The 143,774-nt window shown below is 35.0% G+C and overlaps 13 protein-coding genes, 1 long non-coding RNA gene and 1 other non-coding gene across 21 annotated transcripts; 8 read left to right on the plus strand and 7 right to left on the minus strand.

Moving 5' to 3' along the window:
• Positions 1–9,134: 9,134 nt before the first annotated feature.
• Positions 9,135–10,889, minus strand: LOC132644403 (putative pentatricopeptide repeat-containing protein At3g01580). The gene has a single exon (XM_060361000.1). The coding sequence runs from the start codon at positions 10,887–10,889 to the stop codon at positions 9,135–9,137; it is 1,755 nt and encodes a 584-aa protein (XP_060216983.1).
• Positions 10,890–13,278: 2,389 nt separating this feature from the next.
• On the plus strand, positions 13,279–15,343 carry LOC132645580 (gibberellin 20-oxidase-like protein). Its single transcript, XM_060362638.1, has 2 exons — positions 13,279–14,508; positions 14,597–15,343. Exons 1-2 carry the CDS (start codon positions 14,150–14,152, stop codon positions 15,201–15,203), a joined length of 966 nt encoding a protein of 321 aa, XP_060218621.1. The 5' UTR covers positions 13,279–14,149; the 3' UTR covers positions 15,204–15,343.
• Positions 15,344–31,339: 15,996 nt separating this feature from the next.
• LOC132645581 (beta-amylase 7-like) lies at positions 31,340–38,634 on the plus strand. 4 transcript variants are annotated; one of them, XM_060362639.1, is made up of 11 exons: positions 31,343–31,574; positions 32,301–32,885; positions 33,090–33,383; positions 34,274–34,351; positions 34,598–34,801; positions 35,381–35,575; positions 35,767–35,931; positions 36,195–36,455; positions 36,967–37,185; positions 37,326–37,545; positions 38,045–38,634. In XM_060362639.1, the coding sequence occupies exons 2-11, from the start codon at positions 32,460–32,462 to the stop codon at positions 38,071–38,073; spliced, it is 2,091 nt and encodes a 696-aa protein (XP_060218622.1). In that variant the 5' UTR covers positions 31,343–31,574; positions 32,301–32,459; the 3' UTR covers positions 38,074–38,634. The 4 variants fall into 4 exon arrangements, with proteins under 4 accessions (XP_060218625.1, XP_060218622.1, XP_060218623.1 ...); XM_060362640.1 differs by having other exon boundaries at positions 32,421–32,885; XM_060362641.1 differs by having other exon boundaries at positions 31,344–31,574; positions 33,090–33,374.
• Positions 38,635–38,927: 293 nt separating this feature from the next.
• On the minus strand, positions 38,928–43,439 carry LOC132645583 (uncharacterized). Of its 2 annotated transcripts, none has more exons than XM_060362644.1 (5): positions 42,076–43,439; positions 41,408–41,466; positions 40,552–40,680; positions 39,950–40,085; positions 38,928–39,472 (listed from the first exon to the last, which is right to left on the minus strand). In XM_060362644.1, the coding sequence occupies exons 1-5, from the start codon at positions 42,778–42,780 to the stop codon at positions 39,233–39,235; spliced, it is 1,269 nt and encodes a 422-aa protein (XP_060218627.1). In that variant the 5' UTR covers positions 42,781–43,439; the 3' UTR covers positions 38,928–39,232. The 2 variants fall into 2 exon arrangements, with proteins under 2 accessions (XP_060218627.1, XP_060218626.1); XM_060362643.1 differs by having other exon boundaries at positions 38,928–39,523.
• A 1,225-nt stretch (positions 43,440–44,664) lies between these two features.
• Positions 44,665–48,229, plus strand: LOC132599992 (uncharacterized). Of its 2 annotated transcripts, XR_009567094.1 has the most exons (8): positions 44,665–45,728; positions 45,810–45,894; positions 45,987–46,122; positions 46,216–46,369; positions 46,446–46,566; positions 47,354–47,445; positions 47,542–47,619; positions 48,012–48,229. It is a non-coding gene; the product is annotated as an uncharacterized LOC132599992 (long non-coding RNA). The 2 variants fall into 2 exon arrangements; XR_009567093.1 differs by having other exon boundaries at positions 44,665–45,894.
• Positions 48,230–51,830: 3,601 nt separating this feature from the next.
• Positions 51,831–54,883, plus strand: LOC132645584 (large ribosomal subunit protein eL36y-like). 2 transcript variants are annotated; one of them, XM_060362647.1, is made up of 5 exons: positions 51,879–51,926; positions 52,015–52,044; positions 54,058–54,161; positions 54,336–54,535; positions 54,662–54,883. In XM_060362647.1, exons 3-5 carry the CDS (start codon positions 54,060–54,062, stop codon positions 54,690–54,692), a joined length of 333 nt encoding a protein of 110 aa, XP_060218630.1. In that variant the 5' UTR covers positions 51,879–51,926; positions 52,015–52,044; positions 54,058–54,059; the 3' UTR covers positions 54,693–54,883. The 2 variants fall into 2 exon arrangements, with proteins under 2 accessions (XP_060218629.1, XP_060218630.1); XM_060362646.1 differs by lacking the exon at positions 52,015–52,044 and having other exon boundaries at positions 51,831–51,927.
• Positions 54,884–56,302: 1,419 nt separating this feature from the next.
• Positions 56,303–59,613, minus strand: LOC132645585 (uncharacterized). The gene is made up of 2 exons (XM_060362648.1): positions 58,629–59,613; positions 56,303–56,586 (listed from the first exon to the last, which is right to left on the minus strand). Exon 1 carries the CDS (start codon positions 59,447–59,449, stop codon positions 58,634–58,636), a length of 816 nt encoding a protein of 271 aa, XP_060218631.1. The 5' UTR covers positions 59,450–59,613; the 3' UTR covers positions 56,303–56,586; positions 58,629–58,633.
• Positions 59,614–73,266: 13,653 nt separating this feature from the next.
• Positions 73,267–85,880, plus strand: LOC132645586 (acyl-CoA hydrolase 2). The gene is made up of 17 exons (XM_060362649.1): positions 73,267–73,553; positions 73,722–73,814; positions 75,023–75,090; positions 75,190–75,271; positions 75,567–75,613; positions 75,725–75,850; positions 76,888–76,965; positions 77,091–77,178; positions 81,059–81,171; positions 81,853–81,915; positions 82,007–82,062; positions 82,692–82,796; positions 82,931–82,987; positions 83,423–83,524; positions 85,185–85,233; positions 85,342–85,410; positions 85,517–85,880. Exons 1-17 carry the CDS (start codon positions 73,538–73,540, stop codon positions 85,589–85,591), a joined length of 1,287 nt encoding a protein of 428 aa, XP_060218632.1. The 5' UTR covers positions 73,267–73,537; the 3' UTR covers positions 85,592–85,880.
• A 1,565-nt stretch (positions 85,881–87,445) lies between these two features.
• Positions 87,446–90,783, plus strand: LOC132645587 (F-box/kelch-repeat protein SKIP4). Its single transcript, XM_060362650.1, has 3 exons — positions 87,446–87,728; positions 88,887–89,434; positions 89,933–90,783. The coding sequence occupies exons 1-3, from the start codon at positions 87,693–87,695 to the stop codon at positions 90,528–90,530; spliced, it is 1,182 nt and encodes a 393-aa protein (XP_060218633.1). The 5' UTR covers positions 87,446–87,692; the 3' UTR covers positions 90,531–90,783.
• A 612-nt stretch (positions 90,784–91,395) lies between these two features.
• Positions 91,396–94,014, minus strand: LOC132645588 (uncharacterized). The gene is made up of 2 exons (XM_060362651.1): positions 93,654–94,014; positions 91,396–91,991 (listed from the first exon to the last, which is right to left on the minus strand). The coding sequence occupies exons 1-2, from the start codon at positions 93,874–93,876 to the stop codon at positions 91,771–91,773; spliced, it is 444 nt and encodes a 147-aa protein (XP_060218634.1). The 5' UTR covers positions 93,877–94,014; the 3' UTR covers positions 91,396–91,770.
• Positions 94,015–104,191: 10,177 nt separating this feature from the next.
• TRNAV-CAC (transfer RNA valine (anticodon CAC)) lies at positions 104,192–104,265 on the plus strand. Its single transcript has one exon. It is a non-coding gene; the product is annotated as a tRNA-Val (tRNA).
• LOC132645589 (riboflavin biosynthesis protein PYRD, chloroplastic) lies at positions 104,248–106,842 on the plus strand. Its single transcript, XM_060362652.1, has 3 exons — positions 104,248–104,748; positions 105,462–105,760; positions 105,859–106,842. Exons 1-3 carry the CDS (start codon positions 104,350–104,352, stop codon positions 106,448–106,450), a joined length of 1,290 nt encoding a protein of 429 aa, XP_060218635.1. The 5' UTR covers positions 104,248–104,349; the 3' UTR covers positions 106,451–106,842.
• A 9,083-nt stretch (positions 106,843–115,925) lies between these two features.
• Positions 115,926–116,738, minus strand: LOC132644404 (NAC domain-containing protein 68-like). Its single transcript, XM_060361001.1, has one exon. It carries the CDS (start codon positions 116,736–116,738, stop codon positions 115,926–115,928), a length of 813 nt encoding a protein of 270 aa, XP_060216984.1.
• Positions 116,739–125,221: 8,483 nt separating this feature from the next.
• Positions 125,222–126,034, minus strand: LOC132644405 (NAC domain-containing protein 30-like). The gene has a single exon (XM_060361002.1). It carries the CDS (start codon positions 126,032–126,034, stop codon positions 125,222–125,224), a length of 813 nt encoding a protein of 270 aa, XP_060216985.1.
• Positions 126,035–133,747: 7,713 nt separating this feature from the next.
• On the minus strand, positions 133,748–134,560 carry LOC132644406 (NAC domain-containing protein 83-like). The gene has a single exon (XM_060361004.1). It carries the CDS (start codon positions 134,558–134,560, stop codon positions 133,748–133,750), a length of 813 nt encoding a protein of 270 aa, XP_060216987.1.
• Between the last annotated feature and the right edge of the window lie 9,214 nt (positions 134,561–143,774).

Here is a 143,774-nt window from a genome sequence, read left to right on the forward strand (position 1 = left end):
TATAAGTTGCAATTATTATCATATAAATATAGTGAAAAAATACATCTTAAAATATTAGTTAAAGTTCATATAATTTGACTCTCGAAAAATTAAACGTGACAAACAATTTGCAACGAAGGAATACAAATAATAATTGTTGGCAAAAAGATGATAAGATTGGATTAAAGACTTTGGAGGATTTCCTGGCAATATTTAAAATAAGGATTGGGAACGGACATTAGAAATGATATTTATGTTGATGAATGGTTTAGGAATGAATAGTTGTGATTTGCGATTGTTGGTGAAAGGTTCCATTGGTTCGTACGAAGTGTTTTTTTTTTTTTTTTGCACAGCTGTTTTTTTCCACTAAGCAAGTAATTAAGTTTAAAAAATAAGAAGGGTATTAATGTAATTTAACTTTCAAGTTAGGAAGTTCATGTTTTTAATATAATATAGATATAGATAGATATAGATAACTTTACACTATAATTGTTACAATTTTTCAATATATTGGTGTGGACAATGATATTTTGTCAAATTTAAATTTACAAGAAATCTGGATTATATTAAATTCAAGATATATTAATCCAAACAAATGTACGGGGCTAATATAATTGGACGAGTTATTGTTGACACCTACTTTTTGACCTCTCATAATTTATTTAATTGCTCAAAGTACTTGAATATTTAAATGGGGTAATATATGTTTTCTTTTAGAAAGTCAGGATTATTTTATAAATGGAAAAGGGTCAAATATACTCCTGTACTATTAGAAAAGGGTCAAATATACCCCTCGTTATATTTTGAGTCTAAATATACCTCTACTGTTATACTATTAGTTCAAATATACCCTTCTTCCGTTAAAGTTGTCCAAGGTGGACATACCATCTTACGTGGCACTGACATTAAATGAGGTGGATGTCACGTGGCATTGCCACCTCAGCACCCCTAACCCATTTTACACCTCCCCTCTTCCACCGCTAAAATTCCCTCCTCCACCATTGCCGCCATTACCGCCCATCAACTAGTCCATAAGCACGATGAATAGTATTTATCAATTGCTAAGAATTCAAGCGCCTAGAGTGAGTGCATCACAAGTGAAAAGTAAAGGAAGCACACGACTCCAAACTATTCCAAAATAAAGCATTTGATGGGCTTTACTCTTCATCCATCTCCCCGCAACTGTATAGCTAACCGCGAAGAAAAGGAAATGAAAAGCTTTGCTTCTGTCTAAAGCTTTTACAGATGCAAACTGGAATTAAAGTACACATACAAGAGGAACAAGAACAAGAATTACTAATATGATATTCCATATAACACCAAAACTTACTAAATAGATGCAAACTTTTCCAAATTGAAGAAGAAAACCAGCGAAAGATCCAATTTTTCTCAGTGATTAGATCATCAGAAAGGAATTCCAGAAACAAAAAAGATCAAATAAATCACCAGATAGAAAAGACTCAAATGGTTGAACGGTGTTATTTAAAATTGAACTATGAAAACGTAACATAAGTCAGTACAAAGCAAGCAAGAAAGCAAGATAATTATGGCGGTAATGGCGGCCATGGTGGTGGAGGGAAGGAAATTTAGTAGGGGAAGAGGGGAGGTGTAAAATGGGTTAGGGGTGTTGGGGTGGTAATACCACGTGGCATCCACCTCATCTAATGTCAGTGCCACGTAAGATGGTATGTCCACCTTGGACAACTTTAATGGAGGAAGGATATATTTGAACCAATAGTATAACGATAAGGGTATATTTGGACCCAAAGTATAACTAGGGGTATATTTGGCCCTTTTCCAATAGTACAAGGGTATATTTGGCCCTTTTCCGTTTTATAAACTATGCGGATAATGTTTTCCTTTATTGTTTGGTGAAGTAATTTCTATAATAGATCATTTGGAAATTATTTCACGGCAATTAATGAGGCATTTTGCTAATTTCAATCAGGAAATAGCATGGAATAGTTATTTATTTAATTATGCAATTATCATAAATTAATCAGTAAATATTTACCCCATTTTCTTTAAAAATTCAAGGGAATTTGATTGATTGAAATTAATAATCATTTTACCCCAGTTTTAATTTCTACATGGACAATTCTCAAAATAATTATAATTGATTTAGATAATTAATCATAATTATATTTGTAAATTGCTTATTAGGTGTAACTATGACTACAGTTGAAATAATCAATTAGTTAGTCAAATGAGGCCATAATTGAAATAACATTCATGTTTTAATTCAATTTAGGCCACACCTGTAAGGCTGTAAATCCAATATTTTCTGTGAAAAATCATTCGTGTTTTTAATTGATTTATTATTTGGGTTTTAATTTAATTGTTTAAATGTTTTTTTTATCTGCGCATTGGTTTGCATTTCTATATATATATATATATATATATATATATATATATATATATATATATATATAAAAGACATATACAAATATATATGATGCACATATAAATGTATATGATACATACATATATATGTATGATATACATGGCCCCCTCCTTTTTTTTATTTTTTTTTATTTTGGACCGAGTCCAGCCCAACAGAGTCAAGCCCGGTCCACGTCCCAGGGATTTAATCCCTTCTCTTCAGGCAAACAGACCCTTAAGGGGGGTCATTTACATTTTAGCCCAAGGTTTCTTTAAGAAACCCTAGCCGCTAGGAGGTGATTCGCCTCTCTCTTATGTGTATCGCCATTTTTGGCAATTTTTCAGAGCATCGCAGTCATGGCAGTCGTGTTGGGTCTTTTTTGAGGAGAGCATTTAATGCTTCTTCCTCTTTCACTCAATATCGAAGCCAAATGACGTATAATTTGCTTCCTTTACTCTACTTTTTCGATTTTCATCGGATACATGACTGAAATACCTTAATGGGTTTTGTTGTATTTGATTTTGAACGATGGGTTTCTATTGATCGTTAAGAGACCCTACAGATTTACCCTTTGTTGGCCGATTCTTGGCCTTTGATGTTTGATCTGAGTAGATCTCAGCCCTGCAACACGATATTGTGAGGAGGAAACCCAAAAGACTGGGTTTATCCCACATCGTGGGCGTAGGGTTTTGATAAGTTTGAGATTCCTATATAAAGGGGCTCTGTATTTACACAAAAAAAAAAAAAAGGAGGAGAAAAAATATTTTTTCGAAAGATATTGGTTTAGACTCGAAATACTTGAGGATTTCTTTCAAAAATCTGATTGAAATCCTTTTCAAGAAATTTCTGAGTCCAGTAAAATTTAAAAAAAAAAAAAGGGCAACTCTTTTCTTTGCTTGTGTTCTTGTTGAGTTATGTGGCTTGAGTTTGGGGTTTGGAGACATAAATCCTCAAGTTTGAATCTAGACTAAAGGGCTGCACTCACAAAAGGTAATCTCTTTCCATTTATTTTCTTACAAGTATGAAATTGTTAGTTTAGTTATCTTTTATGTGTTATTTGTGTTTATCATGTTTGATTTGGTTAAGTTAGTTTTCTCCTGTTTTTTTCTTTTCTCTTCTCATTTAGTCATGTGCTTAATGTTTATGAGATTATTAGTTAGTTGTCATTCCATGTTGTTTAGGTCTGTTTGTTCTCTTGCTTTTCTTGTTTTAGTCATATGCCTACTGTGTCATGTAGTGATTAGCTGGAACAGCTTAGTCTTCATTTAGCTTTGGTTGGTTGTTTGATTTAGAAACTATGAGTTGTCTAAACTAAAAAGAACTTTGTTTAAATGTGGTTTTTTTACGATGAAAACTGTGGACTGCTCAGATTTAAATAATAAGAAAGGGAAAACCGTTTAGATAGGGGAACTTGAAGTTCATTTGATAATAAAGGTCTCATAGGTTAAAAGGGATCAATGGTTTGTGTGATAAGAGTTCCTATAAATGATTTGGTAACAAATATTGTTATGCTGGAAAGATGCTAAGCCTAGATAATAAATCCTATAAGAAATTTATGTTTAAGTCCTTAAGAACCTGGTAGATTTTTGTGATCATGATAGCTGATTGATTAGACTGTGATGAAATATAGCCTTATGAAATGACTTACTTGTTTGAATGATAATTGGTTTCCAAAAGCACTCTGTCCATTTGCTGTCTCATCTCTGAAAAAGAAAGGGCTTGTGTTATATGAGATATGCCCTGCCCTGATTAGTTCACTTAGGTTGTTCTTGAATCATGTTTAGCTTAAAAAGGAAAGAGAATGATTAAATTGTGTATGAATGAACATAGAGTGTAGAATCATTCTTGGGCTAGATAGATTCTGTGCAATATGCTTGATCCTACTTGGTTGAGTATAAGAGGTTTACTTTTCTTGTCTTGAACCTACCTGCTACTATGTGATTTAAAGCTGATGTTGTCTGTTGTTGGGCCCACTGGTTTAGTTGCTCTTTCCAAGTTTAGATCTATCTTCCCTTTTGGTAAAATTAGCACATAATATAAATGGTTGTGATGAAGTGGTTTGAGGCAAGTCTTGTGTTTTTTTGTGTCTTCTAAAACCTATTTATGGAAAGGATGAGTCTAGAATGTATCATACATTACTTATTTTCAAAAACTGGAAGTATGTTTACCTTTTGGACTTTGCAATCTGTTGAATGTAACATCTAGGCTATGGCAGTCTGTGGATGGCACATTTTATACTACTCTTTAAAATTGGAACTTCTTAAAATAGACTAGGGAAGGGGCATTTTCTGCCACCTCGTCCTTTTGAATGATCCAGTATTAATGTTAAGTGCTTTCTAAAAGGATATGGTGTTTGAAGGGCTTAAGTTGTTTTTCTTGTTTGAACTCCTGGAATCTGGTTTTGCCAGTTGTGGCCTAAGGTTTGAACTATGTGAGTCTTTATTCAATGTGCTATGTCATTAAAGTTCTATCCTGCTTGAAACTTGATTGAAGTAAAATAAATGGCATATATGACTTTGTGTGATCATGTTCTTTGTAATAAATTTCCTCTAAGTGTTGAATCACCACTGATCAGTAGAACCACTTGTCTAACTTGGGGGATAGAATCTGATGCCATGTCTTGATGGTTGTTTGTTTTTCCAGAAATAAAGAAAATGATTTGTTGTGTTGATGAAATCCTGGTTGCATTAAGGATGCTAACTAAAAGAGGAATAGAACTTTTAAAAAGGAAGGTAGAATGAGTCTTGTTAAGTCACACAAGTTTAAGTGTTCTGAAATTTTGTGATCTGCTGCTAAACATTGCTTATGCTTACAAACATGAATCCAGACTTGGTGTTTTTTGGGTTGATTGTCTTCACATGATAATTTTCTACTTGCTACTTGTTGGTTTATTCTGCTAACTAAAGTCCATGTCTTCATCTCTTTCCCTTCCCTCTTTTCTTACCTTTTTAGGACTCAGTTGAGTTTGTTTGTTTGTGGACTTGGTCTTAGGACTTTATTATCCTATTAACTATGACCTTTAAATCAGTTCTGGCATGGTATAACTAAGCATACACATATCCTTGCTCTTGTATATCATTGAGTTTAGTACAAATATAGGGAAGAAAGTTAGCACTTGGGGATTAAGCTTAAAGCTTTCCCTAATGCCTACCATGCCTAGGATTCATGAAATCTCTTAGATCTTATGTGGCATTAGGATCAAGGAAGTGAAAGCTTTCCTTTTGGTGTTGTTTGGGCATCCCTATAGTTGTGTATTCCAGTGGTATATCAGATGGGAAAAAATGTATACTTACTCTATGATTGAATCTTGTGATTTGTTTCATGTCATTTATGCATTTGGACTTTGTTTCCTTTTTTTTCATCTTCCTGTTGTTACGTGTGGGCCTTGTGTTGTTGGGCTTATAAGTCTTTAAATCATGAATTCGGCTTCTTACCTTAGTTCATAGGTATTAATATGTGTTTTGTCTGTCTAAATACTCTGCCTAGAAGTGATAATTGCTTCATTTTTTTATACATTAATGTCTTATGTCCTTGCACTTAAAATATTGTGGGCATTTGCTAATTTACATTCCCTTCCTCTTTGCTTGCATGAAAATCCTATGGTTCTAGGGGTTTCCTACTGCATAAAATTCGTTGGACCAAAGGCCCAACACCCCTTTTGATCGAGTCCGCTAAAAGAATGGAAAGGTAAGCTAAATTATTTTGAAGGCCCATCTATGGGTAAAAAGTGGACACTGGTGGGCTTGGTAGGCCCACCAGCCCAATTCTTTTCCTTTCTTCCTTATTTTACATTTGTATGTCATATGTGTATGTAATTGTAAACACTTGTAAATATTGAAACCCATATGGATGTAGGACTTAGGAAAACGCTTAGTATCTTAGGAAAGTCGCACAAAACACTTCTTTTTTCAAATTCATTTCATTCCAAACCTTGCGTGGTAAAGAATAGTACTTGATATGATTTTGCTAAAGGTTAAAAATTGATTCGATGTTTTTGGGTAAACCAAATGATTTTTCTTTAGAAAAAGATTAAGTAGCAATTAACTTTGGGCCCTCCGCCCTTTAACAAAAAATTTGGAAGTTTATTTTTGGGCCACTGTCATAACAAAAATTGTTTGTTGAACCAAGGAAAATGAATTTGGACGAAAGATGGATAATGTGGCTTAGGGACTATTTCAAATGGCAAATCTATCTTTGAAACATTTCTTGTTAACACTTGGCAAAATTCTGGAAATTAGGAGATGAAAAACTCAGGATTTTTGAATGAAAAATGGACTCTTTTTGCTGCTGGGCTGAAAGGCCTAAAACCTTATGGACTGAAATAAAGAGAAATATACTTGGATCATTTATAAGGAAAGATGGCTCTGGACTAGAATGAGGTTGACTTAAATGAGCTTCAAGGTGAATGATATTGGACTTGAACAAACTTTCAATTTTCTTTATATATATATGTATAAAAAAGGAGATATACTCCATATTTTCCTATATGTATAATAAAACCCATAAGAACTAAAGCCATTTTATTAGGACTAGAATAGTAGCGGCTCTACTTGGGAGAAATCCCGGATGTGCCCTAGTCCGGCAATAAAGTGAGTTGAACACTCATGTGGATTTTTAGACCCAAAAACCCCTTTCCTGAGGGAAATTTTTTCCAAATTTTTCTTAAGTCCATGATACAAATGAATGACACTTTGCGGAAAATTAAACACTTTAAAGTAAATAATCACATTAATCACACATTGAAGCTCGTAGGTCAACCGTATTCTACGAATCTTTAATACTAAGGTGCGTAAAACCTTCCCTAGGGGATCACCAGAACCCTTACCTCGAACTTTGGTACCAAAAGATTTCTCTCTTGCTTGAAAAATCTTTTACTCGGTTTTCCTTTAAAGGCGGCGACTCTAAAATATACTAAATCCAATTAGAGCACCAACAACCTCGTAGTAACTTTTATGCCTTAACCTGCGTAAAAGCTAACTGTAACAGTTATCTTAGTCCAAAATTCAATTTCATTGGGCTAGCCCAATTTAATTGGGCTACAAATGGTGAGCCCACTTTTCTAAACCCAATATGTCATCTTATCCTAGAGGCCCAAATTAGTGTCACGTGTCAAATGACGTGGTACTTCAAGTCAAGCAAAGGAGCCAATAGGATCACGCCACGTGTTAAAATGACGCAATAGGCCCAGTCAAAGCAAAGGCCAATGAAGATATGCCATGTGTACAAGTGACATATTCCGACTAATTAAATATCGTCATGTCAACTTAAATCTGATTGGCTGAAAGGAGTTTGTCCTTATCACAACTCCACCATCCTACAACTATAAATAGAGGCCTCATAATTTAAAAAAGGGACCAGAAATCCAAACAAGAAGCCAGAGGGAGCTCGTGGATCAAACACTACAAGTTTTCTACAAGCTGCAAGCATTTCTCTACAAGTTTCAAATATCCGAAGATCAAGAACGAAGACAAAGCAAATATCAAGGCGTTCAAGATCAAATTCACTTGTTCGTGCGGTTATCAAAGTGTTCGTGATGAATCAATTCAAATCAAAATCAAATTTACAATAAATTCAAGATCAAGTTCAAAAGCCCTTGAATTCAAGTCCAAGTCAAAATCAAATCCATCAAGTTCAAGATCAAGCTCAAAAGCCCTTGAATTTATTATTGAAAAGACGAATTAGAGGAATCATAGAGATTGTAACACTCATATTTTGAAATCAAATACAACGATTGTTGCGATATTTTCCTGTCTTGATTATTATTTTCTCGATGCGAATTTTGTTGTCTGCCATTGGTATTTATATTTACATGTGTTTACTTATAAAATTTCTCTAATCACTTATTTTAGTACTAATAAAGGACCAAACATACATTAAATTCTTCACAACCATTAAAACTTGAATTTACATCCAATAACGATGGCTTATACGTTGCCACAAATATTTTTTCAGCATATTTTTATCAGAAAAATGAATACATATTTTGGTGACCTAAGCATAGTCAGCATTAAAAATGCTATTTTTTAGTGACAACTATATAGGGGTCGCCCCTAAACCCCTAAAACTATCATTTTTTTGTTCCATTTCTCAAGTCACCACAAAAACTCTTCTTTTGTGGCAACTATATGCGACGCCACAAAAAGTCGTAACAAGACACCATATTTCTTGTAGTGCACGATTTTTCATTTAGATATTTTAATGGAAGGTATGACCTGTTGAACACTCAAACTAATATCAAAGTGTATCTATTGAATACGAAAAATTGAATCTAAGGAAAAAATAAGTGTGTGAAGCTCAAACGCAACTTATGTGGCAAGTAACCAATTGAAAATGGCTACATCAGTAAAAAGAATACACTTTTGATGGACTAATCTTCTGCAACCAGATCCACCAATTCCACCCTCCCTTACCTCCCTCTTGACCTCCACAACCTCCTTGACCCGCCACCTCTCACTTCCCTTATCTCCTTGGCTATTCAACTATCACAATATCATTGTACCAACAATCATTATAACAAATGACTTCTGTAATTTGGGTTTTTTCTGTTGTCTCAGATAAGCCATTTTTGACCTCCAATGACTTTTTATAGAGTTCTCGTCGGGTTTTTTTTCAAATTGAGTCCAAGAAAAATCATACCAACAATCATCATAACACTGGTTTCAATCAAGCTATAACCCATCTTTCTACAAATTCTTCTCATCCATGAGTTGCCTCAACTGTTCGACATCTTTGCATCTGTCCTGCTCTGCATATAAGTTAGATAGCTGGTATTTTATGGGTCTAAAGCAATAAGCTGTTTGGCAACTATCTCAGAGATCTCAACTGATACACGAGTCTTTCTACAACCAGCAAGCAGAGTTCCCCATATCCTCTTATCAGGCTTAATAGGCATGTTGTTGACAAATTCAAAAGCTTCTTCTATATTGCCTTGACGACTAAGCATATCAACCATGCACGCATAATGTGCAAGTTTTGGAGAAACACCAAATCTTTCTTCCATAGCATGAAACCAGTTCCACCCCTCATATTCAAGGCTACAATGACTGCATGCAGATAGAACAGAAATGAAAACAACATCATTTGGTTTAATCCCAGAGTTTAACATGTCTAAGAAACACTGAAGAGCCTCATTTCCATGCCCATTAATGCCATAACCCTTGATCATTGAGCTCCAACAGATAAGATCTTTGTTAAGATATTCATTGAAAATTGACTCTCCTTGGCTTATGCGACCAAATTTGCAATACATGTCAATAAGTGAGGATATCAAAAATGCATTGGATGTATTTCCCAACTTTATCACTTGGGCGTGGATCCCTTCTCCAATCTTTTCAGCAGCCATCGAAGAACAAGCCTGTAATAAACTAACATAGATAATCTCATTAGGCTTCTCATTTGATGATAGCATCTGTTGATATATATCAAGCGCATTACTAGGACGCTCACTTTGGGCATATGCTGCAATCATCGTACTCCAGGCAATAAGATCTTTTGGTTTCAGACGATCAAACAGACTCCTAGCCGACTCAATATCACCAAAACCACCATACATGTGAAGAAGAGCAGTCACTACCGAAACACATCCCAGATATCCCATCTTGAGCACAAGGCTGTGAACACATTGTCCAATTTTAATCTCATCCAACTTTGACAATGCTCCAATTACTTCACGAATAACACTCTCATCCGGTTCAAAGCAACAATACCTCATCTCAGAGAACAAGCTCAAAGCTTCATCAAAACGATCATTTTCTACGCATCCATGAATCATAGTCCTCCAAGACACAAGATCCTTCTTCTCTATTCCACGAAAAACAGTAACGGAAGCCTTCAAACTCCCACATTTAGCGTACATATCCACAAGGGAATTCTGGATATTAACATGAGATATATACAAAACTTTTATTGAATAAGCATGAATTTCTGTTCCAAGTCTTAAAGCACCAAGATTGGCACAAGCAGGGACAATTCCCACAATGCTAACATAATTTGGTTCCACACCACAAAATAACATTTTCCTGAAAAGCTCAATAGCCTCCACGTACTCTCCATTCTTGACACAAGCTGAAACCATCGCGCTCCACAAAATTACATCTTTGCCCTTTGTGTCATTAAACAATTTCCATGCAGTATCCATATCCCAAATAGAGTAAACACCAACAAGAGCCGTCACAATAGGTAGTTCAAATTCAAATCCCATTTTGACTGTAAACCCGTGAATTCCTTCTACCATAGGCTGCCATTTTTCGGAAGCTCGTATAACGCTTAAAACTGTAACGTAATTTGGTTTGTTTTCATCTTTTAGCATTGTCTTGAACAAGTTAATGGCTTCTATGGATTGGTTTTCCCTCACCAAACTGGATATTTTGGATGTCCATGATTTTACATTTTGCTTTTCAGCAAACTTAATTGGGTCAACGAAAAAGGAGCTTTCACGAAAAGTTAATGAAATTCTAGACGAGTAATGTCTCTTTGACATTTTAACAAACACCTTGTATGCATTTTCACCAATTGAATTCTTTACCATTTGCTTACTTATCTGAAGAGGAAAAAAAAGAGTTCATATGACAAGGATTATGACGAGGATAAACACTTATCCTAAATTTAAAGAGAGGGATAAATGCAAATTCATTCAAACTGAAGCTAAGGGAGAAAAAGAAAAAAGATTCAGTTTTGGTCCTGTTGGTATTACGGAAGTGGCAGTTTTATCCCTTAATTATTACTAATAACATTTTTTGTCCCTGGACTAATGTCTAAATTCTAATATACTCGCTCTCTCGCCCTTGCCTTCCTCCGTCTCAATTTAAGTGTCTTATTTTGATTTTGACATAAATTTAAGAAATAAAATGAGATTTTTGAATTTTATGATTTTAAATTAAAAAATGTGTATAAATTTGTCATGTAGGATGTTCTTTTTGGGACAGAACAAAAAAAAAAAAAAAAAAACTGAAACACTTCAATTGGGACGAGGGAGTATTTACTTAATTTATAAGGTTGAGTTTTGATTAATAAGTCGAGTACTTTTGATCAGTTACCGGAGTAGTAGATTCTCTTTTATCATAATCTATAAATGTTTCTCTTTATATTTTTTCAGAGACGGTTCAAAAATCAAAAGAGCACAATCCAAGCAGTAACTCTACATTCAATACTTTATATAGTAGACAGCTGCTGCCAGCTGATCAAATTCAAATCCATATGCCCACTGGATAATTGCAAAATTTTTAGGGATCCTTTGTAAGGTGACTCTGATGTTGGTTCTGGTTATGTCTCAATCTTTCATTTCCTATAGGCATATAAAATAAGGATACTTACATAAATATACCCTTCGGCCAATCTAGTTTATCAAACATGGCCGAAGTATACCCTACCTATACACTCAGCTGTATAGGCAGTGTAGAGGTATATATATATATATTATATATATATATAGATATGTATATTATATATACAATATGTGTATATAGTATAAACTATACACTACCTATATACTGTATACATATTTTGTGAACTGGACGGCTGAATAGGCATAAATTGGTGCCGATGTGTATGCAATCCATAAATTTGTAAACCTTGTGAGAGAAGTCATGATAGCATCAGTTCTCTAGATGATTTTTCGTTTTCCATGCATTTCAGTTGATATTCCGTGGCTTCAGTCAGAGGCGGATCCTACATATATATTGTGGGGGTAAGTGCGACAACCACCACCTCTGACTCGAACTGTTTACATTTATATATGAATTTTGTAAAGCATGTCAGTTGGACGCATGCGAAACCCTGCCTTGAACTCGAATTTAATAGTTAGAGGTGCAACCACTATCTTTAAATCCTACATCAACCTCGAAGTATATCCTGTGATTTGGATTTTAGTGGAGATACTGGAAACTTTATTGAGTGCCTTTTGAGGGACCAAATATGTCTGCCACAATACCTAACATAGCTTATTCGAGAAAGAAAAAGGGTTGGCCAAATTGAATATTTATTTGGTCCCTACAAGTAAGGGATTAACAAAAAATTAATCATTAGCTTCTTTCTTACATTGGCTACTCTCGTAGTTAAACCCATAGCATTTCAGTTGATAAACTAGACGTCATTATTACATAATATCAACCGACACCCTCTCTTAGGGCCATTATATATGTTTTTGGAAATTTCACCTATGATATTGGATGGATAAATGTTTTTTAATTATTGGTTTCTCAGAATTCTGGTGTGTGAACAGATTTTGTTCTTGTTTGCTTCAAAGATAATGATATTTGAGGTGGATATTGGTTGTCTTACATAGGCTGCTTTATAGTTGAAACCATTAACATTTCAGTTGGTAAACTGGACACCATTTTATAATATCATCCATGCCCTCTCCTAAGGCCATAATATTTGTTTTTGGAAATTTCACCTATGATATTGGATGCATAAATGGTTTTTAAATACTGGTTTCTGAGATTCTGGTGTTTGTACAGATTTTGTTCTTGTGTGCTTCAAAGATAATGATATTTGAGGCGTATATGGCTTGTATTAGAATTAACTTGAAACCTGATGTACCATTATCAAACTGAAGCATGTTAATTTCTTTATATTTTTAGTTTTTGGTTTGTTTAGATTTTTATTTTGGTTACGGTTCCTTGGAGAAGTACATACAGAGCCAAAGCTTTTCTTTGATGACTGTAGGATGAGAATTTTACTACAAAGTGATACCAGTTATTGTTACCTTAGATATAACATTTCAACTTATTTCCTATCATACAAAATGTTATAAACTGGGGCGGATCTACATGTTGTCGAGGGTGTTCACGAACACCTTCGGCAAAAAATTACAGTGTATATATAGGGTAACTTTTCTGTGTTTATGTGCATATATTAACTTTTGAACACCCTGAATAAATTATGTTTAGCTTGTTTTTTTTTTCCGAACACCCTGAATGAAAATCTTGTATCCGCCACTGGTTATAAACAGCTTCCCCGTTTTAGGAATGGAAAGGACCAAAGGGTATTCTAATATCTTAAAACACAATTAGTACAATCACTTGTCACTTTTTCTTTCCTAGTCGAGGTTAAATATTTATGCATGCCTTTAGAATGGTGGATAGCACTAAAATTTTCTCAGAGCTAGTTTAGAATTGCAGGTATATTCTAGTTCCTCAGAGCTAGTTAAACAGATTCGCTCATGTGCACCTAAGAATGGACAGTTACATGTTTAAATGCGGATCTTTGTCATTTGTGAAACATACAAAGGTGAAGTTTGTTCCTGCGCATCTCTGTTAAAAGCTAATGTAATAAAACTAGGTGTCTGGGACTGGGACTTTATATCCTTGAAATACTGAACCAATAACTAATCATTTTTTTTTTTTTTTGGTTGATAAGTTGAACTGCGGATTGACCATGAATTCAAACATGACTTGCTTGTTGCTGCAACAAGCACCAGAAACTTAAGTTTAAACTTTAAAAGCTAGCAATACTTTGAATTGACTTTCACAAATATGCAAAGTCATCCTTCAAGCACAGCAACATCTATTATATGGCCTAAGTATCACTGCCAATCAGTTGTGAACATACTTTTTAATTGAGGCTGAAAAAGGCTGCCACAGTTGTCACATCCCCTCGCATAATATATTCCACCAAATGGAAGTTAAAAAGTTTGAAATATGTGTGTTGCATGCATGTATGTATGTAGGCGATAAATATTTTAGCTACTAGAAAGAAACTCTTTTCTGAAATTTAACTTTAATGGAGAGTTACATGTGCTTTTAAGGGTTTGATTAACCAGGCAACAAATTTAGTATCTTCGAGAAAATGATTCCTGAATCCCAATCACCATTGCAACTTCCTATTTTGGACATTTCCCAACCATTAAACTCATCTACTTTATCTTCTCTTGCTGCAGCCTGCAAAGAATGGGGCTTCTTTCATGTTACTAATCATGGAATCTCCAATGATCTTTACAGAAAAATTAATTGCCTTTCCCAACACCTCTTCAACCTCCCTTCTGAGACCAAACTAAAAGCGGGTCCTTACTCGTCTCTGAAAACTTATACTCCTCATTTCATTGCATCTCCATTCTTTGAAAGCCTTAAAGTATCTGGACCAGATTTCTCTGACTCTGCTAAGGGTTCTGCAGATGCACTTGCTGGTGAAGGAAATTCAGAATTCAGGTAATGCTCTTTTAGAACATTTGAGTTCACCTTTCTCTAACGTCTCTAAAGTTGATACAATTCTCTGATAAATGATATTCCTTCTTAGTGAGATACTACAAGAATATGGAGGCAAAATGACAGAGTTAGCAAAAGTCATCCAGAAAATCGTCTTGATGAGCTTGGGAGAAGAACTTGGGATAAAGTATTATATCTCAGAATTTGGTAATTGCCATGGATACTTGAGGATAAATAACTACTCGTCCCCGGATAGTTTAGAACAGGAAGTTGAAGGTCTTGGTATGCACACTGATATGAGCTGCATAACAATTGTCTATCAAGATGAATTAGGTGGCCTCCAAGTAAGATCAAAGGAAGGGCAGTGGGTCGATATTTTTCCATGTGAAGGAACTCTTGTGGTAAATATTGGTGACATGCTGCAAGCTTGGAGCAATGACAAGCTAAGATCCTCTGAGCACCGTGTCATTCTGAAGAAGCCGGTGAATCGATTTTCTTTAGTTTTCTTTTGGTGCTTTGAGGATGAGAAGGTGATTTTGGCACCTGATGAAGTAGTAGGTGAAGAAAATTCAAGAATCTACAAGCCATTTGTTTGCTCTGACTATTTAAAGTTTAGAGTGAACAATGAGAAAGGTAAATTTGAGAAAGTTGGTTTTACAGTTAAAGATTTTGCTGGGATTGGATCCAAGTTAAAGTAGAAGCATGGTTGTCATTCTCTGAGTAGTTAGTTGATAAACTTGTACATATCCTCATGTTCCATCATTGCAACATAGGTATCTAGGGGTTCTGTTTGTGTGAGATTTTATTATATAATATTCTATCTTGTTATTTGATGAAATCGTTTGCAAGTTACTGGTAAATACATTCAGTGAATGATAAGAAGATGTATCCAGAAAGGCTTTGACTTGACATAGCTAATAACTGAATACATGTATAGTTGGAAGTCCAACTTCCAACTCAATGCTTTTATTAAAATTCTATGTTTGCCCACTTGGCATGTTTGGGTTTATTAACTATCTACACATGCAAAGGGCATGTTCTAGAACCAAACATAAATGATCAGTTAGTTTCCTTCTTTTTCTGAGTTCTAAATAATTGGCCCCGAAGAGAGATGCTAAAATCATACTCTCGTGCCTATCCAGGATTCAAAGGTTCAACCTTTAAGGTTCTTAGCACCGCACTCATTGTACTTCCGAGATTATGAGTTTAGAATCTAATATAGTTTGAGATTTTAGTGGTTCACACACATACACACACATTCCGTTAAAGAAAATACTGGATTCAGTTGTACTCATTAAACATTGGCTCCATCTACCTCTGGCAGCCCGGAAGAGGTAATGGAGATCCCAGAAAGTAAGCAAATCCTACCTAAAGGTCTTCTTTTAGCTGATAGGATATAATGAATGAATTAATCATCTTTCAAAAGATTACAGGACCAAGAGTTGATTATCATTCTACCATTTGGAACTTTGTCCTCTGGTATAGTATAAGCATCTATCTGTTTTAAAACATAATGTTAAACTGCACCAGAAAAAAAAAAAAAAAAAAGAGCCCTTACTGCAAGTTAGTGTTTTGTCCTCTAGTAGTAAATGTAGACTGTATAAGCATCTAACTGTTTTAAAGCATAATGTTGATATGCACCAGAAGAAGAGCTTTTCACGGCAACTTAGTCACATCCTATGATTATCATAGTGCTTTGAATACATTCTGGTTAAGTCATATCATATGCTTAATAGTGGATTAACTGTGTGGATTTGACGAATCATCAGGGGGGTCTAGAAAGTAAAAGTAAATTTTGCTTGTCTTAATTCTTTTAATACTATGTATGCTACCAAGATGTAATTGCATTTTAATATTAATAAAGAAGCCATAAAGTTGTTTACTGTTTTGTTATGGTCAGCACATTGTTAATAAAATATTCCAACTAGAATGATCAATTTGTCACCAGTCAACTGTCCAAAAAGTTACTTTAATCAACTTCTTTATTTTAATAGGTGATGATTGTCGCTCACATGGGTTTGCTTAGCTATCCTAATTAATCAAATACAAAAATCACAATTGATTAGCTTCTTTCTTTCTTTGGCTGGATTTCTGTGGGCTTTACTTTTCTTTTTTTGTTTTTTTACTTTTTAATGTTTTAGGTTTTAGGGATACATAAGGAGTATTGGTGTTCCCAAAAGGTGGGTCTCGGACCAATTTGGCTACCCCTTAGATTTGGCACTCTGTCAGATGTCTTTTCTCCAAAAGACTAAGAAGAAAAAGAAGGCTATATGTGATACAGGGTTGTTTTCTGATTTTGGAATTGCAACTATACTTTGATGCAGTTTAAATGAGATGTATCTACTATACCAAGACATTGTTGATGACCCCTTTTTTTATGCAATTTAAAAAAATAAATAAGGGAGTCAAATGGCATGTGTTTGTGTAGTTATGGTAATGCCAATCATAATGGAAGTCTCAAATCTAGAGGAAGCCACCATATTTTCTAGTAGGGAATTATTGGAAGCATGGGCCAAGTGACACTGGAGATTGTCCATCTTAGAATCCAGTTAGAGTAGACAAGCACATTTATGTTCATACTTGTAACAACCATTTTGTTTTCTAAATTCTATTCTTTTGCTTTTTAATTTTCACTCACAAACAATTGGTTCATTAATATGTGTGGATATTGTGTTTTTTTTTGCCTGACCTCCACCTTAGGATGCGTAGGAGTAAGTGCGCTCAAAGTCGTTGGCGGATTCAAGATTTGAATTCTATAGGTTCAATCTTTAAGGTTATTAGCATCAAACTATTAAAATTTTAAATTAAGGATTCAGACCTATTATTTATTGCAACATAGTTGGTTGACAACCTGATTCTAGCACTATAGGCCAAAATCGATATGACCCCTTTAAAACAGTTCAAAACATGCAATTCAAGAATCAACGCGTTTTGCATATTTCATATTTTCATTTACATTAGGTTGAACACAGAGAGCAGTAGAAGTGAGTAGGAGAAGACTAGTAAATAGTATTTTCATGCACTAATCATGGAAGACGGAAGAGGTTTTTCTTGCATAAAATTAAGATGACCAGAATGAATGGGTACAGGGTGATGGAGATAACTTGCTACTGTTTATTTTCAGAAGCTCTTACTGAGTTTGAAGATCGACAAGGCTTGTCTATAATTGCACTTTAAAAAAAAAAAAAAAAAACTGTTATACTATGCCGCCTTAACGTTTTTCCACCTTAGCCAACGATAAGACAAACAAAAAAAACAAAAAAAGTAAGAAAATAAAATTATGAAAGGCAAGAAGATGCAAAATTAGATTAAAATCTAAATATTATATAGTTCTATGTAATGGTTATATACTTATGTAATAGCGATACCGGACCACTTCGATCCATCGATGAGTTGATTGACCGATCATGGTCCAAGCCTATCTGGTTCAAAACTCAAACAATCGGATTCGATCTATCTATGCACCTTTAGACCGATCCAGTCCCCTTACCCCTTTATCGACCCAAACGGATCTAGTATGTAAGGTCTTTTTGTTATATTTCATGGATTGTGTTTTAATTTCATCTTACATGTAACAATTTAAAAATGATGAAGTTGGACAGATTTAGCTTGACACTTAGAATGATAAATGCTTAATTTACTTGTTAGATTATTTTTTACAAATTTCACCTTTAAATATCTCTGTGTAATATACTTTAAATAAAGATATTTGGAAACCATTTGTTTGAAAAATATAGGCCCAAATCCAAGTCCCTCATAGGGTTGAAGTGCACAAATAACCCTTTTTGAGGTCACTATTTATACAATGTTCGTGTTTTGAAAATATTTGTAAATATAATTCATGTGTTACACAGCTGGAAGAAAAAGGAAACTATCTTACAGCTATCGAACAACTTTAGACCTTGGTCATAAATATTTTCTTCCGACGGTCTAAAGTTCCCTACGAACTTGAGTGAAATCTTTTAGACTTTGGTCATAACTTCTCTGCAACTTTGAGCGTTAGGTTTAAAGTTCCTAGTGAATTTGGGTTAAACCTCTTAGACAACTTCTACAATCTTTAATGAACTTCGGTGAAACATTTTGAAAGTTTGATCAAACGTTTTATAGTTCTCTACAATTATAGACCGACTATCAGATCTAAGGTTCCCAATGTACTTAGGTGACAGAAGAGATGGAATAAGAGTTTTCTTGTGCTTATAGGGGCGTTATAATTTGCAAAGCATTTTTAAAAAAATGGAACAAAAATATAAATTGTGACCTAAAAAAGGATATTCAGATTAAATTTGTTCTCATGGTAATGGGTTGGATGAGAAACAAACAAAGGAAACCCATGCTTGAAATTTATATATATTATAAAACTAGGCATAGACAAGGTGATGTGACACCTTTCTCTATGGCCTTCATTCCTATTTATTTTTTTTCTCATTTTTTTGACCTTTTCCTCTTATATTTACCCCAAAATATTGCTGAAAATAAAATTTCTCTATCATCTATAATTCTCCATATTCATTGCTCAATTAAAAGAGAAGGCATTTAAAAATATAAACTGAAAAACAGTGGAATTTGAAGAGACTAAAAGTTGTTTCTTTTCTGTAATTAAACGTGATCATTAGTGCATATAAATGCATGTCACACACACACACACATATGTATACATGGGCTACTCTGCAATTTTGTGCCTCTGTTTGTTCTCTTGGCTTAATTTTTTCTCTTTTATGTTTCAGGCCCTATGCAGTTTCTTTGCTTGCAAATGTCGTCCACATCCTTATTCATTTTGGCTTTTCAGTTGTGTATGTATATATTTCTTTGAATCTTTTACTTATTTGCCATCATGTGAGTTAAATAATTGTTATCTTCTTTACTTTTGTATTTTTAACAGTTTAATATTGCATATTATTTTTTTCGCACAAAAATAATATGTAAGTAATATACAGTTATATATGTCAGGCAAACAAAAAATTTAAGAGCTTTTCATGTTTTCCTGCGAAATTGAACACATTAAGATTCGACATATCAGTAGCTTAACTTTTTTGGGTTACTTTGTGAGAATTATATTCGAATTTTATTTTTGAGTTTTGAATGATTGTAAAGCAAAAGAAATCTTGATACTCCCATGTCTGTTCTTTTAGTTTTTCTTTCAGATTTTTTGACATATGCTTAGTGCTTATGGTATGAACCGTGACTAAAAAAAGTAACTTACAATTGTAAGAATTTTGCTTCAATAATGAGTCAACGAGGGATTTTCTGGACAATTGATTAGGAGTACTATTCAAATAAGGTGGGTGTCTTTCTAACACTCCAGTTTTTTATTTTATTTTTAAGATGTGTGTATTTTAGACGGTTAACTAAAAGGAGAAGCTAATGATTACCCTGAGTGCTCATTTACTAATGGTAACTTCAAAAGTTTTTCTTATGAATATGTTGTATATACACCAGTTTTTTATTTTTATATTTGTGTATAGTTACTAATTGTTAGAGCTATCAAGGATTCTCTTGTACATCTTTAATGTATGTGCTATTGTGACATTTTAGAAACAAATGACTAGGTATGCAAATAAGAAAGAAAAAAAAAGGTAAAATAGGAAGGACAAGTGGAAGAGATAGAAGAGAGAAAAGGTATATAGTTTCACCACAAAATGAATCAAGCATTACTGAAAAGTTAAAAATCCTGAAATGATAGCAAGTAGAGAGAAATATAAAATGATATGTTAATAATAAAATCAATTCGAACTTTAAAATAATATATTTGAATTTGAAGATTAATTTAAAATATCTAATTTTAGGTTTCTTACTACCGCGCGAAGCACGGTCAAATTCACTAGTAGGTAATAATTTTTCGCATCCAGCAGTTACACCAATCAACTAATACATGACACATGTTTTCATTACACTTTTATTCCAAACTTATAGTTAATTAATACACATTCTCACTTTAATTAAGATTTAATTATTATAATCTGGTGTACATAAGGGTAAATGTTTACTTTTGAATTGTTTTATGTCTTAAGGTTTTATTCTATCAGACGGAATCAAATTGTGTGTTTTAAAATTTTAACTACACCAAAACCGTTATCCTTTTTTTCAATTTTTTTTAGTGGTAAACACAACTTTTAGTGAACCCACAAACGCTTCTAGCGCATGTGTAGTACATAATTATCCATCTGAAAGAAAAGAAAAAAAAAACACGATTTCGAAGGTTGTATTTGTGACTTGTTCATCGATTGAAGTTAGATTTGAATTCTGTTTATCCTTGAAAACATCTATGTCTACTGGTTTGTGTGCTTAAAATCGTGAAGAAGGTGTAGAAAACACCTTCGGCGGACATTAAAGCTTCTTCGAAGCTCAAGTTCAAAAATTGGGTTGCCACAAACAAGCTCCGTTTCGAGTGGGTGTTATTTCAACAGATCGAGAATATCTTGAGGAGTTCATATCTAAAATTTGAGTTGATTTGGTGAAGATTTAAGATGGATTTGGTTGAAAATGAACCCATTTCCGGATTTTGCAAAAACATCCACATTTTGCAGCACAATTTCGAAATTAGAATGCAATAAAGGAAAAAGGGGGAAAAAACTACAAAAATGTAACACCCCGTGTCTTAGAACTCATGTTAAACTTGTTTCGTTAGAGTTTTAGAAAGTAGTTGATTAGCCTACTTCGGGCACCCATAACTCCTTGATTAGTTGATAATTTGAGAAAACTTAAAACATGAAAGTTGTAGCCCTTTGGAATAGATTTCCAACGGTATCTTATGGAGCTCAAACAGAGCTCTGTGCTAAGGGTTATGCCTATTTTACTAATGCTGGTTAGAGCAGAATTTTCAGATTTTGGTTATGTTTTTTAGCCTTTTGTTACTCGAATCGGGACTCCCTATTTTATTATTTTATGAAGCAAAAATGTCCATAACACTATTTTAAACCCTGAGAGACTATTCTTTTTCTCTCTGCCTCCATCCCTAAAGAACCTAGACACCTCAATCTTTCAAGAAAAAACTCATTCTTGCAATCAAGAAAAATCAAGAAACCTTCAAGAATTTGGTTTGACAATCTAGTTTCCTAAGGTTTCTTTCAAGGTAAATATTTTAATCAAGAACCTTTGTATTATACAATATTTATCATTTATAAAGAGTAGAATAAATCCATCCATCTCGTTACGCTATAAAAATCAAGAGTTGTAAAAAGTTGGAGAAAATTCTAGTATTTTTCTGTTGAATTTCATTCCGACCAGCCATATTAATTTGGTTTTTCTCAATAATCTAGCCGTTGGATCAAGCCCAAAATTTAACTGAGTATTCATAACACATAAGTATAAAATATGAACGGTGAAGATTGGATTTGTAGGTTCGGAGCAGTATCCTTTGAGCCACGAACAGTAGCCACGAAAATAAGAGAAAACTCTTCTCAAGGTTTCAAATTCAAAGCTTTTGGAATTCTTCTTCAAAGATTCAGACTTTTCTTCAAATTTTGAAGCGATTAAGGTATGTAGAGTTACTATCTACGTGTGGGAACATAATTGTTCTTCTCCACGCCTCATAATCCATAAATTATGATTCTTTACGAAAACTAGGATTTCTATACCATGCTCACGATAACCCTAGGTCCATGTCCATGATTATATTATGTATGAATTGTTATAATTCCATCATTGAGTTCTTAATATTTCTTTATAATTATTAAGAATCTGTCCATAATCTATGAAAAACTCATATATCTCATTCCATGGGTTCATGCATGCTAGTTTATGATATATTATGTTATTTTCAAGAAAATACTATACATGTTTTACAAGTTCATGCAACCAAGCTAGAATTCATGATATCCATGTACAAGCAAGTTATATTCATGAAAACCATGGGCAGCAAGTGCCACTTATTTTACATGTTCATGTTTTTGGGATTTGCTTAGTTAACCGAAAAGGCTCAATAAAGCCTGAAACTACGCAGCCACCGTAGGATAAGAGTTGTCAACAAGGAGGCAACACCTTCATTATGCTGTTTAGATCCTTACATGCTTATTATTATTTAAATCTCATATCCCTGGCAAGGTGTGAGTGTTCTGCTGGTAGGACGCAAGTACCAGATCATGCCATGGGTTATACTTGTCACGCCCCAAAACCCACCCTAGACGTGACCGGCATCCGACGTCATGAACAACATCGGAAGAACCTAAAAAATGCAATAACAATATTCGCACCCGCCAAGTTCAATATGTTGACACCTAATTTTGTCCCGCCTCCCTCCAAAATATTTATTTACGGTTCTAATATTTTTGGCAACTTAAGAAATAATTATTTATACTTTATTACAATTATTAGCTTTTTATTAATACCAGCGTTTCATTATCCTATTGTAGTCACTAGCTATTATTATTTTTATTTTATTACCGTTACTACTACCACTATTATCATTATTATTATTATTATTATTATTATTATTATTATTATTATTATTTTGTTATTATTATTATTACCAGTATTATTATAATTTGCATTATAATCATTTCAGCATTTTCTTTTTTACCATCTTATGCACACGCATCGCATTTATTTTTGCGCAATTAAATAATAGCGTTTATTTATTGTTGAACTTTAAAAAAATATTATCGCACGACTATTACGACGTCATATAATTTTATTTTTTATCTGAGCACTAATAATTACATATTTTTATATTAAGTAATATTTTAGCACACGTTAGTATATAGTTAATTAAAATAGATCTTTTATTTAAATTTAGTAGCCCAAATTTTTTCTTTCATTCAGCTAATATTAGCCCAAATCCGAGCCCAAACAATCCATATTATTTTTCGGGCCAATCCAGCCCACCATTCATTTAAATGACCCAGTCCATTAACTGTTTTAACCTACCTGACCCGGCCCAATTATTTTGTTTTGTTCATCTTCTACCCTAAGAGATTCATCTGCCGCTCTTTCTTTTCCCTTCCTCTCTCTCTCTCTCTCTCTCTCTCTCTCTCTCTCTCTCTCTCTACCCGACGCGAATGGAAAATTCGCAGAAAACTTTCGCAAACCCAGGCCATGCATGGCCATTTGAGGGAAAGAAATTAATGGTCGGTTCTTTCTCCTTCAGAATTTCAACGGTTGAAGGTTTAGGTTTTTGTTTTCTTTCCCTGCCCTCTGCTTTCAATCTGAAATCATCTTAATGAATTTTGTCTATTTATGAATTCAAATCGTTTTCTTTATCAGCCTTTTTTTCATTTTCGGGTACGAAGTTTTAATGGATTTTGTCCATTTCTTTCTTTTTCTGATCGAGCATGTGAAATCCGAACGTTTGATTTGGGGTGGAGCATTTTTGACCTAGAGATCCCGCCTAAAATTGAAAACCCCAGCAAACCCTAGAAATGTGCCTATAAATAATCCTTTTTTTTTAGTCATTGAGAGAGTTCTTTTAGCCGCCTCAATCCCTTGAAAATATTAGTTTTCATCCGTCTCTATATTTCTTGATATTGATTCCAAAATACTAAATCATTTTTTGTTTTCTTTTGCTCCTGGTATTACCTCGACTCTGAGTGCATGCGAGCTCGGAAGTCGTAGTATTCGAGTGTGTATCGGAGACCCCGCATCCACTTCGCTGCACCCAAAGAAGGTAATTCTCCTTCCCATTTGTTTTTTTTTTTTTTTTTTTGCATTTTAGATTTATTTGTTCTGTGTTAGTTTATTTTACTGCTTCTATGTGATTTGTGTGTGTAGTTTAATATCTACATATGTGTTAGAATGATGTGGTTCTGTGTGTGAGCCATATTTGTGCTCAGTTTGATTTAACTAGTTATTAAGCATGCTAATCAGATCAATAATGTTCTTATGTTTGATAGCTAAGCTTGTTTGATATGTTAAATTAGTTTGGTTCAATATGGTTTAAATATGCTGCGTAGGTTAAATCTTGGCCCTAATGGCATGATTAGTTCTAGTTAAGCATGCTTCATGAACTAGTTTGATTCCACCCTATTCAAAGAATAAAGTATGGTCCTTATAGATTGATTCTGTGTTATCAAGAGTGATATTATATGCTTCTTGTTAACCAAATGTGGACCAATTGATCATGTCTTATGTGTTATTTATAGTTTAAACAGTCTTAGATAAACATGACTTTGCTGTTGACTCAACTTATGTGATCAAGCATGTTCATTTAAGCCTGTGTCATTTCGAATCTATGTTAAAATATGTGTTATGACCATGGGTCTTTTGGTTTTGACAGCATGGCTAGGATATTTAACCCCTTTTTGATTTAGATTAGTACACAAACTAATGTTAACATTCGAAACATGCCTACACTAGCTTAAAGTTAAACCCATAGTCCTAGAAGGAATCTGTCACTCTCTGTATTCTCATTAAAACTCTACATATCTCTCATACTTGTTCCCTTTTTCTGTTGATCATTTATCTGCATATTACTTGCTAAACAAAGCATTGATCCTATTCTTGTGTGTTTCATATCATTTTGAACCCCTATCTTACTATATCCTGTCTGTTTCCCATGAGAATGATACTTGCATACTTGCACATAACTCTTTCTTGCCTTTATGTGATCCTTGTAACCTTGCACCTTCATGTATACTTTAGTTGACCCTGACTTATATTGAACTGTGTAAAACTGCTCATTTCACTCTGATCATGCTAGCATTGCCATTTTGGGATCAACATGCATTCATTTTGCTTTCATCTGTAGATAGTCTTGCTTGTGCTTTCTCTGCAAACTTGCCTATGTTTTCCTATATTGCCTATTCTGAGTCTTGTGTGCTAAGTACTTGCCTTGTTTTAAGTCAGGCAATTGTAGTCTAGTTTGAGTGTCCTGCCATATATGATTAAAGCTGCTTGAAACATCAAACTTGCTGGTTCTATCACATGTGAATACAATTTAGTTTCATCTTTGCTTAACTTTGTGTGACTATCTGTCAAAGGGATTTAGAATCCTGCCTTGCTTGTCTGCTGTTGTATGCTCATGTGTGGTACTATATGATTCATGAATCATTCATAATCTGCAGATCCTTGTTACTGCTACTGCTATGCAGATTGTGTGCCTTAGCCTATTTTGTAGTTGGTTTTGTGAAGTTCACTGCCACTACTATGCAGATTCTGTGCCTTGGCATATTTTGTAGTTAGTTTTTTTTTTTTGCGATGTTCACTGCCACTGCTATGCAGATTTTGTGTCTTAGCGTATTTTGTAGTTAATTTTGCGATGTTCACTGCCACTGCTACGCAGATTCTGTGCCTTAGTATGTTGTAAGTGTTTTAATTTTGTTAAGGCAGTGAGGTTGTATACCTATGTATTCTTGAAGTATATTCATGAAAATACATTAATAGGGAGATTAGTTGGTCATTATGGATTAAGCTTGAACCCTCCAGTGTTAGCTATGCCTGGGATTCATGAAATCCAACTTGTGCAACATCGGGAAGACGGGGGCAAAAGCTTTCCAATATTAACCTTCTAAGTATCCTTATGAATGTGTATACGCGAGATATACTTAAATATACATAATGTATACATAAATCATTTTGTTTGTCTCGAGTGTGAAATTGTTCTATTAAGCTGGCACGTCAAAGTTCTGATCTGGTCTATTATTTATGTGATTCGGTCATTGCTTTTTCTTTTTATTTGAAGTATAAATCTTGTAAATCTCCGTTGTACTAATCCTTTTCCTTTCGTTTTTATGCATGACCCTCGCGTACGAGTCCAAGGGACTCGTCTTCTTCCGCATTCGGTGTTGGGCTAAAGCCCAACGCAATAGTCCTCTCGGGCCAACCTCTATCAACCGTGCAAAAAGTGATTTTGGGCCGAAGCCCATATGGCAGAATATATGGCAGCAGCATTAAAATGGGCCAAACCCATTTAAACACATTTGTTTCCACTATTCTATTTTTGTGTATTTGATTGCTTGACTAACATTTTATCTTATTTTTGTTTCTTAGCTTAGATAAAACCTAGTGGAATACATGGGACTAGTTTATGATAGCGGGTAGTTAGAATTCGAGTTTGCCTTAGAAATAATGTATTTAAAATAATTTAGAAGTTATGATATTTGAATTTAGAATATCTTAAAGAATAACGTACTTATTTAAATAACACATTTAAGGTAGTTAAATTTAGATAGCGTACTTATTTTATGACATAATTTAAAACAACATCGTACTTAATGTATTTTTAAAAACAATTTATGATATTTCAATTTAGAATACTTTTTAAAAATAGCGTATTTATTCTTCGTTTTTGTTGTTTAAAAAAAATATATAAAAACAATTTTCTAAATAAGATAAGATTGCCTATAATGCCTCATTCATTTCATTTGAGATTTAATTAGTTAATCCCTTTGTTTAATTATGATGTCCACTTATGTCTTTATATTCATTAAATTCGGCTAGTATTAGGTATTAAACCCATTGTGTTATCTAATGCAAATCTTTTACTTAATTATTTAATTACTTAAGATGAAATACTTTTTCTTATATTACCCATAAAATATAAAAGATATTATTTTCGTCAAAATGTCTTATATGCTCCATTTCTTTTGAAATCTTGATAATACTTACAAGCTATTTTCTTGAATATTTAAAATGTTATATTTGCATTTTTAGCCTTAATTAATTAACCTAAATTTGGGCGGTAACCGTGTTTAACGGATCTTAATGGATGCCTAAGACCTTGCCATTAGGATGTCTAGAACCCTTACCTAGAATCACGTTAGTTAAGCGGACCATTAACGGAGGTTTAGTTTAAGTTTTACCTTAGTTAATAACTAGGTGTCCTAATTCACCTTTAAAATCAATTAGATGGCGACTCCTTAAAATAACAAATAGGAATCACTAATATGTTGTACTCCGATTTGGACCTGTTTAAAATGGGGTATAACACAATATTCGCCTCCAACAGTTTATAAAATAAATGTAACAAATCATGAATATATGAATTAAATCAGCGGAAGTCTTTATTCACCAAATACTTAGTCAAACGTAATAACGTGCCCGAGAGTTAATCAATAACTCAACAACTACCCATAAGAACGTATACTATGGAGCTTCTAAGATAATGAGCAATGTCTAAATCATCGGGACGCAGCCCAAAACTAAAAGACGAAAAGTAAAGATAGAATAGTGCCCTACGAATAATCATGTGGGCTCACCGAATAGTCTCGAAAGCAGCAAGTTCTCTTAAGTCATAGGCGTATCATGAACCTGCTCCTCAATGATACCTAACATACCATCAAAAACAACAATGGTATGCTTGAGTACTGGGTACTCAGTGAGTGTCTAAGGGGCAATAGTTAACAAAACAAGATATAGTGAATAAAATCAATAAAATGATATCAATGAAAATAACAGTTCAAACCCAGGAATAAAGTGAGTCAGCAACATTAAAGAGTAATCAAAGAACCCAACAATGAAATGCACATTAACTTAACTGCTTACCATTTACCAGGCCAAGTATTTCACTGACGAATTCAAATCACCACAAGCCACTCACAGGCAACAAGATATGAAACAAGCCACTCACAAGTAGATTAATCAATCGATACTCCGGGTTAGGAAACAGCGGAGGCTAATCGTCCTCTGGACTAGCACAACAATAGATACTCCGGGCTTGGAAGCAACGGAGGCTAATCGTCCTCTGGACTAGCACAACCATAGATACTCCGATCTAGGAAGATGCGAAGGCTAATCGTCCTCTGGACTAGCACAACAATAGATACTCCGTGCTAGGAAGCAACGGAGGTCAATCGTCCTCTGGACTGACACATCAATACTCGTATCGATACGTTAGGATCCATAACGGCTAATCGTCCTCTGGATTAGCACAACTTGCCCATACAGGCCCAAACACCAACAAAATACAAATCATGGCATATTACCGAATCATCAATCATGGCTTAGAGCCGAATCTCACTTCTCAAGTCATCATCTCAAAATGGAGGCATTTCAAGTCAACCGATTTAGAATCTTATTCAAATCTCTTATTCAATTTCAAGTTCAAGAAACCCATTCAACAACAAAACAAGTTTAAGGTCCAACCTTTAGAAGATTAAGTTCAATCATCCAATAATGGGAAAATCGAGTTTCACAAAGTAGTATAGTTCGTATAAGGTTCGATGCGGGCTTGACCCTACACACGCATGACCTTGTCTAAAAGAAATCATCTTTAATTCCAGAATATATTCCACCAAACAAGAGTTATAACTTATACAAACAATCAAGGAAGGATTCTCAAATACAATTCATGCTTTCACAATATAAGCGTACTTCACAAGTAGACCTAGCTGAAAAGATGATTTTTGGAATATAGACATACTTCAAGAAAGATTTTTGGGAAAATCTAGACATACATGAAAAAATGAATTTTGAAATATAGACATACAAAACACCTTCATAGTCAAAAGGATTTTTTTAAAAGAGACATACCTTAATACGTTAAACAAAGTTTAACAATTCACTTTCCTAATGAAAAACACTCAAACTCTAGCTTGAATCACTTTGGGAAGAATTATGCAGCTTTTGTGTCCTTCGGTAAAACGGACATAAATTTTTGTACATAACTTTTCTCGGGCTGGGCGACCTACCATTGGAAATCTATTTCAAATATCTACAACTTTCATCAAGGAAGTTTTTCCAAATTCGCAACACAATTTCATGAAAATCGCCCAGAAAACAGACCTACCAAAACTTAGGTGAATTTAAGAGCCCTTAAGAACTTCAATTGTTGGTTTGACTTCAAAATGGTTCGGGGCGTGACAAAAAAATTTAAAAATATATACACGTGTCGGTGCATGTACTCCAGCGACTTAACTCATACTTGGAAGTGGTCATCCAGGGAGGTATATATTTCAGTTCAAAATAGTTCGGGGGGTAATAGGCCCTCACAAAATATGAGTGTGTTGCAGAAATCCGATCATAATTTAGGCGTCATTTTAGCCATTTTTCCTATTTTTATAGCTCTTTTACAATTTTAGACCCGACTGTCAGATCTAAGGTTCCTAGTGAACTTAGGTGACAGAAGAAATGGAGTGTGGTTTTCTTCCACTAGTATGGGTGTTATAATTTGTAAAGACTTTTAAAAAGGGAACAAAATATAAATGGCGGCCTAAAAAGAATACTCCGGTTAACTTTTTTTTCCTCATAATGGGTTGGATGAGAAACAAACAAATGACACCCATGTTTGAAGTTGGTAATAATTTATGTGCATTCAGTATTTACACCAATTAAAAAATACATGACACATATCTTCATACACACTCTTATTACAAAATCATAGTTAATTAATACACATTCCCACCTTAATTTACGATTTAATCATGATAATTAATATAATTTGGTCTAAAATAAGGGTAAATGTTTACCTTTGAATTGTTTTATGCCTCAAGAATATCCACCTAACGGAGTCAAATTGTGTGTTATTAAGTTTTAACTACACCAAAACCGTTATCCTTTTTTCCAATTTTTTAATGGTAAACATAATTTTTAGTGAATCCACAAACGCTTTTAATGCATGTGTTGTACATAATTATCCATCTTATTATACATCTAATATTGTGTGAAATTCTGACTCCATGATTGAAATTGAGTCAATTAAAGGAAAGTATAATTGTATTATTGAATACTTGTTTGGTTGCCCAAAAATAAAAAACCGAATAAAAATTAAGAAGAAGAAATGCAACGTCTATACATAGAAGATGAACATAATTGATCCAAACTAGTTTTGGATCGAGACATAATCGATTGATTGGCTTATTTTTTCAGAATCATTTATTTGAATGAGAAATTGTTAACATACAGTAAGGAGCTAAGTATTATTTATGTTTAAACCTCCGTTTCTCCACAAAAGATTTAGTTTCTCACAAGTTGTACAACAGTGGTACTGTTTATTTGTTAAACATGTTAATACATTCACTAAAGAGCTTGAGTTTACATTTCTAGCATTATGTCCTTCTAATCTTTTTCTTTTTAGTTGTTAAAAAAATGCATAAGTTATCAAATGTTGCTTAAATTGGATTTAAAGCTGGATTTAAGTTATGTAGGCTAACAACATATAAATTTTTTACACTAAGAATATAATAAGAAGTAGGATCACATTTCTTGTGCACCCTAAATGTTGGGATCACAAAAGTTAATCTCCTCATCTCCCCCGCCCCCCCCCCCCCCCAAAAAAAAAATCAGTTATAAATTCTACCCATCATTTCTTGTTGTTCCTGCTAAATGCTAATCATTCAGTACTTGTTTATTTTGGAACATGCAGAACATGTGAATCTCACTAAAGAGCCTGAGTTTACATTTCTAGCATTATGTCCTTCTAAATATTTTTTCTCATTGTTTTAGGAAAAATGCATAAGTTGTCAAATGTTTCTTAAATTGGATTTACAACTGGATTCAAGTTAGGTAGGCTAACAATATATAAAATTTCTACACTAAAAATATATAAAGAAGTAGGATCACATTCTACATTCAAGGTCAAACCTGCTAGACTCTCTAACATTGTGTATGATCCTTCTTGATCCAAATAACTCATGGAGTCAAGTTAGTATAGATTTAGCTAACTTAGACTATATTATTGAGTGTTAAATAAGGTAGAGCAAACTAACTTTGTCTCGGCTCAATGAATATGCTAAAAGTTTGAGATGTCAAACTCAAAAGGTATAATTTTTTGCTGATCAAAGGAGACAGTTTAATTACTATATTTTTTCAAAAAGTAGGGTCACATTTCTTGTGCACCCTAAAAGTTGGGACAAAAGTTATGTTTTCCCCTTAAAAAATCAGTTAATACAAATTCCACCCATCTCTTGGTTTTTTTTTTTTTTTTTTTTACTTTCTTGCTTAAAATGCTAATCAGTCAATACTTGCTTATATTTTGGCACGTGCAGAGCGTGTGAATGGCACGCTTCGAAGATAAGGTGAGAAAGCACTTGATCCGTGTCAAGCATATGGTTAGACACGCTCGGCTTCCTTCACACGCGTGAGAAACCCTAGTTCGCATGCTCGCCGGATCATAGCCGGAAAACTTCCCGGAACAAATAAATTATCATTTCCGTCACTCTTCTCCGGCCAATTCGCCGGAATATTTATTCCTCTATTTATATGTAAGTCATCTACATCTTCTTTTTTGTGTGTGAAAAATGATCTAAAGGATGGATTTTTCTAGATAACCATTAAAAAAAAAAAAAAAAAAACAGGAGTGGTAATATAAATTGAGCTCTGTTTGAAAAGAATATATATATGGAGCTAAATAGAGGTAGCCAAGCCCAATTAATTTGGCTGTGTAGCGAGATTGGTAATATGAGCAAAATTGAAGTCTTTATTATTAGAAGGTGCCAAAAATCATGCTTTATTTGTTAGCTCAGTAGATGAATTGTTGGTAGGTTCTAGATGGTGCACCACATGTTCTTTCAGTTTGTGCATGGCATTTAAATTATACATACCCGATAGTGTAGTTTTACAGGATCCAGAATTTTAACCAGTTGTTACTTGCCACTTTCCAAAGAAACCTGTTCTGCGTCTGGTTTTAGCTAATCTGATAGTGTAATTCTTTTTAATATTGTTAGGAGTAGTTTATAAAATGTGGAACTTGTGTGCATATTGACTGGCTATTTGGGAGGATCAGATTCCTATTTGTTATAAGTTGACTATTTGTGTTGAGATTTTTCTAGTTATTGGTCCTAATGGAATAGATTTATTGGTCCTAATGGAATACCTTTAGTAGTAGTAGTGGTGGTGGTGGCTGCATTCTTCATGTCTTTTCTTTGAAATGCCTTTTGTGGTCTAAACATCTTGATATTTTGCTTTTGAAATTCTTTTGTTGCAATCAGGGAGCTGAAGAGCGGTAATCATATCAAAAATGTCTTCTGGAATATTTTAGTCTAATTATTATGCTGACGCATGATACAGAGTGTACGCAATGTTATCTATATCTGATGTTTGAAATGTAGTAGAACTTGAGGAAAATAAGTGGGAAAAGAAAATCTGGAATGGCATCAGAGATGCAGAGATATGATACAAACGAAGATGACGAAGAGATGGATGTGAAAGAAGAAGATGATGAGGATGATGATGACGAAGAGAAGAATGCAGCCATGCATGCAATGGGGGGTTTTGATGGGGGACATGGATCTAGCAGCAATAATAGGTTTCAACACCATCAGCAATATCAGGAGCAACCAACCCCTGGGGGATCCCGTAGATGTAGGCCATTAGAAGAGAAGGAAAGAACAAAGCTTAGGGAGCGACAACGAAGAGCTATTACTGCAAAGATCTTGGCTGGACTCCGAAGGCACGGGAACTATAACCTTAGAGTTAGGGCTGATATCAATGATGTAATTGCTGCTTTGGCAAGGGAAGCAGGTTGGGTTGTTCTTCCAGATGGAACCACCTTTCCCCCAAGATCACAACCACAGGTAACTCTCCTCCACTTTAAGCGTTTTTGTCTTTCCTTCTCATATAACAAAGTTCACATATAGTCTCACTGTGTTTAAGTGAGGCAAGATGAAAGATAATGTCTTGGAAGATTTTTGTCAACGGATACTTATGCATCAATCTTGTTTTATTTCTAGTAGATCTTAAGAAAACCCATTGCGGTGTTGTTTTTCCAATATCTACAGGGCACAGGCACTGCTGGTGGGACACCCACCACAATGGTGATTTCATCATCTTCACATATACCTACACAACATGCTCCACTTGCTTCGTTGAAAGGCATGCCTTCTGGGTTTCAAAATATAGCCGATCAGAGCGCCTCTCAAATGAAAAGTGTCTTTGTACCTTCTTCACCGCCTTATGATTCATCCTCCGCTGCCCGATCGCAAACTTCACCCTTGGTGGCAGATGGACGAGAAGCACAAAATGACCCATTTCTTGTAGGATCTGTAGATTCAATTGACAAGCAGGTGAAATGGGTTAGCTCAATCTATTGAAAAACATGTAAATTTAGTACAAACACATTTTCACTTTGCCAATTCATTTGTCTGGAAATTTGTTGAAATGTCAAAGTAAGAAAAATTACTTTCAGAATCCCGTATGACAGTGTTATCAAAAGCGAAAAGCTCAAAAAAGCTTTAAGAGCCCGTTTGGATTGGCTTATAAGTTGCTTATAAGCTGTTTTTAGCTTTTTTGAGTGTTTGGCTGGCCAGCTTAAAGTCATTTTGTGATTAAAATAAGCTCAAAAAAATAATTGGGCCCATTTGATTTAGCTTATCTAAAGCAGCTTATAAGCTGAAAACAGCTTATAAGCCAAAAAAAATAAGTTAGACTACCCCAACTTATTTTTTTTGGCTTATAAGCTGTTTTCAGCTTATAGGCATAAGCCCATCCAAACAGGCTCTAAGGTCCATTGGGGCTTTAAGCACAAAGCGCAAATAAAGCGTGAGCTTTAATGAAAAAAGGCGCAAATGGAGGAAAATATACAAGAATATATATGTTTAGTTCAAGCCTAATAATTATAAGCATCACTAACAAGTATATGGACAAAGAATGTAAAAGAAATTAACAATAAAGTGAAATACTAATTGTTTGGTGTCGCCTCTTCAAGAAACGCTCATTAGCAAGGAAAAATATGTCTTAGAGCCTTGATGACGACACTGAAGCGCACATTAAGCGAGGCGAAGCGCTCAACATGTTTTGAGCCTCGCTTTAGGGCTTAAGCGCGCCTTTGACAACACTCCCGTAAACATGGGGTATGATGCGTGTGAAGTTGACATTTTTGTTTGAATACCTTTCGGAACCATACTTTTGCTGTTTCAATGGGCCTGTAAGAGCATTTGCTAACATTTCTGAAATATTTTGTTAGGTTGTTGACATACATACAAAGTTACAGGAGCGTGATTTTGCTGGGACACCCTACATTCCTGTTTATGTTATGCTACCTGTGAGGCTTCTGAACTTAGACCTTGTTAATTCTTACTGGTTCTTTCCATTTCTCAATGACTGTTCTAGGGTCCTCATGTATCTTTTCTCCGTTTCCCTAGTAACTTGTTCCTTTTGACATGGAGTTAGTGTCTTCAATCTACTTCCTTTCTTATTGAAATTTTAGAAGGCGAGAACTGTTGTTTTCCAGCTTTCGTCAAGTCATATGTGGTTAACCTGATGCTATTTTTGCATGTTATATTGGCAGTTAGGAGTTATTAATATGAAGTCTGAGCTTGTTGATGCGGATGGTCTAGTGAAGCAACTGAGAGTGCTAAAGTCAATAAATGTTGATGGTGTGATGGTGGATTGTTGGTGGGGCATAGTAGAGGCAAATGTTCCACAGGAATATAACTGGAATGGATATAAAAGGCTTTTTCAAGTTGTGAGGGAGCATAAACTCAAAATAAAGGTGAGATTTAAATGCTCTTTGTTGTGACTCCCTTGTTCTTCCACTTTATCCCATTCGTTTACGTGAATGAATGCAACTTTTTTGACAACCGTGGTGTCCGGGCTGGCTTGCACGCACCTCGACTAATTCCACCGGGCACCTGCTACCTCCCACCAGCAAGAGGATGATCTTTTTACCATCGACCCTTAAAGATAAAGACTTACTCCCTCCGGTTCTAAATAAGTGTCCACTTAGCCTTTAGCACACCCCTTAAGAAAGTACTAATTCCTTAAAAAAAAAAAAAAATAGGTGCTTTGACTAAACTATCCTTAATTAATGATATCATAGAGAATTGGAGTGATTTAAAAGACTTCTTTAGGGATATGTAAATAAGGGCAAATCTGGAAAAATAAAGTCAATTCCTTCTTGATTATATAACTGGACACTTATTTTGAACCAAAATACAAAGGTTAAGTGGACACTTATTTTGAATTGGAGGGAGTAACTCCTAAAGAAAATGTTCTTTTGGGACTTGTGATTGTCATTGTAGTTATTGCATCGTTTTGGACTGCAATGTTTTGAGGTTTTAACTGGAACCAGGTTGTGATGTCTTTCCATGAATGTGGAGGTAACATTGGTGATGATGCTTGCATTCCACTACCTCACTGGGTATCCGAAATCGGTCGAAGCAATCCTGATATATATTTTACGGACAGAGCAGGACGACGGAACCCTGAATGTCTCTCGTGGGGAATTGACAAAGAGCGAGTTTTGAGAGGCCGCACTGCTGTAGAGGTATGCTATGTGACTTTGCCATGCTGTACTCGTCACATTAGATTTGCTTTCAAGAGGTTTTACAATTCCTAGGGCTCCAATTTTCTTCTTTATGTGATTACATTTATCAAAGATTATATCTTACCCGGGTACTCGTAAAAAAAAGATATAATAATGTCTTACCCAGATGTTTGTCTTTCTGACTAATGTAGGTCTATTTTGATTATATGAGAAGCTTTCGAGTTGAATTTGATGAGTTCTTTGAGGATGGTATTATTTCCATGGTTGAAGTTGGACTAGGCCCATGTGGGGAGCTAAGGTATCCCTCTAATCCTGTAAAGCATGGCTGGAGGTATCCCGGAGTTGGTGAATTCCAGGTAATTTCTTTTTAATTCTCTTTGAACTTGTGGTTAGTAGTTGATAGATCTTAGATTTGTATGAATGGCATGCAAAAGAATTTGGTTGTCAAATCTATATCTGTTTATACATCACTATATTCCTGCATGAGGTCAGACTTAAAAGGAAAAGGAGTGTCTAAGTGATTAGACTGTTTTAGGATCTCTGTCAAAAATTAGAGCCAAAGGCAATCACATGTTTGTGACCATTTATAGCATCAATATGACTTTCTTGCCTCCCATAGTGTTATGACCAGTATTTGCTGAAAAGCCTACGGAAGGCAGCTGAAGCAAGAGGACACTCATTCTGGGCACGAGGACCCGACAATGCTGGTTCCTACATTTCACGGCCACAAGAGACCGGATTTTTTTGTGACGGGGGTGATTATGATGGGTATTATGGTAGGTTTTTCCTCAGTTGGTACTCTCAAGTTCTGGTTGACCATGCAGATCGCGTGCTTTCTTTGGCCAAGTTAGCTTTTGATGGGACATGCATTGTTGCAAAGGTTAGTCATCTGATTTTAGGTTATGATACACTATCAGTTGCTATATACTTCGCACCACAAAAAACAATGACAATTATATAAATGATAATAATAAAATGACAATAATGCTTTTTCTTCTGTTTTTATAAGTGATTTCCTTTATTTTCATTTTTATTCCTGTTTACTTATTATATTCTTTATCCAAAAAATCCTCCTTACTATGATTTAAATAAACAGGGACTGTTCATGACATGTTTTGACTTTCCTGTCTTTGTCCTTATGCACATCAGAGAGTACTATTTAGTTTGTGTTGATGTTTTCTTCAGTAACTAAAAGTTCTGTTCTTAACAAATTTCAAGAAGCTTGAATCAAGGATAGATTCAAGCCAAATTAAAGCCAAATAGTCTTGTTTCAACTAACTATGTACTATTATCCTCGCTTTGTCTTTTATTTGAAGTTTGCTAGAAGAGAAGAGGCTTTTTTATATTAGGTATAGTTGATCCAATTTCTACGATATTTTAAATCTAAGCAGCTATCAGGAATTCATTGGTGGTATAAGACAGCTAGCCACGCTGCTGAATTAACAGCTGGGTTTTATAACCCGAGCAATCGAGATGGTTATGTTGTGATCGCGGCAATGCTGAAGAAGCATGGAGCTGCATTGAACTTCAAGTGTGCTGAAATGAGCATGTTAGAGCAGGCAGTGGACTTCTCTGAGGCTCTAGGTGATCCTGAAAGATTAGCCTGGCAAGTAAGCTTCGAGCACTAAAGCTTGAGTTTCATCTCTGCTGAATAACTAAATAGACAGTTTGCTATCCCTACTTGCATATCTGTCGAACCATTATGTTAATTGCAGATTAAATCACTTTGCCTTTGAACATCTCACTGCAGGTGCTGAATGCTGCTTGGGATGTTTCTCTGCCAATTTGCAGTGAAAATGCACTTCTGTGTCATGATAGAGGAGGCTACAATTGTTTACTGGAAAAAGCAAAACCCTTAAATGATCCGGACGGGAAGCATATTTTTGCTTTTACCTACCTTAGGCTCAGTCCCCTTCTCATGGACGGACAGAACTACATGGAATTTGAACGATTTGTTAAGCGAATGCATGGTAAGGGGTTGGAAGGCTTCCAACTCTTCTGTCAATTGTTTTAATAGATTTGTGGTACACTAGTTTGTGATTAATTTGGGTAGAATTAGTTGGATCAATACTTGAGGGTTCAAAATATGTCGACAAAACTTAGATATCAGTATGGATTGGACGTAGGATCAGCGATATTGTCTAAGAGTTGTATAAGGATTACATAACTAGTGTTGTCTTGGAAAATGATAATTGATAACTAGTTAACCAGGGGAAATGCTAGTTTAAACTTTAAATCATGGCTAATGGACATCATATCGATAAGCCAGCTCATTGCCTTCATTGTCTAAGGTTCTTTCAGCGAATAAATAGATTATAAAGCATGTTATTTATCTCATTTAGTGCAAATAAATTGTTTCTTGATGAAGGTAGTTGTTCTGCCAGGTATTTATTGACCTATCATCCCAAGATCATCTCATAGGCACAATTGTTTTGACTTCATGATTGGTTCCTCTTGTCTGTTTTGCAGGGGAAGCAGTCCTTGAGTACCAATCGTAGTTCGGGAGAGCAGGCAATCTTCAAAATGTGCATAAGTTCCCTCTTCCTTAGGGAAAGCAGGATATTTATTCACTGTAATGTAAGCATAGTTCAGGAGAGCAAGCAATCTTCAGCTTGTGCGCGCGCATGTGGGATTATATTTCTGTAGTACAATGTAAGAATAGAGTTCTGAAGGAAATATGACGAAGCTGTGTGTCCAGGAGAGCAAGCAATCTTCAGCTTGTGTGCGCGCATGTGGGATTATATTGCTTTAGTTCAATGTAAGAATAGACTTCTGAAGGAAATATGACGAAGCTGTGTCCTCTGGTCAGTGTTGTATTGCAACTTGACCTAAGATGTATGGTTCATGTTGAAGATGATCGCATCATTTCAATTGTAGAAAGCAAAACCAGTTTCAGCTGCTGAAAGGATGGATTACTAGTATGAGGAAACTGGATCTTAAAACAGTGATGTATTTGTCATAAAGATTATATAGTCCGCTTGCAAGATCTTAGAGTTCTGTCATTTGCGCTTTAATGTGGGAATTATGTTATTTATAACTTTATAAAGTATTTTAACTCAGCCCAACAATCCCTGGAACTGGAAAACAAGAGATGATATGCGGAATATTGGCCAGCATCTCTCAAGTCTTAGCCATTATTGTATGTTTAACAGGATTGGCGTAGTATTACTTTTAAGGTGAGCTGGCAATTATGGACTAAATAATACAATTATATCTTTTGTTAACCTGATAGGTCTGCTATTACTTTCAAGACGAATTGGCAATTTATAGTCTAAATAATAGCCAGCAACTTTATTCCGAGATAACTACCAAATAAAAAGGCATAATTACTATAAATAAGACATCAGTGAACTGTGTCATTGAAATCTGAACTTTGATTCTATTAAATATCTATGTTGCTGTAGCTGATATTTGGGCACACAAAAATTTGTCCCTCAGTGCTGATAACTGATACTATCCGGGAAAATGCAATCATTCATAGTAATTGATGCCTGCCTAGTGAACTAACAAAAGACGTGTTTGTCTGTTCTCTACTAAACGCCATCTTACTAACCTATACAAGGGCATCAAATGTATTCTACGAGACCCTATAGAAAGAACAAAAAATGAATATGACACTGACCAATCTATGACATCTTCAACCCAATTCACCCCGACTCATCTGTGTAAAAAAAGACGTCCTGCCAAATCATCCCAGCTTTCTCTCCTCTTTTTGGAAAATGCGACAGAGGACTCCCCTGGTTTTCCAAAATCCGGCCCTTCCTCTATGTCGCTGAAAGTTCCATATGCAGAAGGAGAATATGCTTGGGGAACATCCAGTGCAACTGCTCTCTGCAATGCAGCCTTGTGTTCTTCCATGTGCTCCTTAGCAAGAGACGACTGTCGCTCCATTCTCTGCTGCACAGGGATATTCACAGATTCTGTGATTTGATGCCTCTCCAACATCAACTGTGTATAAAAAAAAAAATGGTACAATTTCATGAATAACAATATGAATGTTAGCTTTAACTTATCATTTTCCACAAATTTTCTCACAGTTAAACAAATCTGACCAGACATAAATTTGTTTTTCGGATGCTGTAGGCAGGTCCTCCACAGGCTAATAAAGCAACAATTACACATCAAATTTATTATGCATTTACCAAGACATCTAACCACAATAATGACCATGACTTCTAAAAGAAAAAAAAATCTATATGTGCGAGGATCCCATGTATTTGTTCTAACAAGGTCCTCCAACAAATCAATATTCCTAATGCCATAAAATCTTAAGCATTTTAACTTTGTACCAACAGCGAGGTTTTTTTTTTTTTTTCAGTTCTTCAGTCTGAATTCATTAGGCTACAACAAAGAATGGAGCTGCGGAGAACTTACATCAATTGTTCTTTGTGATTCTGTCAATATCCTGTTAATGGCATGATCAGATGTCATGTTGCATGAAAGAACTATGTGCTCAAACCGTCCATCAACAGGTATAGCAGTCCTCACAATGGGTCTAATGTTAGCAAAGCTGCAGCAGAGGCAAAGAGTGGAAAAGAAAAAGTTTATGCATCAGCAATATTACTGGTAAAAAGGTTCAAAGATTCGCATTTATGCACTTAAATCATTGTTTTGAAATGGTAAAAAGATAGTTAATAAGATCTCTTTCTCTTTATTAGCATATTATAGGAAACTAGTTGGGGTTAAGGATTAGTTATTTAAACAGTTGTATTAGAGAAAAGGCATGTACACAAGCAACTGAAAGGAAGGATCTTCCGTTTCAGAGAAGAAACCCCCCCCCCCCCCCCCCAAAGGTCGGCTGCTACTTATTGCTCTTCAACTGGGCTCCACCAAGTATATATTTTGTAGCCAAGCTAGGTCCTTAAATGGTACCGAAATTCTAATATATACTACTGAAAAAGATAGCACATGAAATCCTGCCAGAGTTTTACCATTTTATTTCATAAATCTGTATGTACAAATGGAATTTTATATACCTGAAGGGCTTCCTGACAATAATATGATAAAGACGACCTGCAGCATAAAGGCGTCTTGGATCTTTTAGCATCTTCTCCTCCATGGTGAATGTATCCTTCAGGCACAGCATGCACATCAAGCATGGGAAACTATAGAAAAACAACACTTGTCAGCCTATGGGTCTGTCATACTAGTCTCTTGATATCATGAAAATATGACCTGATACAATGATGAACCAAATATTCAAGTATCAAGAAAATGAAGGGAAAAAAACATTGTATTACTCATTCTTCCTAACAGTAATATAAGTTAACAAGAAAATTTGTGCTTCTTATAGTAAGGACTTAAGGGAGTATATTTGATAACATAAGGTGTTACTAGGATATGTCCGTTTGTATAAGTGGCGAACATCAAATTGGCAAGAAATTCTTATTTTGCAGTAAGTAAGCAAAAATTTTGCCTTAGACTGTCATTGATTCTGCCACGTTACAAGATTTTGCATTCGATCTTTAAATTTTCTCCATTTTATGATCACCAAAGTGATACCACGAAGGGCCTTCCACCTCCAATCAAGAGCGGGTTCGAGCAACTGGGCAATCAATTGTGGTGTGGGTTTTATGATATCCAATAAAAGATGGATAGGAGACACCAAAAAGACAACAAGCAAATTGACAGAGTCACATTATCATCAAAAATCTTAAGTCTTTCTTCCATTTGATTCACTATAGATTGGGAAATTGAAATTATCCCTTGAACTAAGCTATTAATTACTGAATGTAACTGTTGTATTTCGATTCTGCATATTTACTTTGAAATCATCTATAACATAGACATCAAAAATCATGCTAAAAGGAGAGAAGACCTGCAATCTTTTACCAGAAAAGTGACTTGAAAGCATTGTCCAGTGCCACAGTGGTCCGAGGTAAGAAATCATCCTGATTGGTCATGGCAAAGATGTGTCAAAATGTGACCATAAATTCTAAGCGAACAGATATATCTTGAACATCGAGCATCCAACAAGAAAAGAAATATACATAAGGTATTACACCTTATTGATTATCAAAAAAGGTATCTTCCTAAATTGTGAACCAGACCTCCCTTTTCTAGTAGGAATTGCTTCCCAAGAACAGAATGTCTACCTTCCTTCACATGTTTTGTGGTAAGTGTAGCTCTACATCCAATCCATAGATTTTGCTTCCGAATAACAGTTCAATTCCTTCAAACTAACAACATTTGATTCACTCGGTAAACTACCGCATAACGACAGATTTATTCAGACCATGCGATAAGATCAAGCTACTTAACATTGCACTTCAAATATGAAGCATTAATTCCAAAAAAATAAGCTACTTTTATGTGCCACTTAGGATAAAATTAAAATAAAGAAAAAAGAACTTCCCTTATGGAATGTTCTTTAGTAGAAGGATTACATGGTCGCATATCAGAAAAAGAAAGTTGACCTTTTCGTTAAGATAGGTCGAATAGTACTAGTCAAACTGAAGCAGACAAGTGTATCAGACAACAAAAAGAACCTACATGCTTACCTGAAGTACAATAGAGTTTATGATGTCCGCGTATCTCACAGCCAAATTCAGTGAAACACACCTTGCAGGAGCAATTGCATAGCATCTGATCCTTTTTCTGTCTAACAACCCCAACTTTTCTCTGTTCTTCACAGTCAACATTGTCAATATCGTTACCACCCCTGCCCCTAAAGAATGCCCAGCAAATGTCAACGTATAATCTGGATACCTCTCCACTAACTCCTTTAAAACTTGTGATTCTGCTGCCCAAACCCATTCAGCTGCCTTCAGTAGACCATTATGAACATAACCCCCATCGAATTCTGCTTGCCCAAGTTTATCGTCAAGTAGGACCAAAAAATCACTTTCCTTAGCCAAATTAAGACCCCTAATTGCTACAACTATATCAGCATTCTGATGATCAACATAGATCAAATAAGGAGATACAATCCCTTGAGTATCTTCATGACTTTTCTTTAAAATAACCCAATCTGGATCCACACCATATCCTCCAGGTGGAGTCCATATGGGGTTTCTAATATCATCCTCATATATCGCTATAATATATCGACAAAACCTCGGTACAGGCTCAAACTCACTAACAGTTGCAAGCCCCCAGTTTTCACTTTCACGGCCAGCAGTATAAAGGAACTTCTTCCACACCCAACGTACACAAGCTAAGCAGTATACACATTCAACAATTGGAACACAACAGGCAAATGACATTGGTCCTACCAAACACTCATCTTCTAACAATTCAAGAATGACAATTATTTTTCAAGAAAATGAATGACACAGTGTTTCAGCAAATAGGCCATTTCTCAATCAAGCAACAAATTGGTATTTCAAGGTTTTGTTAAGGAGGAGTTGAGCTAACTCAGTGATCAAGATTGAATCTTTATTAACTCAAGAATCAAGATTGAATTTTTATTCCTAAAATAAGAGGAGGGGGGCATTAAATTACCACTAAAACAACTGGGGTGTGGACCAACTGGGCTAAAAACAGTTGTAATCATCAACATAAACTTCAAGAAAAGAACATACCTTATAGTTTATTATTGAATAAATGGAGAAAAGGAGTTACTTTTGAAGCTTAAAAAGAGAGAAATAACTGAAAGTTGAAGAAAAAAGACCCGTGAAACACCTGCAACTAATCGTCACACCTACCATTTTTGTGGGGTCCTGTACAATTAAGTGAAAGAATATTGTGGGATTATGCCTAGATCCTTCTCTAATGGCACTGGTTTTCTGTTTAATTACTATACTAATTAATAGTACTACTTATGATGATGATGATGATTGTCTCTGCTTCGTTGTCATTTGTGTGGAAAAAAAATAGTTTCTGTAATTTTCTTCGTATATATATTGTGAGGTAGGTAGAAGTTTCCTCGGAAGTGTGCTAAAAAAAAAGAACTAGAAGGAAAAGGAAAGAAGGTAACTTCCTGTGAATTATTGCCATTTGTTGAATTTTGTCATATTTCTAGTTTTGTATCGAGCAAATATTCCTAATTTTAATCTATATCTATATATAATTAAAAGAGGACAGTTTGCAATAGCATTGTGACAAGTGGCAATGTAACAGAATGTCATGTGTTACAATTAGTTTAGAAAATAGTTAATTAGTTATTAGTTAGTATTATTTAATATGGATTTAAAAAAAAAAAAAACAGGAAAAAAAATATTCCAAATGGTGTGGATCAACTTCCCCGTTTCAGTTTTAAAAATTGGCAATTAATTTTTTATTAAATCCTACTAGGAAAAGGAAAAGGGGGAAATCAGAAAGAAAAAAAAAACTACTCCTAAAGTAACCAACGTCTACACCACGTTTCCATTCCTCATCTCCTGCACAAAATACCTTTCTCCACGAACCCTAAAATTGGGGATACCACGATCTTTAATTTTTTCAGAATGGAGCAGTTTACAAAGGGCAATAAATCACCATGCAGCGGTTTGTCAACCCTCATAATTCTTGACAGGAATCCTGAGTGTTCTCTGCAAAAAGCTCTCTTTGCACTAAAGTGAGTAATCTGATTTCTAATTCCTGAATAATACTTAAATTTCTTTAAACATAATTGTTGTACTTCACATTGATTACCATCTGCACAATATTCTTTTCATAGTTCATGTTTTTTTTACATTCATGGTTATATCATTTAGGTATTTGATGAATTGGGTAACCAAATCAATTCCTCTACATTGATGAACACAAGATATTTAATTATATGCCTGAATAATTTGAACACGTTGATTTTACTCCTCTTATAACAGTTGCTCTATAATATTGGCTTTTCGTTTCTACTCGCTGACTCGTTGTCAATATTGATTCACACTTCTTCTCTATTAACAGATGAATTAATGGCGGCTGAAAGTAATTTTATTAGCGAAATTAACACCAAGCCGATGAATCGGAGGTTAAAGGTTCGTATTGTCAGGCTTTGAGAAAAACCAGTTCACAACAAACCTGATAGTCCTTTTTCAACTGAGCTTATTCTGATGGATGAAAAGGTTAAATATTTTCACTTTACTTCTATTTTGCACTGTTTACATATGCATCATTATACAAGAAAAATATGCGGAAAAACTTAGTCTTATTAACTGATTTAGTGTTTTTGTAGGGAGGCCGCATTCACGCAAGTGTTGGCAGGAATATTATTCAAAGTTTGAAAATGATGAACCAAGAACTCAAGGAATTGAGTTTGTACATCGTGAAGAATTTCATGGTTTGTCCAAATAAGGAGAAACTGAGGACCAAAGACCACAAGTGTAAGTTGATTTTCACGCAGAAGACCATTGTTGAGGAAATACATGATCCATATTTCAACATGTGTATCTTCAAATTCAGACCTTATGAGCAGTTTTCTAATCCACAAAAAATTGACGACACCGAACTATTCGGTAATTAAATCTTTTTCCTTTTTTCTTTTACTTTCCGTTATTTGCTTTCTGTAGTCCATGGGTTGAACTGATAGCTAATACCTACAAACCAAACTACTATCTATAACTATTATCTACATTATACTGTTAAACTTTAAACAACAGCCCATGAGCCAAAGTAATAATTTCAATAAATCTAAACTCTTTGAGCATCTGGTGGATCTCATGCTTTTACACGTTAAAACTCAATATTATTTCGCAGAACAGGAAATGAATCTACCAACATTACATATTATGTGTTAAATAAAATTATTTACATTTGCACCAAACAAAGATTATGCTGAAGGGAATTCATACGGATGTCCATGTCACTTTTACGAAATAATCTGCACTTTTCAGTTCTTCGACATACATACATATTAATTCTTTTAAATTATTGCTTTAAACATACCTCAACTATGACCAATTCTGCACTGATTTCTGTGGTCCATATTTTTGTAGATGTTATCGGCGAAATTGTGAGTTATGGGGACGTATAGTCTGTTAATCAAGATGGTAACGTCCGTATGTTCATGAACGTTGAGCTGCAGGATTATAAATAAGCTTTCCACGACTAATAAATGTTTAATTAGTTTGTAATTTTGAATCATGTGCTTAACCTTATAACAATTGTAGGAGCAACAACATATCTACAACATTTTGGGGCGACTTTGTGGAACAGATCAAGCCACATTTGATTGAATCGAATGATAAGCCTGTTGTCGTCGTCATGCAGTTGGTTAGAGCACATCGATTTCGAGGTTATTAAGTTGTCTACTTATTTTGCAATTCTATGTCTTTGTACAATTAGCAAACTCTTATTAATATAATTAAGCGTGCAGAACAATATTCAGTGAGGAACACTTGACACGTTTCCAAGCTTTGGATCAATTCAGATCTTCCTCAAATTCTTGACTTTAGCTCCAGGTTTCTATAAGTTATGCTAAATTTATGGTCATTTCAAATTAAATTTTATTCTTACTCTTTATTAACGTATCTCAAGTTACAATATGAAACAGAATCGTCTCAGTGTGTGGAGAAAGCTCACAAAGAATTACTCAAATTTCATCTCAAAAGACTCATTCTATTGAAGATGAATTAGCATCTGGAAGTGTCGGAGTTAAAACTATTGAGGCTTTGATTGACTCTAAGCATGTGAGTACCTAATTATTAATAATCAGCACAACAACAAAACTTTTACCTTATCTTTTTGTACATAACAGTTGTAAATCCAATTTTTATGAGCAGCCGGGAAACTTCTGGATTGTAGCAACCATTGTATACATAGACCTCGAGCATGGATGGTCTATTTAGCATGCAAAATGTGCGCAAAGAAGGTTGAGCCAAAGGGGAATAAGTTCTATTGTAAAAAATGCGGGCAAGTTCCATCTGCCAGTCATAGGTATGACCATAATACATACTTCCTTAACTTTTTTCATAAACAAACTTTAAAAAATTTCTATAATGACTCTTTCCAGGTTCAAGCTAAAATTAGGAGTGATAGATGACACCGGTACAATTATTTTGATGATGTGGGATAGGGATGCAGCAAAAATGATCGGAAAGTCGGCAAATGATTTAAAAAATGTTGTATCTGAGGTATACTACAAACTCTATACAACTTAAGACCACCAAAGTGTAAAAAATTATCATTAGCTCACTTATATATAGTAGAATGGGACTGAAAGCATGTTTACAAAATAGTCAACTGCATGATCTTACAAATGTTTAAAGACATTTAAGCTTTTACATATCAATTTTAAGTTATATGAACCGGTGATTGGCAATTAAAAATATTTTTGTTTACTCAAATTCCAAAAGAAAAATATTGTAAAGCCTTTAATCGGCTCTTAAGTTATTCAGCTTTAACTTAAGTTATTCGGCTCCATACCATGCTAACAGTGCCCTTGGTGACTTCGTTAACTCCAAAGCCGTAAGCTTTTAATTCCTAATTATTCGAAGAAAAATTTCACCTATTACAGATCACTCTTAATAGATTGATAATCATATGCCAAGATTGTGATTAATATTGACACTTATCAATTCTACCAACAACTATAGGTGATACATTATATATACTCCAAGCATAGTCATAGTTGTTTAAGGGATCACAAGTTAGATGTCTAAATTTGAGATTTCATAAACATTTCTCTGTGCGTCAAAAGGCTTGTGTACACCAATGACAAAGGGGAAGAAGTTAAAGAACTTTGCTCAAACTTCTTATGCATAATGAACGACTCCCTAATTCTCTAAATGATGTAAGATTAGTCTGTGCTTATCTTAGTTTTCCGGTACAGATTAAGTTAAAACCACTCTTCCTAATGCATAGTACAAAAACATTCTTGCTCTTGCATACTAATGTAGCTACAAATGTTTCATATTTCAGGTGACTTGAAGCCTGGAGCAGAGGTCAAAATTACTAGAGCTGTTGATAAAGAAACGCTCATGACAAAAAATTCAAATGCCACCATTAAAATGGTAAATTTTATTTTAGCTACATTATTGTCATCGAACACACTTTTGTTGCCTTTCAATTTGGATATGCATTTTTTATAATTTCAATTTGTCTCTCAGCTTGCCATTGGAACTGGAATTATTCCATTCAGTTTATTCCTATGTAAAATGTTCTTCAAGAAACACGACGATTACAAGGTACACAAAACCATTTGCTTCAATTCATTTTTTATTTGATTGGCTTCAGCACGTCTAGGGAAATAATAAGAACTAAAGGAGAACACTGTTTGGTTATAGGCATAAAAGTTTGAGTGTTAGATAGATGAACTGTTGGACTATTGAGTGCTATTTGAGTCAAAGATGAATAGCTATTAAACACTTAATATATCCAACATTAGTTTATTCAAACGTTTGAATTACAATCACTACTACTCTTTAATATTTGATAGGCTCCAAATGCTACCAATGACTTGTGTCGTTACAGTAGGTTGGTCGATTTATTTGATCAATTTATGAAAAATCATACATTCGATCCTTATGTAGTTGTAGAACTATTTTTTTGGTCTCTTTATTTAATTTTTTGTTGTCAGAGATGTTGGACTACTCTTTTCCGCATGGAAGTGGCAAGCCGCTGGAGATATTAGCAAAGCTAAATGAGTTGGTTCGCTTTTCACCTGATGAAAACATTGGTCTTTTTTATGCTAATTTTTCATCTTCTCTTGCTGCACAGTTTTTAACTCAAAACAAATGGTTAATAATGAAGTTGAAGCAACTATATATACCATGGGAAAATGTTAGTATGTGATAAGACTGATCTGAGAATATTATATCTGTGATACCTCACATATGGTTCATATACATCTATTTGTTATCTCTCCTCTCTGTTTTTTCTTTTGAACAATCGGCGCATTTTAGAATGTGATAAGACTGATTTGAGAATATTATATCCGCAATATGTCACATATGGTTCATATACATATATTTCTTATCTCTCTCCTCTCTATTTTTTTTTAACAATCCGCGCATCGCGCGGATACGTATACTAGTTTCGATAAAAATAGAAGTAACTATCTACTTGCATTCCTTTTATTTTTCTCCGTAAATTGTACCCCTGTCCATTTTGCTTGTCATGACATGATTACTAGTAACAATTTTAATTTAAAACATTAATTATTTTAGAAAAATAAAATTATTTTTTTCCATTTTTGTCTTTACCCTGATAAATATGGAAATGAATTAATGGTAAAAGAAAGAATAATTTAGTTACCAACAATGGTTGTGGTGTAGTGGCTAGTACTACTTCATCCTTAACTAAGGTCGGTTCGAGCCCCCTTGAATACAGAGTCACCATTGTTAAGGAGTGTTTTGCCCTTCAAAGTGGGACTACACGGCACAAATCTGGATTAATCGGACCCTAATGCAGGTACTGAAAGTCAGATGGGAAACCAAAAAAAAAAAAGTAATTTAGTTAAATTATATCTTCCTAGATAAGAAGTGGGAGTGAGCTACTGAAGCACACACCACTTCGGTTACATACCAGCTTCATTTGAGGGTAATTTTGAAACTTCAAGATCTGTATGCCTTAAAATGTTGTACTTGAGCCTTATCACTTGTTCTTGTGGGTATTGATTTGCTATAAACTGGGTCCATTTGTATTTTGAATGCCACACGCTGGCTTTGCAATATCCGAAATTCTACACCATCACCATGTGGGTCTCGCGTTGATGTCTCAATTTGACATTTCTCCCTCCGTTTGTTTTACTTTTGGCTTCTGTTTTCTTTTTTGTTTTCTTTTTGTTAAAGTAGTATGTACTAATTTTGTATTAAGCTTTCCAGATTATTTTTGACAGCATTTAATTGCTGTAGAATAAAGGATACAATAATTCAAATGAATTAACAGTGGTTTTTTACGTTTTTTTACTGATTTTTGAGTGAAAAAGATTTAAATATATTATATTTAATTTGCTTTCCAATTTAGTGAAATAAAGGACAAAAAATATTATGTTGCTAAATCTCCATTGATTATAAATATTGTTGTTGTTCTTAATATTTTTTTTCCAATATTAATACTAATATTTATCGACTATTCATTTTACTCCTAATAAAATGATTTACTCCCATGTAAATTTATATATTATTTTAAATCATAAATTTCAAAATCATTTAATGATCAGAGCTTAAAAAATTAACTTCATGAATAAAAATATTGGCCCGTGCTTCCCGCTAGTTTTCTTAAGAAACCATAAAACAGTTGCCAATCTATATATTATTATATTAATATTAGCTAAAAAATTAAGTTTCTTTCTTCTTTCTTTTAACTTTTAGTAGGATTAGAGATGGCATGTACTTTAGCAATGACAGAAGTTATAAATGATGGTTCTCTTGAGACTCGAGGTTACAATCAACAATAAGGACTATAAAATACAGCTCACTATATTATAGTCTAAAAGTTGGCTATTTTATAATCACAAAATATTTTGCATTACTGGCATAGTGTTTTATATCATGTTTTATTTATTTCAGGTGGTTTCTATTAACAATACAATGTTATAATACAAATTAAATAATTGTCCTAACACTCACTATTCTAATTCGTCATACAGTATCTTTGTTAGCCCTAATTTATTTCATGGTTCTCTAAAAACTTAATGTTGTTCCTCAATCAAGGACTAAACTAAATATAGGTCGTTGTCCATATGGCTACAACAATCACTCGATTACATTCTCTTCTGCCAAATGTCATATCTTCACCCAGATATCTCTTCATCTTCCATAACTATTTTGTGACCATATTAGCAGCGTTTATATCGTCCACAATCCTGTCCAATATGCTCACACTATGCATATTGAGATTGATATTGTGTGAAAATGTTATACAATCAAATCTCTCTATAATTGTCATTCGTTATAACAACATTTCACTATAACGGCCTGATTTTCTCCGAAACTGATTTTTCATGTTATATTTTACTTGTCTATTACAACATTCTGCCTATAACAGCAATGTCATCCATTATAGCGGTACACTCTTTGTAAAATTACCTCTCTATAACAGCCATACTCAAATAGCGTGTAATAATATTTTGTAAGAAACATATTATGTGACAACAAAAGTGTCGATGAAGAGTCTCAACCTACTGCTACCTGGAGATAGAAGAGTCAACTGTTAAGCACTTAGACAGCCTTCAAGGAAAAGCTATTGAATTTACCTTTGCTGAAAGTTTGGACAAAATTCTTCGTTAGTTCAAGTGTTATATTATCACTAAGAGACTAGAATTTACGAAACAACCTACAATTGTAAAGTTCTGTCAAACTTGAAATATTTAAATTCTCAATTAATTTAAAATGCATATGTTCCATAGATTTTAATTCTTTATTTGTGTGGTAAAACTAGTTATGGATTTAGTAGTAATTTATTAGTCTTTTCAATTTTTAATTTATGAGATATGAAAATCAATTGAGATTTTAAAATTTACAAGTATATTGTTTTCATTTATAACATAAAAAGTACACAAAGTTAATTGTTTGCGTATTTTTGTTTATAATAGCTAAATGAGATCTAATTATCGAATGTCAATTTACATGCATAACAACACTTCACTATAGCAGCCATGAAATTTTCGGACAAACGCTGTCACTATAGAGAGGTTTGACTGTATTAGGTGTTCTCCAAGATTAATAATTACAAATTAAGACCAATTTGTTATTTGCTAATCAAAGCAATTCACTCCACACGAGTTTCTTTTGTGTTGTAAAGTTTGTGTCTTTCGGATTATGCACCACTAAAAAGGACGTGATAGACATTATATATCTCTTTTTGATTATTGTTACTTTTGTAAAAAAATATATTCTTATAATACTATCATTGCACTCCTTCAAAAATTAAGGACAAATTGTGTGCTTCTATTCACCAAATAAATTCTACTTTTTACTAACATAATTATACCACCCCACAAAATTTGCATAACTTTATCAATATGCCAAAGACAATTATTCAAGTGCAAAACATTATATCAAAAGAGAAACAGAATTAGTTTTAACTAGCAGGCTTATAATATTCAAATTTTATTGTGAAGTTTGAACGCCCGCTTTAATTTACTTGAAGTAAAATTATAAGTTATATCTATTTTTATGAGCAAAAAGGTAATATGATATACGTAAGAAATATATAGAAAATATTTAGTTAAACCTCTCAGTAGTATTAATATTGTCCTATAAATAAAATGAAATAAAAAAGAGTAATAATAATAATAATAATAATAATATAATATCACACTCCCATCTTTTTTTAAGTAAGCGTGTATTGCTACATTTACAGGTTTTGAAGGTGCTAAACTCTACAATTAGAAACTACGAGGGCTATTATCATCAAAACATTATCATACTTATATCTCATTACCAAAACTACCCTTCTGCCTGTCAAAATGCAGACTATAAATACTGTATTGCAATCAGAAAAAACCCTAGCTCTCTTCTCAGCGCTTCCGTCAATTATTTCCTTCAAAGGTCAAAACCGTAACTAAATCAAACTGAAAATCTAATTTCTCTGTAATTTATTTTCTCACAATTTTTTTTTTTTTTTGGCACTTGTGCAGGTATCAAAGTTCTATTGGAGCTGATTAGGTTAGTGTGTGATTAATCTCTGCTTAATCAGTAATCTTAATGATAAAAGATGCAATTTTTGTTGTATTAAGCTACTATTTGACATAAAGGGTAGTCTAATAGTATCTGTTTTGGTGATTTTATTGGGGTTGAAGTTAGTTACTGTATGGTTTGTTAAGTTATGCATTGTTTTGATGAGTAGAGATTTATTTATTTTTCTGTATAAAAAATGAATAGATAGAGAGATGTGATTTTCCTTTTAAAGTCTTTTTGACTCAAAAGGGTAGTTAAATCTATATTTTGGTGATTAAGTTGTGATGAAATTACTTGGTTATATTTGCTTAAACAGCATAACAGGAAGAAATAAAGTTATACATGAACTTGGTTTTTGAAAACAACATAACCAGTGAGATGAACTTGGTTTTTGACATGGTATCTGATTTATGTGCCGGTGAATCTTTTGGTTTAGATTTTTTTTTTTTTGAGAAGAAAAACTATCATTGTTGACTCTTAAATGTTTTCCTCCCCCAGGGCTTTGGTCTAGTGGTAAGAGCCCAATGCATGAAGTGTGCATAGGTGCGTGTCACGCGTTCGAACCCTGCGCTAGACAATAGTCTGGTAATTAAGTGGAGAAGGGTAGAGGGGCAGGCTCGTTATCCAATTTAAAAAAGCAGACTTCATAAAAAAAAATGTTTTTCCCTAACTGGTTTTCAAGTGTAGGATTATTGGTAAAACCAAACTTGTGAATTGGATTAATTTTGGCTAAATACATATACAGCCCCTTAAACTTGTTATTTTTTTCCATTTAGACACCTAAACTAAGCCTTATTCCTAATGAACACTTTAACTTGATTAAAAATGTGTCAATTAGACACAACCTGCTGACATGTCACCATGAGTGTAGGTCACCTCCTTTGAGAGCGTGAAGTGCAGTAGAATTTTTTCCCTTAATTTTTTTTCGTTCTTTTTCTCCTTCGTCCTATCTCCTCACTCTCTCTTGAGCTTGCTATCAACTCTCCATTGCCATCCCCTTGCCCATCTCCACCATTTTTAAACCATCAAAAAGGTTATCGCCCGTCAAGCATGGAGCCCATCAACCAACTCCACCATCACCATTTTTATTCAGCATATATCAGATTCAGAAACATAGAAAAAAAATAAAAAAAGAAAAGTAGTGAAATTTAATTCACAAATAAGTTTGAACTGGGGAAGCCACATGGGTCCAATTTCAATATATTTTCGCATTCCAACCAAATTGAAACTGGAACAGAACTAACTAAAGTTAACACTAAAAAATCAACTTTATAAGAAGATCAACAACTTAATTGGAGAATTGGAAACAAAAACTTATTTTGATAATTGGGATCTCATAATTAATTCTTCTTCAAGGTTGATCTGTCCTCTTGCAATTTGTTAGTTGGGTCTTCTGAAATAACCCCAAAATTGGTACGATCACTGTGGGTTTGCATCTCCTGGAGGAGAAGACCCACGTTTTTCTTTCTCTTTTTTCTTTTTATTTTTATTTTTATTTTTTGCTGACATGTCTTTTTTTAATAGGTCTTTTTCCATGTCATCTGCGCCTTATACTTCACGCTTTCAGATTTTGGGGTTGGCTACTTTGAAGGGTTTAATAGGCACTATTTCTAATAAGATAAAGTGTTCAAGAGGAACAAGGTTTAGTTCAAGTGTGTAAATGAAAAAATGGGACAAGTTTAGGGGGCTGCCTATGTATTTAGCCATTAATTTTTCTTCCTCTTCCCATTTCTTTATCTGTTCTTTTGCCTGTTTTGATAAAGAGTAGATCATGTACCTTTTGTCAGAACACTACCTGCTACTCTGTTACAGGTTCTTTTGATTTAGACTAATACATCTTCTCCATATGTTCTACTTACCAGCTAGGTATGAGTAATTGATGCTTGTATATGTAAAAGTATTTTGTATGACCAGAACCAGACGTGACGATATGCCTATCTTGATGAACAATTGCCACTTATAGTCAGTAGCCTCGTTTTTACGTGCTTTCGGTATCTGTAGGGATGGCTCCAAAGCAGCCAAATACAGGCCTTTCTGTGGGTCTTAACAAAGGACATGTTGTTACTAAGAAAGAGTTGGCTCCTCGCCCTTCTGATAGGAAAGGGGTAAGTCATTATTGTTGTTTTCCATACTTGATCTCTTTATCTTTTAATGGTATGGATGTTACACATTCTGGATATTTAACTGATAACTCATGAAAAAGAAAATGGGAGCTATTACCAATATCTAAATCCATTAAGAGGACTTCTAATAGATTTGTTTCTCTTTTCCTTGTTCAGAAAACCAGTAAGAGGGTTCATTTTGTTAGAAGCCTTATCAGGGAAGTAGCTGGTTTTGCACCTTATGAGAAGAGAATTACTGAGCTTCTTAAAGTTGGGAAGGACAAACGTGCTCTGAAGGTAGCCAAGAGGAAGCTGGGCACTCACAAGAGAGCAAAGAAGAAGCGTGAAGAGATGTCCAATGTTCTCCGTAAATCGAGGTAACTGACAGCATTTTCAACTCGAATATTATACTTTAGGACTATCAAACTTTTTCCTTGTTTCCCCTGCTTTTCATGCCCATTGTGCATCAGACTAGGTTCTTATCTTTGTCTTTTGTGATCCAGGGCTGCTGGAGGTGGTGAAAAGAAGAAATGAGTCTTAACATCTTCATGAAATATTAGATCCGGAAACTGCTTAGCCAAGATTTATTCTAGTATCTTCTTTTTAAACCGAAAATTTTGGCTTTATCATCTTTAAGCTTATTTGGATGTTGAAGCACCGAACACTGAGCTTTTTGTAATTTGTTGTTTTAGAATGAGAATGGTTCGAAACTTTTTATGTTTTAAGTTTTGCAATTCATTTGTATCGGGTGAATTATTAGATATGTTACTGATAAATGGGGTAGTCAAGACAACAGAAATTTGTCAATAGTGGTTGAAGCCCAAAAAGTTTGATTGGGGCAATCCTGAATCTGATTCAGTGAACTTGCAAAGATTTCTGAACGGCACTTTGCTTCACTTCTGAAATGTTGAACCAGGGCTTTTCCTTTTCTAAACACTAGTTTCATGTTGACAGCTGTGGTGGTTGCTCAGCTTGATATTATTTGAAATGCTTGGAGATAGTGTGCCCTTGGATAAAATTATAATTGCCCTTCTGAAAATTTTGTTTTCCTTTTCATATACATATAAGATAAGCAGATTTGAGCGATTTAGATTTCCGCTACCAAAGCCATTCCACAGTAAACCGTTATTCCATCACAGAGACGCTCCCCTGTTGACAGAATTTTATAGTACACAACTCACAAGTGAAACCAAGAAATGACTTTTAAGTAATGAATGGGTCCAGTTATTTTTAGCCGTCTGAAAGTCAGCTACGCACTAATAAGTTCAAGCAAATCCTGTTAAAATCTCTTGTTGTCTCGCAAAATTCAAATTAAACTTGTGATATCAATGCAACCTGTACATCGTTGAGATTTACTGTACGGCCAGCTCAACATAACCAAAATTATTTTGTTTCCAAACATAAGATTCGCAACACAAGTCGATTGCTTAGAAAAATAAGAGCTTTTACCTTTTGTGGCACATCAGAACCACAAGGGGCTATGACAACAAATTCTATCATTGTGTCTGGGAGCAATAATAGTAGGATAGGGTTAACCGGTGGCATAAGGTCTTTTCTGTTCCAAGTTTCCAACTCTCTCAGCAAACAATTGTAGCAAGTCCTTCCAAGTTTTTTTTTGTTTTCTTTGTCCAGTCAAAATCACAATAGCGAATGCCACATAAATCCAAATAACAGGAGATCTTCCCGTATTTCTCAATTTCAGTGACCTAGGGTGGGTGAAGTTAAGCTATGGCAAGCACGGATCCCTGATTTCTCCCCAACCCCGAGCCACAAAATGCATGTCCTTTTCTGCAAAATAGAACTCATCTACTCATCCACCAGATATAAAAACTACAAATTCCTATTCACTAGAGACTTCTTAACCTATAGAATTCTTTCCAGTGCTACACCTTACATTAAATTATTTTCCCTTGCATTGGAACACCATGCACCTATTCCGTCACCAATAAATAACATCAATCAGCTAGGGCTATGTCGCATAGTTCGTCAATGCATGCTTCCCTTTCTTATGCTAACTCTATTTCTAATCCCGGACTCATATTGGGTATAAAATTTCAAGTGAAATCAAGAAATAACTCGGAACTTATCCTCAAACAATTATTTTTGCCATCTAGAGAAAGAAGAAATAAAAGACACAAGCTGCATATGTCAACACCGTCTATCACAACTGAAGTCCTCATTCAGTCATCAAATAGTCGCAGTTATAATAATTAAAAGAAATGGAGAGAAAGAGACAGATATTGTTAAGTACATCAGTTTGAAATCTCCTATCTTGCAAAGTTACAGAACTCTAGCAAAAACCGACGAACATTGGGTGCACACAGCTCTAACATAATTGAAATCGCCTTAGCCCAGAGAATCTTGTAGCAGCACCATTCAAGCATGCAGGAGAAGATATGACCAGTTGACCTTTACAGTAAGCCCTACACTGCTCAGAGAGAAAACAATACAAATTAGTTATGATTCAATTTGGGCCAGGAACACAGCTAAGGATTAAGAGGGAAGGAGAGAACACTTCTTCTGAAGAATTCTTGATTAAATGACTGGAGGATCCTTAGAAAATTGTTTTTTCTAGTAACGCAAAAAATGGATTCCCACACATTAGTTATCATGGTAGGTTAGTAAATTCATTACATATTTGGTGGCTAACCCTTTCCATGTCAAGTAGTACAAATTCTTTTCCTTATGATAGTCATAGGCAGATGTACATCTCTAGGCAGTAGCATCACACTTTACTTTCAGTGCAATAGGACCCAGTGAGCAACCGAAAAGATGAAGAGGACAGAACGCACAATAGTTCAACATTTCAGCTTCTCACAAAATTATACAAGTCACAGCCAGATGCAACCAGGACTAAGAAGCCCATCAGATAACATTTGGTAAGAAGTTTTTTTGAAGAATTTGATTGGTGGATTAGTTCATGGAAGTTGATGTATTTGGTGGGGGTGGTAGTAGTAGTAGTTTTTATTATTCCTGAGATTTTTTTTGCGAATGGAAGAAGAGGTTATGGGTGAACACAACTCCTTGACAGTTCTTCAACTTCAAAATAAAATTTCAACCTTACAAAACAAAAAAAAACAAAAAAAAAAAATTGAAACACACATCCCTTTTTCCAGAATTATAACTTCACTTTTGCACAAAGTTACATAAACAAATGGCAACCTAGATTATTTAATATCAAAGGATTACACAAACAAATGCCAACACGGATTATTTAATACCAAAGGTCAACTATGGCATTGACTGAGAGGGGTGTGTTCTGTAAAAAAATAACTTCAAACAAGAACCTCAGGGTATCCAAAAAGGTGAACCTAACAAGTGCAGATGGCATAGAACCAATCTTATTGCAGACCACCACACAATTGAAAACAAGAAGACAAACTATACAAACCTAACTGCAACAAGCAAATGATAAGACATATTTCTAAAAGAAATCAATAATTAACAGTTGAATAATAGTCCAGCATATGTCCTAAAATCATACATCCAAAAAGAAATTGTCCTCAAATAACTTTATATAAGAATTCATAAAAGTTTCTGTACTTCTCAATTTGATAACAAAGAAGTTCAACCTATAACCTTTGAAAGAATCATGGAACCAATTATGTAGATTATCCTTTTCTAGACCAATCTATAAAATGAGAAGGACGATAAATTTAATATTGGCAATGAAAACTTATTAGAGCCTCTGATCAAATAACATCTGATGCTTGAGCTAACTGTGCGCTATCAATACAAAAGTAGCAATGAATACTTAAAGAGCTATGATTAGCTATGATTAAGCTATGATTAGCCTGAAGACGATTGCATTTCCTGAAGTTAAACAGAAATAAACTACTCTAGACATATAATTCTTCTCCATGAATTACTAGAATTTGAACTAAGATAAGCATTACAGAACTAAAATCAAAGTTTGATGTTAGACAACAACAAAGTGCTATATCTTCATTTGAGTCATCTTTCAATCACCTAACGGACAATATTTTCGCAGGAGCTTGTAAATTCCTATTCCAAGGATCAGCACACAGAATATAAACTAGATTCATAGAACTACATTTGAAGTCAGATTGAAGTAGATGACAGCTAGAACATGTCCACTGTCATATTATACTACCTCTACTTGAAAGCATTAATTCATAAAATAAAATTATACTCCATCCACTACTATTTTACATGACATTACCTTCTGTAAGGTTGACATTATTCCATTAATCCACTATTAATAATATTATATATAAAGTCTTTGTAATTTCCACGAATTCCGATTCATTAAGCTTTTCTACTTAAAAACTAAATCTAGTTCTATATCAACTAAATTTTCACATTTCATTACACTACCACCAATATTATTTATTTTTTTGATAAGTACAGTACCACCAATATAAAAATAACTCAAATTAACATATCAGTCTTGAAACCTAGTTTAAAAAAAAAAAAAAAAAACGTAACATAAAACGAAGCAGTACGCACCAGTTCTACTGCTGCTGATTCTGCTGTGGAGGAGCATTAGGTGGAGGCGGCATACCAGGACGCGGCGGTCCATAAACAGGAACCTGACCACCAGGTGGCGGTGGTGGCATACCCGGTCTAGGCGGCTGTCCACCGTGCATTCCAGGTGGTGGTGGTCCCCTCATCATTGGTGGCGGTGGAACACCCATAGGCCTCTGTCCACCAAACTGCGGCGGAAACTGTGGTGGCCCACCAGGACGATACTGTGGTGGTGGCGCCATAGGCGGTGGTGGGCCCCCCGGCCTCTGCATCATCTGCATTGGCGGCCCACCACCCGGCGGCCTCATAACCGGAGGCGGGTAATTAATTGGCGGAGCAGACACTTGCGGCATTGGAGGCCGAGATAACTGAGGCTGCATCATACCCGGAGCGGGCCCACCAACTCCCCTAACGGGCCCAGCAAGGCCCGGCTGGGCGTGTACCAGAGGCCCGGTAGGAACACCACGACCAGCAGCGCGACCGATTCCGGGTCCGGAAAGAGCAGACCCGGCAGAAGCAGATTTGACCCGAGATTCATCAGGTGGAGGTGGGCCTTCAACAGTCATGGAAATAACTTCTTCACCGCGGAGAAGTACGAGACCAAGTGTACGACGATCTTCACGTTCTTCTTTGGAACCCTTTGTTGGTGGGAGTTTACGGAACTCTTCACAGTCACCGAGTACGAGATTCATGTGTCGGTCGAATGCCATGAATTTTCCGATGAGTTGACGGCCGTCTTGGATTGTAACACGCATGCGGTAATTGATGTATTGAAGCATTTTTGAACTCTTTGACATCGACATTTTGACTGAATTTGGAAGCAAAAACGAAAATGGAGCTTAGGGTTTCAGGAGGAAGGGATATACGACGGCGAAGGGGTGGCGCCGCTAGGGGAAGTGTGATTTTTAAGGGGTTTTGAGGATTAGGGTTTTATGAGGGTAGTCGTGGATATATGTTGAAAATAGCGGGCCTTAATTATTACTACCAAATACCAATTTTGGCCCTTATGCCTAGACAAACATATTTAGCGACCTTCGACTAATAAAATTTTGTATCTTCCCATAACAATTTTTTGAAAATTTGTAAAAAAAAAATCTGGAGTGCCGTTTGGCAATAAAAATTATTCACTTTTTTTCAGAATTTTTTTTTTCACTTTTGGGCGTTTGGCCATAAATATTCCGAATACAACTTCAGAATATCAAAAACTCAAACAAAAAAAATCACTTTTTTACAACTGCATTTCACCAAAAACTATAATTTCAAAAACTATGACCAAACACAACTCCAACTCCAACTCCAACTTCAAAAATTTTAAAAAAAGTGAATTTATTTTTGGTATCTATGGCCAAATGCCTAGTAAATATGAAATCATGTGAATACTCATCTTTTACATTGAAAAATAATAATAAATAAAGTCGATATGCTCGCATCTTACTTGTGCACTAAGCTAAAGCGTGTGGAGGCTCGCTTAGCTTACATGTCTTGACTCGGTTATAGATAAAGTCTGATTCAGTAGAGGCTCGATTAAAGCTTGGACTCGACGTTATTAATTTGTATTCGATAATAACTTAAACAGAATCTGAAACTAAATGTAAAAAGGAATGATTCGAGCCCACTGAATTCACACTGTTTCTTTAAGGAAATTATTCCCGTCAAGTATCCGAATATATCCTCCTAGGATAGAACGAATTAACTCATCAGAGTAGCGGTACCTCAAACCGCGGTGAACGGCGAACGCAATAGGCAGCAGCAAATCACACATCATATAATTGAAGCGCAGAAAGAATGAAGAAGATAATCAGATTTTTCGCTAGGAAAATCTGAAGGGATGACCAGATATTTATAGCTAACAACAGGTGTGTGTTAAGAAATAAGTGTCTTTTCTAAAAAGGCATGTGCCTTTTCGGTAAAAAAAATTGTCTTTCAGAAAAGGCAAAGAAAATAAAACTTTCATTTCTCATTCACACCAAAAACATTTAACACTTGACTCATGGGTCGATTGATTTGGTCGGGTCATGTGATTCGTACTTAAAAATGGAGCAAAACTCATATTTGCCTTTGTACTTTGCCATTTGTTAGAATTTTGGTTCATCTGGGTCTTCGTCTTTATGATTTTGGCTCAAAATTGCCCTTAGTCACTAACGGCGAGACCATATTTGAACCAAATTTTTAACCACCTAGATAAATTTGGATCTTTTCCTTATTCTATAATAATTTGCCTCTATTTTTGTTAGATTAGAACAAAAACTTGCCACATGGCGATACTACCGTGGAAATGCAGTTTCACATCAATCCAAAACTATTATATCCCGTATTTTGTACATTCGGATATTTCAAGGTAGCCGCGATAAATTAAGGGCGAGCCTACTATTTTCCTCCCAATTTTATTTTAATACACAAGTTGGTCATTAGTGGTATGAAAATATTGAGAAAGGCTAGGGGTAAAAAGGGGGAAAAAGTCAAAAAATTATGGTCATGAAGCCACAAGTGGCTGTGTGGCATGTGTCCACATTTTTAATTGATGGGGCTAATTATGTATATGGACCAAAGCTTACATAGCAAGATATTATTCATCCTTGCTTTATTTTAAGAAACTTCAAGAAAGAGGGAGAAGGGGACATGTGTCCACCTTGTATTGGTAGAAGCTATATATATAGAGACAATTGATGACAAAAATAAGAGATATTCATCTTTTAAATCAAGAAAACTTGGAGAACCTTCAAGAAAAAAAAAGAGGCCATATTCGGCCATACTTGGCCGACCAAGAACCTAGAAAAAATTGATCAAAAAAAATATTTTCTTCTTGTATTTCAACCAATTGGAACGTTCTCTTTAACGTGGAGTAGTTATTGGAACAAGCCAAGCATTCATTTGGGTGATTTACAAACCCTAGCCAAGTTAAGAAGTGAAGTGAGAAAGGTAAGTGTGAGGACCCCACACCCCTTGCGATGTGATGACCCCCAGTGCCAGCCCCTTGTCAACTGGACACCCATGCATGATTGACATAACATGACATACTCAGGTATTGTAGCAGTGAAATCACACATAGTTCGCTACGCCCTGCAGAGCTTCGAACCCGTGACCTCAGGCCTTTTGTTCTCCCAAAGGAGACGACTCTCACCAACTGCAGCTCAATTGGTGAGAGTCGTCTCCTTTGGGAGAACAAAAGGCCTGAGGTCACGGGTTCGAAGCTCTGCAGGGCGTAGCGAACTATGTGTGATTTCACTGCTACAATACCTGAGTATGTCATGTTATGTCAATCATGCATGGGTGTCCAGTTGACAAGGGGCTGGCACTGGGGGTCATCACATCGCAAGGGGTGTGGGGTCCTCACAAAAAAGGCGACTTGTGTTTGAGGATCTGCAGGTGTAACCCATGCATGCTGCGGGTTGCCCTCCATGACTTGCTCATGTACACTGCATTATTGTGGCAGTGAAATCACACCAGTTCGCTGCGCCCTGCAGAGCTTCGAACCCGTGACCTCAGGCCCTTTGTCCCCCGAAGGAGCGCCTCTTACCAGTTGAGTTGCAGCTCAATTGGTGAGAGACGTCTCCTTAGGGAGGACAAAAGGGGAGAGGTCACGGGTTCGAGGCGCTGCAGCGTGTATTCTCGAATTGTCTGTGTCTCTTGCTCATACAATACCCAAGTATGTCATGTCATGACAAGCATGCATGTGTGTCCAGTCGCAAGGGGCTGGCACAGGGGGTCATCACATCGCAAGGGGTGTGGGGTCCTCACAGTAAGATCTAATCTTCTGTTTCATATGTTATGAATGTTTTGTACATGTTGTAGTGTGTGGAAATGGATGAAAACCATGAAAATTGTGTGTTGGGGTGGTGGCCGAAAATAGGCTACTTTGTATGGCAAGAATGAATTAATTCTATCTAGTATTTTGGTTGTTGTCGTCATGGATTCTATGATGAACATGAGAGTTTAATGATTCAAATTGAAGTTGAAATTGTTGTGGGCTATTTTGGAAGCCAATGTGGATCGAATGTAGTCTCTTGTATTTGTGGAAAATAATGTGGTTAGTGTGTGAATTATTGGTATAGTTCATGAATTTGAAGGAAGGAAATGTGTTGTTATTGTTATTGTTGCACTTTGGAGGTTTCGGGTGGAATGGCATATTAGTTGGGTTGTTTTGAATATTGTGTAAATTGTTTAAAGTGTTCTTGAATCATGTTAGAATGATTTCGGATTAACACTTGAACGTGAGATCATTGGTGTTAGCTTGACTGTATGTGATTAAATGAAATGTCGTTGAATTGTGTAACAAGGGTTGTTAATGTTAGAATATATTTTGGATTGATTGTTGAAGTTGTTAGTATGATTGTTGGTATTGTTGTTGATAATTTGGCCGAGTTGAATTCTCGGATTGTTGATTGATAATTTGGCCGAGTTGGACTCTCGGGGATGGTTGTATTTACAGGGGAAATGCTGTCGAAATTTCGGCAGATTGTAAATGAATTCATTTGAAGGACTAAGACAAGTATATGACAACAAATCTAATAATTGTGTAAATCTTCTTGAATGTAGACTAGCGATAGCGAGCTTGGACAATTAAGCGTAGCTAATAGGACGTGGAGCAGGCATGTAAGGCTTACCATTTCTTTCTTTTGGCATGTCCTAGAGCTAAGTAAGTTATGATACGTATCCTGGGGTAACTCTATTCTTGATTCCGAGCTTGCTAATGATTCTTATTCACTTTTTGTTATGAGTATACTTAGTATAGTCGAGCTTATTGTACGATTGAATAATAAGCAAAGCATAAAGAATTCTTGTTTTCTTTTAAAAGAGTTCTGTAAGTAGTAATGTCCCTAACTTTCGTAGGTGGTCTCGGATTGTTTTGGAAATGTTCGTAGAGGTTTCTATAATGAATAACGTTCTTAACTTTCATATGCTAACTCGGATTGTTTTGGAAACGTTCATGGAGGTTTTAGAATAATGTCAATAACTTTCTTATGCTAACTCGGATTGATTTGAAACGTGTTTACGGTTTACTAATGATTTCGAGAAAACTAGTTTTGTATTAAACGAAACATAAAGTTGATTTTCAAAACCACTCCGAATGGGGTGCGAGATTTTATTATTTAGATTTCCAAAAAACCACTCCGAACGGGGTGCGAGATTTTACTATTTGAATTTTCAAAACCACTCCGACGGGGGTGCGAGACTTTACTATTCCATTCCACTTACGACTTATGTTTACATTCCATAGCATCATTATTATTATGTCGGAAGCGGCATGCCCGAAGGGGCCATCATTATTATTATGTCAGAACCGGCATGCCCGAAGGGGCCATCATTATTATTATGTCGAAACCGGCATGCCCGAAGGAGCCATCATTATTATTATGTCGGAACCGGCATGCCTGAAGGGGCCATCATTATTATTATGTCGAAACCGGCATGCCCGAAGGGGCCATCATCATTATTATTATGCCGGAAGCGGCATGCCCGAAGGGGCCATCATCATTGTTATTATGCCGGAGGCGGCATGCCCGAAGGGGCCATCATCATTATTATGTCGGAAGCGGCCGTCCGAAGGGACTATTGTGATACTAAATTTATATTGTGTATTCTAGAATTTGCGTATGCTGTATTTATATTGTGCATGCTGGAATTTGGGTAAAGGCCACAGGACTTGGTTCAGAATGCTGTTTCAGGTTACTTACAGTTTGACTTCTAAACTTGTTTACTGCTGCACTTTCCTTGTTTATGATTCAGTAATGCTTTACATATTCAGTACATATTCCGTACTGACCCCTCTTCTTCGGGGGCTGCGTTTCATGTCGCGCAGGTGCATACAGATGAGTAGAGGATATTGCTAGAAGATGTTCCAGCTGAATTGGTGAGCTCCATTTCCTTCCGGAGTGTTGCCGAGTCAGAGTACTTACGATATGGTATTTCATCTATATTAGAGACTTTGCAGACAGTGTCCTGTGGATAGGGCGTCGAGGAGTCGACAGTTATGTAAAGCGACCATATGGGTCGATGTGTCTTTATGCTTTGTTTCCTTTGTAAAGATTTTATTTGTGACTAAAGGTTTTCTTGAATTAACGATAAGGGAGAAGTCCCTTACTTGGAAAAAAAAAAGAGGGTTTTTGACTAGTTTGCACTATGCATTTCACTTCGTAACTTAAAAGTCCAGTGAGGGTATGAACATAATGAGGGCTAAAGGGGTTCGCTCGGCTCCGAATATGGGGTCGGGTGCCCATCACACCCTAGTAAGATTAGGGTGTGACAAAAACAACTAAAAAAAATCGTTTACAACACAATCAAAATGCATCAAGACTTAAGAAAAGAGAGAAAGATATCTTCTATAATTTTATGATTCGTCATTAACTCCATTTTGTGTGTAAAATTTGGAGTGTTGAAGTTTTTGGGTAATTTTAAAAATGAAAGTCGATGATATTTCCGTGAAGAAACTAATGTGCATGGATGGGTGGTGGCGAAGGGACGATGGGTGGAGAAATGAATCTCATATCAATTTGTAGGGTACTTTTTGGGTGGAGAGATTGATGGAGTGTGGTAGATTTTGACAACAATGGTTTTATATGGTTCATAGTAGCTGATGGGAGGTGGTAGAAATGGAGTATTGGGATGTGATGTAAATTGGTTGACGAACGATGCAATTGGGAACCGTAGTTGATCGTGAAATGGCTAGTGAAGAAATGTGTGGTGACAAAACTGAGTGAATTCTTTGTGTAATTAATTTTGTTGGAGGTTAGACTTTTCACAAATTACAAGTATAAAATTAGACCTTTTGCGAATCACAAAGAAAATTTTCCTACATAATATTGTTCCATTAGTGACTAAAGACACTTTCGAACTAAAATTATAACAGCGAGGATCTGAATGAGCCAATCTTCTAACATAGGACAAAGATAAAACTTTCTACAAAGCAAAATGGAAATTTTAACCCTTTCCCTCTTAAATAATAAAGTTCACCCGTTAGGTTCAACTATTAAGAAAATAGCAATTAATTGATGTGATTAGATTTTTAATTATATTGTCGTGTCACTTAAAGCCTACTTTACGTGTGAGGTGAAATGCATCGAAATGTTAAGATTAGAAATTAAAAAAAAAAACATAAATTAAAACTTTGAAGCAAAAAAAGAAATACCAAACATATGTTTTTTATTCCAATTTATTTAGAGTAGAAGTTTTAAATTTGAAATTAAAAGTATATCCTAATTTATCTAAGGAACAACATCATCCCAGTGTAATCTCACAGGCTAATTTATCTAGCGTAAAATCAAATATACATTACTACTATATATAACGTACAATGTAATGAGTTTTGTAGTATTTAATTACATTGTAACTATTTGGTTGGCCCAATCAAACTTGTTTGCTCTTTCAAATTGCCCTTGAATTTACTATTTATTACTTCATGTACCCACGTATGTTTCCAATAAATTTAGATATTTTCAAACCCTTTTTGATAGTATATCTTTTTTCTATGTATTATTTTTGCCCCAACTTTATTTCATTTTTATTTAGGTTGACATAATCAATTTGGTAAATATAATCAATTTTGAGCCCTTTAAAAATGCTTAAAAAGTTGTGAATAGTGATGATGTCATCAGATAAAAATAACTATGCATAAAAATAATTTAAAATGGTGTTGATAATAACTTTGAAGAACTCTTTTGGTACTGGAAGAGTACTCAGTCGATTAAATTTTCTAGAGTAATTCTTAATCACTATTAAATTTTCTTGATCTTATTTTTAGTAAAAAAAAAAAAAAAAAAAAAAAAAGAGAGAGAGAAAATAGTCGAATGCCCCCTCAACGTAGAAAATAGTCAATGCCCCCTCAACGTATACTCAGATTAATTATGACGCACTCAACCTTTGCGGGCGACTTATTATCCCCCCCCCCCCCCCCCCCCCAGCATTTTAAAAGTGGAATTTATACCCCTAGATGCTTACGTGGCAAAGTGAGTGTGTTTCACTCTCTTTGAGAGAGTGAGCACCAAAAACAAGTATTAAAATTTTATTTTTAATATATCTTTTCATAAATATATGTATTTTTAATTAATTTTTACTTTTTTTTTTCTATCTCATTTTTCACTTTTACTCCCTCCCTCTCTTGTTTCATCAAGAGCCACTGATGTGCCGTGAATTTTGGCACATTTGATGTCTTTTTACTAGATGTTTTACTAGTTTTTAAGTGTTTTTATATCATTTCTTATGTTATTTTGATGAATTTGTAGGGTTGGTTGACTAAGGAACAAAAATGATGAAAATTGCTGAAAAACGGACAACTTGGAGCTAAATGACGGTCTGTAACTCGAGTTACGGACCGTAACGCGATCCGTAACCTGAGAGGAAAATCCAGAAACATGCCAGCTCAAAAGGACGGTCCGTAACTCATGTTACGGGTCATAACGTGTACCGTAATCTGAAGGGAAATTCCAGTAAGATGCCTAATTATTGTCAATGTTACGACCAGAAGAACGGTCTGTAACACAGGTTACGGGGCGTAATGTGGGGGCATAATGCATTGTCCACTGAAGACTGAAGCTATGATCCGCTGGAAGATACAGACCGTAACACAGGTTACGGTCCGTCGAAAGAAGCCGCAACGGTTGACCTAATAGCAAGCTGACAAAGGACGGACCGTAACACGTGTTACGGTCCGTAATGATGCCGCGAAAAGTGTTTTTGTCCAGAATTTTGACGCGATTTTTGGTCCTATAAATAGTTAAGTTTAGGTTTTTCAGCCATTATTCTCTCTCTCTAGAACATTAACTCTTAGCATTCAATATTTTGTGAAGTTGTTGGAGCATTTAAGGCATCAATATCATCCTTAGTTCACATGGATTACTATTGTGAGTACATTATGTTATCTTTTGAGGTTTCCTTGTTGAACAAAAGTATGAGTAGCTAAGTTTAATTCTAAGGTTGTGGACCCTATGATGGGTATTATGTGAATGAGTTTCTACTATTGATATATGCATAATGGTTGTTGGTGTTTATTCAATCTTTATGTTTTAGTGTTGGGTAATGATTGCAAGCATTAGCCTAAATCATTATTCTAACTTTTCTTGGGAAAGTGAGTTAGCATTGGTAAGATTGAATAACAATGACTCGGGGTGTTAACCCTCGTTTAATAGACTAACTTAGGAATAAGAACAAGTCTAATTGGCATTATTGGTCGTTCTTTGATATCAACTCTTTTGTATTTGGGAAAATCATAAAGAGGAAATACGGCCTAACTGTTGAGAAACATTAGGAAGTCTTTAAGAGATCAAGTGCAAATCCTTAGAACAACCATTAGAAGTATATCACATTGAAACCTGAAGCATAATATCTAATCGAAACGGGGAACACAATCTTAGTCTCTCTCTCGCATTAGCCACTGCCCCAATGACCCCTCTTCCTTCATCTCCTTCTCTCCACTGCTTCCACTACTGCACCAATGACCCTTCCCCTTTCCTTCGTCTCCTTCTCTCCCTCCCGCGGTACCACCACCACCACCGACGAGTGGCCACTGCCCCACCACCGCCTCCGGAAGTTGGTGGTTTTCAGAAAAGAGAAGAAGCAACCTCGTGGAAGAGAAATGCTTGAACCCAAATAGATTGATTTCTTGAAATGATATGTATGATCGATGATGAAATTGAATGTGTGTATGTTAATGGAGGAAGAAAATGGGTTGAATGTGTATGTGTTAATGGAGGAAGAAAATGGGTTAGTTGATTTCTTGAAAAGATATGCATGATTGATGATGATATTAAATGTGTGTGTGTGTGTTAAAGGAGGAAGAAAATGGGTTGAATGTGTGTGTGTTAATAGAGAAAGAAAATGGGTTGAATGTGTGTGTGTTAATGGAGGAAGAATATGGGTTGGTTGATTTCTTGAAAAAATATTCATGATTGATGATGAAATTGAATGTGTGTGTGTTAATGGAGAAAGAAAATAGGTTGGTTGATTTCTTGAAAAGATATGTATGATTGATGATGAAATTGAATGTGTGTGTGTTAATGGAGGAAGAAAATGTGTTTTAATTGAGGAAGATAAAGGAAAAAAAAATTAAAAATAGATAACAAATCATGGACAGAGGAAAAAGAAAAAGAAAAGAGAAAAATAAAGAAAAGAATAAGAAAATAAATGTTTTTTTTAAATGTACACGTGTTAGGCGCGTGCACTACACAATCCAACACATATTTGGTTGTGACATTGCAAGGGGTATAAATTCCACTTTTAAAATGCTCAGGGGGGGGGGGGGGGGTAATAGGTCGCCCGCTAAGGTTGGGTGCGTCATAATTAATCCGAGTATACATTGAAGGGGTATTTGACTATTTTCTCAAAAAAAACAAAGTTCTGAAAATATAAAATTAGATTTAATGATATGACACAATTATACAACGTAAAATAAATTCTAAGACTTCTTAACAATTATTAGATTAAAATCTTGGAAAATAAAAGAAAAAAAACCTTTAAATTTTATTCAATTTGCTTAATTAGGTGGGATAAAAAAAGGAAAAGATGCTTACCAAGTGATCAACTCCGCAATCCCATAATTATTAAATACTGAAATGGCATCCTTCTTTTCTTACAAACAATTTAATTTGTCATAAATCATGTAATCCTTAATTGGTTGGGTAAGGAAATTTTCTTTTAAGAATAAAGCATCAATGAGTTAATGAAAAACTAAATTAATTCTTAAACTTTATTTTAATGAATTCAGTTCTTTTTTAATTTCATCTAAACCTAGACTTTAATCACCATATTTGTTTTAGCATAAACCATTGTCACATGAAATTATGAGTAATTAATCAATAAATACTAAAACATGTTATTCCTACCTCTAACTATAAATTATAGGGAGAATGATGTATATATACATAAGAATAGAGTATATTTACAAAATATAACGATATTTTTTAGTTTACAAAACATAACAATAGATTTCTTACAAAACATATACCAAAAATTTCGCTCAAGGCTTGAAAAATTCGCTAAAAAAATTGTGTATGAAAACTGTATGAGATGTGTATATCTCACTCAAGGCTTAAAAATTTCGTTCAATATTTTGTGTATGAATACTGTATGAAATATGTATATCTCGCTGAAAGCTTGAAAATTTCGCTCAAAATTTTGTGTATATGAAATATGTACATCTTGTTCAAAGTTTAGAATTTTCACATTTTCATGTATGAAAACTGTATAAAAATGGTATGAAATATATATATAACTGTATAAAATTTGTGTAAAGTTCATATTAAGGTTTGAAAATTTAATACAACTATAACAATATTGTATACAACTTTCATACAATATACATCCAAAAATCAACTACAACAACATAAAATATTGAAATTACAAGACCAACAACCAGAGAGGAGTAGGCTTTCAATGTGCCGCTCTATTTGCTTTTTTATTGGTCAACACGCAATCACTTTCCAACTTTTTCAAACTTCAAACTTGGTGAAAACTAGTTCTTTAGATCTGCTATTCTATTCTTGTCACTAAAATACCGAAGGTAACTTATTTCCAACTTCTAATGTGAACAAGTATAGAATTGAAGACCTAATATTCACGAATTTAAAAGTTGGAAAGACGTTAGATACCACACTTTGCTCACACAAGATGGTGGGTGCCTAGGTTGGAGTTGCACCGTCAGCGGTAAGGTAATGGGTGGGGAAGAAGAGTCGCTGTTGAGATGAAGAAATATGGGGTGAAGGAGAATGGGGAAGGGAAGGGTTGCATTTTAATTTTTCCAGATTTGTGCGTGAAGGAGAATGAGGAAGTGCAACCCTTTTAATTTTTCAGATCTGGTATATTTTGTAATTTTATTGTTATATTTTGTAAATAAAGAAAAATATCCCTATGTTTTGTAATATAGAGTTTTAACTAGTATTATTAGGTTATTTCCCCTAAATTATATGCTCACAAATTCATAAAATATTAAAATGTCCTTTTCAATTATGTTTATAGTCATTTTGAAATCATTTTGCATACTTTAAATTAGGGGTGTTCATGGGTCGGTTTTGGGTTAAAACCAAACCAAACCAAACCAAACCAACTTAGTTGAGTTTTTTAGTTATTAAAACCAAACCAAACCAAATATAATACATAACCATCGGTTTGGTTCGGTTTTCAAGAAACATAATGTTATTTCTCTCTTTCATTTTTTTTCCTATGATTAGGAAAGACTTTTTCATCATTTTTCAACTTATAATCTGTTATTACCCTTTTACTGTGGGAGCTATAATTTTCTAAGATTATAGAGAAAATGTTTTAAGACCTATGAGCTTTAATCAAGTGAATAAAATTTGTAAGAAATACACCCCTTTTCTTTTAGGTAAATCTCATAGTTATTTCTTCGAATAAATGAGTTTGGATACATGAATTTCCTTTAAGGAATGAGCTTAAGGTATAAAGTTCATTAGCCTAATAAAGATAAAGAAAATTTCAATGAAAGAACAAGCAAAATATTTAAAATTATGTATAAAAATTAGTATATTATGTGTGTATATATTATTTAGTCGGTTCAGTTTGATTTTTTCTTCGGTTTGTTTTTAATAAAATCAAACCAAACCAAATATTATCGGTTTCATAAAATTTAAAATCAAACCAAACCAAACCCAAATAACTATCGGTTAATTTAATCAGTTTGGTTTGGTTTGCGGGTCGGAACAGTTTTTAACCAAACCGTGAACACCCCTACTTTAAATTATGTTACTAAACATCAAGTTATTTTTGACTCTTTGATATCTGTTTATTCCCTAGAAAACTTGCTTTCTTATAACAATTCTTTTTGTAAAATTATCTAATTATGTGCTAAAGAACTTAAATAATGAATAATACATGATTATGAAGCTATCGTCTTAAAAGAGTTTTGCCTAAGAAATGTACACAAATTATTATTTTTTCAGTTAAAAACATTATGAAGTGCATTATTACCTTGATCTTTGGCCCGAGCTCAGCACTGGCTTCACTAGACTAGTTTTATATTATACTCAACATGTTCATTTTTAATCAATTAATCGAAATATCCACTAAATACTATGTGATGATATATCCATGTATTGTAATCTTAACTTATTCACCAACCAAACGACCCTTATATATATATATATATATATATATATATTACAATGTGCCACACTAGTTTTAGATTTTGAATCCGTCTCTAAATTCTTACAAAATATAAAGCCATCTGACCATGAATAAAATTTAAATATTTAAAATAATATTTGAAATTTAATTCAAATAACTGTTTGTTCATTAAGCCAACAGATTATTTCATCTTCAAATTAGAAACATATAATTTGAAATTTGATAAATAGATTTTAAGAATTTTTAAATATTTTACTCAGATAACTTCAATTTCATATTCAAACACAATTTTTTAACTTTCACATATGTTTTATCAACTTAACTTTAGATATTTTTTTTTTTCAAACCTAAACCAAATGTCGTCCAAAACACAACTTTTAACCTTCGCATGGTACTCCAATTTTTTAAACTTAAATTCAAATACTATTTTTATCAACGGAAAAGGGCCAAATATATCTTGTACTATGAGAAAAGATTTAAGTATATCCTTAGTTATACTTTGAGTCCAAATATATCCGGTCGTTATGCTATGGGTTCAAATATACCCTTAGTTATACTTTAAGTCCAAATATACCCCTGTCGTTATGCTATGAGGTTCAAATATACCCTTTCTCCATTAAGTTTATTCAAAGTGGACATCCAATCTTACGTGGCAATGACATTTGATGAGGTGGCATGCTACCTCATCAAATGTCATTGCCACGTCACCCTAACCCATTTTATCCCTCTCATTTATTTGTTCTTTCACCACTAAAATTTCCTTCCCTCCGCTACCATTACCACCATTTGTGTTAGTAGAGTGCAGAGCTTGAACTACCTGGAATGGTGAAGGTCAAAGTTAGTTTTTTTTTTCTTTTCCGGCAACTAATTAATTCATAGCCTAATGATAGATATAAAGTCGTCCTCATTTCATGTGTTTGATATAGTTTTACTATTAGTGACCTTCTCTTATTCGTTAATTAATTGTATGCTTAATCAGCTTCAAGAATTAGGACCATTCGTTTACTAAACAATAAGGTGCACACTCAGATTTGGTTTAGTGAGAATTGATTTTAGAACAGTTGTACTTGAAATTTTGAATGGTGAGCTTGAATGGTGAAGGTCAAAATCTAAATAAAGTACTGGGCTTATTCTCTGAGTCAAATGCATTGAGTTCTTCAGAAAATTTTACAAGTTCTTGGTGTGTGGGACTCTGTAATAGTGGTAATGGTGGTGGAGGGGGAGGGAATTTAAGCGGGGGAAGAATAAATAGAGGGAAGGGTTAAAATGGGTTAGGGCGCTGAGGTGGCATGACATGTGCCATCCACCTCGTTAAATGTCATTGCCATATAGGATTGAATTTGCACTTTCGATAAACTTAGATGCAAAATATATTTGAACCTATGATATAACGGCGGGGTATATTTAGACGCAAAATATAAGAAAGGGCCTTTTCTCGCATTTCCGTTTTATCAAACCTTAATCAAATCATATTCAACGCCGACAAATTTATTCCCATATCCCTAATCCACAACCACCCCCCCTGACCTCCCAAAAGAAAGAGGACACAAAAATGGAAATATTTTTAATAGTCCAATGAAAATCACTTTCCAAATTTGACACGTTTAAAATCGGTAGTAGTAATTAAGAAAACGTGATTAACCTTTACCGTGTCTTTTCACAGGGCAGGATATGTAGGCCCTTCCTTCCTATAACAGCGACCCAATATTAAAATCAGTCATAACCTTTATAACTGCATATTTTTTTCACCACTGAAATTATTGAGTGCTAAATTCTTTCCACAGTTTCTTGGTTTAATTTTCTGTTGATGCAATACAAATATGGATACTGAATCAGGTAAACCTGTTGTCTTCTTTTATTAGGTCAGAATGAATTTCTTGGTGATCTAATTCATTGTTTTGTCTTGTTTTTTCTTTATTTTCTTGGGGATGTTTCTTCACTTATTATAATTCTATATGTAAGAAAGTATATGTAAATATTCTGATGGAATTGGGTTTTGTGTAGTGATTGAGTTCTTGGGTGACGTGCCATTGTTGCAGAGGTTGCCTAGTTCTTCGCTCAGAAAAATTGCCCAACTAGTCAAGGTTAAACATTATGGTAATTTCAGTCTTTTTTTTTTCATGAGTCCCCCCATAAATATAACTGCTAGTATATATTTTTTTTTTTCATTTTATAATTCTATCCTATATAAGTATGAGCTTTAGAACTGAATATTATGTTTCTTGTGTTAACATGACAACCAAGATTCATCATTTGATTATGGTTAATGAGTACATAGTGATTTAATCAGACTTCCAGCTATAGCACTTCTCTTCTAGGTTGTTAATGTATGATAAAGTTTATTAATTTGTCTTATTATAGTTTTGGATTTTTCTTTATATTCATAACAAGACAATGAAGATTCATCTGATTAATCGATTTATAGTTATTTTATGGAGAGTGAGCATATTTTAGCCCGTATTGGCTTGGATATGGGTTGCTTTTCCTTGAGGTTCTACATTTACTTGAAAATCTTAAGCTGTTTCTTTTCCATACAGATAGAGGAGTGTCAGTGGTAAATTAGTTTTCTCGTGAAATAAATTAAGAGGGGATATGTTATTGCAGAATTTGCGTCAATTCCAGTCAATTTTGCAATGCCCACTAACTGAATAATTGCAACCCCTTTCTTCGAACAAAAATTAGCATAATTGATGTGTTAAAGACTGAGTCATCCATTGTGAAAAGATCTTCCTCTGAGTGGAGATGTGGAGGTACTCTATGGTGATCCAGTGAAATGTATGTTTTTTGAACCCATTGAAATTACTCAAAAATCTATGAGAGCATAGATGAGATGCTGCTCATTGTTCTTGTATTATCAATTTGGAAGTTACTTTTGATGACTGTTTGTACTTGATGGTGCTGTAAGGTGCATCCTGTTGTTCTTGTAATATCAATACGTAAGTTACTTTTGGTAACTTTTCCTATTTCAATGGCTCAGTAAGGTGAGACTCAAATCCCAACCCCAAACCTCCAAACCCCCAAGAAGAAATGAAGAAAAATTGAAGGACAATGGGGTAATGACAAGATTTGGGTCATTTGCTTCTGGTCATGTGACGTATACCAGTTTGAGATTTTTTTTTTTCTGGTTGTCTTCTGGTCATATTGCTACGCTCGAACAAGACATATCCTGACTATTTCAATTCAGTAAGTCTAATAAAAGATATAAGATCATGACTGACCCCTTTGACAATGATGTTATTTTTCATAAGAAAACGACCATGATTGACTGGTCTCGTTTTTTAAATTTATTTTGTGTACCATTGCAGATCGTGGAGATTATGTTATCCGTGAAGGGGAAGCCGGGGATGGAATTTACTTCATATGGGACGGAGAGGTAATTCTGAGTGTTGTCTTTGCATTAGTTGTACTGAATGTATGTGAACATAAATCATGAGATTGAACTTTTCTATTGTTATGGTAATCTTATTTCCAGGCTGAAGTCTGTGGTTTCAGCCAAGCTGATGATGAAAATCGTCCTGAATTCCAGCTGAAACAGTTTGATTATTTTGGTCATGGTGAGATGCTCCTTGTCATCTTCGTATATTTTTTTTCCCTTTTGATTTTCTCTTGACCCCAACTTCCAAAATTAAGGAATTTTTTGAATTGACTATCTCGTCCTGTTATGGCCTCCACTCAGTGTTATAACTTTTTGCTGTACAAATATTTTTTATGTCGCTTCAGAGTTTAGATTCAGTTATTACCTCTCTGTAGGTCACTTTTGGGCCTCTTTTAGTAGCACAGTCATGTTCTAGTGCTTTTAGACTTTCAATCTATTGTTGGGTGGTTATAAGGTTCAAGGTATTATGGCAGGTTTGGCAATATCTACACAGCCTGCTGAGGTGATCGCATTGTCTAAGGTACTGCCTCTTTCCAACCATGGAACAGTTCTCTTTTCTGTTTTTATTTCATGATGTCCAGGATATCTGCATCTAATTTTGTAGTTATGTTCTAACTTTCTCTAATGGCAGCTGACCTGCTTAGTGCTGCCTCATGAGCATAATTATCTGCTCCAGCCCAAATCAATTTGGAATGCAGACAAAGAAAGAGATACATGCCCACTTGTGGAGCACATATTGCACTTGGAGCCTATTGAGGTATGTTATTTATGCCTGTTGTAACCTAATCATTGACCGCTCATCCCTTTTACTTCATATGTTGGCCGTAAAGTTTCTGTTCTTTCCTTCTTTCTATTTATTAGACTTGGTCATCTATGCCAGTTTATGTATCAATACTTGGGCATATTGCCACCTAGGACATGCTATGGCCTTTAACACAATTTGGGAGTTCAATCTCCATTATATTCTGGCTTTGAACCTGTACTACTGGGTGTTAACACTCAAGCTTTCTCTCGCCTTTCCTCCTCTCCATTTAGAGATATATGTTGCACCTGATAGCTGACGGTGTTAACTAGTGGGTTTCGGTTTGCAAGGCAAATGGGTTTCCATGCATGTTAGAGAGTGGAGACTTAATTGAATTGTATCCGGACGAAACTGCGTGGTGGTCTTAACTACTTAGGGCTAACAAATGATCCTTTTTCCAACTACTAGGAAAAACTACTTTTGAGTTTCTTTTTATATACATTATTTTTGCCAAGAAATAATTTTATTTAATAAAAACTGCAGCACCAAGGACGTAATGAGTGTATACAGAAAAACTCAAAGGACTTGACTCCTCTATGTGGCCAAGGAGTCAATGAAGTCCAACACAAGAAATATGTTTGATTTCTCCTAAAAGCTTTGGTAATTTCTGTCTGACCTATTGTCGGCAGTATGCACAAGCGGAACTTCTTGGTGCATAGCTGGTGATAATATTTCATTTTTTACCAGTGCGCATTGAACTCTGAGTCGCTTGACTTTCTTTTGTGAGATCATGGTGCCATTTATTTCAAATGCTTTCTTTAGCAAGCTCTGTTAGATCTTTCAAATTAGATACTTCTTCTTATGAGTGCTCGGATTTGTTCAAGATAATTTGGTAGATCAGGATAATTTCTATCCTATCACCATGCACTTGCAGATTGTTTGCCTTCTGAACATTTCTTTTCTGAAGGGTTGATGTTTCATTGTATTCCTGTACAGTGTACCCTTATAAAAGAGGAATATTTGACAGTTCTAACATAAATGTTCTGTTGAAGGTGAACATTTTCCAAGGTATAACATTGCCAGAGGCCCCTAAATTTGGGAAAGTGTTTGGAGGTCAGTTTCTTGGGCAGGTAAAATTGAAATGTCTTCCTTCTCCACCACACCCTGGCACCCACTTTTATTGGAGTTTAACATTAGATGACTGGAGACCTCTTTGTGAATAATTATGCTTCATTTTCTATGCTCTAATATGCAGGCATTGGCTGCAGCATCAAAAACTGTTGATTTTCTCAAAATAGTTCATAGTATGCATGCCTACTTCCTTCTTGTTGGGGATTTTGACAGTAAGTAGCTGTCCTTATTATTTGTTGCTTTAAGCACTTTTTTTAAAACCTTTCTAGTGTTTAATGATGCATAACTGCGACACTGCATCTGAAACAAATTGCCAATTTAAGCTAGTGCTCATATCTTTGAATTCTTGGAATCCTATGGCAGAACCCACAGCAGTATGATCTGATGAAACTAGTCCATATGTCTGTTTAAGATAATTCTCACATGCAGTCTTTTCATTGTGGGGTGTGGATGCAACAGTAATATTAAGCTTTTCAATTTTCCATTGTTTAAAAGAACAATTGTATGACTTTTAAATTTAAGCATTCATCCTAAAATTCAGGATTTATCCTTTCTATTAAATTATAGAAATTTCAGCTAACCATTTATCTAGTATTGTTTTGGAGAATCAGATATTCTTCCCTATTTATGAGTGGAAGTGCGTGAAGTTTTCTTGTGTCTGTTTGTGTTCAGGTTCCAAGAGGTACAATGTGTGTGCAATTACGGGTTTGCATAATGCGGAACAGAATAGAGAGATTTGTCTACGTTAATAACCTTAACCTTTTTTTAATAAGTAAATATAAACATATTATGACTTTTAGTTTGTTAGTATTTTCAAAAACACCTTAAACATTTGGAACAGAGGTTGAATCAAGACTACTGAAGAAAAGAATTAACTTGCAATGGTAAAGCTCTTTAGTGCACTCAACAACTACGTAAAATTTCTTATCCAGTAAAATCTTTTAGCCGGTTTTGGTTTCCTTTTTCCACTTATAATATGTGCTAAGGTGGAGGTTAGAACCTAGAATGATTTCCTTGCACCCAACCCCAAAGAGAAAAGCCACAGAAAGAGGATGACAGGCCCAGTGTGAGCTTTGTGTTACTCTAGGCATGTTGCCAGGGTGCTGTATCGGACAAATGGGCTTTCAATTGAAAGGGTATCAGACAGGTAGTTGAGCCAGTGTACTGCCTTTGCCAGTCATTAACCCCCATAGCCAGCTGATCCTGGGATGATGGGAAGATATATAACAAGCTGGCTAGGGGTACCTTTTTGCAGGAATCTTTCTTACCTACACAACCACCCAATTCTTAACCTCTTCGATACACAATATGGGAGCCCAAACTTCTTCTGAATTGCAGAAAGTGTCTTTATGGGGTTGAGGCCTAATTTTTCAACCAAAGCAAAAGGTGGAGTTACTGGAGCTTTTAAAGTTTCAAACAGCCCTATTCCGATTCTTGAAGTCTGGATTTCTACCACATTCTTCACCCTCAGTTCTCTCCCCACCTTATTCTGCAAGGCACTTATAATTCTTATCAATTTACGGATGTAGGTTAATATTATGGAATACTATGTCATGGTTAGGAATTCCGGTAATTAGGGAAGTTTCCTTGATCTAAACTTTTCTTATTTCATATAGTCTAAATTTCCTTATTTCATGTAATCTAAATTGACCTTATTTCTAGTAGCCTAAACTCCATATAAGAAGCTCTAAAGAGCTAATAACTTCTTTTTTGTTTACTTTATTTTAAAAAATAAAATAAAAAATCTAATGTCTTTATTTTCACATGGTATAAGACCTGTTACAATGTTGGTAAAGATTTTAGTAGCTTGGGCCTGCCTGAAGGGGGCGTTCTTCGGACAAATTTTTTCCGTTTCTGATAAGGTTTCTATTTTTGTCTCTTTCGGTGACTCTTATAGCAGCGTCACTCTTATCTCCAGTTATTGTTCTAGCAGCACTGCCTTCTTTCGGTGCAGATACCTTTTTCCCGACTACCATACATGTCATCTCTCATCAAGCTAAACATTTCCATAACTTCTTTTTCTCTTCCTTTTATTTAAGGTATCAGTGTTCAGGTGTCAAGCCCCTCCTCTCAACATAATTGTTCGCTCATTACCCTGAAAAAATCTGTCCTTTTTCTTCAAAATATCAGAGTTTAGGTATTCACTCCCTCCTTTGAACAGTGAGTTTCTGGTCAACTTTCTAGAAAATTCTTCTTCCCTACTTTTCCTTATGGAATTAAAGTCTATCCTCTAAACCTTGTATTACTGGTCATTGTTCCGACAAGTTTTTGGTTACTTTGTAGTTGTCAGTTAAAGTTACACTGATGATGTCCTGAAGATTTGCAACACTATACTTCTTTCCGGCAATTGAGAACATAATTTCTTACTTGTCATGTGGTGTGTAAGAAGCTTTCTTTCTTTGTGCAGTTACTAGTGACTCTTTAGAGGAAATAATTCTAGTACCACTTCTCTTTTTGGTGATTGTTCACTATTTAGGCTACACTATCTCAACGATATTATAAATGACTGTTCCTGCAATAATAACTTTCTCTAACATACTTCTTCATAAAAATAAAGCTTTCTCTGACATACTTGGCTTGACTTTCCAATTTTGATTTGCGAACTCAAGTTGCTACTACCTTAAGTTTGATGGGGCATGTTAAAAGTCAAGAGATATGATGTTGTTATGTGTTAGAAAAAGGTTGATATTGTAGAATATTGTATCATAGTTAATAATTTCACTAATCAGTAGGGTTTCTTTATATAAAGTATCTTTATTTGATGCAGTCTAGCATTTCTTATTTCATGTAGTCTAAATTTTGCCTTATTGCTAGAAGCCTAAACTCCTATATAAGGGGCCCTCTTGCATACTGTCTACAACCAATTCAAGACAAGTTAACTTTTCTTCTATCCGCAACATCACTTTATATGTTTTTATACAAGTATATGTAGGTTGGTGTAGGTTCTCTCTTTTGGTATACGGATTGTATACGGGGGTTTTCCCCCCAATTGGTAATAAAAAAAATTTACCTTATAAAAAAAATGTACGTATGTATGTTTGTTCAATAAACTAAAATGAACACAGACTTGGTAGCAGACTAGCAGTGCTGCTAACTTTTCATACATCCTTAATGGAGCCTAAGTCACTGTTTAATGCTACAATTATAGCCAAAAGTTGTCCACCCAGATTATGTCTGTAACAAAAATATCACCGCTGAAGAATGAAAGACATCCAATCTGTAGGCATTAGGCATTTTTATCAGTGGCTCCAAGTTCTGCTTATTCATCGGATTGCCATGTGCTTTAAAGTGAAGGTAACAACCACCTTGCTGACTTTTCTAAGGATGCTGAAGGCCTTTTGATAAAGGCTCATTTCTTTTTCTGTGATTCTTTATGCTGTGCTCTGTTTGTGTTTTGGAGGAAAGTGGATGAATCTAACGAACCTCTTCTGTTGTTAACTTGCTGCATGTCCTGTCAGTTAAGGAAGTCTAAAGCCCTCAGAATAATTTGATTATTGAAGTAATATAAATTTACAATAAAATCGGAAAAGTACTACTAGTATTTTTGTGGTTTGAACTTCTAGGAAAGGCACCAGTGTGTTCATATGTTAGGGTCTGCTAGTACTAGTGTGTCAACTTGGTGAGCTTTGCTGACTATCTTGATTCCTTACTTGCTTCTCTTTTCTGGCACTTTTGTTTGTTGCCAAAAGATAAGAATCATCCTCCTTCACCAAGCTGTCCTTAAAAATTAGATTCTATATGGTTTCATGTTGCCGTTGCTATCCTCAAGTTACTAAATAATTGACTAATATTTACTGGACTGAAGCGAATCCCTTCTTGGAGGTTGTAGGATTTAAAGCCTTCAACGATTTGTGAAATACGTTTTGTTTATTGACTTACTAAATGATTGCCGTTAGATTGAGGACAGGTTGCTAATATAGCTTAGTATTCTCGTACTTTCTCATGTGTTCCAGACTGAGGAGTCAGTTCACTGGGGTAAAGACTATTTAATCCCAATCAGAAGTATCTATATAAACCTCTTTTTCGTGTACCAATATAAATCCGGTTGTCTAAAAACTTGTATCTTACCCGATCCCACACTTATGATTGTAGTTCCAATCATATATCAAGTTTACCGTGTACGTGATGGAAAGAGCTTTGCTACACGGAGGGTGGACGCAATTCAGAAAGGGAATGTCGTATTCACGTTGATAGCTTCATTTCAGGTGATTATCAACCTTTTATCAAGTTGGTCACATCTTAGGATACCCTTTTTTATGGATCACTTTTGTAATTCAGCATAAACATGTTTCCTAAATTAATATGATGGTATATAGCAAGTTGATTAGATTCATGCGATGGCATGAACTTGCATGCTATGTAATGAGGTTTTGTGGTAGAAATACAAACTCTGAAGAAAATGCATTCAGTAGGAAGTATCAGCATAGAAAGTGTAGTTGTGGATGAATCCGACATAACATGGATTTCTATTACATTGTTGTTCATATTCTTCATCTGTGGATACCATGTTGCCAGCACATGTTGATATTAATTTTTAACCTTATAATCTCACATAATAACGAAGAAAGTTGAAAGTTAGCAAGCTTCACTAGGGAAGACTGTTGGATTGGCTCATCAACTTTCAGTCATTTATGAAATGCTTTGTTCTGCTCATTTTGAAGTTGTACATGGAATACCCTATTCTGATCTTTTCTTGATTCAACTGCTTCCCCCACAAAACCCCTAGACTTACAATGATGAATGGGACTTGATGGATCACTTGTTTTTGCCTGGACTTTATGTGATGGACTTTTATGTTTTCAGTACAGCATTATTTTATTTACTGGTTGTTATGTTTGTAATATTTTGTTTGAAACTACATTTATTACTGGTATATAACGTTTCAGAAAGATGAAGACGGATTTGATCACCAGGAAGCCATAATGCCAAATGTGCCTGATCCAGAAATGGTAACCTACATACAATTCCATTAGCTCTGCTATCTCTGCAACTTTTCTCCAAGCCTCTTCTTCTTACACTTATGTTAAAACCCAATTACAGCTTTTATCAATGGACGATTTGAGAGAAATGCGCAAGACTGATCCTCGGCTTCCCAGGTCGGACTTTGCCCTATTAAGTGCTGTTATGTCATTACACTATAATGTTTTAAAAATTGATTATAATTTGGTGCATGTATACTATACGGTAATGTCTTGTAAATAGTGTGGTGGATAGGCTTTAAAGTATTTGCGTTGAGGAAACCATTTAAAAAATAAGGTGGAAGAGGCAGTCATTTACAAAATCGTATGGTGTACATTACTGAACTTGTGCCTTTGTGTAACTTCTCCAGCTTGAACTGTCTTATATCTCTTGAATACCTTGGCTTCAAAGTGGAAATAGTAGTACAAGTTTTTGCTTAGTCATGAGTCTCATAAACAATTCTCACGGCAAGCCTGATTAACCACGTCTTCACTTGTAAGACTTCCTTTTAGGAGATTGTGAGTCTGGGGGTTACATAGGATCTTTCGCAATCTGGAAGAGCTACAGTTTATTAGAACTTGTGAGTCTGAAATTAAATGAAGATTGAGTACCAAGTAATGCATGACTTGATGGAACAGAGCTGCTGCAATTTAGATAAAAGAGAAAACTGCAGGCAGAAAGACCTGGAGCAGAGCTTTTTTATTCTGTTTGTCATTACTTATTTTTTGTATCCTTGGTTAGTGAGGCTAACAGTGAGTTTTGACAGGACATACCGAAATAAGGTTGCTACTGCAAATTTTGTACCCTGGCCTATAGAAATTAGGTTTTGTGAACCTAATAATGCCACTAATCACACCAAGTCTCCTCCAAGGTTAGTCATGCTTTCTGCTAGTAATTTCCCTTCTGAGGGAGCCACTGTAATTAACTAAATTGACAGTTCATGTTAAGCTTGTATACAGTAGTATCCTAATCATGTTTGCATCATCTCTTTTCTGTGTAACACAGTTTGAGATATTGGTTCAGAGCAAAAGGAAAACTTTCAGATGACCAGGCTTTACATAGGTAAACTATCAATTCTTTCATCTAGTTAGCTGAGCTCGTAACTTAACGTAGCAAAGCAGGCTATTTAGTAGCCTCATCTTATCTCAGCAACAGACTCTCATGAGTAGATTTGTTATTGAGCTAGAGAAAGAGTTCTAAAGGACACTTGGGGACTTGGGGTACACAAATAAAACGAGTTTGTTATATGCAATTCTTTGGGTATACTCCCACTTGAGATCGCATATAGCTAATATCAGTACTTCAAATTTGTATATTTTTTTTTTTCAAAATAATGTTTCTTCCTTGTAGGTGCATATTTACCATCAAAAGGGAACATAAAAAGAAATAAAAATCAGGAAAATGTAATTTCTTAGCATACAGAAATTTTTACCTTTATGCAGAATGACGCCATATTGCAGTCTGCATCTTTTAATGCAATATTTATGTTGGTTGCAGATGTGTTGCGGCATATACATCAGATCTAATCTTTCTCACTGTCAGTCTGAATCCTCATCGAAAGAAGGATTTCAAGACAACTTCTGTTAGTCTGGATCATTCGTGAGTTCCAACAACTTTTAGACCATCTTGTTTTTTCTTTAATGTACCAGCTTTATATTTATGGGGATGTTAATGTTTCCTGAGCAGTTTATATGGATGCACTGGTACATGCTGTTCTAGGATAGCTTAATGAAGTTCTTCTGGAAATGGTTCCCAACTTTTACTTGATCTAAAAAAAAAAAAAAAAAAGGTTCCTAACTTTTAAACATCAGGCTTTCATAATTTATTTTGGCCCCTCAAATGACAAACCCCCCCCCCCCCCCCCCCCCCAACTGCCATGTCTAACTAGTAATTACATAGAGAGATAACTGTGGTACATCTTATCTCTCACTTCTTTTTTTCCCTTTCTCCTTCTTTGGGCATGCTTAAGAAGCTGATTCTTATTTCTTTTGTGAGAAATATATAGTCATTAGTTAAAAGGGTGATAACCAGTCACATTTAATCAGAAAATATATTAAAACAGGTGAGAAAAAATAAATTACCAGGTTCAAAAAACAAATAAATCAAACAGGCCCGGAAAAGCACCATGTGTCCCTATTACATCACCCTATGCACAAACGCACAAGTGGTGAGGATTAAGAGAGCACAAAAAATCATTTGAGTATATGCAACAACAATAAGTACGCCTCTGTCCCAAGTTAGTTGAGGTTGCCTATGTGAATCCTAACGAAATATGTTGCCCTATCTAGACCTGTTCCAAAATTTAAACATTTAGGTACAAATATCAATGGGAGTATAAAGAAATAAAAAAGTTGAGCCTTGAGTAAACAAAACTAAATGGTCAAAGAAATTAAACAGAAAATAAATTGCCTATAACCATCTCTTAAGTGTGCTGTGAGAAGGTGCATGTCAAGAAAGAGGTGGAGGAAATGAAACCACGACATTGGCTTCTTCACGTTTTACCAGAGCTTAATTGATCTAGAGATGTTTGAAGTTGGTGGTCTGTGATACTTATCTGTCCCCTCTCCCACCCCCAACTCCAACTAAACCAAGGTGATGTTTGGTTGAATTAAAGTTGCAATCGGCGTGATTGTTGAATTGTGTGAACTACTTCATCAAAAATTTAAACTGTTAGAGAGGAGCACATTGGTTGCATAATAAAAAATAGCAGCACCAGTTGCCAGAGATATAAATGGCGCTTGAATTATGTGGGAGAGAGGATTGTCGCCTAAACTGTCGTCAAGGGAGGAGGGGCACCAATTGCGGGAGAGAGGAGCAGCACCAGCACAAAAAGTAGGAAGAAAACAAGAAATTATTGGCCTGGGGGGTCCACACATGTTTGGCGTTATGGCCTCCGGTAGCGAAAGCTATTGAGTCTCTACCAAGACCTTATATCTAAGTTTTAGGGTATTGATAATATGGTAGGTGTTCAATCCCTATGTTGTGTTATTGACCCGAAAGATTTGCAAATCAGAACTTGTCAGATTCTGATAGGTCTTTGATGAAATTCCCCCATAACCTGATGGTAAAAAAATTCTCCCATAACCTGCTGGTCAAACACCAACAGATGAAAAGAGGGGCATGAAGGGGAACACATGGAATTTAAAGTTCAAAATAGAGTTCAGGGTTGATATCTTGAATCGAGAGTGTCCTTTATCACTAGTTAAAGGCAGAGATTTGACATGCAACTGTACTTATATGTTCACTTTTGTTTCCCCAGGATGTGGTTCCACAGACCTTTGAGAGCTGATGATTGGATATTGTTTGTGGTAAGAAGGAAAGTTAAAGTACTTGTGATGTTTTTTTAAGAATGGTCATCCCTTTACTAGTGGTTTCCATTACTAGCAGGCTTAGTTCTAACTGTTTATCATTTATAGATCCACGGTCCAGCTGCTTATAATGCACGTGGCTTTGTGTCGGGCCAAATGTTTAATAGGAAGGGAGAGGTAAAGTGCTATAAGTATTAATGTGTGAGCTGCCAAAGTGTTTTATGTTTGTTATATTTTTCTTGCTCTATTAATGTGCTTATTTTTAATGCTTGTTAATCTCCAGCTTGTAGTGTCATTGACTCAAGAGGGTTTATTGAGGCCGGGGAGAAAACCACCTGCATTTCGTCCAAAGCTCTAATTCATGCCTGGGAAAAGAGGACTAGTTACTATAGGTTCATTAACAGTAAAACTGCAGACTGCTCAAATAAGTCCTATAGAGACCGCAAAGGAGAATAAAGATATCTGCTTAACTTGTGAACTTGCCCAGATATGATTGTAACTATATTTTATTTTACAGAAGCACACGTCATTGTCTCTATACCTCCCATATCACCTTTATATATTACTGATCAAACAAAAAGAGGCATTGAAATTGTTACATCGACCTACGATTGTTAAAGTTAAGTTATTGGTTTTTACAAGTATCATCTTCTGTGTTCACTATTAGAATAAAGATGTTGCCAACAATGCCTTGGTTAAATTTCTTTACTTTCACTCGTTTATGGACACTCGCTCTTTGTTTCAGAAAAGTTCTTCGCTGTAGTTTCATGCATGATATTTTCACTAGATCGAGTTTCTGGGCCATTTAGAATTGAGCTACCATTTGATCCCTGATCTGTTTGCTTTGTTCGCTTATAACTAACTACTCAAAGGCAAATTAGTTTTTGTAGTGTCAAACAAGAATCTGAATTTATTGTCAGCTTATATTTAATGTATTTGTTTACCATGTCAAAGCCATAAAACAAGCTCATCGTAGTGGGATCTGATTAGGTTGAGATTGAGGTGAAGTTGATTGAATAATTGAATTAGCCTGAAAACGGCTGGATTGTTCGTTTTTATTTGCCTTTGTGGTTAACAGAATTGTTGGAAAGGCGTTTGGACAAAATCGTGTTGAAGTTGGAAAAGTAGTAAAGTCGAAATTGTTTTTGGTCATCAAGTTTACTTGGAATTTCTTTTGTCGAAGTTTTATGGGTGGGAGTTGAATACTTAAAAAAAAAAATTGAAATACATTTCCAAACTGGTATAGGGCTGTCTCCTCGAATTTTGTCGATGAGTAATAATAATGCTAGTAATTTGAACGTGGTATATAGAACTGAATTTCTTTATGAATTCCTAATTTATCAATTCCCATAAATTAACGAAATTCAAAATTTGTTTAAAGAAAGTAATCCAAAAAGATAAGCTGATTCATTCTAATTCAGAATTAATCCTTTACAAAAATATGAAAAAAGAAAAGAAGGGAAAGAGTGTACATTGATCTACAGTTTTTAAGCCTTATGCATCAAAAGGAGCATGTACGGTTTCTAAAAATCATTTTAAGTTAAACATATGTGGAGTGATTCCTGATATAATAGTAAAAGCACGATGTGTAAGTGGATTGATCCACTAAGTAATCAGAAGCGGATTCAGGATTTAAATTATATGGATTCAATCTTAAGATTTTTAGTATTGAACCCATTATATTTTAAAAGTTATGGGTTCATATGTACTATATATTATAATTTTAATAAGTTTTTATACATAAATTTATGCTTCATGTCGAAAGTTAGGGGTTCAATTAAACCTCTATTTAATAGGCTAGATACGCCCCTGACTAAGTTGCCTTGAAATAGTGCTCCTAATTCATAATCCGTGGGTTGCAATTGTAGTGCTCTTCACCTAAAGTACCTTGAAGTTCTGGGTTCAAACTCTGGCTCAATTAAAAAAAAAAAATCACAAGGCAGAATTTCGTTGCAAGAATAAGCCTATCTTTTGTAGAATTTCAGTGGAGTAAATTTTTTTTTTTTTTGCTTTAAGGCAAACCTCTGCCTTATAAGACAAATTTTTCACGAAGTCTTGTCTCGCAATTTTTTTTTTTTACTAAGCAAAAATTCAAACACATAATGTATTTTTAACTATTTTTTTAAGCGAAAAATAAAAATTAAAGACCTGCAATGGAAAAAATTAAAGACCAGCGCCTTTGAAGGTGCAAATAAATGAATTCATTTTGTACGCACTAATTCTCGGATACTGACCAAACCAAATCCAAAAGGGCAAAAGGCTCTCAAGGTAATACGCCAATAAAGGTCACCCTAAAATTGGTTCAGCCCAATTGCCCAATCAACACACAAACTCCTATAATTTTATAGTTTCAACCCCAGAAGAATTACAAATTACGCACCTTCCTCCTCAAGAAATTGTAAATTGTTCCTTTCGACTTCTCATACTTTCGTCATTCCTATTTCATCTCAGATCCTCAAATGCAGTCCTGCAGATCCTATCCCAGTAATCCAAAGGTCAGTTTTCCTGGATATTTGAATTACTTAGAGGTGAATTTTGTGCATAGACTTGGAAGAAAAGAAAATGTAAATAAAATTTCATCTGATCTGTTGGGTTTTGATCCAATTACTTAAAAAAGGGTGGTAGAATTTGCATACTTGTTTATTTTGTTGGGTTTATAGTTCTCGATCTCTGAATTTGAGGGATCTAAAGTCATGTTGATTGTATTTATACTGAACATTGTGCTTTGAAGCCAGGTTATGCTTGTTTTCTTTAGTTTTTTGTTTGATTGTTTTATGAATGTAAGCTTAATTGGTACTAGAAATTTTACATTATCTTAATTTCCTGTACCTTAGTGTAAAGATAAGTGTGAGATTTAGACAACTCGTAGTCTTTAATGCTCCTGATTTATTGAGTATTGGAGTGAAAATAGCCTGCAAAATGCTAAATCAATATTAAGGATTCATACAGCCAATCCGACTAGTTTGAGACTGGCGCTTAGTTGATGGATTGATATAATTTGATAGTTGCAATGACCCTTACTCTTCTTTTTTCAGGGAAAAAAAGGGATGCAGTGTGCTTGTAGTATCTGTAATTAATAGTTTCCGAGTTCTTGATCACCAGAAGAAAAAGAATTTTATTTCCTTAGTCTTAGCACACTGCCTCGTAGATAGTCTCGTTATCCGTTCTTATTAGTAGTCGCATTATTGCAATATAATTTCTTGTGCTCCGATTTCTGCTATTATCTGTTATTATCTGTTATTTCCTGTGCTTTGGTTATCTTGTGTCATCTGCTCCGATTTCTGCTATTATCTGTTATTTCCTGTGCTCTGATTATCATGTGTTATCTGTGTCGCTTGCATTATTTCATTTCCATATCGCTTTAAATCTCTTATCCGAATCTCTTAACCTTATCTGACTTCTTTTTATGCTTTTATTGAGCCGGGGGTCTTTCGGAAACAGTCGTCCTACCTTGGTAGGAGTCAGGTCTGCGTACACTCTACCCTCCCCAGACCCCACGATGTGGAATTTCACTGGGTTGTTGTTGTTGTTGTTGTAGTCTTAGCACACTGCCTAATATACTTCGGTTTTCCAATATGATGATTGTTTCAGCTTGTTTATAAGATAGAGCAACTTTACTTATATTGATTAGCTTGTGGATCTCTGATCTATAGGGCACAAGAACAAACATGGAACCAGTGTATTCAGAATCGGAGAATTTTGTTGAAACAGAAAATACTTTGGATAATGACCAGTCTAAGGAGGCTGAGGACAGTGGGCCGGGGAAAAATAGTGAGTTGTTAATTCCTGGGCTTCCTGATGACATTGCACTTTTCTGCTTGGCAAGGGTTCCTCGAAGGTATCATGTGCTTCTGAAGTGTGTGTCAAGAAAATGGAGAGACTTGGTTTCTGGTGAAGAGTGGTACTCCTACAGAAAGAAACATCATCTCCAGGAGAGTTGGATTTATGCCTTAGGTAGAGACAAGTCTGAACAGCTGTGTTGTTATGTTTTGGACCCAACTCGATTAAAAAGGGGATGGAAGCCGATTATAGGACTTCCACATCGCTGCATAAGGAGAAAAGGTGTAGGCTTTGAAGTGTTGGGGAAGAAATTATTCCTATTTGGTGGATGTGGCTGGATTGAAGATGCTACTAATGAAGTCTATTGCTATGATGCTGCCATGAATAAGTGGAATCAAGCTGCTTCCTTGGTGTTTCCGAGGTATTTTCCCAACTTGTTTTCTTGGGACCATTTTGATTTGAGTCAACCTATTAATATTCAATTGCCAATTTAATTTCTTACAACTTCCGATTTCTAAATGCATGTATGATCTTTTTCCTGAGAACATTGTCTATCTGCCGCATTTTGTATTACCTTCTACGATCATTAATCTTTACAGAAATCAGATCTGTTATGGAACTTATAGGTTAGGCCTCAGAAGACTTTTAGAGCAGGCATGAGTTGATTGCTTAGTACCATGAGAAACTCTTTGGCTTCTTTGTTTATTGGGGTTTTATTCACTGTGATTATTGTGTTTCCTCCCAGGCATGTCTTTCCCTTACTACCAAGCAGCATACCCTTATCCTACCGATGAGAATAAGAATAGATCTTACCATTTTAACATTTTTCATGTTATTATAGTCATTCAAGTTAGCCTTCTTGAACTTCATCTTTTGATTGGGCAATACACCAGAGCTTATCTGAATCTGTTTTTTTCAGGTGCTACTGTGTATCTGAAGTCTTAGATGAAAAAATCTATGCAATTGGAGGCATAGGGCCCAATTCCAGTAATTTACCTACCTGGGAGACTTGGAAAGCGGAAACAAGAAGTTGGACTTTGCATGATCAGCCTAACATTTTCCCTGATATTGAGGATTCTATAGTCTTGGATGGGAAGATTTACATTCGCGGGGGTTCTTCGCGTCTATCTTCTTTAGTGTCTGCATTTGTCTATGAACCATCCAGCAAAACATGGCAGCCAGCAGCTTCTGAGTTAGTGTCAGGTTGGCATGGTCCAGCAGTAGTTGTAGATGGAACGCTTTACGTGTTAGATCAGTCTTCAGGTACCAGGTTGATGATGTGGCAAAAGAATAATAAGGAATGGGTGGCAGTGGGGAGATTATCACCCCTATTGACAAAGCCGCCCTGTCGGCTTGTGGCCGTTGGGAATAATATCTTCATTATTGGAAAGGGCCTTAGCACCGTCGTTTTTAATGTTGAAAACTCAAGGAACATGGATGGTGTGTTAGTGAGCACTTCCATACCAAAGTCGATATCTGATGATGATGTAATAAGTTGTAAAGCAATCACAATCTAAGTTTAGGAATATTGAGTGTAACACCTTGCTGTGACTTGTTAATGTTCTTCACTACCATCAGTTCTGCTTCGCATGTGATTCAAATTTATCAAAGGTCTCATAATCAGCTGGCCCCGTGGGCGGGGCTCTCTCTGTGGTTATACGAGCAAAATCTGTTATTTCTGTACTTAATGGATTTCATACTTTGAACACATGCTGTTGGATTACATTGTGAGCATTCAGATTTGGTGGGGAATTATCTTCATTTGTATCATACTTGCTTCTCTAAAACTTCCTTTAGCGATTGACTGAAACAATATAGCGGATTGACATGCTAATTTTGTAGCTTTTGGCAGAGCTATAGATTGTTAACTTCATGAATTTCATATCAACCTCTTTTATTACGACGTCACTTCATGGAGCTCACATAGCCAGATCTACCTTCTTGAATATCATGAGCCCATGAAATTCAACTGTCCTTGTAACGTTCTTAGTTACTAAAAGTGATAAGTAAAAGTAAAAATCTATTTTTGAAATACTGGACAAGTAAAAGTGAACGGAGGGAGTATTTGCCCATTTGCAAATTCATCAGCCAACTACCATCGACTGGCAATAAAGCTGGAAAAAGCTTCTCTTTTTGGAGGATATAAAAACACAGGGTCTAGATAGCATGGCAAAAATCATAATCTTAACATTGATACAAATAAAAAATTATGATTTTGTTGATTTTGGTCAGCCATAGCTTCTCTTTCCGTCATGATTTTGGTATGACAGAAGTCATCTTCCTTGGAACATGTTTTTCTAATGTTGGTTAGTGAGTGGAAAATATATTTTTTAGGAATACATATATTAAAGATTAACGATAAGATTAGCAAATTGAGAGTGCTTTGATTGAGAAAAATAGTACTATTAAAGATTAACAATAATGTCCAAGTGTTAGTTGGAGTAAGTACTATGAAACTAAAAGTCAAGATAAGAAAGAAAAATAACTCTGCCCATTTTCTCCATTTTGGTGGAAGATGTTTTCCTTGGAAATGACTTCCTACATATATACCAAACACCAGAAAACGACTTCTGTCATCTAAAATTCTAAATACACCCTTAGTTACAATAGAATGTGTCCCTTAAGTGTGGCTGCTACTCTTGGTTAGAACTCCATTTCTTGAGAATAATTCTCATGAATCTTGCAGTGGACTGCTCTGTTTAGCATAACCTAAGCTACATCTACAAGACCATACCAAACAGATTTATCAGAGGCTCCTCAACTAGTCCTTTTCCTTTTAAAGGCAGGGTGGATGACTCCGTTGCACGATTGTAGTTTATCAATCCTTCTCATACATTCCTTCATCCTATTCAACGCAACAGGTATGGCAGAAGCATTCTCCGAAATCTTCTGTTTAAGGAGCTGTACTTTCTCAGCTTCATTCTGATCCTCTCCAGCTAAAAGGGCAATACTACCGGATTGAATTGGTCCTCCAACATCTGCAAGGAGACAGAGATAACAATTACAAACAAAATAGAGAGTTCCTGAATACAGTAATCTAGTGAACTAGTAACACAAGGCAAGACTATCTTTGGACTGCCACATAAAAACTTTGTACAGCGCCATTTGATGCTCTTACTAATGTTAAATATTAACCCTTAATTAGGAAATTTGATTAGAGTGCATTTAGCAATCATTGCACTGTGTAAAAATTCTAGCCTTGTAACTCCCAAACATATGCTGGAGATGGGCATACCAAATTGCAAATGATACTATAATACCTCTTCTTGCGTTCAATCCTTTTCCGTGAATTTATTTGGGACAGTAGGTGGAACCAGACTGTATTAATTCTCTTTCCTTAATCTACTACCGCACTAAATGCTGTTTTAGACATTTTTCATTAGCCTAAAAAGTTAAGTCTCAAATATCTCAGGCTCTTCTGGTGCTTTGAAGAATCACACAATTATCAACATGGGAGAACTTGCTATGTGAAAGTATTGAACAACCTAGGAGAGAGTATCGATCAACCATTCATTATTCCTACAGCCCCCACGGCTTTGGTTCACCATATCTCGGTTAAGGCCATATCACGAGTTCGAATCCTGCAACGGCAAAAGCCCGATATTTGCATGGAAAATGGTAGAGGGACTGAGTCATTCACAATTGAGTTTTGAACTCTGCAAGTAACTCGCCCTCAGAAATTCCTCTGTTATCCAAAAACAAGGATAACCACAGTACCATCTCCACAATGATTCAACAAGTTGGAGAACACACAGATGGATAGTTCCAAAACAATTAAGATTCCTCTTCAACTATATTTCCCTCCAATCCAGTGTGGCACATTCATACAAAGATTTACTAGATTCCTAAAGATCAAAATTTAATCTAATCCCCTTCCCAGGACCCAATTTACTTATAATGGGAACATGTCAACTGAAGAGTTTAACTATAAGAGAGCTTTTTATTTAAACAGAAGTATGAGGAGACAATTATTTAAACAAAAAGAGACACCTGATCCTCTTTCAAAGTCATTCACGACGCCATTCTCCCCAATGTGCTTTTGAAATATTTGCACGATAGAGTTCGCCTTTAACCACAGATATTGAACCTAAAGAAAACGTGTGCATGACTAAAACTTAATCTCAATTAATTTGTTTCGCCTGTATATAAATTTTTGTTCCATTACGCCCTGTTTCGTCCGCCTGGATTTCAAGAGATTGTAGGTCTACGGAGACATATGATTTTGGGTCTACCTCTTTGAACACCTTCACACGCCATAATTCCACTAATAATATATTTCACCAAATTTATATTCAAATCAAACACCACAAAATGACTTGAAATGTTTTTAGGTTTTGTCAAAATATTTACATAACACCAAACTTTAACTTCATCAAATAACTATGCCATAATCCCAAACTAGTTAGGATTACGCTGTTTTCAGCTTTAAAAATCAACCAAATTTGTGCCTCTATTCACCTGTTCTTTTTTCTACATTAACATTGTTCCAGAAACAAAAGAATGAGCTTAGAAATTACAGCAACTAAATAAAACTAACAATTGGGTATCACAAAGACAGCATGTTTTTACCTTGTAGAACATTCCAGAGCAAATATATAAAATCAAAACATTACGCATCTGAAAAGACCCAAGAAACGTACCGGAGCTGGGATTACTGGCGGGTCCATAGTCAAAATGGGTCCTCAAAAGGGGTCTTTGATGGGTAAAAATAGAAGAGACAGTAGTTTTGAGCTGAACCGGTATTGTTTCACGATATTCCGTTATCCTCTCAGCCATTTGGTTTACTTGTTCCTCCATTTCTCCTTCTTCTTCTTCTTCCAGCTCCAATACGCCGTCGTTTTGCTCTAGAATTTGACTCAACATTTCGTCTCGACTCCGTTGTGGTTGGGGTGAAGGACTGGGAGGAGAGGGGATTAGGAAAGTTCGAAGATTCGAAATGATTTTCGGGTAAATTTCATATGTGGTTCATATAACTAGTATCACCTTTTTTCTATAAAAGTTACTCCTCCGCATCAAAAACAGCATTTTGCACACCAAGTATTAATTTTTAGATAAAGTAAGTAATTTGATTAAATTATTTTTAATTAAATAAATATTGAGATTTTATCGCATCGCACTTAATAGAGATAAATTTGAGAAAATAAAGTTAATTTTTATTTTTTAATTTGATAAGTGGACACTCTTTTTAACTCGAGACACTCATTTTGATCCGGAGTGAGTATTACTTAACCACAGAGTATCGTTTTTAACAACTTTAGAGTTATTAAATTTTGAGTATACTAACACAAAAATTACAACAGCGAAAAATTCTAACTTTCCTATGAATCTCTTTTTTACTCTTTTTTTTTTTTAATTAAATCTAATAAATAAAAGCTCAATTAAAAAACACCATCCGATCCACTCAAAACTCATGTGAAGACAATTTGTGCTAGTATAATTAGAGAAAGCTTATGGAACCTAAATCCTAATTTTGGCTGAGTGGGTAATCGGGGTAGATAGACACACACTTTAGGCGGTTATGTGACCATCAGAAAGTTAGAATTTTTCAGTGACGTGATTTTTGTGCTAACGTACTCAAACTTTAGTGATTTCTTCATTAGAAAAGATAGTTAAGTGACTTTTGTATAAAAAAAAAGTGATGATTATGTGACCATCTATGAAATTTACCCACAAATTTTGAAAACTACTTTTTAGTTATTACGCCCATTTCACGAATTAGTTTTAGCTTGGAAGATGAACAAAAGATTAAATTTTTACTTCATGACTCTGGTTCATTAATTAGTTAGCGAAATTTCAGAATATAAATATCTTTTAATATTTTAATTTTAAATTAACATAATAAAAATATTCTTTAATTTTTTATCCTAAACATGTCCCCATTTCTTTAAACGAGTATCATTAAGACTAAATTCATAAACCGAGAAAGCTTGAATTAAAAATGGAAAATCTACATGTTATAGAGAACATTTGGCCTTATTTATATTTAGTAGCTATACTTTGCCAAAATTACATCTCATAGCTAAATCTTGTATGTCAATTACACAAGGTAACTAGTACACTAAAATTATATTGTATTTACTATTTGCTCCCATTTTCCTCCATTTTCTCTCTCCTTCGTTGCCTCTCTCTCTAAGCTGTCTTCTTCTGCTCCGACAACCACTACTGCCGACGGAACTCCAGCAGCACCCACCAGATCTGTTACCACGCCCTCCATATCCAGCCACCACGAAACCACCAACCCCACCGTCCCTCCACTGCTCCTCAAATCACCACTCCTTCTCCGATCCCACCCTACACTGCCATCTCCGTCCAAACCAACTCCGGTGAAACCCACCTCCGGCGAAACCAGCTCGTCTCTCTGTCGGCGTTTTCTGTCGCCGCCAGATCTGAAAGTTGTTACTAGCATTATTGCGCGATGTTTTTGGTTCTAGATTATTTAACAATTACTAGACATGCATTTCCTCTAATGTGATGTTGTTTTTGAAATCTGCAATGCTGTATTGTGCTGGAGATTGTGTTTTTTAGATTGTATTATTTTTAGAGTGTATTTGTTAATTTTTAGTGTATCTATGTTTTTTTATGTATTCAATTTTCAGTGTATTACTTGCTGCCTTCACTAAAAAAAAATTGTATGCAACAAGTTGAATACAATATTTTTTGTATTTATGTTGTTTGAATACCACTGATTTTTAAATACAATAAAGTAAATACAATGTAAAAGTAGTTATAGATGAATACAACTGAGTTGAATACATTTGACATGAATACAGCTGAGTTGAATACATATGACTTGAATACAATGAAAAGACTTTTTGAAATTTTTTTATTCGCTGTATTCATGAATACAGCTAGGCCGTTTTATGAATACAGCGAGCCATTTTTTTAATACAACGAGGAAATAGTTGCTACGCAATGTAAATATTGAAACTGTAGCTATGACAAATTTTAAACCCCCAAAGTGTAGTCATTTATGTAAAATTTCCATTAAAAATTAAGAAGGATGGACTAGCAATTTCTTGGGTTTAATGTTCAACCAACGGTAAAAATGTAATTGACAAATAGTTTTTTTTTTTTACATAAAAAAAAAATTGTTTTATTACATAGGGGGTAGGAAAAGGGGAAATGGGGGAGGAGATTATAACGTGGGGATTCAAACCCTCACCAATAAGGTGGAAGTTCAGGTAGCCAACCAACTGAGCTACTAGATCCCTACTAATTGACAAATTAGTCAAAATACTAGTAAACTCATTCGTGTTTCGCGCGGTTGATAATAAGACCGTTAAACTTCAATTTATTACATATAATTTTTCTTATCATTTTATTAAATCTTAATAAAATGTAGGTATATTTACAAAATATTAGTAGCCTTTATATTTTCCTGAAAGTATTTTAGTAGATTGTAATTTAAAGTACTCGTTTCCGATACATCTCAAGCACAATGCCTTTAGAATCATCAATATACTGTAAGTAGCATGTTTATATCAATAAGTGTTATCTAAGTTAATAAAAATAGAGTATTAATAAATTCGTTTATAATTAATGATTCTCCGGATACACCTTATCGATGAGTCTAAATATTTGAATTGCATAATAATACCACTCTTAATTTATAGAAAGAAATTAGGCGATTATATAAGAAAAATAATAAGGTTTCAGTAAAGAAAATGTACTTGATGATAATCTTTTCCATTTACCTAAAACCGGACGATATCTAATATCATATTTTATCATAAAAAATATCATTCAATTTAAAAAATAAAAAACCTGTATATTAAAAATAATGGAGCATTTTTTTTAACTTCTATTATTGATTGGTATCTCCTTTTCATTCCCTTTTCACTTCTACCGGTAATTATAGAGCTATATATGAGGAAGGCTCTAATTTGAGTTTAAAAAAAAGAAGAGCTACGTGTATCAAAATGACATAATAGTAAGAAAATATACATACAGGTGAAGAAAGTTGACACGATACCTTTTGTAAGACCATCTCTATTACTCTTGCATAATGATCATTAAGTTTGACTGGTCATCTCTAGCACACTCAGCTTCCTTATATTTCTCGAATTTTCAACTCAAATTTTAAAAAAAGTTATGATTCTTAAGATGACACAGAATAATACTCTAATATTTTGAATTTTGAAATTTAATCGATTGGTAACATATTGACAAGGAATTTGAAATTTTGTAACTTTCTTACACGATAATGGTTAATTTGCGTTCTAAAAGAAATAGGAAAAACATCTACCTATTCTAAGAGACACATGGTTAATATGAGTGCGAGAATGTAGAATATAATATCTTCCCCAGTAGCCGTGCCAGTGTTGCTCAACAACAGAACTCTTTAATCACTTCGAGTGTCATTATCATGTTCATCCAACAATTTTCACCTCCATCTTCCTTCAATAATGCCTTAACTCCTCCTCCCATTTCCTTCCTTTTTTTGTCCTCTTCATTAGATGCAACTAATTATGACGATAAGACCCATCTCCTCGAGGATATAATCCCCTATTCCACACCACATTCCTGATCATGTTGTTTCTTGCAATAAAAGATATGCAATATTAATTAATTATTTTCCACACCACAAACACATATAGCTATAATTTATTTTGCTAGTGGCATTGTAAAATGTGAATATTCAGCCTTCAATTTTTTCCTCATGAACGAATATGTCAGGACCCAACTAGAGGGCCATGACGGGCACCCGGAGCTAACCTACCGAGCACCTCTTTACATATTCTCATAATCACATCTAGGTGAGCCACATGACTAACTCATAATTACCATGCACCAAATAACACGAATTTCGTTGGACGTAGGCGCCTTTATAGAAACATCATTAACTATGCCCATGTATACACAAGCCGACAAGGCTGTCAAAATGATATACAAAATATGAGCCGACAAAGCTGAGAGATATCTAGCTATACACATCTTTCTACGAGCCTCTACGAAGGGTATGCAATGTCATAAAGACGGGACAGGACCCCGCCATGCCCATATATGTACACAAAAGAATAATACCAATTACTGCAACTCCGGATCAAATGGAGCTCTTCTAGGCAATCTCTGATGAAGCAGCCTAATATATATAAGGGTCGGGTCAGTCTCCCTATCTACCTGCGGGCATGAACGCAGCGTCCACAAGCAAAATGACGTTAGTACGGATAATGTACTGAGTATGTAAGGCATGAATAGTAACATGATAAAAGCATGAAGAATCATAAGATAGAAAGACTATTTATACCTCTTGAGACGTTCATCGTGCTTACTTAAACTTTCTCTAAATAAAACATTCCATACATATACATATACATATACATATAATGATACCATACCCGACCATGTAGGTTCAGTGTCATCCATACCCGGCCATAACAAGGCTCGGTGTTGTCTATACCCAACTGCAGTGGTGTGCACGCAATATATATCATACCCGGCCCATATAAGCTCGGTGTCACAAAATAGCTACATACATATATGACATGCATGAGTATCCAAAGGAAACATTACAACTCTATCGGGGTGACGTATAGTCGGTGAACCCATGATTCCTATTAAGGAATCACCATCATCATCATCATCATCATCATCATTATCATCACCACTATGAAGAGCTTTCATCAATAATATCTTAAGAATCTTGCAAGTCATGAACTTCTAGCATTTCTAGGAATAGGACCTTACGAATATTTTAGATGGATTCGTAATAAGGAAATCATGCCTTTAGAAAGAAGGGTTAGCGTTACATACCTTTACGTCTTCTTAACTATCTAACGTTCTACTCCAAAGTCCGCAAAATCTACGTTCAAGAGGACTCACACTAAGGTTAAGTCTTGAAAACACTTCTAAGTTCAAACTAGTGCAATTGACGAACAAATGAAATTTGGGCAGTATTTCCCCTATTTTATCAACTTCCACCAAATTATAAATCAACTCCTAAACAACAATAATAACGTTCACAATACCATATTCAAGAAGTTACATTCAATTCAATCTCAAATTTATCCAAAATCCTTTTTTCAAGTTCATCTCATAGTCATCTTCTTCACTTCAACACTTTATAACTTCTCCACTTTAATTCTTTTCCTTTCCAAGAGTTACTAAACCTTTATATCAACTCAATCATGTAAATAATAGGAAGATCATACCTTATTATAGAAGAACTTCATTGTAACAGCCCAGCTCACTAGTGATATTATCCGCTTTGGGCCTAGGCAGCACGGCTTTAAAACGTGTCACTAGGAGGTAAGGCATGCTTACTTATATACCCAGCACCTCTCTTGTGTTATGCCGATGTGAGACTTTCCTTCTAAGCTACGATGTCACATACACCCTCTCTTATGGACTCAGCGTCCTCGCTGAGGTTTGCCCCACCGCATGGGATTTGCCTAGACTCAGCACTGAGGTTTGCCCCGCCTACTCGGGATTTGCCTAAACTCAGTTGAACTCTGGCCCACCATTGACAAAGTTGACACAAGAGTGGCTCTGATACCATCTGTAACAGCCCAGCCCACTAGTAATATTATCCGCTTTGGGCCTAGGCCCGTACGGCTTTAAAACGCATCACTAGGAGGTAAGGCATGCTTACTTATATACCCAACACCTCTCATGTGTTATGCTGATGTGGGACTTTCCTTCTAAGCTAGGATGTCACATTCACCTTGCCCAACTCCTTTCAAGACCAAGTTTATCACAACCAGTGGCGGATCTACGTGTAGTCCAGGGTGTTCACCCGAACACCCTCGGCAAAAAATTACAGTGTATATATAGGGTAAATTTTCTGTGTTTATGTGCATATATTAACTTTTGAACACCCTCGGCAAAAAATTACAGTGTATATTTAGCTTCCTTTTTTTTTCGAACACCCTGAATGAAAATCTTGGATCCGCCACTTCACAACTTTGAAGAGAAGAAAGAATAATCACTTTCCATGGATTCTCTTTGGGTTTTGATGTTGATCTTCTCTCTTGATGATACGGAAAGGTTTGGAGTGTTATGGAATCTTCAAGAACTCTCAAGAACCTTCTTTTAATATGGGGAAATAAGTATGGAAATTTAATGTGAAGAATGGGGTCCTTTGGGGTTTAAAAAGGTGTCCAATTCGCTCCACCACTCCATGTTGCGGTGAGTATGCGGCCGCATACTCCCTCCACAACATGGGGGTGGTATTGGGCAGAATGCTCACCCAAAATGGGGAGTTGGCGCCAATATGCGGCCCAGCATACTGAGTATGCGGCTGCATATTGCTCCTTTTTCCCCGGTTTTGTGAAAATGCGTTCTTTTCAATTTGTTTGACCTCCAATCCTTATGGAACCTTCCTGGCACTTGTGTAAAACTTCATTAACCATCTAAGGGGTCCTATAGCTCCCCCTTCAAGGCATTACTAAACAATGTATAACTCAAATGATACGAAATCTTTCAAAAACATGACTCAAATTCCAATTCCTTTGACGAGCATACTTCCACCAATTCATATGACACCAAAACCTTAAGGTACACACTTAAAGTTATCAAATACCCTCCTTAACCTTATAAGGGCTTCATGTCCACTTTAGGCTTACGTTAGTCTACTCATAATGCAACGACACGAAATCTCCAAGGTGTAACAGAATATGAAAGGGTAGAAGTAACCTCTTGTGACACTACATAAGCATTAAATTTTTAAAGTAGTAACTGTCACTTTGAAGCACACAGTAACAACTATTTTGGAAGACAACCGTTGGTAAACCTGGTAACTTTAAATTTTAGTTCTTTCTTAAATGAATTTTTTTGATTTAAAAGTAAAAAAAATGAAAAAAAGGATAAAAAAGTTTACTTGCATATGAGATTGTCAATTTTCAATTTCATATAGATATATGAATATAAATTTCTCTGCTAAGTACACATGGTTGCTTGTCGTAAAATTGGCCAATTATTTATAAAGAGATTTTGAAAGTGTTCAACCATTAAAAATTACCAAGAAAATAGAAGAGGAAGAAACATGAAAATTATTTAACTACCTTCTTATTAATTATCCAATTCAATTAGAAAACAGAATGAACCCAAACAATTAGGATATAAATAATAAGCAAATTGATTATAGAATAAACTGTTAAGAATATGAAAAGAACCAACATAAACAAATTACAATTATAATATTATCAACATATATAACTTGTACCACTAAATACTAAACAATTAATAAGAGAAGGGGAAAGAAAGAAATAATAATGCATTATTCTACAATGTAAAGAACACGAATTGAAGAGCTACAAAAGGATGTTGGATTCACATTCTGGGACCTAATCAGACAAGAAAATATAAAATTACTGACAAACGAAGACTTCAGTCAAATTCAAGTATTATATAGTAAACGACGATAAACGAAAATGAAAAAGCAAAATCGTGTTTCAATTGATTCAAATTAACTTTTCATGGTCTATAGTAAGTCCAGTTTATTCATAGCATAATATGCTAGAATTCATGTGAGAATCAACTTTAAATTGATATCATATACAACATTTTATTAAAAAAAAAAAAGTGAGCATTATGAAGTAGAAGCCGAACCTGAACATGATCAATGATGCCGATTGTGGCCTTTGTACCCTTTCATCCATACATGTGAAGAGATGCGGGTTTTATAAAGTAAGATTTCAATTTTTAATATAATTAGCAGACAACTTTGATATTCTCAAGAGCTCTTGAACAATCACGTGAATGAATAATTTAATCACCATTAACCTCAAAGGAAAAACAAAAACCATCTTCCCAAAAAATATGCAAAGCCTTAATATTGTGCTTGTAAGAATTGAAATTAAAATAACCAAGCACTGAAGTGTGTAATTACCACTTACCAAATCAAAAGCATATAGAGGAAGAAAAAGGAGGTACAAGAGGCAAAGTTTAGTGCATTGGTTGCTGAAGAAACCACATTCTTAGAGTCACATTGTTTCTACGTTTTATGTTATTTCATTGCATAACTGATCATTAAATTAATGACACTGTCTCTTTGGCTTTCTAAACTGATAAAGAGGTGGGTTACGTTATTAAGAAAATGTAATTAAGACTTTTGCATATTCTAATATAGTAACATATAAATAGGGGGAAAATAAGGAAAATGCCAAAAAAAGAAAAGAAAAAGATAAATAGGATTCTAGGCCATATAGAGGTGTCATATCATATTATCTATGTCTAGCTTTATATTATATATAGATTCTAATTCAGAAATTCTAGTTTAGATGGTATTATGGAGTTGAAATCTATAAAAGTCAAGTTTCATGAATTTTTTGGAGTTCGAACTTATACAAGTAAAAATTCATGATATTGACCTAGAGTTCGAGAACGAAATAGGTCAATTTCATGAATTTTTTCTGGAGTTTTAAATTGCACAGTTAAAACTCGGGGGAGTTTTCAAATTTTAGCACATTGTGTTGGAAGTCAAATGCAGAAGTTTCGACTCAAATATATGATTCTGAAATTTATCGTGTTTTAGTATTATTGTCCAAATTTTATTTCCGCATTAAAAACCGGCTAAACTTTGAATAATTTTGAAACGTAGCTGAAGTTTAAATAATGTCCTAAAAAGTGGTTATTTATCAGTTTCATGCTTAAAAATAAAAATGAAAAAGGGCCAAAAATGCCCTTGTACTATCCGAAAAGGTCTAAAAATACCTGTCATCCACCTATTTTTCTAAAAGTATCCTTCTTTCGCCTATTTGACTCACTTATTTAAAACTGATAACCCCTCTTTTTTATTTTTATTATTTATCACATAGCGCTTTCCTATTGGTCGAAATTAAAACCCATCCGCGAGATCTTTTTCCTTCGCCTGACCCAGTGATCCATCCATGACCCAATTCCCATGAAAGAAAAAAGGATCCGCACATCAAACACAAGTGATCCTTCCAACCCAAGCCAATTAACCAGATCAGGGTCATTTGCACGATTACCTTCAAAGGCACTGGTCTTTAATTTTTGCCCTTTAAATTGGTGGTCTTTAATTTTTACCCTTCACCTAATACTATAGGTATGAGGTTCAAATCCCGGCTCAGTAAAATAAATAAATAAATTCACAAGGCAGAATTTCGTAGCAAAGTTAGGTCTATTCGGGCCAAAGTTAAGCCTCAGGCAGAGTTTTGGATGCAAAACTCTATCAGGCACAGTTTTGAATGCAAAACTCTACCTTGCGAATCTAAACCTCTGCCTTGCGATTTTTTTTTACTGAGTTAGGGTTCGAACCCAAAATCTTAGATATTAGGTGAAGGGCAAAATTTAAAGATCACCAATTTGAGGGACAAAAATTAAAGACCAGTGCCTTTGAAGGCCAATCCGCACAAAAAAATGACTAGATCATAGAAAGATTAACATGAATCACATAAAAAGAACGGCCCACTAGTTCTTTCTAAAGGGTGGTCTTTAAATTTTGCCCCTCATATTTAAAATCTTTAAATTTTGCTCTTCGGCTAAAATTCATGGGTTTCAGATTCGAACCCCCACACAGTCAAATTTTTTTTAAAAAAAATCGCAAGACAGAGTTTAAATTTCGCTATGCCCTCACCGGCATACACTTGTGAAGGAATTATCAAAGTTATGCCGGACTCGGCATACTTATGCCTTATGGGCAGACTTGGCATAAGTATGCCGGGTCCGGCATAACTTTGGTAATTCTTTCACAAGTTTATGCCGGGTCCGGCATAAAGTTTGCCCATAAGTATGCCCCCACCGGCATAAACTTGTTAAGAAATTACCAAAGTTATGCCGGACCCAGCATACTTATGCCAAGTCTGCCCATAAGGCATGAGTATACCGGGTCCGGCATAAATTTAGTAATTCCTTAACAAGTGTATGCTGGGTCCGGCATACACACGACCCAAACCTTGCCTTGCAATTTTTTTTCAATTTATGCTTGAGCGGGGGTTCGAACTCAGAACCTCATGATTTCTGCGTGAACGCTTAGAGTTGCAATGCGAAGGGCAAAAATTAAAGACCAGTAATATGAGAGGCATAATTTAAAGACCACAAATATGAGGGGTAAAATTTAAAGACCGTCCCAAAAGAAGGGCAATCCGCGCAAAAAAATGCTTTCTAAATGTAGCAAAAGAGCTTTGCAGCAATTACTCTCCACTTCTTGTCAGCGAATGAACAGATCATATTTTCAATTGATTTAGGTAAAGAAGAATAGTGGTAAGTCAAGCAAGTCTGGGTGGTGTAGTCGGTTATCACGCTAGTCTCACACACTAGAGGTCCCCGGTTCGAACCCGGGCTCAGACACTTTCTTTTTTGACATTTCTTTCTCAAGTATATCTCTGTCAAATTGGGGTCGATAGACAGAATCCAAATTGTACTTTTGTGAAAATGTACTGCTGCCCACTCTCACCTTCAAAAGATTTGATTTTTACTTCAAGAACATATCATGGGTTTTCTAATACTACCAAAAGGGTGTCCATTTCTCTAATTAGTTTCGGAAAAGAATCAAAAGATTCAATTTTTACTTCAAAACTAAATTATGGGTTTCAAAGTGCAGCCAAAAGGGTGTCTATTTCACCAACTAGTTTGGGAAATGGTGATGGTTTGGTCAATGTGAGATGTGGAGGTTCACCTGATGATGGGTTTTATATAAGATGGTGTGTGGAGATTGCTAGAAAAGCAGTTGGGCATACAAGTCCTAATCCTATGGTTGGGTGTGTAATTGTTAAGAATGGGGAAATTGTAGGTGAAGGTTTTCACCCTAAAGCTGGCCAGCCACATGCTGAGGTAAGTTGACATGAGTTTCTTTTTCTGTCTGTATCTATATTTAGCTTGATTGTTCCATGTTTATTTTTATTTTATCAGTGAATGCTACTGTTGCTTGTTTTCTTGGCTAATGTTTGATTCAACTCTTGAATTGAGGTTGCGAGAATTTGACATTCTGTAATTGAGTGAACAAAAATGATGTTTGGGTATAGTAGTGTTTAAGTTATATTTCTTGGTTTGGGAGCATCATTCAAATGGTTCAACTCTATGTTGCTCGGACTCTCCAAAAATGATGCTGCACACGTGTCGGATCCTCAAAACATGCACTACTGTTGGTGGATCCAACACGCAACCGTCGATATATTTGAAGAGTCCGAGCAACATAGGTTAAACTACTCTTAGATTGCACGTTAGCTCAATATTTTGGCCTTTCTCCATTTCATAATAAATTTTCTAATAAGGAATAAGGCAAAAAAGAGAAAAAAGATTGGACTAAGCATTTGAGGAAACAGATGTATTTTACTTGAATATTAGAGTATTAAAATAATAAATATATGTGATAAGACGTGTCTTCCATTCCATGAAGTGGGTAGGCTACTTGACACTTTGTCTGTGCTGAGTTTTCTATGAGTTGGACCTCCTTTATATGTAACTTTGGTTTGATGAGGAGCCGTAGATAGTGAGTCTGCAAATTTTTTTGTGCTAAATGCTTAAAATATGAAATGTAAATTTAGGTTTTTGCACTTCGAGATGCTGGTGATTTAGCAGAAAATGCAACAGCCTTTGTGAGCTTGGAACCATGTAATCATTACGGAAGAACTCCACCATGCACGGAGGCATTAATCAAGGCCAAAGTGAAAAAAGTGGTTGTTGGGATGGTGGATCCAAATCCTATTGTAGCTTCAACTGGTCTGAGTAAATTAAGAGATGCAGGAATTGAAGTGATCACAGGAGTTGAGGAAGAACTTTGCAGGAAGCTTAATGAAGCTTATACACATCAAATGCTGACTGGAAAACCATTTGTCACACTCAGGTATAAATTCGATATTCCCGCAATAGTTGTAACTTGTTACGCCGTGATTCAGGACTAAACCATTCAGCACGCTTATATCAGTTTCTCCGTTACAACAGGTACTCTCTCTCGATTGATGGAGATTTATCGGATCAGCTGGGTGCAGAAGTCATGGAGTCTGGTGGATACTACTCAAAGTTATTACAAGAATATGATGCAGTTGTCGTTTCTGCCTTCTTGCTGACTGCAAATTATTCTGTTCTTTCATCTAAAGAACCAGGAGCAAAGCAACCTCTTCATATTGTATTAGCAAAGAGTTCAGGTTCACTTCAACTCCCTTCTGTGACTGACACATCATCTAAAACTATAATCTTAAGTGATAAGGAGATTGCAGTGGAGTTTGAAGAAAGTCAAAGAGGGATAGAAACAGTAGTTTTGGATAGGATGAATTTAACAGCTATCCTTGAACATTGTAAGCGTCAAGGACTGTGCAGTGTGATGCTGGACTTGAGGGGAAACTCTGCTGATTTTGAGGAAATCCTACAAGAGGGTTTTGATCAAAATTTAATTCAGAAGGTTATTGTGGAAGTGTTGCCAGTTTTGGGGGGAAGTGGTAAAAGGGCTTTCAAGTATATGCAGCAAAACCGAAGGTTGAAGAATTTAACATCGAGGACCATAGGCGAAAGTATTCTGCTGGAAGGATATCTCTAAGTGGATGGAGCATTTTACTGAAATTATAATCTGCTATTAGATTGTATGTTTATGATGGTCGTACAAAGGTATCTTCCGGTTATAAGAGAGAGTAGCACAGGCAGCTGCAACAGGTCTACAAGCATATCAAAGTTACATCCTACCTCGAAAAGAGGGAACTCGATCTCTGGACCAATCACTACTTTATTCATGTCTCTTTAAACTATGAAAGGTCCAGGGTGAGATCGAACTTCTCTTGTCAACGTCGTACAACTGACTGTGCTTTGCACTAGAGTCTTGGTCCATTCAAGTTTTTGCTGGAAAATGTACCATATTAAGACAAGCATGTAATGTTGCATTCCATCCTTGCATCTTCAATCGGCAATAAAGTTGTCTGTGTGTTTTGGTCTTCACTTCCATTTGATCATGTGATGAACTTGTTAATTGCTTATCCAGTATTTTAACTAAGGTGTCACAAATAGTGGATCCAAGCACCATTTTTGATGAGTTTATCAAGTTCCAAATCGGGCATTTGAAAGCACCAACAAAAATACATTCCTCTCTAATTCTTAATGAAAAATCATGACTTCTTACAGCTCCTGAGATGAGGGATTTTTTATTTTTTTAAAAAGACACTGATGCAGGCACAAACACCAGTGAGAAAGACCAAAGTACTTTGTTTTATGCTTGCAATGCAATTCCTTCCGTGGCTCTAATATTTGGGAAAAGATTCGACAACATTTGAGTCAGAATTGAAAACATCATTTGAAGTTGAAGTTGAGAAGTTGTTTGTGGATTTTCAAATAGCGCAACTAATTTATACTTTAGTATCCAAGTTCTAGTGTTCTTGAGGCTGCTAGTTCAGAGAATCTATAGAAGAGTCTAAAGCTGCCACATCCACAACTAGGAATGTTCCTCTTCTTCCTTCTCCCCAACATCTTAGCTTCCTAAGAAGAAAAGATGCATCCCGACATTGCCCTGTTGCAGATCTTCCCTCACTGCAAGATTAGATAACTTTGGCCTTATGTCATCAAGGTACATTAGAAAATTTCTAATTCTTGCTATTATTTAGTTTAATTTCTGGTTTGCCAAATAGATTCCCCTGAAAGTTGAGTTTTGCATTTTCAATTTTTTGAATTCATGTGATTCCATTTTTCAATTTTTAACTTCTTTTGAGTTTTCGCGGTTTTTTGGCGTTAAATATGTTTTCTCCAATGTTTTGAGTATGACTTTCTTTAATGGTTTAATTTAGTGCTGCAACGCCTCTTATGAAAAAAATAAAATGCTAGCCTCTGTCATTGAAGGATTTGATTTCTAAAATATTTTTAGTAGAAAATATCAGAATTTTAGCAGGAAACTATCACATCAGCATTGAAAGATGATGGCTTTGGCTTAAGAGACAAGTTACCTACCTGTATTGAGTTGACTATGTCCCTTAATGCAGAGGAAATATAGAGGATCCATTTAGCAGTCCCCAACTGGTTCAGGATTGATGCTAGCTGGTTGATTGATAGCAAGACGATGGGTTGAAGTTTTCGCCCAAAACGGAAATGGGCTAGGGGTCATACATACCAATTGCTTCAGTTCTTTCCTTTCTTGACAAGCCCTTAGATTTGTGTATTACTTCTGTTGATGATGAAGTAGGTTGGAAAAATCTCAGAATTTTGTGAAGCAAAGTATTGCAGATTCTAGATTTCATTTCGCAGTATCATTGGGATATCTGTATGAAATGATCTGAGATATGTTCAGGTGCAGGGATGCAATGCAACATGAAATAACATAGTTTGCAAATTTAACTAGCAAGTGAGAAGTTTTATTGTATTCCCTCTGTTGATTGATGCAGTAGATATAAGACCATATGATGTACCAGAATTTGACATTTGTTGCAAACACTTTTGAGCATTTTGTAACTCTATGCTCTGTATATTCTATGTCAATAGTGCTTTTCTCTAGCCAAAAGTGGTAATACCTAATACCTCTTGTTGTTCTATACATTTTCGAAACTGGAGGAGAAATGAATTGTGGTTGCTTTGCAAACAGTGGCGGAGTCAGGAATTTTACTAAGGAGTGTCAAAATATAAAAAAGTAGACAACAACATACCCAGTGAAATCTCACAATGTGGGGTCTAGGGAGGGTAAAGCATACGCAGACCTTACCCCTATCTCGGAAGATAGGGAGGCTGTTTCCGGAAGACCCTCGGCTCAAGAGAAAACATATAAGGGGAGTCAACATATAGTATTTATGCATAAAACTGAAACTTTAACCTGGCTAAACAGTGTGATTTCCCGGTGAAGGAGTGTCAATTGACACCCCTTAGCATAAGGTGGCTCCGCCACTGTTTGCAAACATTGAAATGTTGGGATATTATAAAAACGAAAAGAAAGAGAAAAAGCAATAAAAGACAAATACTTTCTGCGTGGGTGGTCCATCCCTTTGTATATGTTGCAAACAATCTGAAGAAATCACCCACCCTTTTTTGCATTGTAAGGTTACAAGACAGTTATCTTCTCAAAAAAGGTTACAAGCCAGTTATGGAATTTGTTTTCGTCAATATTTGGTATGTCTGACCATGCCAAATTCCATTACAGAAATGTTGAACTGCTGGACCAGGGAGGTTCTGTGCAGGAAAGCTCAAAAGACCTGGAGCTCTGTTCCTACAATTATCTGGTGGTCTGTATGGCTAGAAAGAATTAACAGAATAGGCAAAAGAAAAAACATTCAGTGCCTTAAACTTAGTTGCTTTTTGGTGCAAACTAGCTTTTTATCTAGATGTAGATGATATTTTAGACACACTAGCTGATTTGCACAACTTGTAATTACGCCTGTTGCACTGGCTTGGTGCAATATTTTATTCAATATATTATTTACCCATCAAGAAAATAAAAATAAACAAGAATTGACTGGAAAACCTAAAATGAGAAGGAAAGGGATTAAATAATGAAGTTTTACCGTGTATCCTCTATGTTGAATTTTCAGCCCTGTCGATTGGCCTACTGTTCCTCTCAATTTGACAATCCAGATAAAGCATACTTGTGCGAAGTGTACCACCTTTTCCCTTTTTCTTTCGAAGATTCTGTGGCACCAGTACTTAAGAGCAGTTAAGAATTCCTGAATGGATATACATGACTGTATTACAGGAGTATTAGTGCCAGATTCTTGTTTCAACGGGAAACTGGCTTAAATAGTTTTTTCCCCAACACCAATCACAGTCAGATAACTGTGCTATGTCACTCTTTACACAACAAGAGGTGCCTTCCTTAAAGCGTAGAAGCTCCAGCTGATTGTGAAGTGCATTCTATTATATCATTTGATTAACAATTGATACTTGGACTTAGAGCTCAAATCTATATATATATATATATATTTTGATAGGTAGAGCTCAAATATTTTCAGGAGGCTTCGTTCATCACTCTGAAGTGAACAGTAAGTAGTTTTCTAACAACAGTTCAAGCTTGTAGCTTCTGTTTCTAGGTATTTTATTAGGGGCTGGTGAGCTGATCATCCTTGAAGGGCAAAGCTTCAAAATCTTGCTTATGAGCCTGTTGCTCTTACAGATTCTTTGCACATGCAACACCAACCCACAAATATCCTCCTCTTTCCGGAAGGTATATATTGGCCACCATCTATTTTCGTTTGCATAAGAGTAGTTGGAACTTCATATCTGTGAGGGCATACTTTGATATAGGAGAAACAGTTCATTCTTCTCATTCCCCTTAAGCAGGAAAACCTTGCATTTTGGTTTGGGCAATACTGACACTAGCTTCTGTTGTTTCAAGAAATGATGAGCTTTTCTTTTGTGGTAATAATTGTTTCTGAAATTCACCCAGTTTGCAGGAAATGCATCTATAAGAAGCTCTCTGATGAAGAGACAGAATGTTGTCCAATACGCAATATCGACTTGGGTTGTGTTCCATTAGCGAAATTGAGGTTATATATTTTTACTCTTGCTCTTTTCGTTTTTTCTGTTAATCCTCACATGCAAAGGTGTGGTTAAGTGCAAATTGATATATTGATGTAGATAGTTCTAGTTTTGCTTTTTGCATTTTTGTTCAACCACATGGAACATCTAGTAGCGTATCACACTTTTGATTTATTTCATTATGTAAGCCTATTAAATTTAACAACAAGGAGAGTACTGCATGTTCAGTTCCAGACTGCCTTGTTCTGTTTTCCCTTTGAAGTTTGATTTGCAACAAGAAGTTAGAGGCTTCTTGTATGAAAGATATCAGGTGGAAACTTTAGCTTTACAGTTTTTCTTGATGATACTATTTACTAAGAGGCCAAATGCCCGGCTATGCATGTATTTCCTTCTTAGATTTTACACCCGCTTCTTACTTCTTACTGACCTCATGAATCAATGATGAATCTGAGAGCAGTGCTTTATGCTCACAGGAAGTTGATATTTATATGAAGTATTAGGATTTTCTACTTTCTCCCACTGTAGTAGCTTCTTATTCTATATGTAGTTCATCTCCAAATAAGAAAGATTGCAAGTCGTTCATCAATATTTCGTGCTTTTTGCACATAGATGAGTTAGGATCTTAAGAATGCTGAGCAGAGATCACTGTGCAGTGCTCTGCAGGATTGTCACGATTGAGTTAGGATTTCACTAAGAATACTGTGCAGAAATCATAGTACTCTTCTGTTTTGTGCTATTTTGCCGCTAAGTTTACTAGAAGGTTATAACTGAATGCACTGCAAAATTTTGAATTTTCTTAATAAGTCGATATATTGATACGTTTTGGAGGTTCTGCAAGGTGAGACCACAAAGGCAATGACAAGTGATTGCTTGCTGGATATAGAGAGGAAACTTGACCATAGACAAAATAATGTGACTTGTACCCTAAGAATGAACTTGATAACATTAGGATTTAAAATTCACTTTTGTGGATCTTAGAAGAGAGAGTGACAAAAGAGAAGCGGGAATATATCTTACAACATTTGACTTGTGGATATTACCTAATTGCATATATCGTACAACATCAATGACGTCTTAGTCCCAAACAAGTTTGGGTCAGTTATACAAATCCTCACTGATTATTATGAGTTAAATTGCGTATATTGTATTAAACAAAATGGGGTAGCTTTCACCATTTGCCTTGGGCTAGGCTCACTGAGATGCTTCATTGGCTAACATCAACTTTTGCTGATTATGGGTGTGCATACGCGCATTTTATGCATATAGTATTCACTTCCGTGGTTGCTATATGAGGTTTTTCCGAAGCTTGTTTGCCCCTTCTTTCTTACTGGTCTCTTTTGGTTGTAACTATTACGTCAGCAATTTCTCTACTTAGTCTTGCTCCAAGAGTGCGGAAACTGGATGTATATTGGCGAACCTTTAAAACTGAGTGTGTATATATATATATATATGCCATGAGGACTAGGTTAGCATTTGATTTAACCCATTAAATTTGAGCATTTAACAAGCTGATCTACACACACTTCTTTTTGGAGTGGTAGGCATGCATCAGGCAGGTTCAAGTTGCAGGTGTACCAGAAAAACTAGGAAAGAAAGATATAACCTATATTAAAGTTGCAAGGACTTTGAATTGAAAATTGGTACCATCTTCTCGTTGTTCAAAGATAAATGTTGGACTAATGAGTTCTGATAAAAATAGGCGGCATTATCCGTTTTTATCTATTCTCTTTTGATGAGTTGGGATTAAAGTTGTATATAAAGCAGTAAAATCATGTATCATATTTAGGGTCCTGGAGTTTTATACCTTCCTATAAACCAGTACACACTTAGTTGCAAGTAATATTCGTACAAGTCTTCCCAGCTTTCTATTTCCTTTTATCATGGTCTCTGATAATTGATAATTGTCTCATTAATTCTGCTTAATTGTGGTCTCTCCAACACATCTTCATTTACTATTGTTTGGTTGACCTCTTTCTTGTAGCATGATATGATATGAGGGAATTATACATCCAGTCAAGGACAGTTCTCCTGAACGAGTTACACAGCTTCTTCTGTTCCATTGATTGATCTTGTTTGTCTATTTGAAGCTAACTTGCATTATCTTTATCTTATTTGAGTTACACAGCTTCTTCTGTTCCATTGATTGATCTTGTTTGTCTATTTGAAGCTAACTTGCATTATCTTTATCTTATTTGAAGGAATTGGACATCTTGGTGTATCACATAGTTAACACTATACTCACACCCGGCGATATTGCTTACCCTGCTTTTGGAACTGATTGGAACTGGAAATCAGACCCCTGCTCCTCTTAAAATTTATGGTTCTGTTAGTTGGAAATCAGACCCCCTTGGAAACGTATGTGGTTGGAGAGCATCTGGAGTATAGTGTAAACTGAGATGACAATTACACTTGGATGAGTTATTTAGATGAGCAAAACAATTCCATGCATGGAGCAAATTACCTTGTCTTCATGTACCAGAAGGGCTTAATATCCAACTCTAGCAAAGGAGATCAGTTAACTGCCACGAGACATGCACACAATGAAGCCACTAGATGAGGACCTTGGGGATGGGGGGCATTTTAGTACCTTGCCTGATGTATTCTTGCTGAGTTGTTCACATTTGGACTTATGATAATCCATTTGATCATAAGAAGGTTACAACAAAAAGCGATTCGTTGTTAGTTAAGATGAGTGTCGTAGAAATGCAGATATTGAGATTGATATACATTCATCTCACGTGTTCGATCCACGTTCATCGCACCACTTGTTATGTCTAAGTGTTCAAAGCAGTAAATTACTCAAAGCAGTTTCTGTGTTAAAAGAAAATCAGAAAAACCGTTGAAGACAAAAATCAGATGAAACAGAAAATTTCTGAACCCACAAGTTTCTTGTGTGTCCTTAAGAAATCTAATCCCGTCACAGTTTTCAAGGTTAATGGATTAGTTTCTCGTAGGATAGAATGGAAAAACTATTCTGTAATAGCGGCAATGCAAATTACAGAACTTCGGCGAACTCAAAAATCGATAGCAAATCACACTGGACACTTGCGTTTTGGTTTGAAAAAATTATGCAGAATGCCGAAGAGAGAGGGGAGTAAAAACGAAGATTTCTGGTTCTGAATATTTTTTTCAGTATCTGGAAAATGAGGCATAACTGTTTGGAAAATTAAATTCCGCGAAAATACATTGAATTAAATTATCACGGAAAATATTAGAATTTAGGAAAATAGATAATGACTTTTGGAAAATAAATTTGGTCCAAAAAGATTAGCAATCAATCATCCAAAGCTAAAGTCGAGCCAAGTGACAACAACAGTGCGAGGGGATTCTATATATAAGCACACAAGAAGTGCTTTCCCCCACCAATGAGGGACAAAGTGCCTTTGCAAAGTGAACTTTACTTGAATTTTATTTCCCTCAATTTTATTTTCTCACCATTTTTCAATTCACACTACACTCATCTTTAAAGCTCATGTCTTTAAATCCCAACACAAGTAGCACTTTTGTGAACAACTGTTTTTTAAACCATTTGGGAGCTGGTCTGTCTGTTCGGCATAAGTGGTTTAGGATAGTGTTTTGTAATAATTATCTTAATTTTACATATGTTGGTTCCATGAAGCTGAACAGATGGTGGCTAAAAATAGGGATGCTGCTTTTTCCTGTGCATTTGATCCGAATCTTAGAAATAACTTACTGATTTGACATTTTCCTTGCTCAAGCAGTAACCTAATAATTTTTCAATTGCAAAGATTATAAGCTGTGGTAGAACAGGGGAGTGTCATTACATATTTAAAATGAATTGGCTGTTGAGATGAATTTGTTACTTATTCCTTCGTCTAATATTTCGTTTCACTTGTGAATTTTCAAATTTGAAATATAAAAAATTTAGTAATGCAAATGATAAGATACACATCTATCCCTAAGCTCCACAATCACACTGCCATAAAAGTAGTAAGGAGGCCAACCTGCTGTAGTATTTTAGTTCTTTCTTTCCTTTGCCTTCACTGGTGCATACCATTCATTGATGGATATCTTTTGGGGGCGTACTTGTTTTGCAATCTTGAAGGTTCTTCGGACCCTGACTTACGGAAGTTCCGAACTGCAGGGCTGCCACCGAAATTCGTCAACGTATGCTTATTGTCAAATTTTTTCTTAGTAATTTCTCCATTTCAGTGCTTATCATCATGAAAAAAAATGAGAATCGGCGAATTTTTTTTTTTGCATTTACGATGGTTCTGATTGCAAGTTAAGAGTTCCTTGGTTTTGTGTCCGTGATGACACTCTATGTTGCATGCTTAGCCCCGTTATCTTATATGTACTTAGTTAAAGCTATATACAAACACTTGGTTGATATGGTGATTTGTCTTGACGGTGCCATGCCTATATATATATATATAGGTTCACAATTTTCTACATGAAAAATTAACATTCTTATTATAGCAAATGTATCAATCTGTCTATAAATGCTAATGTGCAGCCGTTGAATCTGCTGATGGATCTTCTAACGATCTCGCCTGAAGCACATCCTGATATTTTCCATGTCAATGATGGAGAACAACTAATAGAAAGATGTGAAGCCTTTTCTAGAACATTGGTACCATCAGGAATTCGTCCAAGATGAGAGCCGCGCCTGGAAATGATGATGATATGTTTCGTTGGATGAGCAAGCATTTTGGTGGTTTTTCATAACATTCCCAATGCTTCATTTTTGTACATTCGGTAGGTGGATTTACCTATTTGTACAAGAATATATATTTGACACAGCAAACAGTGTTCCAAATAAATCCTCTTTTCTAAAAAGAATTGTAAGAATTTACTGAAGTCATGAATATTTGTGGTCGGACCATGCTACGCAGTGAAGTCTGAAAGGTTAAAGACAAAAGTCACCAATTGCTTTTCTCACTCCCGTCAAATTCAAGGCTTAAACAACCCTTTTTTTTTTTTTTTTTTTTTTCTTTACTGGTTTTTCAACCGATGCCCCATAACCGTATTGAGGCTCCCACTACTTGGATTTGCGTTGCATTAGACACATTAAAAGGGAAAGCTTTTGACTAGGATTTTTTTCCATTCTAATGCTTGAACTCGAGAGGGTGGTGGAATTTTATTCATTCCACTATCCTCAGTGGTTAGAATTTCTGTACAACGTCAATGTTCAAACTTCAATAAGCATCAAACATCTAATCAGCTATATAGACCATTGCAACAACACTAATTAATAATACTGATTTAAGCTTAATTACTACTTACTTGTTATTAATAGTTATGGATAGCCTCAAAAACTTAGAAAAATTTCAGAATTTATTGTCCATTGGAAAACAAAGTATCCACATGCAGAATCAAGATGAGTTAGCACATAATCATGAAAACTAAAAATTGCATAGATAAAATAGGGCATCATCGACCTCAATTGTAGGAACCAAATTAATAAGCAAGAACCATTTAAGAGAGAAAAATAGGAAGGACGAAAAATCTGGCATATCTGCAGTACTTCTAAATTAGTTGTAACTAAATACTGTCATATTTAACGTACGTCGACCATATTACCGATCGCTAGCTAGTTACAAATTTATTACTGATTAAATACAGATATTAATTGTATCTAGATCGATATCTTCCGCAGAATAACCCAACAAATTTTGATCAAGTAGCTGGTTGTCTTCGACTTCAGTACCCTCTACGCATTCAACATCGTCTTCAGGACCCAACAAACCAAGTATATACTCTCCGACTTCATCTCCCACTAGGTAATCATTTATATCATTCGACGATATTCCATTAGTGTCTTCTTCCAGAACGGAACTAATATATTCTTCAACGTCTCTCATATCCTCATCATTAGCTATGTTGGCCTTGTTTCCTTTCTTCTTAGCTTCAGGTTTTTCCTTCTTCTTGATCTTACAAATTACGTAACCCTTCTTCTTAATTTTCGAAGCATCCACATAACCATTGTACAGAGAGTACTCGGTCATCAACCACTCCCCGTTGGCCTTGTTCGATGATTTGTTAGCGGGGATGTACTTCAAGCTCTTGAAGTATCCCATGAGTCTCCCTTTATCGTCAAACACCTCTTTTCCTTTGCCTTGTGGCTTCCATGTTCCCTTCCCCACTGTTCGTGCAAATCTTTTCCACTCAGGTTTCACTTTCTTCTGCGGTGTGATGAAGTAACGAGTGTTTTTGTTGGTGCCCTCATCAAAAATCTGCCATGGCTCCTTGTCAGCGTAAAGATCAACCTGCTGCATGAGTTGATACTGCTCGGGAAGTGGTTCGTTTCGTACAAACCCTGACAGATACTTCAACAGTTCCTTGTTCGTAGGATGAAATCGATATCCCATAGGACGTCGAGAAGAAGGTCCCTTAGCTTGATGATCACATGATGAGTATACTTCCATTGTTTTAGTTCTGCGAATTGGATGGAGGAAAAAGATTAATGTACGTAGTTCCTAAAACCCTAGAGCTACTCGCAACACTGATGGTGAAGAACGTAAGTTAGGTTTGAATGCTACAATATGGTTCTTAGAGCAACTATTTATATATATTTCTTGTTTTCCAAAATCTACTTCGAAAAGGTTTTCAGCCTCTCTAGGTTTGTGAATGAGCCAATACTTACGTAAGCTACGTTGTTTCCTTTTTTATAATTTTTATACACGGATCTATTTGAATTTTGCATTTTCTGGAATGTTCACTAGGGTTTAATTTCTTGTGACCCAAGATGGAGGGAATATTTCCTATTTACATTTTTTTTTCTAACGAGCGGCTAATACCGCCGTTATTTTGATCGAAGTTGGGGAAGCAAATTAAAACCCTAGTGAGTTGCGTAACACTGTGTTGATGAGCTTAATTTGTGATGCTATAATGATTCTTTAATTTTAGAGCTAAGTATTTCTAGATATTTATGATAGGGTTTTATAATATTCCTCAAAGGCATGCATGAGCGCGTAAATTCTCTTTTTTGTTTCTGATTTCCTACGAATTCTTTTTGGAAATAAGAAAAAAAAAAATTCCTTTTGGAAGAGTTTGGCTCGTGACCTGGCGATGCTACATGGAAATTGGAATCTTCCTTTTTTTTAGTTTTGTTTCTTTATAGTGGAAATATTTACTAAAGTTAATTATTATTCAACAAAACTACTACGTACATTTTAACCCTAGTTATTTCACATTAACATATAATTCATTCATAACTGTTAATAATGTAACTCTGCCAAATATAATTCTCGTACAAGCCCCTGGCGGAGTTTGGAAGGGTTTCATTTGACAAAAGTTTATGTCAGTGCGTAAACTACAGGATGCTAAAATGTTATTCCTAATAATAATTATTGACAATACGACGAGAAACTTTACTTTGTAATTCACACAACTGACAAAACTCATGTGAGGCTTGTTTATTCTCTTTGTTCCGATTATGCTGTACCATTCGAATTTCGCGAGTCAAACTTTTTAATTTTTACCATGAATTCGAATATGCAATCTTTAAGTCTTTTGAAATAAAATTGTCATATTTGAAAACTAAAAGTACAAGAAGCAACAATAATTGACAATTAAAAATATTAAAAAGCATATGAAAAATCACGGACAAAAAAAAAAAAACTCGTTTGATTCTTAAAACTCCAATGGTGTCACATAAATTGGGACGAAGAGAGTAAGTTTCACAATGGGTGAGACCCAAAATCTTATAGCTTTGATAAAAAAAATTCTAATATTATTTGAGATCGTTGTCGGAATATCCATTGCTTGATATATTTAATATATTGTTATTAAAGTAGAATTAGATTTTACTTGATTCCATCCATTTTCCTCTTCCTTGGACTACTGTTGAAACTTTTAATTCCTTAAAAAACAGTCTTCTTCATTCCTAATTTTTTTTTTTACTAAAAAGTTTTTAGAGGTAAGGAAGTTAGGATCAACTTTTAAGAATATTCATATTATGTTCTTTCTTAGAGTTTAGATATTGATGACAAATGATCTAAGTCATCGAACCACCATATTTATTGTTAGAGGGCAGTGACTGAACACACTTTTGAGTTTTGAGCATCACCTTGTTGCAATTTGAAGGTCAAATGAGGGTAATATTGATCTGCCTCTACTTTGATTTTCAATGGTAAAATTAGTCATGTATAAGCTAATAAGTCAAAAATGAATTGTGCTTTAATCCCCCATTGTTGGAATGGTTTTCGAACTAATTATTCTTTATTGCAAGAAGTCATATTACTTATTTGTAACAAAAAAACACCTTAACTGTCTCTACTTATTTTGTATGAAACGAAAAATTGCCAGAAAATTAAGAAAAAAATGGGAACCCCGAAAAGTCCATATCTTTAGTCACATAAAAAAAAAAATTATTCGATAAGCTCTGCCACATCATCAACTCCGATATTTTTCCCGCATAGTGGTGACATGAAAATTAGTATTAAAATTATTTGACCCGATAAAATATGTACTCCTTCTATCTATATTTTGAGCCGAGGGTCTTTCGGAAACAGCCGCCCTACCTTTCAAGGTGGGGTCAGGTCTGTGTACACTCTATCTACCCCAGACCCCCACATGGTGAGATTATACTGGGCTTCTTGTTGTTGTTATTGTTGCTCTATCTATATTTAAGTGATACTTTGCATTTTTCGAGGTTTAAATTATATAAACTTTAGCAGACATTTTATATTTTATTTTTAACCATATTGACATGAGAAAAATTAACTCATAGTAATATTAATTTCATATAATTTTTTTGAATATCTAAATTTAAATTTTAAAACGTTAAGTTGAACTAATTCAACGTAACTTCAAATATTAGGAAAATGTCAGATAAATTAGAACAAAAAAATTGTACGTATAGCCTGTTTAGTTCCCCTATCATCCCCCCAATGACACATGCGGCGACATAAAAAATCTTATGTCCCGGTTGATGACGTGACATAGATCACTTGACAATATTTGTTCATGTGGCAGCTCAACGGATATTTGGCAGCTTTTCTTAGTTTTGTTTTTGACATTTTCTGTTTTTTGCAAAAGGCCAAACTACTTCATTTTATGATTTGCCATGATAAATTAATTCCAATAAATCCTTGACTCACATATTTGTGAAAGGAATAATGATTCAGACAATATTTGAGTTTGAAATATTTTTTTATTTTATTTTAAATCCTCTATTATGGAGTGGGGTTAGGGAGACCCCAACCTGTATATATCAACTATCCGAGTTTGAAATATGTTTGTTGACTTTGATGTAAATATATTAAATACATCATTCAACATGAATTTTAATTTCACCCTGAAAATCACTATATATTAGAAATCCATCGCAAAAAAATGAAGTAGAATCAGTCATTGATGATCACGGTTCTCGACAATTTCATCTCTAATTTTATTATACGCAACGCCTTCATAATAGTAGAAGACTGTCTTGCATTCAACAATTTATTTTGGGCGTTCGAATACACATTTAATTTTTCCCTGGATATAGAATTTTAATAATATAGATTCCTGCTAGATCTCTTCCTTCTCCCTCTTCTTTCTTTTTCTCCTTCTTTCAAATGAATTCAACATATTGCTTTTTTGTTTGATATAAGTTTTATTGAGCTTGATGTTGAAACAGATAAAGGTCAAGTGATTTTTGAGGATTTGAGTTGAATTTAACATTTGAAACATGGTGTAACTGGTATTAGAATGTTGTAAATCAGATTTGGAGTTTATTTGAACCAATTTGAATCAATTTTGAAGTAAAAACATGTTCCTGAAATTTCTACGCAACAAGTTTATGGCGACCAACCAAAATATTACGATTTGGTGGCCAATATTTGGTGATTGTTAGGGTTTGGGAAAAGACAATCTGATGAATTTTAAGGCGATCCTCCATAATCGTCAAGATTGGAGGTCAATTTCTAGCCATTTTTGCCGCAAATCTATTTTTTTAAAACATTTTTAAAACGAAGTCAAAATTTAGGTGGCACTGAAAAATTTCAGTGTCTTAAAGGCGCGGGCATGAGGCGAGGAGTTTTATCTAATATGGGGCGAGGCTTAAGCCCTGAGGCGGGAGGGGTAAGGCCGAAGGCCCATGTATAATTAATATTCGGAAAAAGGGCCAAAAAATACCCCTGATGTCACGACCCAACCCCGTAGGCCGTGACTAGTGCCCGAATTGGACACTCATGTCACTTATTAACTATAGTCATTTACAGCTAGCCTATCATGAACTCATTTGTTTAGAAAAGACAGGACGTTATTCTAAAGCTGTCACAATTCTGTATGTCATAAGCACATGTCTTATGAGGAGTTAAAACTTTTCAACAACAACACCTATATATATATACGCAAGCCGTCAAGGCTGCCACTACATGCAACATTCCGAACATACATACATATGCAAGACGACAAGGCTGCCATCACGAATGGGTACGCCCCAAACATAAGTCGTGTTCATACAACGCAACAACAACTATATACAGACCCACACAGATGTCCACAGACCTCTAAGAGTAATGACCGTATCATATGGCGAGACAGGGCCCCGCCGTACCCAAATAAACACATATGAATTCAACATAAGGGAGTTATACTACAAGCTAGGCTCCGGAACAAAGGAGCAGTCAAAAATAGCTGAATAAGTGTCCTAAGCTGGCGGATCTCCGAAACGAGCGTCTGTACCTGCGGGCATGAACGCAGCCCCCCGAAGAAAGGGGGTCAGTACGGAATATGTACTGAGCATGTAAAGCATGAAATGTAGTAATAGACTCATAAGGAGACAAAGTATGTAGGACCCAATGCAACAATCAGAAATTCATAAAACTTGCCTTTGGACATATTTCATTTGTATCATTCTCATATCAATATCGTTATAGAGTTTTGTAATCAAAGTTGCAAAATCATTCTGTATATAACATATATAACGTGTCCCGGCCCTTTAATGAGGGACTCGGTAATTAAAATCATAGCATCATAAACATAAACATAGACGTGTCCCGGCCCTTTAATAAGGGACTCGGTAATAGGGAATATGCCTTCCTGGCCACCATCTCCATATCATCATGTCATCATATCATCATATACATATATATATAACGTGTCCCGGCCCTCTAGTGAGGGACTCGGTGATTAATATAGTAAATATGCGCACGAGAACGTGTCCTGGCCCGGGACTCAGTGAAGGATATAGCGGTAAGCACGAGCAGAATAAATAGCAACCACATATATGCAATTAATTCTTTGAGACTCAATGGAGAAGCACTAACCAGCTCTAAAGTGTCAAAATAATATTCATATTCAGTTCTTTTTAAGTCTCATAACGAACTATAACAAGAAATGTTTCAGATTTCGTGTACATGTACCAACTTAACATGGTGTAGCTTTTGAAAGTCAAGTATGCCTCTATTTGTGCAATTCTTTAAGAGTAGGAACTTCTATACATCATTCATTAGTCAATCATATAGTAGGCTTGTGACAATAGCATTAAGGAAATATAGAATCATAAGTCATGCATGGAACTAGAGAGTAGAATTTACCCCAAGGTTCATATCGTTTCATACTTACGTCTAGGACATGCCAAAAGAAAGAAGGAATAGGCTTTACATACCTTTAGCGTTTAGTTTTATTCTAACTTGTACTTGCTGCCCAAATACACTTATCCTATATCAAGATATCAAGAGCTACAATTAGTCTACAAGGGAATTCAATACGTATTTTGACGCTCACAATCCCTTTCAAACATTTAGACCACATTTCGTTCGCATTCAAACCAACTACATACAACCAATCCAACATCAATAATCATATGTTCAATACCAATCCGGACAGCCCACATAACATTCCAAATATCCCACATTCACAACATTCCATAGCGATTCACATACGGCTACTACATTCTCAAGTTACTCCTAATAATCCGTAGCCTTAACGTTTTCGTGTAACAACTTTACCACAACCCAAACAACGTAAATGCAATATATATTCTTAACTATCATTAGTCTTTCCAATTTAAAGAAGATAACATGTCCAAAACAGTTCCTAACAACAACACGCCCAAAACAGTCCTTAACCAATCAACACGCCCAAAACAGTCCCTAACCAACAACATAAAGGTGCCCGGAATTCTTGCAAACGATTACGAACATACCAAGCAAACCACATATGATTCTTACACCTTATTTCATGTCTTCATTTCATATAATTTCAGTAAAATACGACCAGCAGTCACACGATAAATATATCACCAAATTCGTACGTAAATAGCTACATTGTCGACACTAAAACCTCACAACGACAACAACATGTTTAATGACATTAATTTCATGATTTTTGGAACTGTTTTAGCATCATTTCCATTCTTACAACAGCCCACAATTCATCTCAATTTCAACTTGAATCAATGCACTTTACTTTCACTAAACGTTTGCAACAAGAATCAACATTCAACACACACAAATTCACTTCTAACATCAAAACTGTCCACGGTTTTGGACTGCCTATACACTTCATCATAATTCATTTCTTTAACACCTCAATTCACATATTCAACAAGCATACAATACACCATAATGTCCATAACAATAACAATCCAAATGTGACACAAAACAGTCCCTAAATCTCCCCTAAAACAGTCCCTTTTTCACGGCTACAACACCCTTCCCACAATTTCATGATTTTTATCCGTTTATCCAACTACAACACATTCAATCCATTTTCAATACATGTTCAAGAAGATAAAGCATGACTTCATTAGAACCTTCAACACACGGCTCATTTTCATTTCAAGAAAAACAGTCCAATATCCAACATGCAACATCACAACCAAACTTCTACAATCTTTGTTCATTTACCTATGTTGATACATATTCAATTCATCAACAATACATACAAAATGAAATCAATCATGAATTCACCTCACTCACGGCTCACTCTCTACTTCAACTACAACAACAATCCAACAACAACATGCATGAACTATACATTCAAATCATCATACAACACAAGAACAATAAGCATTCTTACCTTTCAATCTTGTTCTTCACCTTGGCCGAAAATTCAACTCTATTGAGGTGCTACACTTCCTTGTTTCTTTTCAACAACTACTACACATTCTTATACACTAGATGAGGAGTTAAATTGGTGGAGAAAACTGGAATTTTTGAAGAAATTCTTGAACCTCACTCTCGGCTAGCTCTTAGCCGAGAGCTCCTCTCTCTACACTCTACTTTCTCTAACTTTGAATGTTGAAATGACTTTGTGAAAATGTGGAGTGAGCAGATTTTTGTGTCTATATGTTCCCCTCCTTGATTTGGACATGTGGATCACACTAATTTTGGGTCAAGATTCCTTGACCAAAGCATTGTAATGCACGACCAAACATGGCCTAAAAGTGGGCTGTTTTTTTTTTGTTTTGTCTTCCCAATCCCACTTATTAATCCAAGTGTGATTAGTTTAATCCCAATTTTCCATTAACACTTCCATGCCAAACGAAAATTGTAGACAAATTATGATTCGAAACGAAACCGGAAGTTAAAATTTCTACTTCGTATCTTAAGATAGTCTTGTCTCCAACTTGTTGCGTTTATTTTAAAACGTCCCAATGTATGAAAATATGGGATATAACACCTGACGTATGGAAAATTGTTCACAAAATATCCTTCATCCATCTATTGGTCTAAAAACATCCCCTACCTATTTTTTTTTTACTCAAGAATACCCCTCAAACTAACACCCTAAACCTAATGACTTTTTTCAGTTTAAAAAAGCCACATGTCTTATGATTGACAACATATATTATTTAATTTAAAAATTAAATCACCCACTTTTAGACCCAAATCCACTTTTAATTAATCTGACCCGTTTCACAAATGTGTAATAGGCTAATAGCTAATTGTGGTTGCTTTGCAAACAGTGGCGGAGCCAGGAATTTTACTAAGGAGTGTCAAAATATAAAAAAAGTAGACAACAACATACCCAGTGAAATCTCAAAATGTGGGGTCTAGGGAGGGTAAAGCGTACGCAGACCTTACCCCTATCTCGGAAGATAGGGAGGCTGTTTCCGGAAGACCCTCGGCTCAAGAGAAAACATATAAGGGAAGTCAACATATAGTATTAATGCATAAAACTGAAACTTTAACCTGGCTAAACAGTGTGATTTTCTGGTGAAGGAGTGTCAATTGACACACCTTAGCATAAGGTGGCTCCGCCACTGTTTGCAAACATTGAAATGTTGGGATATTATAAAAACGAAAAGAAAGAGAAAAAGCAATAAAAGACAAATACTTTCTGCGTGGGTGGTCCATCCCTTTGTATATGTTGCAAACAATCTGAAGAAATCACCCACCCTTTTTTGCATTGTAAGGTTACAAGACAGTTATCTTCTCAAAAAAGGTTACAAGCCAGTTATGGAATTTGTTTTCGTCAATATTTGGTATGTCTGACCATGCCAAATTCCATTACAGAAATGTTGAACTTCTGGACCAGGGAGGTTCTGGGCAGGAAAGCTCAAAAGACCTGGAACTCTGTTCCTACAATTATCTGGTGGTCTGTATGGCTAGAAGGAATTAGCAGAATAGGCAAAAGAAGAAACATTCAGTGCCTTAAACTTAGTTGCTTTTTGTTGATTGCTTTTTGGTGCAAACTAGCTTTTTATCCAGATGTAGATGATATTTTAGACACACAAGCTGATTTGCACAACTTGCAGAATCAAGATGAGTTAGCATAGATAAAATAGGGCATCATCGACCTCTTTTTTAGGAACCAAATTAATAAGCAAGAACCATTTAAGAGAGAAAAACAGGAAGGACGAAAAATCTGGCATATCTGCAGTACTTCTAAATTAGTTAAAACTAAATACTGTCATATTTAACGTACGTCGACCATATAACCGATCGCTAGCTAGTTACAAATTTATTACTGATTAAATACAGATATTAATTGTATCTAGATCGATATCTTCCGCAGAATAACCCAACAAATTTTGATCAAGTAGCTGGTTGTCTTCGACTTCAGTACCCTCTATGCGTTCAACATCGTCTTCAGGACCCAACAAACCAAGTATATACTCTCCGACTTCATCTCCCACTAGGTAATCATTTATATCGTTCGACGATATTCCATTAGTGTCTTCTTCCAGAACGGAACTAATATATTCTTCAACGTCTCTCATATCCTCATCATTAGCTATGTTGGCCTTGTTTCCTTTCTTCTTAGCTTCAGGTTTTTCCTTCTTCTTGATCTTACAAATTACGTAACCCTTCTTCTTAATTTTCGAAGCATCCACATAACCATTGTACAGAGAGTACTCGGTCATCAGCCACTCCCCGTTGGCCTTGTTCGATGATTTGTTAGCGGGGATGTACTTCAAACTCTTGACGCATCCCATGAGTCTCCCTTTATCGTCAAACACCTCTTTTCCTTTGCCTTGTGGCTTACATGTGCCCTTCCCCACTGTTTGTGCAAATCTTTTCCACTCAGGTTTCACTTTCTTCTGCGGTGTGATGAAGTAACGAGTGTTGTTGTTGGTGCCCTCATCAAAAATCTGCCATGGCTCCTTGTCAGCGTAAAGATCAACCTGCTGCATGAGTTGATACTGCTCGGGAAGTGGCTCGTTTCGTACAAACCCTAACAGATACTTCAACAGTTCCTTGTTCGTAGGATGAAATCGATATCCCATAGGACGTCGAGAAGAAGGTCCCTTAGCTTGATGATCACATAATGAGTATACTGCCATTGTTTTTGTGCTGGAATTGAATGGACGAGACAAAAGATTAATGTAGTTCCTAAAACCCTAGCTACTCGTAACACTGATACTGAAGAACGTAAGCTAGGTTTGAATGCTACAATACGGTTCTTAGAGCAACTATTTATATACAAGTCTTGTTTTCCTAAATCTACTCGAAAAGGTTTTCAGCCTCTCTAGGTTTGTGAATGAGCCAATACTTACGTCAGCTGCGTTGTTTCCTTTTTTATAATTTTTATACACGAATCTATTTGAATTTTGCATTTTCTGGAATGTTCACTAGGGTTTAATTTCTTGTGACCCAAGATGGAGGGAATATTTCCTATTTACATTTTTTTTTTCTAACGAGCGGCTAGCCTATGATGATTATACAGATACTGCCATTATTTCGATCGAAGTTGCGGAAGCAAATTAAAACTCTAGTGAGTTGCGTAACACTGTGTTGATGAGCTTAATTTTTGATACTATAATGGTTCTTTAGAGCTAAGTATTTCTAGATATTTATGATAGGGTTTTATAATATTCCTCAAAGGCATGCATGAGCGCGTAAATTCTCTTTTTTGTTTCTGATTTCCTACTAATTCTTTTTGGAAATAAGAAAAAAAAAATTCCTTTTGGAAGAGTTTGGCTCATGACCTGGCGATGCTACATGGAAATTGGAATCTTCCTTTTTTTAGTTTTGGTTCTTTATAGTGGAAATATTTACTAAAGTTAATTATTATTCAACAAAACTACTACGTACATTTTAACCTTAGTTATTTCACATTAACATATAATTATTTCATAACTGTTAATAATGTAACTCTGCCAAATATAATTCTCGTACAACCCCCTGGCGCAGTTTGGAAGGGTTTCATTTGACAAAAGTTTATGTCAGTACGTAAACTACAAGATGCTAAAATGTTATTCCTAATAATAATTAATGACAATACAACGAGAAACTTTACTTTGTAATTCACACAACTGACAAAACTCAAGTGAGGCTTGTTTATTCCCTTTGTCCCGATTATGCTGCACCATTCGAAGTTCGTGAGTCAAACTTTTTAATTTTTATCATGAATTCGAATATGCAATCTTTAAGTCTTTTGAAATAAAATTGTCATATTTGAATACTAAAAGTACAACAAGCAACAATAATTGACAATTAAAAATATTAAAAAGCATATGAAAAATCACGGACAAAAAAAAACTCGTTTGATTCTTAAAACTCCAATGGTGTCACATAAATTGGGACGAAGAGAGTAAGTTTCACGATGGGAGAGACCCAAAATCTTATAGCTTTGATAAAAAAAATTCTAATATTATTTGAGATCGTTGTCGGAATATCCATTGCTTGATATATTTAATATATTGTTATTAAAGTAGAATTAAATTTTATTTGATTCCATCCATTTTCCTCTTCCTTGGACTACTGTTGAAACTTTTAATTCCTTACAAAACAGTCTATTTCATTCCTAAATTTTATTTTTACTAAAAAAACATTAGAGGTAAGGAAGTTAGGATCAACTTTTAAGAATATTCATATTATGTTCTTTCTTAGAGTTTAGATATTGATGACAAATGATCTAAGTCATCGAACCACCATATTTATTGTTAGAGGGCAGTGACTGAACACACTTTTGAGTTTTGAGCATCACCTTGTTGCAATTTGAAGGTCAAATGAGGGTAACATTGATCTGCCTCTACTTTGATTTTCAATGGTAAAATTAGTCATGTATAAGCTAATAAGTCAAAAATGAATTGTGCTTTAATCCCCCATTGTTGGAATGGTTTTCGAACTAATTATTCTTTGTTGCAAGAAGTCATATTACTTATTTGTAACAAAAAAACACCTTAACTGTCTCTACTTATTTCGTATGAAACCAAAAATTGCCAGAAAATTAAGAAAAAATGGGAACCCCGAAAAGTCCATATCTTTAGTCACATAAACAAAATTTATTCGATAAGCTCTGCCACATCATCAACTCCGATATTTTTCCCGCATAGTGGTGACATGAAAATTAGTATAAAAAGAATTTGACCCGATAAAATATGTACTCCTTCTATCTATATCTATATTTAAGTGATACTTTTCATTTTTCGAGGTTTAAATTATATAACCTTTGGCAGACATTTTATATTTTATTTTTAATTATATTGACATGAGAAAAATTAACTCATAGTAATATTAATTTCATATAATTTTTTTGAATATCTGAATTTAAATTTTAAAAGGTTAAGTTGAACTAATTCAACGTAACTTTAAATATTAGGCAAATTAACCTTTAAAAAAGCAAAAAATATCAAATAAATTAGAACAAAAAAATTGTACGTATAGCCTGTTTAGTTCCCCTATCATCCCCCAATGACGCATGCGGCGACATAAATAATCTTATGTCCCGGTTGATGACGTGACATGGATCACTTGACAATATTTGTTCATGTGGCAGCTCAACGGATATTTGGCAGCTTTTCTTAGTTTTGTTTTTGACATTTTCTGTTTTTTGCAAAAGGCCAAACTACTTCGTTTTATGATTTGCCATGATAAATTAATTCCAATAAATCCTTGACTCACATATTTGTGAAAGGAATAATGATTCAGACAATATTTGAGTTTGAAATATTTTTTTATTTTATTTTAAATCCTCTATTATGGAGTGGGGTTAGGGAGACCCCAACCTGTATATATCAACTATCCGAGTTTGAAATATGTTTGTTGACTTTGATGTAAATATATTAAATACATCATTCAACATGAATTTTAATTTCACCCTGAAAATCACTATATATTAGAAATCCATCGCAAAAAAATGAAGTAGAATCAGTCATTGATGATCACGGTTCTCGACAATTTCATCTCTAATTTTATTATACACAACGCCTTCATAATAGTAGAAGACTGTCTTGCATTCAACAATTTATTTTGGGCGTCCGAATACACATTTAATTTTGCCCTGGATATAAAATTTTAATAATATAGATTCCTGCTAGATCTCTTCCTTCTCCCTCTTCTTCCTTTCTCCTTCTTTCAAATGAATTCAACATATTGCTTCTTTGTTTGATATAAGTTTTATTGAGCTTGATGTTGAAACAGATAAATGTCAAATGATTTTTGAGGATTTGAGTTGAATTTAACATTTGAAACATGGTGTAACTGGTATTAGAATGTTGTATATCAGATTTGGAGTTTATTTGAACCAATTTGAATCAATTTTGAAGTAAAAACATGTTCCTGAAATTTCTACGCAACAAGTTTATGGCGACCAACCAAAATATTACGATTTGGTGGCCAATATTTGGCGATTGTCAAGGTTTGGGAAAAGACAATCTGATGAATTTTAAGGCGATCCTCCATAATCGTCAAGATTGGAGGTCAATTTCTAGCCATTTTTGCCGCAAATCTATTTTTTTAAAAGGAAGTCAAAATTTAGGTGGCACTGAAAAATTGCAGTGTCTTAAAGGCGCGGGCATGAGGCGAGGAGTTTTATCTAATATGGGGCGAGGCTTAACCCCTGAGGCGGGAGGGGTAAGGCCGAAGGACCATGTATAATTAATATTCGGAAAAAGGGCCAAAAAATACTCCTGACGTATGAAAAATTGTTCACAAAATGTCCTTCATCCATCTATTGGTCTAAAAACATCCCCTACCTATTTTCTTTTTACTCAAGAATACCTCAAACTAACACCCTAAACCTGATGACTTTTTTCAGTTTAAAAAAACCACATGTCTTATGATTGACAACATATATTATTTAATTTAAAAATTAAATCACCCACTTTTAGACCCAAATCCACTGACCCGTTTAATTAATCTGACCCGTTTCACAAATGTGTAATAGGCTAATAGCTAATTGTGGTTGCTTTGCAAACAGTGGCGGAGCCAGGAATTTTACTAAGGAGTGTCAAAATATAAAAAAGTAGACAACAACATTGTCACGACCCAACCCCGTGGGCCGAGACTGGTACCCTAACTGGGTACCCGTACATACCTACCTGGCCGAATCTCATATCATACAGATTTTTTTTTAAACAGATGTTACAGAAGTAGGCCGATACAGATACGACAGGCGCGCAACATATATATATGTATATACCTGAACATGCAGACATTTACAGATAAGCCGATAAGGCTAACATACAGACAAAACCCGTAACCCACACAACTATCTACAGGCCTCTACAGACATACAGAATCATATGACGGGATAGGGCCCCGCCGTACCCAGAATTTCCATACATACAGAACATACGGAAGAACAGAAGATATATACCAAAAGTATATGCTCCGGATCGAAGGAGCTCTTCAACCAGCAGAGTCAGAAACCTACGCTGGCGGCGTATCACCTGGTGCGTCTGTACCTGCGGGCATGTAGCGCAGCCCCCGAAGAACCGGGGGTCAGTACAAAAATGTACCGAGTATGTAAAGCAGAAATATATCAAACAAAATCATGATCTGGACCGGAAGCACAAAAATATAATAGACAGGCTCATAAGCCGGACAGATAGAGTCATAGTCCCGACAGACGGACAGAATCATGGTCCAGACAGACAAAATCAGAATCCCTACGGACATACAGAATCGGAATCCATACGGACATACGGAATCATAACCAGTCGGACAGATAATCCGGACGGACAGACAGAATCATAATCAGTCGGACAGATGGTCCGGACGGACAGACAGAATCATAACCAGTCGGACAGATGGTCCGGACGGACAGACAAAATCATAACCCGTCGGTCAGATAATCCAGACGGACAGACAGAATCATAACCAGTCGGACAGATGATCCGGACGGACAAACAGAATCGTAACCCGTCGGTCAGATAATCCAGACGGACAGACAAAATCGTAACCCGTCGGTCAGATAATCCAGACGGAGAGACAGAAACGTAAATCATACAGACAGACAGAATCACACATAGGGTACAGGAACGTGGTCGCCACTCCTGCCATTGGCACCACAATACATCAGATATCAGAAATTCTTCTCCGATCTCCGTCACACATCATAACATAACCACGGTACCCGGGGGCGGACAGATAACACAGCACCCCGAGCCCGGACACATCATACTTCGTAATTTATCCTCGGTAACCGGGGACGGACATATAACACAGTACCCCGGAACCGGACACATCATACTTCGGAATTCACATATGGGGCTCGGCGGCCCACCGCACGATATACGTACCGGTCCGGGATCCGGTGAAAGGAATCATAGCACATGCACGAACTGATTAATGAAAAACCACATACGTACAGATCGTCGTACAGATTCAACGGAACAGAAATAGGCCAACTGGCAGATCGAATCAAAGTATTCAGATAGTTTTCAAACTACGCGCCTACACGTCACTTGGGGAGGCACGACCGATCATAACCCAAACTAGATTTTCAGATATCAAAATCATATTGTGAGATTTATATAAAAACAGTCATATTATGTTCAAAATGATAGTTCAGATGTTGCCTGTGAAAAACGGACGGAAATGAGGCAATTTAGATCATTCACGGGGTATCGGGGCTCCGTGGGCCCACCTCGGACCAACTCGAGGCAAGATACATAAATTACTGATAAAAGACTTTATGAGGTCACCCATAATCATTCGGAAGTATTCCGACTCCGTTTAGGAAGGTTTCGTACAAAAGCATACTTTAAAGATATTTTATAAGGACATGGTTTCAATCTTACTGAAGGAATTGGAGCAGATTTCCATATCGAATTCCGAGGAACGGAGTCGTATTTAAGGCTCGCGGCCGAGCCTATTATGTTCAGAACATGCCTAAGAATGAAGGGAAAGGCTTTACATACCTTAGCTGCGTCTTACGCTTGTCCAAATTCAATTCCCGTTTCGCTCAAAATCTACAAATGGTAACATTTACCAATTTTCAATAGTAAGACTTTTAGCATTCTTTAATTCACTATTTGTCTACAGAAATTTGGGCAACATCTCCCCTGCTTATATGCCTAGCCCGAATTTTTAATTCAGCAGTCAACAACACAACAACAATACCAACATCAATAATATCATTTTTTCATATCAACATATTCCATAAAACAGCCCACACGCTGTTTTCCAACTTTCCTAATTAATTAACTCAGTATACAATTATTTAATCGCGTCTTCTTCGTAAATAAACTAGTATTAACACAAATAGGAAGAGATTCATACCTTTCTCCTTTTAATATTGTTGTATCTTCCCTTTTTCACCTTATTTTTATGCCACAACACACCGCCATACGATTCTGCAGTGAAAATTATACGCTATCCGGACTGAAATTGGGAAATTATACCTGGTTTGGGCTAAAATTTGGTGGTGGAAAGTTGGGAAATTTTCTGGGATTTTTGGGGTGGTGTTCGTGGTTTTGGACTGAAAATGAGGGGGTCTCCCCCTCTTTATAATTGTTTTGGAAGCTGCCAGAAGCAGCTAGAAAAGTGCTCATCGCGATCGCGCTGCCTTCTGGCGCGATCGCGTAGAGTAAATGATTTCCTTCTGCGCGTTCGCTCCCCCTCTGGGCGCGTTCGCGCAGGGTTAAAATTTCTGACTGGATGTTCGTTCAGTAAAACGGTCATAACGTTTGATCCCGATATCGTATGAGGGCCCACGACCTATGGATGGAAAGATAATTCAATTATCTACAACTGTTATTTCTGGGCGTTTTCCCAAATTCCAAACTTATAATACCGTTTTTGCCCCTAGAAGTCAGATCATCCGAAAATGCTTCCTTAAATTGTCCTTTTGGAGGGCTTCCACTTTGATTTGGCCCAAGGGTCCTTCTTGAGTTGTGTTTAACTTCACATATGTGAGTTATATAATTTGTCACATGTCCCAAAAAAAAATCTTGACGTGTGGGCCCCACCTCAGCTTACAAATAATTCGACGTTCGAAAATGCAGGATATAACAAACATACCCAGTGAAATCTCACAATGTGGGGTCTGGGAGGGTAAAGTGTACGCAGACCTTACTCCTATCTCGGAAGATAGGGAGGCTGTTTCCGGAAGACCCTCGGCTCAAGAGAAAACATATAAGGGGAGTCAACATATAGTATTAATGCATAAAACTGAAACTTTAACCTGGCTAAACAGTGTGATTTTCCGGTGAAGGAGTGTCAATTGACACCCCTTAGCATAAGGTGGCTCCGCCACGGTTTCCAAACATTGATATGTTGGGATATTATAAAAACGAAAAGAAAGAAAAAGCAATAAAAGACAAATACTTTCTGCGTGGGTGGTCCATCCCTTTGTATATGTTGCAAACAATCTGAAGAAATCACCCACTCTTTTTTGCATTGTAAGGTTACAAGACAGTTATCTTCTCAAAAAAGGTTACAAGCCAGTTATGGAATTTGTTTTCGTCAATATTTGGTATGTCTGACCATGCCAAATTCCATTACAGAAATGTTGAACTGCTGGACCAGGGAGGTTCTGTGCAGGATAGCTCAAAAGACCTGGAACTCTGTTCCTACAATTATCTGGTGGTCTGTATGGCTAGAAAGAATTAGCAGAATAGGCAAAAGAAGAAACATTCAGTGCCTTAAACTTAGTTGCTTTTTGTTGATTGCTTTTTGGTGCAAACTAGCTTTTTATCCAGATGTAGATGATATTTTAGACACACTAGCTGATTTGCACAACTTGTAATTACGCCTGTTGCACTCTCGTATTTAACGTACGTCGACCATATTACCGATCGCTAGCTAAGTTACAAATTTATTACTGATTAAATACAGATATTAATTGTATCTAGATCGATATCTTCCGCAGAATAACCCAACAAATTTTGATCAAGTAGCTGGTTGTCTTCGACTTCAGTACCCTCCATGCGTTCAACATCGTCTTCAGGACTCAACAAACCAAGTATATAGTCTCCGACTTCATCTCCCACTAGGTAATCATTTATATCGTTCGACGATATTCCATTAGTGTCTTCTTCCAGAACGGAACTAATATATTCTTCCACGTCTTTCATATCCTCATCATTAGCTATGTTGGCCTTGTTTCCTTTCTTCTTAGCTTCAGGTTTTTCCTTCTTCTTGATCTTACAAATTACGTAACCCTTCTTCTTAATTTTCGAAGCATCCACATAACCATTGTACAGAGAGTACTCGGTCATCAACCACTCCCCGTTGGCCTTGTTCGATGATTTGTTAGCGGGGATGTACTTCAAGCTCTTGAAGTATCCCATGAGTCTCCCTTTATCGTCAAACACCTCTTTTCCTTTGCCTTGTGGCTTCCATGTTCCCTTCCCCACTGTTCGTGCAAATCTTTTCCACTCAGGTTTCACTTTCTTCTGCGGTGTGATGAAGTAACGAGTGTTTTTGTTGGTGCCCTCATCAAAAATCTGCCATGGCTCCTTGTCAGCGTAAAGATCAACCTGCTGCATGAGTTGATACTGCTCGGGAAGTGGTTCGTTTCGTACAAACCCTGACAGATACTTCAACAGTTCCTTGTTCGTAGGATGAAATCGATATCCCATAGGACGTCGAGAAGAAGGTCCCTTAGCTTGATGATCACATGATGAGTATACTTCCATTGTTTTAGTTCTGCGAATTGGATGGAGGAAAAAGATTAATGTACGTAGTTCCTAAAACCCTAGAGCTACTCGCAACACTGATGGTGAAGAACGTAAGTTAGGTTTGAATGCTACAATATGGTTCTTAGAGCAACTATTTATATATATTTCTTGTTTTCCTAAATCTACTTCGAAAAGGTTTTCAGCCTCTCTAGGTTTGTGAATGAGCCAATACTTACGTAAGCTGTGTTGTTTCTTTTTTTATAATTTTAATACATTGATCTATTTGAATTTTGCATTTTCTGGAATGTTCACTAGGGTTTAATTTCTTGTGACCCAAGATGGAGGGAATATTTCCTATTAAATTTTTTTTTTCTAACGAGCGGCTAGCCTATGATGATTATGCATATACTGCCATTATTTTGATCGAAGTTGCGGAAGCAAATTAAAACCCTAGTGAGTTGCGTAACACTGTGTTGATGAGCTTAATTTTTGATACTATAATGGTTCTTTAGAGCTAAGTATTTCTAGATATTTATGATAGGGTTTTATAATATTCCTCAAAGGCATGCATGCGCGCGTAAATTCTCTCTTTTTTTTTTCTTTTTTTTTCTTTTTTCTGATTTCATACTAATTCGTTTTGGAAATACGAAAAATAAAAAAAATAAAAACTTCCTTTTGGAAGAGGCTTTTGGCCATGACCGGGCGATGCTACATGGAAATTGGAATCTTCCTTTTTTTTTTTTGAGTTTTGGTTCTTTATAATGGAAATATTTACTAATGTTAATTATTATTCAACAAAACTACTACGTACATTTTAACCCCAATTATTTCACATTAACATTTAATTAATTCATAACTGTTAATACTGTAACTCTGCCAAATATAATTCTCGTACAACCCCCTGGCGCAGTTTGGAAGGGTTTCATTTGACAAAAGTTTATGTCAGTACGTAAACTACAAGATGCTAAAATGTTATTCCTAATAATAATAATTAATGACAATACAACGAGAAACTTTACTTTGTAATTCACACAACTGACAAAACACATGTGAGGCTTGTTTATTCCCTTTGTCCCGATTATGCTGCATCATTCGAATTTCGTGAGTCAAACTTTTAAATTTTTACCATGAATTCGAATATAAAATCTTAAATTTTTTGAAATAAGTTTGTCATATTTGCAAACTAAACGTATAACAAGCAAAAATAATTGACAATTAAAAATATTAAAAAGCATATGAAAAAATCACGGACAAAGAGAAACTTGTTTGATTCTCAAAACTCCAATGGTGTCGTATAAATTGGGACGAAGAGAGTAAGTTTCACAATGGGTGAGACCCAAAGTCTTATAGTTTTGATAAAAAAAAATTCTAATATTATTTGAGATCGTTGTCGGAATATCCATTGTTATTAAGTAGAATTAGATTTTACTTGATTCCATTCATTTTCCTCTTCAATTCCTTGGACTACTGTTGAAACTTTTAATTCCTTAAAAAAAAGTCTTTTTCATTCCTAAATTTTATTTTTACTAAAAAAATATTAGAGGTAAGGAAGTTAGGAGCAACTTTTAAGAATATTCATATTATGTTCTTTCTTAGAGTTTAGATATTGATGACAAATGATCTAAGTCATCGAACCACCATATTTATTGTTGGAGGGCACTGACTGAACACACTTTTGAGTTTTGAGCATCACCTTGTTGCAATTTGAAGGTCAACCCGTCAAATGAAAGTAACATTGATCTGCCTCTACTTTGATTTTCAATTGTAAAATTAGTCATGTATAAGCTAAAAAGTCAAATATGAATTGTGCTTTAATCCCCCATTGTTGGAATGGTTTTCGAACTAATTATTCTTTATTGCAAGAAGTCATAGTATTACTTATTTGTAACAAAAAAACACCTTAACTGTCTCTACATATTTCGTATGAAACGAAGATTGCCAGAAAATTAAGAAAATCGGGACCCCGAAAAGTCCATATCTTTAGTCACATAAACAAAATTTATTCGATAAGCTCTGCCACATCATCAACTCCGATATTTTTCCCGCATAGTAGTGACATGAAAATTAGTATAAAAAAAATTTAACCCGATAAAATATGTACTCCTTCTATCATACTTTTCATTTTTTGAGGTTTAAATTATATAAACTTTGACCGATATTTTATATTTTATTTTTTATCATATAGACATGAGAAAAATTAACTTATAGTAATATTAATTTCATATAATTGTTTTGAATATCTAAATTTAAATTTTAAAAGGTTAAGTTGAACTAATTCAACGTAACTTCAAATATTAGGCAAATTAACCTTCAAAAAAGCAAAAAATGTCATATAAATTAGGACAGAAAAATTATACGTATAGCCTGTTTAATTTCCCTATCATCCACCCAATGACGCATGCGGCGACATAAAAAATCTTATGTCCCGGTTGATGACGTGACATATATCACTTGACAATATTTGTTCACTAGTTACAGAAGGCCCGGGCTTAAACTCAAAATATGGAATATTACGTAGCTCTTACTAAATAAGTACTACAATTTGTGTCACATTTTTCTACTACATAATTAATTTAATGTAACTGCAGGTTAATCATGTCTTGTTGATAAGTTTTCATAATTATTAAAGTTTCTTCATCATATAATTGGATAATCTTTAAAGAAAAATTTATTATGAGAAAGTAAGTTTAATAGAAAAACTAACAAATACTAAAGGGACGTAAGTGATTCAATATTCTATAAACTGACATGATAAAGTATACAGAAATAGATTTTATTTGATATTTATTAATTATTCTTTAATAAAGACAAGAGATTAATTCTTCGTTAACCTAATAAGAGATTTCAAAGACAGATCTTGATTGATAACGCTACCTTCATTCTCAATGCTCAACACTACACGACACTACTCAATAATTTTTACCTTCTATATTTGCAAGTACATATCATGAGCTTATTGAAGAAGCAAAATTGTTGAGGTTTAAACAAAAAGAGACAAGAATATTGAGAGAACATAGGACATGTCTAAATGTAAAGTAAGACCTAATAAATGCTTCAGTTTTAAAAGAAAATTTGCTTCAAAGTTACCTAATAATATATAAGGATAAAAATGTAAAAGGTATCATCCGGTCCATATAATATGTGGTTTTTAGATTGGACACACCCCACCCTACAAAAGTAAGAAATTTTTTCACTAAAATATCCTAAATTAAATAATACTGATTTATATGAGTTCTTGGTTATGTAAAAATCGATAAATTTTAAAAAAAGATTACCACCATTTCAGTTATATAAAAAAATGTTTATTTTAGATTAAATATAAAAATTAAAAACACTACATAATCCCAAGTAAACTTATACTCTCTCTGTCCCAATTTTGTGATACCCTATCCTTTTTAATTTATTCAAAAAAGAATGTCACATTTCTATAATTAATGTCATATTTTTATAATTAAAAATAATTTACCTTTAAAATTATTATTTTTACCTGAATGAAATGATTTATAGTCACATAAATGTCTAAGGTTTGTTTTAGACCATATATTTCAAAAGTCTCTACTTTTTTTTTTTAATTTTATATCAAGGCAAACAGTATCACATAAATTAAGAGGAGAAATTACTTGAGTAGATGAATAGAACTGCAGCAAATTTGTGAAGGATTAAAATTGCTTTTAATCCTTTGCAAAGATGGTCTTATTTTTAAAAAAAAAACATATAACACGATCGAGGTAATAAAATGGGAAGCAAGGTAATAAAGCAAAGGTTGAATTGGATGTGGGCCCACTGCAAATAAGAGATTGGCAATGGCAAGGAAAATCAAATTCAGGAGCCACGTGTAAGACATTGAAATTCCTTTTTAAACCTTGTGAGAACGACAAATCTTTGTCATCCTCACTTATATATATAAAAAATAACTAGACGGCCTATGCGCGTGTTACGTACGTGCTCAACACTTTAGATTATAGTGTATCTATGTGTATGTAGTTGTGTTTAGATAGTGATTATATATATATATATATATATATATTTTATATTGCTAATAAACATACATAAGTTTGTATTGTTTTTTATGTATATATATATATATAGTTCAAAACACGATTAATATAACATTGTAGTTTGTGCTTCGTATCTTAAACTTTATTATATTAGTGTTTGTTACGAATACAAAATCGGCAAAAATTTATTAATATTTTTTAAAAGAGAAGACTTGTTTAAAAGGAAACTATTTTCCTCTCTTTGAGGAAAACAATAGCAATATTTAAGCATCAGTTGATACTTTCAATTTTAATTCGATTAATTTAAAGGTGTAAAATACTTATTATTTTTTTATCAAATTTTGATTTGGATAATTCTAATTAAAATTATTATATTAATTTTACATATTTAAAACGAAACAAAGTAGAAATTGATTTTCTATTTAAACGAAGAAATACTATTTTTTAATTTTTGGTAAATATTCTTGGTTTAACTCATTTTACTTGTCATGTTGTCTTTTGCATGTTTTTTTAAGAAAACGTCGATTAGAATTATAATTTGACTAATTTGCCTTATTCATTATTTGATCTCCATTTGATATTTTTTTTACGCCATTAATCTCTTTTCACATTTATTAGGCTAAGAATAAAAATGAAAAAATAATTAAATTCTATCTTATTTTAAAATATAAATATTTTAAGTATATTTATTTTAGTAAACATAACAAATAAATGACATGGCGGAATAGCAAATACAACAGTTCAATATCTAGATTAGATCTTAGGCTAATATAAACAATGAAAGAAAATTGTATGGTTTGACTACTTAACCTTTTGAAGAAAAACAATAATATGGGGTCCATGTTTCTTGTTGTACAATAATTTCATTTGCCCCACTAATGGATTGAAACGCATGTGGTAATGAATCCATCATTATTGACTTAATGGAATACTTTGGAAATTACATGAATATTGTTTGATTTTTTAATATGGGACGCATTTTTTTTTTGGACGTTATTAGTTTGCACTGTTTTTATACATAAATGTTTTAATGGAACGGACGACGAAGCATGGGTCCAAAACCATGATTCTATATAGTTAAAATGTGGCAGCTCAACAGATATTTGGCAGCTGTTCTTGTTTTTGACAATTTTCTGTTTTTTGCAAAAGACCAAAGTACTTCGTTTTATGATTTGCCATGATAAATTAATTCCAATAAATCCTTGACTCACATATTTGTGAAAGGAATGATTCAGACAATATTTTAGTTTGAAATATTTTTTAATTTTATTTTAAATCCTCTATTATGGAGTGGGGTTAGGGAGACCCCAACCTGTATATATCAACTATCCGGGTTTGAAATATGTTTGTGGATTTTGATGTAAATGTATTATATATATCATTCAACATGAATATTAATTTCACCCTGAAAATCACTATATATTAGAAATCCATCGCAAAAAAAAAATGAAGTAGAATCAGTCATTGATGATCACGGTTCTCGACAATTTCATCTCTAATCTTATTATACGCAACGCCTTCACAAGACTGTCTTGCATTCAACAATTTATTTTGGGCGTCCGAATACACATTTAATTTTGCCCTGTATATAAAATTTTAATAATATTAGATTCCTACTAGATCTCTTCCTTCTCCCTCTTCTTCATTTTTCTCCTTCTTTCAAATGAATTCAACATATTGCTTATTTGTTTGCTATAAGTTTTATTGAGCTTGTTGTTGAAACAGATAAAGGTCAAATGATTTTTGAGGATTTGAGTTGAATTTAACATTTGAAACATGGTGAAACTGGTATTAGAATGTTGTATATCAGATTTGGAGTTTATTTGAATCAGTTTTGAAGTAAAAATACGTTCCTGAAATTTCTACGCAACAAGTTTATGGCGACCAACCAAAATATTACGATTTGGTGGCCAATATCTGGCGATTATCAGGGTTTGGGAAAAGATAATCTGATGAATTTTAAGGCGATCCTCCATAATCGTCAAGATTGGAGGTCAATTTCTAGCCATTTTTGCCACAAATCTATTTTTGTAAAACATTTTTAAAACGATGTCAAAATTTAGGTGGCACTGAAAAATTCCAGTGCCTTAAAGGTGCGGGCATGAGGCGAGGCTTAAGCCCTGAGGCGAGAGGGGTAAGGCGTAAGACCCATGTATATTTAATATTCGGAAAAGGGCCAAAAAATACCCCTGACGTATGGAAAATTGTTCACAAAATACTCTTCATCCTATTGGTCTAAAAACATCCCCTACCTATTTTTTTTACTCAAGAATACCCCTCAAACTAACACCCTAAACCTGATGACTTTTTTCAATTTAAAAAAGCCACATGACTTATGATTGGCAACATATATTATTTAATTTAAAAATTAATCCACCACTTTTAGACCCAAATCCACTGACCCATTTAATTAATCTGACCCGTTTCACAAATGTGTAATAGGCTAATAGCTAATTTCACAAATGTTCCTAATTTCACTTAATTATTTAAGTGCACTTTTTATATTCAAAATTCAAAACTCTCCTCTTCAAGCTTTTCTTCTGTTCTAAACCATATGTATGATTGTGGAAAAGTTGATTGAATGATGCCAGTGAATGCTTCATTCGTGGATTTAATGTGAAATTAGATTAAAATATTATACTTTAATTGTTGTACAATAGGTTTGAAACACAATATCGTAAAGCAACAAAGAAAATTGTATATACAACCCTTAGACTGCATTTTAGAGCTCGTTTTATACATACGGGAGAGAAACTTCAATCAAAACTCTTTTTGAAAATTATTTTATGATCCTAAAACCAACTTAAGTATCACATGGATCGGAGTAGTTATTCTATCCAGTTAGACCAATGTTCTTCTAAATATGTTGAAAACATGAAAACAGTAACTCCTAAAGAATGGAAGGCAGTTCCTTCTCACAATTATTACACATTGTGAAACGGGAAAGATTAAATGGGTCAGTGGGTTTGAGTTTAAAAGTAAGTAAATTTTTAAATTAAATAATATATGTGGCTAGTCATAATAGATTACGTGCCTTTTTTAAATTGATAAAAGCCATTAATTAGGATATTACTTTGGTATCCTTGATCCAAAAAAAGTTTGGGGGTATTTTAAAACAATAAAGATCGATGGAGGGTATTAATTGTGAGCCATTTTTCATATTAGGGGTATTTTTGGCCCTCCTTCGTTTACTGTTTAATATTTTATAAATTAATAAAAGTAACATATGAATAATAAAAAATTAAACATTACATTAAAATGTAGAAAATCTAGAAAATTGTAAAATTAGTATAAAAATGTATATATCACAAACATGCTAACATTTAACATTATAAAATGATTTTTTTTTCTTACTTGGAAAAGTCGTAAAGACCACTATACCTATAACATCACTGTGATAGAACATAATTAAAGTTGTAGAAACGATACTCTAGTTTTTAATAATTTAAGAAATAAAAATGATAATAAATAACATTATCATTTGAAAACCTAAAATTAGGAAATAAATAGAATAGTTTTTGGAATAGAGACTTCAAAACAATATCTAGACTAGATTGATATCAAAATAAATTCTAAAACTAATTAAAAAAAAAAACTATCTTGAAAAGAATAATTTAAAGAGAATAACAACAACAAAAAAATTGACGAAAATAAAGCTTAAAGAAGGAAGGTGCAAGCGTGGAAGCAGAGCAAGTATGGGAGGTCCGAGCTCTTTGCTTTGTAGATTGCAATTTACAGATAATGCCAACAAGTATTGGTTAGCAAAGGACAAAAAGAAAAAGAAAGTTGTGAAATTAGGATAAACAATTAGAAGAGGTATTTGATTTTTGAGTTTTCTAGTTTGAGAATTTAATATGAGTTACTTTTGAGTACTTAAGTATTTTTTTTTTTTTTAGCAATTTTGGCTTCAATAAAGGAACGTTTCCTAACTTTACTCTCCAAATGAACGCTCAGAATGTTGGAACTTACACCTAAATAAAGGTTCTAAATGTTGAAACTTACGCACCACGATACTTGCGCCTCGCCAGAACTTCTCAGAGTGTTTTTATTGCGCCTCGCCCCGAGACTCGCCCCAAAACAATTTTTAACACACTGAAAGATTGTATATGTGTAAATCACCCCTGCATTTTTAAGGAATACACCAAAAGTTCCATCTCCTACCTCAATCTCTGGCATACTATTATCATCACCCAAATGGCCGGTTGAATTAATATCAGTGGAAAAATGTGATTGTATGAAATTATATAATCATAGAAACTGTTGAGTGACAACTTAAAAGATACTGAGTGTAAAACCGGAAATCTATTTTTCCGAACTCAAAATGTACTTTCGAATTTTACATTTTATGAGACTAGAGTGGAAAAAATTGAAACCATCATTTGGATTTCTGAAACTAAATTTAACTCTCAAATCAGGAAGATATAAGGTCTCACCCTTGTATCCTAAGTAATATTTACCTACACCAAGTGAAAAAATAATAATAATTTCATATGAATATTATCATTCACATAATAAGTAGGCTTTTGGCCATAGAAATCAAATATTTTTTTCACTTTATTTGGAATTTTTTCATAAGCTAGAATTCCTATCTTCTTATAAGTCAAAAGTCATAAGCCCATCCAAACGGGCTCTTTGGGTGAGAATAGGGTAAAGTGAAACTTATATAAACAACTACCTTTTAATAGTTTCTAATAATTTATAGCTACTTTTTCTATATTTACAAACCGTAGCTAGTTTTTGTTGTATTCGGTTGTATTTCGCGTTTTTGAAATACACGGAAATACAAAATCCAGCAGAGTTCGTTTTTTTGAAATACACGAAAATACAAAATTCGGCATAGTAAAAATAGGCTGTATTTATGGAACAAATTCTCTTCTTTCATTTTAAGTGGTAAGTCAAATTAAATCAACCATGTATCGCGCATAACGGCTGAAGTTCCATAACAGCTCACGTTTCTCTCTCCAAATTACTCCATTCCAAACTTTTAGAAATACGTAAATACACCAACGACTGTATTTCGTCGTTTTGAAATATAGCGAAATACAAATGTCCCAGCAGCTGTATATCATTGTTTAAAAATGTCCCATCGGAACATTCACTATATTTACACCAAAAAAGATGAATACATTGAAATACAGCGAAATATAAAAATCGTGAAAATAAAGTGGAGTAAAATGTTACACCCCGTACCTCGGAGAAGCACTGGTTAAATTTGAATATAAGTATGTCGAGCT

The sequence above is a fragment of the Lycium barbarum genome, chromosome 6 (assembly GCF_019175385.1).
Source record: "Lycium barbarum isolate Lr01 chromosome 6, ASM1917538v2, whole genome shotgun sequence".
Classification (NCBI taxonomy): Eukaryota; Viridiplantae; Streptophyta; class Magnoliopsida; order Solanales; family Solanaceae; genus Lycium; species Lycium barbarum.

Coding starts and splice junctions, on each gene's coding strand:
- LOC132645585 (XM_060362648.1), bottom strand. CDS start 59,449: ATGTCGATGTCAAAGAGTTCAAAAATGCTTCAATACATCAATTACCGC.
- LOC132645584 (XM_060362646.1), top strand. CDS start 51,846: ATGCAGACTATAAATACTGTATTGCAATCAGAAAAAACCCTAGCTCTC. Junction 51,928..54,057: donor GTCAATTATTTCCTTCAAAG/GTCAAAACCGTA, acceptor CGGTATCTGTAG/GGATGGCTCCAAAGCAGCCA. Junction 54,536..54,661: donor AATGTTCTCCGTAAATCGAG/GTAACTGACAGC, acceptor TTTGTGATCCAG/GGCTGCTGGAGGTGGTGAAA.
- LOC132644406 (XM_060361004.1), bottom strand. CDS start 134,560: ATGGAAGTATACTCATCATGTGATCATCAAGCTAAGGGACCTTCTTCT.
- LOC132644403 (XM_060361000.1), bottom strand. CDS start 10,889: ATGGTAAAGAATTCAATTGGTGAAAATGCATACAAGGTGTTTGTTAAA.
- LOC132645580 (XM_060362638.1), top strand. CDS start 14,150: ATGATTCCTGAATCCCAATCACCATTGCAACTTCCTATTTTGGACATT. Junction 14,509..14,596: donor GAAGGAAATTCAGAATTCAG/GTAATGCTCTTT, acceptor ATTCCTTCTTAG/TGAGATACTACAAGAATATG.
- LOC132644405 (XM_060361002.1), bottom strand. CDS start 126,034: ATGGCAGTATACTCATTATGTGATCATCAAGCTAAGGGACCTTCTTCT.
- LOC132645581 (XM_060362639.1), top strand. CDS start 32,460: ATGGCATCAGAGATGCAGAGATATGATACAAACGAAGATGACGAAGAG. Junction 34,802..35,380: donor AGCATAAACTCAAAATAAAG/GTGAGATTTAAA, acceptor AACTGGAACCAG/GTTGTGATGTCTTTCCATGA. Junction 37,186..37,325: donor CTGAAAGATTAGCCTGGCAA/GTAAGCTTCGAG, acceptor ATCTCACTGCAG/GTGCTGAATGCTGCTTGGGA.
- LOC132645588 (XM_060362651.1), bottom strand. CDS start 93,876: ATGTTGAGTCAAATTCTAGAGCAAAACGACGGCGTATTGGAGCTGGAA. Junction 91,992..93,653: donor CGCCAGTAATCCCAGCTCCG/GTACGTTTCTTG, acceptor GTCTCCTTGCAG/ATGTTGGAGGACCAATTCAA.
- LOC132645586 (XM_060362649.1), top strand. Junction 77,179..81,058: donor TCTTGTTGGGGATTTTGACA/GTAAGTAGCTGT, acceptor TTATGATTGTAG/TTCCAATCATATATCAAGTT. Junction 81,916..82,006: donor ATGTGCCTGATCCAGAAATG/GTAACCTACATA, acceptor ACCCAATTACAG/CTTTTATCAATGGACGATTT.
- LOC132645583 (XM_060362643.1), bottom strand. CDS start 42,780: ATGTCATTTGCCTGTTGTGTTCCAATTGTTGAATGTGTATACTGCTTA. Junction 41,467..42,075: donor TAAACTCTATTGTACTTCAG/GTAAGCATGTAG, acceptor ATGACCAATCAG/GATGATTTCTTACCTCGGAC. Junction 40,086..40,551: donor ATTGTCAGGAAGCCCTTCAG/GTATATAAAATT, acceptor CCTCTGCTGCAG/CTTTGCTAACATTAGACCCA.
- LOC132645587 (XM_060362650.1), top strand. CDS start 87,693: ATGCAGTCCTGCAGATCCTATCCCAGTAATCCAAAG. Junction 87,729..88,886: donor CCTATCCCAGTAATCCAAAG/GTCAGTTTTCCT, acceptor TCTGATCTATAG/GGCACAAGAACAAACATGGA. Junction 89,435..89,932: donor GCTTCCTTGGTGTTTCCGAG/GTATTTTCCCAA, acceptor TGTTTTTTTCAG/GTGCTACTGTGTATCTGAAG.
- LOC132645589 (XM_060362652.1), top strand. CDS start 104,350: ATGTACTGCTGCCCACTCTCACCTTCAAAAGATTTGATTTTTACTTCA. Junction 104,749..105,461: donor CTGGCCAGCCACATGCTGAG/GTAAGTTGACAT, acceptor ATGTAAATTTAG/GTTTTTGCACTTCGAGATGC. Junction 105,761..105,858: donor AAACCATTTGTCACACTCAG/GTATAAATTCGA, acceptor CCGTTACAACAG/GTACTCTCTCTCGATTGATG.
- LOC132644404 (XM_060361001.1), bottom strand. CDS start 116,738: ATGGAAGTATACTCATCATGTGATCATCAAGCTAAGGGACCTTCTTCT.